Source organism: Nyctibius grandis, chromosome 14 (assembly GCF_013368605.1).
Source record: "Nyctibius grandis isolate bNycGra1 chromosome 14, bNycGra1.pri, whole genome shotgun sequence".
NCBI lineage: Eukaryota > Metazoa > Chordata > Aves > Nyctibiiformes > Nyctibiidae > Nyctibius > Nyctibius grandis.
Window position 1 is genome coordinate 5,777,718 of NC_090671.1, and position 121,896 is coordinate 5,899,613.

Genomic DNA, 121,896 nt, shown 5'->3' on the forward strand with positions numbered 1-121,896 from the left:
TGTCTGATACATTCTTCCAGCATCTTCCATTATCCTTGCAGCTGTAACTTTTGTTTCATGTACATTCTTCTCAACTTTTGAGAAACATGAGAGCTGTGAAACTTAGAATACAAATGATATTTTAAAACCTGCCTTCAGTAGTGGATTGAGATTAGTTCACTACTCTTAAAGCAGATTACAGTAGCAAAGGAGTTGGTGCTTTGTCCTCAGATTCTGCAGCAGACCAGCTCTGGTGCTGGGCGCCCAGGAGAACTAGCTCTTTTTTACCTCATTCATCTCACTTCTATATCATACACTCATTTATTAGTAACATCACTGTGGCTCACCATCACTCCTTGTGCTACTCCCACCCAGGCTACTTCTACCCATAATGATGCTAGAAGCAACAGGATCATGCAGGACTTGAAGCAGTTCTTATTCTTACTGTAACTCTTTCTAGGATTATTCTTTCTTATAAGGCAGATGAGTCGTAGGAAGGAGAACTCAGTAAAGCCAGCCAAGAGCATAAAAAAGGATCTGTTGTGCTGTCCACAGCAATGAACTTATAACCATAATGAAAGGCTGAATATTCTTTTTTCAGAAAAGGGTAAGTCAAAATCTACAAGTTACTCTGTTCTTTAATGCTAGCTTGAAAATCAGTGCATTAGAGTACTGTAGATATTTTTTCTTACAATCACATTATCAAAAATACGCTACTGTTTCTTAGTGAACTGATGGCAGAAGATTGATGCAGCTTGCCCTGGGGAACAAGTCTGTCTGCAATCAGGTGGCATCAAACTACAGTGAAGAACCTAGAAGGAGGAGAGCATTTCTTGTATTTCAATTTCTGATCTGAGAATATAGTTTTCCTGAATTATCTCCTGGACACTTAACGTATGATACTCATTATCTTCCTGTCTTTTGCTTTGAATCTAGGAGTCATTTAAGCCCACTGAAGAGCACGTGCTGGTGGTAAGACTGCTAGTGAAACATCTGCACGCTTTCAGCAACAGCCTGAAACCAGAGCCTCTCTCCCCTTCAGCCCACTCCCACACAGCCAGCCCGCTAGAGGAGTTTAAAAGGTAGGTACATGAGGAGCATGTCTCTGAAACATACAGAGCTTCTCCCTGAAAAGCTCTGCTTTCACTGAGAAGTTGAATTAAGTTGTTTTGATGGCTAGATCCAGAAGTACATTATTAAAAGTACAGGAGAGCTAATGGATTATGTTTCTCACGTGCATTAGATGGGGCGGGGTGGGGTGGGGGCACTTCAGGAGGGGGTTTGTCTTGCTGTTACACTAGTCTGATGTCTTGGCACAAGTCAGAGAAAAGAAAATGCTACCAGAGGATTCTCGCTGAGGTTAGTGGAGAACTTTATGTATTTAAGTTGAAATTCAATGACCAGGAGTACCTTCAGTTAAGAAGAACAAGTTTGGGTCAGTCCTTTCTGTATTTGCATTTGTGGATGTGTGTTGGTTCTTGGTTGGTTGGGTTGGGTTTTCTTGTTTTTAAAATTTGCTGCTGGTTTATACATGTGACTGCCTTTGAATCTGTTTGCAGGGTTGTAATTCCTAGGTTTGTCCAGGAGAAGCTTTATATCTTTCTGCAACACTGTTTTGGCCACTGGCCTCTGGACGCCTCTTTCAGAGTAGTACGTACCTGCTTCTCTTTCTAAGCCTGTACTCAACAGAACTAGTAATTAGTTATTGCTGTTTAGCACCTATTTCTTGGTCTTTAAATCTTTTTTTTTTTCCCCTAGAGCAGTGCAATTCTTTATATAACATGTACATTTAATGTTAGAGAAAGAGTGCCAATTAGACATAAGAAGGAAGTTGAATAGATCTTGGTGAGAATTACTATAGGTCGTTGGCTGATTTTCCTGACACTGAAAATGGCTGTTGATTGAAAAGAAGTAGGTGTTACTCTTAAAACAGATACAGTCTTATAGGTCCTAATTTCTTAAAATCTTATCTAATATGATACATCATAAGCAAAAGTAATACGATATTAATTTACGATGGCAAGATCCTGTAAGCATTACCTCCTGCAAGCAGGAAAAGAAATACATCAGACTGTGACTCTTGGTAATTAATGTAGGAGTGTAAAAACACAGAATGTAACAGGGCTAGATCTTGCTCACTAGACCTATAGTTAGCTATATCGCAGTGTTTGAGGTACCCATGTAAGGCAGAATGTCAGAAGAAATGTTTACAGAGGCCATGGCAAACCCATTCTTGGCTTCAGTGCAATCAGGACTCCACTGTGTTTCCACAGGGTAGTGGGTATGTCTATGCAGAAGACAAGAGCTGAAATGACATTAACATAGCATCTTGTTTACTTAGTTCAATAGGGAGTCAGTGAACACTATCAGAGCCGTTAAATGCACCTTAAATGTAGCCACCAACTAAGTTTTCTTTTTTTGTCATAGCTGTTTGAGTGCCCTCTCCTTTGGGTATTACAGAAAATCCAGATTGGTCCTAATGAACACGCACTTAGTTTTTTCAGTTCTTTTTCAAAGATGCTCAGATTACTAGAGAGAGCTTTATTCCTAGAAACTTTTAAGTGTCATTCAGATAATATTCACCAGGTTTAAAAGAAGCAACAAAAAACCCTTTCTGTCTTCCTTTCCAGAAAGTATTGATACTCACGTGTTTTTATGTGTGATTTTGCTTAGGTTCTTGAGATGTGGTTAAGTTACTTGCAGCCTTGGAGGTATGCTCCAGAAAAGCCACCACAAAGTACAGAGCCCTTGCCTCGCAGCGTGTCGGAGAAATGGTAAGGAGAAAAGCAACTGTGAGTAATCTGAACCAAGCCTCAAGTTTATGCAGATCCTGAGTAAAACAGCAGAATTTGAGGAAGCATCCACCAACCTGAATTAGCTTCCCGTACAAGATCAGAAATGATTTGTTACAAGCTTTCGTTTTGAGACGAGTATTCTTTTGTCTCAGTGCAAATAGACCATCTTTCCAGACACAGTATAAAACATTCTCGTAATGACTCGTTTGGCAGAAGACAAAATAACGATTATTTAAATAGCTGTACTCACAAATCCTGTACTCACTTTGACAGGGCTGCCTTCATTCAAGAAAACCTACTCATGTATACTAAGCTGTTTGTAGGATTTCTGAACAGAGCTCTTCGAACAGACTTGGTCAGTCCAAAAAATGCTCTCATGGTGTTCCGAGTAGCCAAGGTCTTTGCTCAGCCCAATCTAGCTGAAATGATCCTGAAAGGTAAATGGATATTTTGACATCTTACACTGTCTCAATCGTTCTTCACAAGGGCTACATTTTACCTCAGAAGCACTGAGGTAAAAAGACTTACTCTCCCATTTTGCATGTTGTTTTGCCATTCAAAAATCTGTGTGTCTTCACTAATGTTTGTCATATTGGTTTAATGTGTCTATGGTTCTTTTCTAACCACCATCATTTAGATTTCATTCCACAATTTTTCTTTAAAGAATAAAGAACACAATATTGGGTGTTTACAATAAAGTCAGTTTTTCTTACACTTATCTTACTTGATTATTTACCTGAGGATTAAAACTTCTTATATCTCTAAAGGTATCTATACTTAGCAAAATAGCTAGTCACGTATGCACTTCAGGATAATTAGGATACAGTAAATTTGGGAGAGGCAAGATTTGACAAGTATCTTAAGTGTCATAATATCCACTGCCTTTGTTGAAAAAAAGTTACAGGCTTAAAATGCTGTCTGTATGGTCTGCATTTAAATGCACTCTGACATTTTCTGCTGTGGGTGGAGAGGATTAAATGAAAAAAAGGTAATTAAGGCCTCTTTCCCTCTAGAACTGTCTGCCTACCTAAAAGCAAGTTGCCCAGCAGACATATGATGCTTTGTAGCTAGAGCTTTCCCAGGTGAAAACAGGAGTATTAGGTAACCATCTTCACTACTTTTCTCAAATTCTAGGGGAACAGTTATTCCTGGAGCCAGAACTTGTTATTCCCCATCGTCAACACCGACTTTTTATGACCCCCACACTTGGTGGGAGCTTCTTGTCGTCGTGGCCTCCAACTATTACAGATGCCTCATTTAAGGTGAAGAGTCATGTTTACAGCCTGGAAGGACAGGACTTCCAGTATAAACAGATGTTTGGCACAGAAGTCAGAAATTTGGTAAGCGACAAATTTCTTGTCACGTCTTTCTACTTTGACAGGTGTTTTGTCAGTGCTGAGCATCTGTATTACGAGAAGTTAAGAGCGGACAACTTTGCACCCTGCACTACTGTATAGTTAAGTTTACTGATGGTGACTGCTGGAACATGAGGGGTCTCCATCCAGTACAGCTGTAAAAGTCTGCTTGCTATTTGCTAAATAAGAAGTTAATGTAACAGCTTGCTGCCTTGGAGTAGTACATTGCAAGTATTTCCTCTCAAAATGCTTACTGTGAACTTGTGATTCATTGTATTGATTAGTGCCTACTAGCCAGTCAGAGAAAAATAGCAGGAGGGAAAAAAAAATAAGCAGCTGAAAAACCTAAGCAGCACTCAAGTTTCTTAAATGCTTCAACAGCAAAGAACTAGCTTTGCCCTATTGGAAATGCAATAACAATCTTAGCTCAAGTCCATATGAGCTAAGAGAGGGAGTTTGCTGGGTTTGCTCTAACTGCCAGGTATCACGGCACAGTTTTATCCATCTGTTAATTCTTAGTGGTCCTTTATGTTTGCCCCACACAACTAATTTTTTTTTGTTTTAGGTGTTAAAACTGGCTCAGTTAATTTGTCAGGCGCAGCAGACGGCAAAATCCATATCAGACCATTCTGCAGAGACAACAGCTAGCCAGTCGTTCTTTTCATGGTTTAGATTTACACCATCTGAGACAAATGGTTCCTACACAGGCAATGACCTTGATGAAATTGGGCAAGACAGCATCAAAAAAACAGATGAATATTTAGAGAAGGCACTGGAGTACTTGTGCCAAATCTTTAAGGTACGTAACATCTTTCTAAGAACTGTCCCTATGCGGCAGCGTGAACAAGAGTCAGGATTCCTCAAACGTACTTCTGTCACTCTTGTACTCTGAGGGGTCACAACGCCAGCCAGAGACCCTGCTAGCAAATTTTGTTATCAATGTCTTTTAGGCTTGACTTTACCTGACCACTTCAAAACCGCTTTCAATATAGATAGAACTAGATGCTCTTAATTTCTAAATGTTAAGCCCACTTTGTTTCAAGTGACCCCTCTTTTGGACTATAGTTTATACCAAACCTGTCTGTTTACTTTGCCTGTTCTCATGTTTACAAACAGGCAAGATATGGCTTAAATTTTAAAAACAGTCCAGTATCTTCTAAATGTAAAGAGCTATAAAAATACAACATATAAGTGCAGCTGTAGATGAATGGATGAACTAGAAATAGGCAGTTTCTTTGGTTAAGCTTATAAGAACAGGCTAATTTCTCTGTGAGCCACACTCTCTTACACAGAATTGACCTAGGAGAAGACAGCTATTTGACAGCTCTCAAGGAGTAAGGGACACATAAAACAGAATACCTCTCTTGGATTTGATGAGCACAGACAAGAAATCTGGAAAGTTTTATCTCCTTGTAACGTCTAACCAAGGTGCTGTTAAGCAGTTCTTGGTATCTGTGCTGGCTGTCAAAGGCTTCCACTGCTAAGGAGTTTGTGAAGGGAGGAAGAAATTAAATAGAAGGGGGTAGATCAAATACATGCTTTAGAACTGTGTTATTCTTGAGTAGCTGAATGAAGCCCAGCTGACCCAGATGATGATGAAGTGTGGGACAGCTCAAGACGAGAATGGAAAAAAAACAGCTTCCAGACTGCATCGAAAGCGAGGATGGCCTCATTCTCACACCCCTTGGCAGGTACCAGGTGAGAGAAGAAAGATTCCATATAGCTACCCTAGATTATTCTGGAAAAAAACCCAGTAGTTGTTCTACTTCAACAGAAATGCAATTTATCTTGGGCTAAGACAGGTGCCTGTATAAAGTAGTTTCAGATGGGAGCTACAAGATAAGGGGTTTATTTTCCTGGTTTTAGATTATAAACGGCTTACGTAGATTTGAGGTGCAGTATCAAGGAGATACCGAGCTTCAGCCCATCCGAAGCTATGAAAATGCCACTCTTGTCCGCCTCCTATTTCGTTTATCCTCAGTGCTTAACGAAAGGGTAAGTACAGCATTGCCTCCTTTTATACTTCTCACTGCAATTCCTGTTCTTCACTGTACCTGCACATATGTGACACTTAGTTTCTTCTTGCTCTCTCTCCTTTATTGTGGTCTGGATGGGTATTTCCTAATAGTATCAGGTCTTCTTCTCTACCTGTAGTTCTGCTTTTCCTACACAAAACATGAATAAATTAACACTTAATGTATTCTTTATCCTTGATGAACAAAGGGAATATCATTCAGAATGAATGTTTCTAAAACAGGAAAGGCAAATCCTTTTCTTCCTATAGGTATGATAGATAAAAGGCAAGTCTGCAGTAAAGCAGTTGTATTATTTAGAAGTGGATTTTGACACACACCCCCCATTTCTTATAATCCTCATCCTATAAATGAAGAAAATTGTAAAATAAGTTACTTTATGACAGCAGCTGCAGTAGAATACTAATGTTTGTTTAAACTTTTTTTACCTCAGTTTGCTGATCAGATGGATGTGCTTTGCTCCAGGGAAGATTTTGTTGGCAGACTTTGTCGCTATCATCTTACCAACCCCCACCTCATACAGAAAATCAGGTATAGTCCTGTGGTGAAGGACAGAACAAACCAGAACTGGGGACCAAGAATCAGTCTGAGGTTTCTGGCTAGCTACAGGACTCTCATTTCTTTGCTGATGATCTACTTCATTGCATCCTGGTTTTCCATTGGGCCAGTGGGCTGCACATTCATTATCCTGATTGGATATTTTCTTTATGCCGTGATAATGACTTTTTTCTCTGAAGGTTGGAAACCACATGAACACTAATTTCCTTCTCTCAGCTTACACTTGTAAAAATAAATGTTTTGAGGATGAGCCTGGGATTCAATGACTGAAATGTTTGAATTATCATATCAGATCTTCCTAAAGTATTTTTGAATATTAAAGTCAATTGAGTTTTATAAACGATGATGTGGTCTTGTGGAGTGGAGATAGTCAATGTAAATTTTATTTTTATAAAAGCATTCCTATGTAATGTGAATGGCTTTTTTTTTTTTGGGGGGGTGGGGGAAGACTTGAGCCATCAGTATTTATAATTCTGAAATGAGTCATGCCATATGTAGAAACATTTTTGATTCAGCAATAACTGCATTGAAGCCTCTTACGCTGTTCTAAAGCAAGAATTAGCTATAGGACTTACACGTTTACAGGCAGAGCAGTTACAGAGGCAACAGAAATAGCAGCACACCAAGAAATTTACAGGAAGCTGGACTGATAGAAAAAACACGGAAGATGGGACAAGGCAGCAAGCATAGCATCTCATAGCCCAGTGTTGGGCTTAAACCTCCTCTTCCCTGACTGAGGCCTCCCCAACCCAGGCTGGTTTATGCCTTCTACCTCCATAAACCACTTTCTCCATGTGTTTGCACCTCTTCTAGCGACACTGTGTTCAATGGGGTATTAACACTTGCTTGTAAAAACAGAAGTTACTGCTGTTTCCCCTATAACCTTACTATAACTCTAACCTGGCAGTTTTGGCCAGCAGATCGGAGCATTCCTCTCTTGGAGTTCAACAAATACTTTGTTGTCCTCTCTCCTGACAAGAAAAGAGCAAGAAATCCTTTTTCTTTTATCAATGCTTAAGGAATTCATCAGTTCCTATCTACCTCCAACAGCTGCGCTGCAGCAGCAATACTCCTGTAAGGCATTAAGGACTGTGCAGAGCAGTGAGACAGGAGAGAAACCATTTACTAAACAAATAGGAGAACACCCACACGTGCATTTAAGACATTCATGGCAGCATCTGACTCGGGACCGGTTAAACACCGTGCAGCTCAGCTCCATCGCTGTCCAGCGCTGCCACGCTGCTGCCTCGGCCAGGGCCACCCAGCTGGTACCACTGGGTCAGGGTGAGGGAGCTGCCCAGAGCCCCTGCACCCACCTCTCCAAAGCCACAGCTGCTATAAAGACTCTAGGGCAGGCCAAGTGGCATTGCAGTGGTGGGTGGGCAGCCAGCCAAGCAGAGCTCTGCCTCCCTGCAAGTGACCACAGCAGGAACGTAATGGTGGTAACTGGGGAGGGGGGACAGCAACAGCTGTCCTTAAACAACACTATTTAGAAAAAACATATATATATTTTCCCACTTTATTACAGATCTTAATTAATCTCATAATGAATCAAGGATTGCTACTAAAAACGTATGCCACATTTTCCTGTTGCTGCAGACAGGATGAATTAAAATACGTGACAGAGCTCACCCATTACCTTGTCATCAATACTCACAACTGGAAGACTGAGCTGCAAGGAAGTCTTGAAAACCTGTGCCCTTTTCTTGCAATGTATTTTGCCCCCAGGGCCGTTGACAACCTACACTCAGTAACTCAGAGCTGTACTTCAATCAAGAGCACTCTGGTCAGCTAATACAGAACAGATGGAATAGCCAAGGGTTATTTAGTTTGATCTAGAAATACAGTTTCTTCTAAACCACCACCGAAGCAGCAGCAGCTGGCGAGGCAAAGCTGGAGGTGTGTTGCTAGCAATACAATGCACTGATATTCTCAGCACTAGCTTGAGCTACATTTTAACAAACCAGATCTGCACACAAAATTCATATGCTTTACCTGTACTAGGTAGAAGCACAGGAAAAGGAAAGAGGAAGGCAGTATTTTTGTACTGCCTGTTGCTGCAGTATAGCATTTTTAGCAAGACATTATATTCCTCACACCAAGCTGCTGTGAGATAGGCTGCCAGGCACTTTACTCAGCATAATTAGGAGGATTTTGTTCACACGTACAAGGCAAAAAATTATGCTTACTTTTTTTTCCAAAGTTCTAGAGAGGAAGGGAGTCCCCTTCTAGGTTACCACCTCCCAGGTCATGGGGTTTTGGTTGTTTTTTTTTTTTATTACAAGCTCTGCTGTTGGCTAATATGAGAATCTGAAGTTCTGAAACATAAACCAAATAATAGTGCTGAGAATGTTGGGAGGTGGATTTTATTTAACATTACAGTGGTATAAATATTTAGTGCTGTCCTCTAGAAACAAGTCTATATGCTGTCTAGCAACTTCCATGATACTAATATGTAAAAGGTCTTTTTTTTTTTTGTTTTTAAATGAAGTCATGTGCATCTCCATGTTAGAAAGATCCTGTCCCAGCTTATCATCGCAATACTTAGCCCCCATGACAACAAAGGAGTCAAACATTTCACTAAAAAGAGAGCTCCTCAGTAAAAGGTATGTCAGGTTTCTGGAGGGAACACTTTCAGCAACTGAAAAAAAATCTGCCCCTCAAAACATGTCTCATCAAGGGTGGGGATCTCAGTCAAGTGTCTTATTAACAAAATGGCACAACCTAGGGTACTAAACAATAAAAAGCAGGTGTTTTCACAGTCTATTTTGGATTTCAAAACATCCTTATTTCCCTGGGACTGAGGGGCTCCATTTCCCCACCAGCCTGTTTCTGCCCTCAGAGTACAGCAAACAGCAGGCACAGCTGCGTGTATATTTCTGTCCCTGTGTTCACTCTCACCCCTTCCTGCAATTTACATTCTCTGAGCTACCTTTTTTATTAACACCTAATGTTCTTTGGAGCAATACACCAAGAGATGCCACAAAGAGGATTCCCAATCAATCAGATCAGCTTCCAAAGGCAACTCAGTCAGGAAAATAGCAACCATTTTATGCTCACTAAAAATATGCCACAGTAGTGCACGTGGGAGAGAGAACTAATCAAAGTGAAATGAGGTTCAGTAAGAAAACAGCTATAAGCTAAATGTAAATAAACATCCAAAACTATGCTGCAGGAACCAAAGCATTCAGTATCGTGAAAGTAAGCCTGCAATAACCAGTTTTTGCTAACAAATCCACCAATTTGCTTGAGCCTTAGAGCTGCACAAGGGTTGCATCTCACCACGTTCCACACAAGTGTAAAAGATATTTCCTACTTACTAGTCATTGTCCTGCTGTGATGCTGTAGATAATTGTCCTGCTGCAAGTTTGATTTGAGCAATTTGATACTTGAGGGCCTTGGCTTTGCACACTTGTTTAAACTGCCACTCCTGACTACTCCCATGATCAGCTCTGCAGTCACAAGACTTAGGTCATGGTTTCTCTTTTTTCTGCGGGTAACAAAATTTCTGCCTCATCTGGAATGACCAGTTCTAATCACTGTTCAGCACGTAAGACTGCTAAAAAAGGCACAACTTACCTTTGGGGTAGCAGAAATGTCAGAAATCGGTCATCAGACAAGACATTTTACCATTTTGTTATGTGGCCTTCTTACCATTTCTATTAGTTTTATCATGCACATTTTACTAATCATACTGACATCGAAGCGAACCATTTAGAAACACATACAACGCTAAATTTGGACTGCTACTAATTCGTGGAGCCTACAAAGCCCCCATTGTTTATGGCAAATAATAAGTTTTCCAGAAAAACAGCAGAAAGGTAAGTTCTCTCTCTTCCTCAGTGCATCAGAAAAAGTTTGGAAGACAACCACAACAACAAAACGTCCCAAGAGACTACTAACCAGTCAAATCAGGTAAGGAAATGCCTCTAGAAATCTAATATTATTGAATCAACTTAGAATAGCTTATATGGTACTCTACTCTGAAAATCTTCCTTTTTAAAGATTTTTTTTAATTAGTTTTCCTCCCAATAAGTTTGCAGGATGTTAAGTGGAAGTCAGAAGTGTAAGTTCTATAGGTAAAGGTCATCTAGAAAATGCTTCTCTAAAGGATGGCATTTGGGGGTGGGGAGGCAGGAGCATGACACAATACAAAAACCGTGGTCTGGGTATCCTGTCATTCACACTTCCCAGCAAGCAGCAGTATTACTGCAGCTCCAGGTTTCAAGGATTTTTATATCTCATGCATATTATATACATAATATATACATTCTTTGTATGACAGAGCCCATATCCAAGTGCTAATTCATACTACAATCTGCAAGACAGGTGATTGCTGCCTAAACAGACGTGGCAGTAAATAACACATAACAAGAAAACGTCCGAGAACAGTTACTTAAGGCCCTTCACTCTTATTATCACTCTCCTCCAGCCAGAAAGGACTTGGAAAGGACTTGCTCATCCTACACAACCAGTTTTAGCAACAGATCTGCAGTTCTCTTAAAGATGTGATTAGAGTAAGGAATGTGTTCTACCATTTCTTTAAGTGAGTGGTTCCAAAGATTGAATCACTCTGTGGACACAACAGAACTGGTTTCTAAGGATCAACATGGGAAGAGCAGTATAACGTTAGCATCCAACACAGGAATAATAATAAATTTATTACAATAGAAACAAACAGATAATGCATTAGTTCATGTACAAAATACTGATAGCATTCTGCTGCCTCAGTCAGTGCTTACTAAGTACCCACGTTCAAAAACATCCTAAAACTGATGACACCACACAGATTTACAAAGGTCATAGCAATTTCTTAACACGACTGTAAGAGAGCCCAGCTACTCTTTAAGGTTTGCTGCACAATACAGGGAGATGGAGCAGGATCTAATGGGAACATCTGAAATTTGAAATTCTTCTGCACCAGGAAATTAAGAGTGAGCAACTTAGAAGCAAGGGGGAAATAAAACAATCACACTATGCATGAAATTAGAGTTACTCTTGGCAAATGTTTTCATTAGAAGTGCCCGACAATAAGGCAGCTGATGACTGACTTGAGTGCCCATCATTGCTCAAGGCACAAAATATTATTTCTCAGTTCTTTTCCTGAGCTATGTTGGTTTTTTCCTTTTCTTTTTAAACAAACTGATGTAGCATAGAAGCATTTTCACTGAACTGCATCAACTCCCAAAGGAAGCCAGACACCTCAGCGACACTCTTAGTAAAAGAAGAAATGTAGCTACAAGCCTGCTGGATTGCTTTGTACACATTTACTGAGTTTATAGAGCAAGTCAGTGTGCACATTAATATCTCTTCTTTCTCATCACCTCATTTTTTTGGAGTGAGAAACACGTGGTCCGTGCTAACCAAAAACCGTTTATACAAAGTAGTGTTTAAAATAAGCTATAAAATACTTTTTTGCTCTATTTGGTTCCCCACCCCCAAGTATAATTATCCAGATTTATCTCACATATTTGGGGGATGCCTTAAAAAGCTATAGTTTATCCCATCTCTGGGCAAAGCTAATAGGCAAAAGGTTCCTGCAACCACTGACAAGTCTGCAAGCACAGTCTAGTTGCAGCTAATTTATTTGTGGGGCAGTATCAGGTCACAAAACATACAGTGTGAAAGGAATACTGGCACTGAGCAAACTTTGAAGCGAATTAGGACATTCTCTCCCTACTCCCTCTTATACCAGACTCCCCGATGGAAGTCCACAAATAATTTCTTCTCTAAGAAGACAATAAAAACTTATCCTAATACAGTCTCAAGAACCATATATACACATTTTGTATATTTGAAAATGCTGGCAAAAGTCCACAGAGGCAGAAGATAAAGAGCATGAAAGCTAAGTCTAACATCAGGTTCTCTACTGAGCCTGACACCTAGAAACAAAACAACATAAGGCTTTTATTCTGAAGTACCCTCCCCAAAATGCCTGTGATTTTCCAGTGGCACGTGGAAGAGGCCAGCTGTCGAGATCTTCTTTCTTGCTTCACAATTTAGAAAGTGAGATGTTATGCAGCAGAGAGGCAGGCCTGACGAATGCTTTGTGCCCAGGTGTTTAAGAGCGCCGTGACTGAATGCTTGTCTGGAAGTTGCAATAGTTTTGAAGTCATGTACCGATACACTGACTGCAAAAAGGGATTGGCTGCTGGAAAAAAAAGGTAACAGATAAACAGAGTTATAATAAAAATAAAATAAATAAAAATCAAAATAATAATTTTTTTTTTAAATAGTAATATTAGGTGTTTACATTTCCCTGCTATTACCACATATACATGCCCAACAAATGTCATGCTAGCATCCTCGTACCGTACTGTCTAGGATTTTTTATCCACAGAGGGCTCTGATCTGGGTAGTCTGCTGGAACGCTGAGCTGTAGTGGTGGGACATTTGGAAGATTCTTGTCATCTAGAATGCAAACACACTTCCCATCAGAACAAAGCATTGCTTGCTGGATGGAGGAGTTTTTTTGTGCACAATTCAGCTTTGTTTCTAGCCTCTGAACCCCAAGGATCAACCAGGCTGTACATCCCCATTTTTACTGGAAGGCAACATCATCACTCACTTTAACAACACTTAAAGTCTTGGAAGAAAAGCCTGGCAAACATAGCTCCATCTCTTACACATTTCTGCACCTTGCCAATCTCACCATTTCATCTGCTGAACTTCACAAAGTTAGACACCCCTTTTTTGAAAATTAAGTGCTAATATTCCAGGATAAAACCAGTTCAGATTTCTCAAACAAAGGGGAGGATGAAAGAATTTATTTTCCCCATTGGAATCCAAGAGCAAAACAAGTCAATGGACTATAACACTTTATGATTATTCAGCTGAGACAAAAAAAAAAAATACAATCTGAATTTCTTTCTTGAACACACACCATTATCAGTGATCATTACTACAAATTGAAATAGACCCTCCCAAAAATTAACTCAACATTTCTCTAGCTTTGTCCTAGCTGTTGGAGGCAGAACAATTCTCACATATCAGTATAGGGCAAATCAGGAATCAAGACTGTTGCAACAAATAATTTTCTAGACACTAAATGAGATTACCAGTTGCAACTTCAGTGCAAAGAAAAGATCAGTCAGTGTGAATGAAATCTCCAGGTGTACCCTGAAGTAGGCTGTGTAGAATGCCATGATTAAGCAGTGCTATGAGGCCGGTAAGTACAGACTTTGCACAGAAGTTACAGGTTGGCAAGATTCAAGACTGTAAGCAAAAAACTCTTCAAATTTCTACAGTCAAGCTCAGCACTTCTTTCTGAATTCAGCCTTTAGTTTCTTCTTGCTTACCTAGCTTGCATATGAGATGAACTGTGCCATTATTACTGCAGTGGGAAGGGTCCAGGTTCACCAGGAATTTAGGATTTAATCTTGCAACTTCCCCTTGTAAGACATTTGGTATGGTCTGTCTTTCATCCTCTTCATATTTCCGTTTTCGAGGAGAAGCAACTGGGGCTCTATGTAAAATACAATCCACAAAAGTACTCGGTGAAAATGTTATGCCAACACTACATTTGTCAAATATTTTACAGGTGTAAAAAGGAAAGATATAACTCACATCTGTCCATAAACCCATCTGTTCTTTTAATAGTTTCTACAAACAAACATTTTTTCCTTAAATAATGAACATTTAGGACAGACAATGATACATACGTGATCGGTGGTCCGTGAATTGCAGTCATGGCTGGCATAAATGTACGGTAAAGGGAATGGTTGAAGACTGGTGAACGGATGTTGGCCAAAACAGCATCCAAAAGTGGCTGACACAAGTACTGCTGTTTGGTGGGGGGCACTGGCGGAGGAGGTGGAGTAGGCTAAAACACAAGAGAAGCCCCTTTTCTTTCAATCATCACCAAAAAAGAAATTTCTACTATTGATTCTGCAAAATTTTATAGCAGTAAACTTCGAACGCATGAAATGCAAAGGACTCTCAAAACTGCATACAGTAACATTAAGAAAAAAAAAAAAAAGCAGCCATCCACAGCTTTCATTTAGGAAGTCTGTCCTGAAATCAGCTGCAAAAGTTCATAGAAAGAATTACTCAAGTCTTTGCACAAAGCACAAGAATCTGAAAGTTCAGTTAAAAGATACAGACAGGCAACTTCCATGAAGTAAAAGCTTGCCCATTTTTTTCATTTTCTTACTTTGTCCAACCTTACTTGAAGTCTTAACAGCATGAGCAACAAGAAACACAAAAAATTATCCTGCCAAATCATAAGACCCTTTGGAATTAATTGCTTATCTCCTGCTAGCACAAAGCATTACACACCACAGCCATATCGTTTTTCAGCTTCTCCAGAGCAATTTCACATTTCTGCAGTGTCTTCAGAGGGCACCTGCAGAAAAGGAGAAAATTTCATCACCACAAAATGGTCACGTCAGCTGAAGTGTTTCTGCTATCTGAGCCCCACAGACAGCTTCAATGCCAACATGGCTGGAGGCTAAACATCAAATTTCTGGAAGAGCTGGGGAACCTGATGTCCAGCCAAAAAGAAAGGGAGTTACCGTTTTGAAGGGTCAGTCAGGATATCTAAGAGACTCTTCATTTTACTCAGGTCCTTCTTCCTGTCTGAAATAGTATCAGAGACACAAACACTGACTACAAGAACAGCTTCCATACTTGCAGACAGAAATACAGTATACTATTAAAAGAGAAAACATGAGCCAACACTGAAGAAAGTAGTGAGGATCAAAGATCTTTCATCTAATCATAACTACATCCATTGCGTAAGCTCTATGTGTCTCAAAAACATCAGAAGTAAAGGAAAACTGATGGGAATTTAAGGATGAGGATTTTACCCACTCTCCACAGTAAAACCTTTACAGTTATAGGCAAGAAAGAGCAACTAACTTTCACTGTCTTTTTTAATCCCTGGAATAGAAACCATCACAAAAGGCAAGGTACTGCTTCTTTTATCAGAAGATATAGTCAACGGAGAGAAATGTATGACTAAATATAGGGAACCTCACCTTCATTTTTATCTATTTTATTGATCATCCTCCGGAGTGGCTCAATATATTTTGATAGCTGTTTGAGTTTCTCCAGATACTGTTGCTCCTCTGACTGGCTAGAACTGGCTGGACTCATGACAGAATTTGGATTTCCTGGCAAGAAGTAAAGACTGCATGACACAGGGATGATAAAATATACTGCAGAACAGCATTCTCACATTTCAGAATCTGGATCTGAAATGTGGCACACTCAAAGTGTAGCTCCCACCAAATATCCAAATCCACAAGTGGATGCCCTCCACAGTTTAAGTGCTTGTCCAACTGGTCTTTGTGTAGAAATAATGTATTCTGTGGACAGAACAGCAATTCCCATTTTTTTCTGAAAAGGTCCAAAGTTTCATATACTCATTTTCTAGGTCTTCCATTTAGCCTTCACTCTGGTACATTAAACACTAAATCAACACAGTGAATTTGCTGCAGTTTTCCTTAAGTTGGTGCTTTCAAAACTGCAGTGCACATAACACTGGTATAAGAAGGAGACAGTATGTTACTTCCATTCACAGCATCAGAAACTGCTTGTTACATCTGGGAGAGAGAAGAGTACAAGTGTCAGAGTACACCTAGGAAGGTGTTCTGGATCAAAGCAGCCTGCCACCTGTGATTAAGTGGTTACACCTTTAATTACATTGCACGCTGTTGCTAAGGGCTCCTTCCTGCATGGAACCAAGGAATCATTATGTCTCTATAAATTTGCTCCAATAAGTTAAGCATCATTCTTTTTTCAAAAGATTGGGGACGTTACAAAAACCCGTTACACAGGTCAGTGATGAGAAAAGAGGTTTCAATTTATTTTGATTTGAGATATCCATGTTGTTGTGTTATATGGTGCATGTGACACGTTCACTACTTGCAATGCTGTCTGCTTTGTAGAGCTCTTTAAAGTTTATATCGTGCCAAACAATAACAGGATTCCTGGGAACTATTACAGTTACCAAAACATACCTGAACTCACGGTCTGCAGTACAGTTCTCAGATCATTTACCTGGAGTGTTTAAGGGACCTGGGGATGGGACGCTAAAATTCTGAGGTGTTCGTGCAGCTGCTGGGCTCTGGGATGGTTGTGGAGATGGGCTGGGGAGAAAGCTGCTGGGTGATGGAGCTGGGCCAGAGCTGAAAAATAAGCATAAAATAAAACATGCCAGAATCTGACAAGGAAGCATGATCAGGCTGTGAGTAGATATGCTTTTAGTAAGCATCGCTATGGTACTCTGTAGCTCTGCCAATACACTCGGTGAGGATTTCATACACAGCTTCTTTATTTAAAATGGGGGTTTTCAGAGTATATTCAGCACAATCCCACCTGTGCTCTCATTGAAGTTCATGCTAAAATTCATTTACTTCAATGGAAAGAGAGTAAGATATATTGAATGCCTCTGAAAACCTCACCCTTACAGCACTGACAAAGGTCCTCAAAAGTTGCAGTCCAGCTCACCTGACATTTGAATTTGGCTGAGAAGTTGGCTGGCCTGGCTGAGGAGATGGCTGCGGCTGTGGTGGCGGAGGCATTGATTGGGGTGTTTGAGCTTGCTGGACAGGAGATGGGGATGACATCATAGTAACATTGTTCTGGCTGACCTGAAACGTGGAAAGAGATAAGATCAATAACAACAAAAGGGAGTACAGGATGGGAACCTAACTAAAAGGCTTTACCTACGGAGAGAAGCATATCCTCAGGCCTACAAGAAATGAAGTGTTAGCTTCCTGTTCTCCCCCATAATGACAGTCCCACCTGTACCACTCCTGAGGCTCTCAGGGCAGTACTTCATAGCAACTTTACTAGAAATAACCATTAAAACTGCACATAATTTGAATAGCTGTTTAATAATTGTTTTTCATTTCCTAAACCATCATGTTGCAATTAAAATGTCAGAAGAGCCATCTGAAAAACCTTTACTTTATTAGAACCAGAGTAAAGAGCAGGAAGAAGAGACAGTTCTAACTTGAGAATTAACAGCTATACAAAACCCTCCTTATTTTGACATTTTAATTACAGTTTTCAGAGGTCTGTCAGACTTGACTGTAGCTTCCCAACTGGTTTTTCTTTAGGAGGAAGGAAGAAAAAAAAAAAATTAAGTAAGACAAACCACCAACATCTTGTTTAAATATTCAACTTTGAAAATCTGAGTGGAGATAGAAACACTCCAAAATGAATGGCTGGGTGGAAAAAAAATGAAGTAGCTTTCTGACCTTTGGAGAATGATGAGGTTTGCCTGAAGGACAAAAAGACGAATAAGAGAATTTCAGGAACAGCATCAAACTCTGGGTAACAATTAAGTTTATTCTGTACACTATAAAGTGCCAGAGCCAGATGATGCTCAAATGAAAGCAACTTCTCACAACTGTTCTAATGGTCATTTTCCCCTTGATCACTTAAAACCAAACAAAAAAACCTGTATCATGGCCAGGAGCATAGTATAGTAATGCAGATACTAAGTGATCGTGTTTAAGGCACACACAGAGTTCTTATGACCTGAGGCTGTAAGTACGTACATACAAAACCAAACTGAATTAGCCCGCAGAGGCCACATACTGTGACTCACTCACCCACGCGTCCATTCTGTAAGTCATTGATTAGCACCGTTATGAATTAACAACTCTGTTTCCCTCAGTCTAAACCATTTTTAAGCAAAGGTCCCAGTAAATCCACAAGTCCCATACACTTCATGTGCACTGCAATTTGGTGTTGGCCTTCACTCACTCATTCCATCTAAGCCATCCAACTGTTTCCAGAGGACATGATATTTAGCATACCAAAAAGTAAGTATTGCATGGTCTACTTTTGCATGTACGCACTGACTATGACAGGAAATGCGTTGCGTGGAATATCACACTACAGCTATGCAAGAGGTCACACTCCACTAAAAAAAAATAAGATTAAAAAAAAAATAAAATGGGCCCAAACAATCCCCAGCTAGGTACAAATGTAGAACTACCAAACTTGAAGATACTAGTTTATCATCCGTTAAAGCACAGTTTAAAATCAAACGCAGCCTGACATACTATGATGTTTATTTTTTTTAAATCTTCAGTAACTCCATTACCTTCACAGCCTCTCCTACAAAGGCAGTATCTAGAACAAGTGAGGCTGAAATTACGTTTTAAATCAGCTATTATATCTTCCTTTTCTCCACAATCAACACATACAGAGACTGCTTACTGTTTCCATATGCGGTGGATTCTTTAACAGCACGTGTCTCCTCAACAGCTGGAAAAGCATTTCTGAGATTGAAAAGCATACATAGTCTGCCTCCCACAGAAACCAGGCATCTCACCACTGTTTGGAAGGAAGCTAGGATGAACACTGTAAAAAGCACTCCTTGATTTATTTTTTTAACAATTTTATTTAACATTCTATTAAACAGCAAGTGATTTAGAACTTACGCATATGGATGCTGCACTCATTTTTCAAGTCAAACTAAGACCACTTTTCAGTGGTTCATCACTTCCTGAAAATCAGGCCCCTTTTAAGTGTCTCCAGTTAGACAAAATTAAGTCTGAAAACTTAAATCCTTGTGTTTTGGGAAGGAAGGAGAAAGATTTCATTAGGTTTTTTTGACAGATTTAAGCTTCTGTATGTACTTCAACACCAAGGTCTCTTCACATTAATTTACAAATGTTGCAGAAAGCAAAGAACATGCAGCATCTACTGTGCACATATGCATAGAACGCTTTTTTGCATTACCCCTTCTCATTTAAGTACATGCATAGGCAAACAGCTTTCCTCCTTGTAACAGGTTTGCTCTCTGCCAGCTTCATTTCAGAATACCAAAGGCTACTCTCTAATATTAAGCAAAACTGCGACATTTTCAAAAACATGCACTCAGAAGTATGCAATTCTGAACTTACTGCCTTCCTTTTCTTTGAAAGCAGTTAATTTGCTACATCATAATGTCAGATGTCTTTCTATAGAACAGATCTAAAGACGCTTTCAGCTTTAGATTTCTACATTGTTTACAGAATATGGATTAAGATTATAACAATTTTAAGAACTTTCAACTGCTAGGGAATGCTCTTTCCAACTGACTCCCACTAAAAAGAAGGTTTAAAAAAAAACAAGAAACGAAAGTACCCAATAAACCCAAAAGACAAAAAAACCCTTCCCTCCAGAGCTTCAAATCCATTAAACTCATTTAGCTCCTCTAACTCCAGAGTTAAGCCATCGTTACTGACCATTTGTATATCCTTCATCTTCAACATATATAAGGAAGTGCAACTACATGCTTTTTTACCACAGGATGAGATTTTCTGCATCTACAAGCATATTCATGGACAGTTATTACAGCCCACTGAACAAGAATTTACTCTGCAACTCTACAGTGACCTGATCATGACACCAAGCCCTAATCTTCTGAAGTCTTGCCCAAAAGATATTTAGGCTTGCATCACAAAAGTTTGCACTTAATATCCACTATATCAAAGCTATACTTAGTGTTTAGAGCACACCATGCTGGGAGATAAACTTAGCTATGAGGCCTACCTCCAGTTTGCTGAGTCTCAGGCAAGGAACAGCACTCAGTAGATAAGGCTAGCGAGAGTTTTTCAGAAGCTCCCAGTAGCAAGAGAGTATAATATGCAGAAGCTAACGGCAAGGAAAAGGAGACTGCAACAAGGAAGTGATGGGTAATAATGAGGAACAGTAGAAACACTTTTAATCTAAAGGAAAACTCTAGAAAGCATTCACACTACTGTAGTTACAGTTTCAATGTTAAGCCAGTAAGCACAGCCTTGCCTACTCTGCTGCAAACTGGGTTTAAAGTTCACCATTATGCTGCTTCACATGACAAAATGGAAACTCTGTAAAGCTTCAAATAAGTTCAGATACAGGTTTCCATATTCCCAGTCATGCCAGTATGCCTTGTTTTATTTTAATATTAACTCAGTTTTACTTTTTTCCCCTATATTTTCAATTCACTGAAGATTTCTGTGCCAACAATAAATTGGGAGTTCATACTATTGCAGATTGCAATAAATTTGTAGACTGAACTTAAAGGTTTTGACACTAGAAATACAGGAGAATGATTGGTATTAGCACATTAGTTATCTAATTGCTAAAGCAAAAACTATTAGTTTAATCTTTCAAAATTTCAAGATCAGCAGGTTTCTTGAGCCAATCCAAACATGGTATATGAAACTTCTCTTAGCTGTTCAATAAGTGCCACTAACACTGATTGTAGTTCATGTTTGGTAACTATTCAGGCACAAACAAACTTCAGCTAAGAAAAGAAAAAGTCAGTTCTAATTCTCTGGCAATTCAAAAGACCAGGAGATTGTGGAATACAATGCCATATCAGTAAATATATTATTTTGATTTAAAAGACCATAACAGCAAAAAACCCCCAACCAAACAAAAAAAAACACTGCAGAATCAACTGAGCCTTGTGATAAGGGCAGACTGACATCTCTCTCATGTGGGATAAAAACAAATAGCCGTACAGTATTGATATCACATCTGGTCCTTTTGTTGAAAGAGATTCTTCAGTGCAATACCAAGATTCTTTTCTAAAGAGACAAGACACCCTGAATCACCTATCACCAAGTTTAAAAGACTTTTGATACTATGGTCAAGGAGATGACAGGCTCCTAAATGAGTAATTAATAACCAGATATATGCTACAGCCCTTTACTCCTATTGTGAACAGCTGCAAGGGCTTTGATGACAAGGAAGTTGTAGCATATCCAACAGACAATATTATCTAAGCATTTTACAAAATTAAGAGGCATAAATGACAACATTTCTAATTTCTAATTCACCTAGAACCTGAACAAAGTGTTTTGGCAGACAGCACTAGAGATTCATGCTGATCCAGAGCTCTCAAGTACATGGCATGTCAGACTGGCTTTAAAAACATGCTTCCCACCACCATTAAACCACAACTCACTCACTCATCCTACCACCTGCTTAGGACTCATTTTCACTCCAACCATTGTTCATAAAGAACTGCCTTCTCTAGTTGTTCAGTCTTCTACGTAATTTTCACAATCCTTGGCATGCTACTGAGAGCAGTCCTTGATGACCAATTCACTTGGTGTCAGAAATCAAAGCTCCTCAATAACCACACACATAACAGCAGTAAAACATCAGCCTATGGCACTGAATGCTTAAACTAGAGGTCTTTTGTTATGACTCAAATATTAAATATAAGCCAGTCAAATACCTAACTATCAGAAGGCCTCATCAAACCCAATACTCTGACTACTTCACATGGGAGAGGATTGTCTCAGTCTATATAGACTGCTACAGCAAATAAAGCTCAAAGTAAATTCTCCTTTGACTCAACAGCTATGTCTGGGTTTTATTTCAGTTAACATACAAAGACCTGGATGGAAATGACCATCCATCTTAAACTAGAAACAACAACAGACATGTTCCCTAGGTCTGCAGAATCTTTCTGGTCACTATATCTACCTTAGCAATTTCCTGAGAAGAAAAGGCTGCGCCTACTAAACCTGATGCAGCAGCACTAGGAAGCAGAGTTTCAGACATTCCACAGCCCCATGACAAGCTTGCAAACGAAACAAAAATGCAAAGACTGAAGAAACTGTCATTAACTCTATGAACAAAATACAGCGGCATTAAGAGCTAAAACTGCACCTAGTATTAAATTTGAAAAATAATATCTAGAAGAACAAGACATGAGGTTCACGAGTAACAGATAGAAAAATGCAATTGAACGCTATTCCACCATCATAATATGATACGTATTTAAACCAACACCAATCACATAGGGCTCAGCAAACCTCTGCAGAGCAGAGCCTTGTTTTGTGACTTACTGGAAAGAACTCAGTTCTATTTTGTTCTAGTTCTCCCCATTCCTGCCCCCCCCCCCAAACGACACATTTTGCTTGAAAAACATGACTGTGAGGTCTTCAGCAGATCCGGACCTGCACCAGGCAGATGCAGTGCTCTGACCTCGCGCTTCTTCCAGCAACAGCTGGATAGGTGCTGCCAGCCTGCCTACACAGGTTCTTCTCTGATGCAGGTACAAGTCGAATCCTTCTGGCAGTTCCTCCTACACAACCGTGAAAGAAGAGAACAGCTCCATTTTTATTGGTCCCTGATACCATGCCAAGAAGCTACTGAAACTGAAATGAGCCAAGTTTACCATTAATGAAAGAAGCACCTGTACAGGGCATGAATACATGATAAGTAAGGTCCCAGAGACAACTCGGCCAGTACACTGCAGTACTGACTTGCAACACTCTCATAAATGCACACTTGTGGAACATGGACAAAGACTAAACAGAAACCACTAAGTTCTAATTTGAGATCTGAATCAATTATGAACATGGAAATGTTTTAAATAGTAAAAAAAAGATCTATGCTGCTTTAAAAATGCTTTATTTGATATCCAAAGCTCTCAGAAAACCTATTATTTAAAATGAAAAAGGATCCATAAGAAACCTAAACAGCCCAATACCCTGAGTAACACCAGCAAGTTAGCTGTTTGATGAAAAAGTGAGCTTCCCCTTGCTTGAAAGCAAGTGCTATACAATAATGTATTGAACGCTTTGCACAATTCCTGACACAATGTGCTTTGACTCAGTAAATACCTGTGGCATTTGCTGTCCGCCCAAAGGAATGGAGCTTGGCGGTGTAGCAGACACAGCGGTGGTAGGCGGGAACCGTGGTCTTATTTGCATCCCACCTCGGGCCATAGGTGCGGTGATCATCTTTGAGGACAGAGGGACAACAGACAAAAGTAATCGCAAAACAAGAAATGCAGTGCACTGGCAGGATGAGAAGCACATGCAACCTCCAGGAATTAGGGGGAAAGGGAGCATGAAGGGAAGGTTAGTGAGCTTTTCTCTAAAGGTTAACCTAACATGCTAGCTTATAAATCAAACTCCTTTTAATACCCTTTCTATCCATTTTTAGAAAGCGTCTAATGAATTCCAGGTATCTTGAAAGAACTGATACGTAGATTCAGATTCATGGGTCAAGGGTTGACTATGCTATTGTTTGCATGAAGGGCTTTTCCTAAATTTTGCCTGATATCTTGAATTTCTAGAATTCTTGGAAATAAGTACTCTAAGATCGTTGTCAAGAATGCTCCATATAAGAAGCTTTATAATGTCACAGGTTTCTGATGTGCCTTCCCGCACTGTGGACTCAAAGGATTCAGAGTATATGCCACCCTTCATTATAAAAGAATCTGCCAGACAGTTCAACAGCAACTGTCAGCAGGAATGCTCCGCAGTGAGCAAAATTTCAGACCAATCTAACCTATGACAGTATAACAACGCCAAAGACAACAAAAAGGACTTCTAGGTTTGAAAAAGCTATTCCCTTCCTTTTATAACCCACAGAATAAGTCAAATATATCCTTGTAATTTCCACCACTTTGACAAATACCCATTCCTAAGCTGTGCTAAAGTATTCTGTAATGAGTCCACAATCTGCCTCAAGCTTATTCATGCACTATTTGATTCTCCAGATGTCTAGACTAAGCACACCCTAAAGTACAATCATTTAGGACAAATTATGAAGGTTAGCATTAGAATTTGTATTTTAACATAGTCTTAGGACTAAGCTACTCTGCAGTGTCTAGAAGTGTCTTTCAGAACCATCAGCCTGCATGAGCCACACAGATCACATCAGATATATCTGTACAGCCCTCTGTTACTTAAAATTTGATATTACACCATATATGCTGAGAATTTACAGCAAATACAGCGTATTTTTGAGGTAGTATTCGGGTAACTTTGGCAGATTAACTTATGAGTAAAAGAGCTTCTGTTTGGTACTTCAAAGATCTACAGTAAAGTTCTCTGGGCTACTTTTTTTTCCAGCATACCTATTACCAAGGAACCTATAGAGGCCCTAACTAACCTATGAGTTAATGAAGTCTCCTTTCAGTAAATGGTTTGGGGCATTCTTGCTTAGTGTTCTATGTAAATGGACTGAAGCAGCCAGCAACATGTCTCTAGAGAGTCAGAGAATGCATGTGCTTACAATTGTTAAAAATAAATAAAATTAAATACAACATAGCAAGACTGAAAAAGGAAAGCAATAACTGATAAAGAAAAGTGTCAAATTCAGCACAGCTGTTAGTCCACAACATCAGAGCAATGCAGTCCCTTTCCATCCAGGCAAAGAGGGATGGTCAGAGACAGGATTTCAAAAGGGAAACAAATGAGAGCACTTCAGACATCACACACACATGCACATGTACACACACAGCATGCAACAGCCACCACAAGCAAACACAACAACCCAGCACTGGCACAAAGCACAGGTGGATGCTACAAAGTGCAGTGAAGAGCTATCGTATCAACATGAGAGCTGGTGAAGCAACACAACCCTAACAAAAAAAAAACAAAAACAAAAACAAAACAACAAAAAAAAGGGGGGAGTGGGAAATTGCTAGGGGGAAAAAAAACCAAACCCAAACATATCCTTCCAGGCACAATCACCCCATCTTAGACCCTCGTGAATGCACATGGATCTCTAGAGCGTGTGAAATCCCAGGGATGTTATGGTGACCCACATGTCCCATCTTGGTCCTGTTTCTCATGCCACACCACCAAAGTGTGAAGATTTAGATTACTTCCTCCGAGGTCAAGGAAATTAGAAGCATAGTCAGAGTGTAAGTGTCTGGGAAACCACTGAACACCAGCATGACAAACTCCAATTCAAAGGTTTTCAGCTGTTTGTTGTATTGTGGTTGGTCAAATATTTATGCACATGCACACAATTTTGGTATTGATTTTTTGTGGGTTTTGTTTTTTGAAATGTGTGCTTTGGAAATTAATATATTTAAAATGACACCAGTCCCACTCTCTTAACAAAAGTAATCTATTTTTCCCATTCTCCAGCTCATTTACATTTATGAAACCTGTGACCCTTTGACAAAGGAGTCGGGAAACGGGGTTACAAATATTGCATCTGTTTTATCCAAAGCAATATATCCATGAAGGAGTTCTTGTCAGTCTAAAAACAGAAGACAACCAGAAGCATTCAAGTACTTTTGAAAAATATTTAAGCTGAAGGCAAGTCCTCCTCCACAAGTGATATTTATTTATCTCAATTTACAGAATCAAGAATTTTACCCTATAAAAACAGAGAGCAAGCAAAGGAAGAGAGTCTGCCTTCACTGTAAGATACAAACCCCATTATTTGATAAAAATTAAGTAAAATATAACAATTAGAATCCCAAACTTGTAATTTTCTTTCATCTAAAATCCAAAGATTCAGAATTCCATAAATATGCAGCTTCTGGTGAGCATATGTAAGTACTATGCCACTGTCATTCCACTAAAGGCAGTTCTGATTTTCAAAGCCAATCTGCATTCTGAGCACCTTACGGAGTTGCACCAGAACAGTGATTTAAAACTTTATTAATACTTGAACTCCAGTTGATTACAGATTTTCTCTTGGTGCTGCAAGCACTTGTGTAGCACCCTGTGGTCACTAGGACACTACTCTGTTTATTTATCAGCTTCACCTGTGAGTTACATGCTCACAAGGACTAGACACCCAAGCAGGGTAACACTGACCTGCATGGTGTCTTTACGACTTCACAGAAGAACTTCAAACCTCACATGGATCCATGTTTAAACCTGGGATTGCTTTTACTTTTATGTAGGAAGGATGAACAGAAACTTTACAGAAAAGGAAAAACGCAGCCATATCAACAAAAATTCCCAGTTTGAAAGCCCCTAGAGACTAAGTTTAAATGTAACAAGCAAAGATTAGGATAGAGTTTGTTGATAACAAAAGCTTTCCTGAACCAAATGAAGAAATCAAGGCAGATTTATTAAAAATGCTAGTGCTAGTGAAACATGTAGTAAATACAAAGCAAAATCTACTCTTAAAAGAAACTTATTGATTAAAGAAAATCCATATACACTTTCACCACCAAAGCTGCACTGTAATATAGTACACAGCCATAATCTTAAAAACTATATACAGAAAATATTTACACAAGTACAAGAAACCCATTTTATTACTGGACTTCACAGCATTAAGTGAATTTTAGTAGACTCATATTGCAATGGCATGAACATAAATGGAGTAAAGCCTGTATGTGGAATTTTCTAAACTCCATTCCTGATAGATAATGAGCAATCCCTGAGTTTATTACACATCTGAATAAAGCTGCAATACAAAAACCGCTGTCAACCATCTCATCACCTGAAACTTTTCAAATGCACCGTGCTGTTAAGCCACTGGCATATGAATTCACTAAACGGGGCAATTATGTGGAATGAAGTTGTCTCTACATAAGCACAATTCATCTGCTTAGGAGTTGAAAAGAGCACCATTAAGTTAGTAAAAAGAAAAAAAGCCGGTCTCCTTCCAGTCAGCCTAAGTCCCTGCAGCTCCCACCTGGAAATTATTTAAGAAACAAACGGAAGTTTTAATTCACATTTCAACTGTAGAAAGATAATTGTGCATTGCTGCCAGTACTGTACCAACTGTACTTACCCCTGCTCAGCTTTTACATCCTGTGTTACGTTGACACAAACAAAAGAACCAATACAGAAACAGAACTTAGCCACCAACAAGGATGTGGGCCATGTGAGAGTTATGATGGTACAAGACACTATTCTTGATACAAGTCTGGGAGATGTATGTTGAAGAACCAATTGTTATCACAGTCCATGTAAAAAGCTTCCAAATGTCTAATTTAATCTATGTTACTTGTGTGCTGAAGGGAAAACGGTGCATGCAGACACAGAATATCTGGGTATACGAAAAGAACTCTGCCATTAATCCTAGACAACCTCATTTCACCTGTCTGCCTCAGTCTCCTCATCTACAAAGTGGTGATAATTGTACTTACCCATGTCTGTAAAATGTCTCAATATGAAACACTACAGAGGTAAGCCACGAAAGACTATTTCATATTCTTGTGGAAAATGGGATGAGAAGTTCAGCTCAAGCCATTCCCAATTTTTTGTCCCCCATGTCTCCTTCATACCAGACACACATCAAGGAACAATCACTGGGGCTACAAGTGTATTGCAGGATAAGAAAACTGTGTTAGACAATAAGCTTTCACCCAGCATTTTTTTCTTACATGTAACTCTGCACTTGCGACCCATGCCATTTTTTCTCCACAATTCACATCCAGAACAAGAGCAATCTATATCTACTGCCCATTTCACTCAGAAAAAGAATGAAAGATGAAAGGAACGGAAGGGAAGTGCAGAGATATTTCATTGTCTATACTATTTTTATGGTTGATACATTGAGATGGAAGGTAAATCACATGTGATAGCAGGCAAAGATTCACAGTACAGAAATCAGTTTACACAACAAAGCAGTCACCTAAGAAAGTTTAACGAAAGAAGAGGTAAAACACTCCAGTTACCAACAGTCAGACTTGTAGTGTGACCACAGTAGGCTGTCCTATTGATGTGCATTTCTGCATCAGTACAGGCAACAATCTGACCTACTTGGGACAGAGAGCATGCACAGAAAGGTTGTCAATGAAATCCTGCCTCTGACTTCAGGCAAAGGAGAAACAGCATAAAAGCCCATATCCCCTTTATAAACGGGGTGACGGATGTCAGACCCCTCATCAGAGAGCCACCAGAAACCCATCTCCATGCTCATCTCTAGCATGCACTTGCTACAGGCCTATAACTAGTGATACTGGCTCCTGGGCCCTTACCTGCCCTGAAGCTCCCATCTGAGCAGCTTGGGCCTGAGCTGCTTGCACTGCTGCCGCTGCCTGCTGCTGCTGGACCAGCTGAGCTCTTACCTTGAGTATGAAAAGAAAGAACGAAGTAAACATACGTATCTGAGTAGGGTATGACACTTCTGTTTCAACTATATTGACTATACTCTCAAAAAAGGGTGTGGAGACAAGATCAGCCTCACACACATACTCGTCCTAGAGTTTTTGAGCTTTCTTTATGAAAACAAGTTCCCATGTTTCTAACATGGAGAACAGTCTTTCCATAGACTGTGCACCCAAGATTCAATTTCTTCTTGCAGCTTCTTCCCTGGACTATCAGGTCTTCCTATCACAATACTAGATACTTCAACTTTCTGGCAAACACAAGTTAACTGCATATATGTTGATCTCCTTTGAGTACACTGTATTAAGCACCTACCAATGACCAGCATTTCATATGTTTATACATTCATTATGACTGTCAGTGTGATGTACATGACAGCTAGCTGCTCCTAGCTTAGCTGGTAGGAGCACAAAGTGGATGTATCTATCATCCACGTAGGGTTAATAATTCCTCAAGTGTGGCTGACATTCCACTCCTCCCCAGCAAGGCCCAAAGAAAAGCAGGTCTTGGGATTATGTCTGAGCTTTTGCTCAACAGTACATATGGAGCCCAGAAAAAAAATGACCGTAATGCAACAGTTCAAAAAGCTGCACCATTAAGAGGATAACCCAGCAAGAGGTTCAACAGAGTAAAACTATTGTCTTAATTCCATATTCTCTTCAGGGCAGGAACTACCAGTATCGTAAACTTTGACAAAAACCTCTAAACATGGCAGCAGAAGCAAAGCTAGCATGCTAGAGAGCCATCACTGGCTCCAGTCACAGGCACTTAAAGCACTTGCTCATGTTCTAGAACAGTAAACATCATTGAGGTGATTTTTTTTTTAACCAGAGTTTGTTTCTTTTTCTTTTTTTCACTTGTCCATTCAAGAGTAAGACTAGAAATTATTTTTAAATACTAGCTGCATAAATGGTTTTCACAGATTTCCAGAAGTCCTACTCTTAGACACAAAAATGTTCTCTACTAGCAGGCCCAGACATAAACTTTTAAACTCTCTGTACTCGTAACATGCTAACTACAGATCTCCTAGTAAGCTGGTTTTTCCTACTTCATTATTAGTAAAAGTCAAAGAATTTTTTTATTTCTCTAGAGGATCATAATGAACTAACAATCAGCTGGTCGCTACCCCTTACCTGCATTGCTTTTAATTGCTGTGGCGTAAGAGTAACAGGCATGACCTGACTAGGAATTTGTCCTGAGATTGCCTGTGGCTGAGATACCATGGGCTGGGGTTGAGGCTGGGATTGTGGTGGAAGCTGAGACTGTTGTGCCTGAGCAACCTGTTGTTGTTGCTGCTGCTGCTGTTGCTGCTGCTGCATCTGTTGCATCTGCTGTTGCATTACTTGTTGAGGTGGCTGCTGCTGTATCTGTTGTTGTGGTATTTGTTGCTGCTGTTGCTGCTGCTGCTGTTGCTGCTGCTGTTGTGCCTGCATAGCCTGTGCTGCCTGCAGCTGCTGCATTTGGGCAATTCGCTGTAGTTGCTGCTGCTGTTGCTGCTGTATCTGAAAAGCAGGAAAAGCCAGGATGCTAAAGCTTCCAGCAATGCCATAGCAGCCTTATTTTTATAGCATAAACCAAAGCAAACAGAATCCTAATACATCAGGCTGAGGTTCTAAGTCCAAAGCGAAAGCCCAACCTTTTTACCCACTCACTCTTCATATATCTCAACTCTACGCGGTGCACATCCCGTGGTTTCAATATTACAACCTTGTCTCACTACTAAAATGTTTTTCAAAACCTAAGCTGAAGTCCATCAGCTTCGGTACAAATGGGTTCAGCAGCACTTCTTCAAATGTAACCAGCCTGCATCAGCACCACTATTTACCAGAAACTGCACAAACGCATGACAGCTGAAGTCTCCTCCTCTGTTTTTGTGCCTAAGGATGATACACGTATACGTGTGCTCAGCACACATTTTTTACAGTGGCAATGTGTAATTCACACAATGACAAAACAGCCACTATTTCTAGAGTAATACAAGTGCTTTTAGTTCTTTCCCACATCCCTGTTCTTGTCAGAATGAAAGACTATCGTGATGTTTATAAAGAGAAAGAGACAAAGGTTTTAATTCTCTATTGTTACGCCAGAAGAAATGACTGTTAAGCCTTTCCTCTGGTATGTAATATATTGTTGCCAATTAACTTGCAAGTCTAAACTGGAGTCCTACCCCAAAGTGGAAACGCGTTAATAACAGGCAGAGCTGATATTCAGTACTTCCATGCAAGCCAAGCCTCACTTGACAAGTAACTGAACACAGATCACCTCAATTATAATTGTCATCACCTGCTGTTGGTTTTGCTGCTGCTGCTGCATCTGCAGTTTCAGCATGTGTTGTTGCTGCTGCTGGACGGCTTGCAACTGCTGCTGTTGCTGCTGCTGCTGGGCTGCTGCAGCTGCTGCCGCCTGCTGCTGCTGGACCTGAAACTGTTGTTGCATGGCTGACTGCTGGGCCTGGAACTGCTGCTGCTGCAAAGCCACCTGCTGCTGCTGGAATTGCTGTTGCTGCTGAGCTATCTGCTGAAGCTGAAGTTGAGCTAAAAAGAAGGTAGACTGTACTTAAAATACAAGACCCAAACAGTGTGAGACAGTTGCCCAGTATAACTCATAATAATTGAAAATAGTCCCTAAAGTACATTAATGTTCTTCATTAGCAGCATATACTTTTGCTTCCTCAAATGGATGAGGCACATTAACAGCAGAATTAATGACATTTCCTACTACTAACCTCTAATTCTCACTGCCTGTATTGAGTCAGCAACCTAGGTACAGAACATAAAAATGTGCAGGAGGAAATATGCACAGAGGTCACCAGTAGGAAGCACTGTACCCATAGAAAACATAGGTGAGCTCTACAGAAACAAAGTTCTGAAGTTGACATCTTTGAGGACGAAAGAAGCATTTGCTCATACAACAGCTAGACTGTTCCTGTCTGTACTAAGGAAGACATTTATCCCATTAGGTAGCAGTATTTGAAATCAATTCTTCTTGCAGTTGGCTTGGCTGATTTAGCCAGAAGTATGAAAACTCTTCAGCACCCTCTCCTTGTGGAAAAGAGTAATGTACTGAAAGGTTGATCTAACTATTTCAGTCGTTGAAGCAAACTGAACACTTACTCTGCTGAGTAGCTGTAGAGACACCAGGCATACCATGAGGGGCCATTCCCGAGGTTCCAGGAGGTTGCTGCTGCCCTGGGAGACTCATCTGTTGTCCCATTGGGCCAAGACCACTCATCCCACTCATCGGTGCTCCTTGAGCTCGGGAAGCCATGCCCATTCCAGGTGCCCCTGCTGGGGGACCCCCAGTTAGATTCTGCAGGGCATTCATTGGATCTACAAAGAAAATAGTTACCAATATGCAGCCAGCCATGCAATTGCCTCCCCAAAATCCTCTGTTCTCCATCATCCACTCTCTGATCTGTCAGCTTTAGACCATTACTAGATCCAATACCCTGAGAATCTAACATTCACTGCTCTGCCTGTGAGACCACAAGAGGCTTCTGGCATGTCTTTGCCCCTCTGTATATAGAGTGGAAATTTAAAGTGCTTCAGATTTGCAAAGTTCCAAATAGATACTAAGTACATTACAGAAAAGGAACTTAGTAGCCACCTCTGAATTTATACACAAGTCAAAACAAGCTGCCAACAAAACTCCATGAGGATATCCAGCTTGTAACCTCAAAAACTGAGAGTCCCACTGTGGATCCCATTAGCCTCTTCTCCTGAGATCAATACGGAGAAGCAGTGTTCAGACCAGAGAAGTACTTTGCTCTACAGTTCCCCCCTTAACATCACGTTTATTATGCAATTGATAAATTCAGTGCCTTTCAAGACAATTGTCATAATCTGAATCCTGGGCACACAGAAAAGTAAAGTCAAAGAGGGAATGGCAATTCAAGAGGGCAAAACACAACATGGGCTGTGCAAGCAATATTAATCAGGTACAGAATGCAACGGGGGGGCGGGGAGAAAAGAAAAAAAAAGGAGCTCTTACCACTGACTGAGGCTTGAGATTTCTTATTGTCTGCAAAGGAAGAACAATTAATTGCCTTTGTTAATCTTGTCACACATAAATTTGGCCCTTCAGATATACTCTCTATGAGAAATATATTCACGTAGTGATTTAAAAAAATAAAAAACTGTCTACTGTAGTTCTAATAAAATACATTAGCCTAAGCCAATTTGGTAACCAGAACACTATATAAACAATGGGAAGAAAGCAAAAATACAGGAAAAAATTAGGAAGGTGGAAAAAGCAAGTTTAAATAATTTCTCAAAGACTTTCCAATTATAGATGGATGTGTAAAAGAAACTGTATTTAGAAATTAAGCATGTATATTACAGGAAAATTTTTGAAGCAACTTGTGAAGAGTCACATGCAGAACCACATATACAAACCCTGAAATTTACTTTTTTGGGGGAGGGTGGGATGAGCAATCCCATTATCGAGAAAAAAAAACAAAACCAAAAGCAAACAATTACTTACGAATATCTCGAAAATGGATAATAAGTCTGGCCACAAGAGAAAGATATTCCTCCTGAAGGCGAAACATTAGTATTTTAGCATAGGAAATAAAAACATTCAACCATGACTTTCTGGTTCTTCCGTATTCTTCCTCAACATAACAGATTTTACTTTACAATGTCTGTGGGCTTTTCAGAGCAGTTCCCTTGCAAGGAACAGTCTGTTCATAAACTAAGTGAGAACATTTTTACTAATAGGTCATTGTGGTTGTAGGTACAAGAAGGCCAAGAAACCACAAGATACACTGCAAAGAACCTCCGTGACAGTCACACTAATAGGATTACAAGAGGTGAACATAATTATAAACCAATACATCAATTTTCCACTTCTTATCCACTCTAATTTCTTTTCCTTAAGGATTGAACCTTACTTGGTACACTGACCCACTTTAGTCCTTGAACTATGTCACATTCATACTACAAGAACTTTTTTTAAGCTAAGTTAGTGTTACAAATACAAGTTAATAACTTTAAAGACTAACAGGTGATAGAAGTGTCAGAAGTGAAAAGACAAATATTCTTTGCAGCATTTTATTAGTGTACTTCATAATGTGTAAGAGAAACTGCACAGGGCTGGGATAGCTTTCCTGTCCATGAAACTACCAACCCACCAGTGAGGATGCCATCAGCAGGCATAAATTTGTGACATCAGCATTATGAAATTTTCACCAAGACAAGTTCTATTTCAAACATGGCTTGTTTGGAGACAGCAACAGTATCCAATTTCTCATACACAGCTCCAGGAAATAAGTTTACGTTTTGGTAAAATCTGGACTTTCACAGAGACCACAGCACTTCCCTTGGTCTTACTCTTGACACAGCCTTTTCATTGATTTGTTAGTCTCTCCTGAGCACCAAACTGGTCATGCAGAATGGTGATACACTGCACAAAAAGGAAATTCTATGCAACTCACTACGCACAAGTCTTCAGATAAGAATTAAGTGCAGTCCTATACATGCATTAAATGCTGCAGCATCAGCAAAGCTGTCTTGGACTGAAGTCCAGTTTGATGCATATATTGGATGCAAAACACTTCACTTCCCCTCAGGGTAAAAGAAGCAAATAAATAAGAAATTTTGGATAACTATGTACTCTAAGCAGAGACAGTTAACTAAGTGCATTAGGTTTGCAATTTCTGCACGTTGTTCCAAACTCCTTTTGACACCCCAGTAACTTCTGGAAACAAAGAGAGATGCTTTACCCTTGTTTTGGCCTTCATAAACACATGACTCTCCATATCTTTGCTGGATTTATTATGGGCAACACCAGCCTTCCTCATAGCGTCATCACTGAAAAAAGAGGAAAAAAACAAGGCTGGGTATTAATTGAGGACATCAGAAAATACTTGCTGTAGTTAGGAAGGTCTGTAAAACTGCTTTTTACCCTGCTCTCATTTATACATTTAGAAAAGAAAAAAAACCAAAACACCACGCACAACCACCACATAAATTACTTTTAAAATTGCCACCCTTTAAAGTATCTTCAAATAATGTAGAAAAAAGCCAACTCATTTCTAAAAAGCAACACAAAAATTCTTTGCAGAAATTCAAGAACAACTGCTAAGCAAGTCATTATTTTACCACCTGATGTATTATTTTGACAAAATACCAGGACCTGTGCATTTGAGGAAAGCTGAATGACAGGATTAATGTAATCCATGTTTGGCGAACAATAGGCTTGAGCCTGCCTAGCATCAGGCATTTCCAAAAGAAAATGTTGTTGGGGGATATTGTTGCAGCTAATGGAAAGAATCAAGAGCTGAAGTCGACAAGCTCTCCAAGCAAGGCCACAGGCCAATCTCCTGTGTGCTTCCCACAGAGCCTCTGCATACTTGACATTAAACATCACTGTGAACAGTGCTGGACTTGGCACCTGCAGGATCATGGTACAGCACGGGGGGATGGTGAAAGGACTGACCAATGGGAGGTTGCAGGGGGGCGCGTGGACAGCGTGTGTCAGAAGCGGGGCGACAATCGGGTTTTGGACGGACAGTGCCTGGCTGCATTTACGGAAGCAAATATGTTATAAAAAGGGGCTTATTTTTTGTAATAAACTGCTTCAGCTTAGGCTTATGCTTGATTCACATTGGATCATGTACTGTCATTACTGCCACAATTGGCGACCCCGACATGATCGTCCAGCCAGCGAGGCACGTTAGGAAGAAGGATTTTTTTGCTGGTGGAACAGCAGTGGGGAGAGCTGCTTACCTGGGAACTTAGTAAGGAGACACCGTGGAATCGGTGAGCCACCAGGGGCACGATGGGGGGTACTATAACTAAGGAAGAGAGTACCGTTTTATCTATGTGGCAGTCAGTTTTAAAACAACGGGGGATACGTCTCCCGGACCTATCGTTGCAGAAAATGTTGATATGGGGAAAGAAGAATGGGTGTGATGCATCCCCTATTACTGCCACAAAAAATAATTGCCTAAAGGCACAGAGGTTTGACCAATGAGTGAGAATGAGAGTGGGAGCACTGGAACATTGATCAGGGACAGAGGAGCAGAGGTGCAGCAATGCGCAGGGCAAGGGATGGGACAATCAACATGAAAGCAGCAGGTGAAACAGTAAGATGAAAAGAAGGCCCTGTTGATGGGAAGTTAAGGGGAAGAAAAATAACAGGTTTGGTAACAAAAAGCTTTCGATTCCCTTACTCTTCGTTCCCATTTACCAGCTAGAATCACAGGGACTTGCTGTGCTTTCTCCATCACACCTCTAGTAAATAGGATCAATATCCCATCCAGAGGGCAGATCTAGAACATGCAAGATGAAAACGGGTGGAAGGGAAAGCACCCATACAAAATCACACATTGCTAAGGACACGTGTGGAAAAAGGGCATTCTCAGTATATCAAAAACTAGCAAGCAATTCAACTGTGAAACATGCAACAAGATAAGGACATCCTAAGATGAGGAGTTGAGTCAAGTGAGAAGCCCTATTCAAATCCTCCAGGCATTCTCACTCTTGGAAACATTTCACTTCACTGCAAAACCTGTTCTGTTTCAAGGCAGCCTAGCAGCTGCAGTCTAAATTCCACAAACAAGTTACCAGGAAATACTTTCACCTTGTAATTAACATCTCAGCAGCTAATTTCTCAGTAACTGCTGTTGCATGAGCAACTACCCTACACTAAATGCGTGTCAGGGTAGTGAACCCTGAAAGTTTCAGCCAGTCTGAAGGGGGACTACTGTTTTCTTCCCGTTGAATTTCTACCACCTCCCATGCAGCAGGAATGGTGCTTACATGAGCAGTAAGCTGGTTCAGCCTCCTGAATTAACTCAATAACAGTCACAGAAGTGAGAAGAGCAGATGCTGTAGCCTTAAATTGCAGGAGCTTAGGCTGCTGCAACTCACACCCTTACCTTGCGAACTAGTAACCTAGTAGCATACATTCTAACCTGCTCTAGCCTGCAGCGCAGAAGACAGTAGAATATAGCTACTTGCTATAAAGCTCTCTCATGGTAACTTGTTCGTGTGGTCTGGCAGACACTAAAAAAAAATGTTGTTTATACATGTACGTTACTTAAACTAAAGTGGAATCTGAACATAATGCAGAATAACTATTCCTCCATGTGCAAACACACCTTAAAGTGAGCTGCTCATAAAGGAGCTCTGCTGCAGAGGAAGAAGCTGTTGACATCTCCCTTTTTTAATGCTTTCCCTTTCAGAAAAGCTGCCTCTAAATCCAGACTACTCTCTGAATCCTCCTTAACTTCTCAGTCCCATAACACAATAACAATGCCTCTCATTTTGAGAGCACCAAGAACTAAGCAGGCAGAAAGACAAGAAAAAGATTATGCAGAGGCAAGTAGAGGAAGTAACATGTAGGTAGTACTAAGTGGCTGTGACAGACAGTGATCAATGTGGTATCAGGAACTTGGAAAAAAATCCACAGCAAAGAAGTTATCTACCACTTCCTTTTGATGTTATAGAACATGAAAGACATTTTATAACGACTACATCTCCATTACCAATAATGCCACTCCAAGTCCTCCGTGTCATATCTGTTAACATTCCAATAAAGGTTTAGACTAGGAAGAAGAAAAAAACACACAACTTGTTCTTTGTTCACATATTCATCTGCAATCAACATAAAAATATTTACGTTAAAAGACTGGGAAAGTCACTAAGAAAAAAGCCATAGCCTTAGCATAGAGTTAAGGATACCAAATAATGTATCATATCCTTGCAGAACACCAAACTCAACAAAACTCTGAAAACTAGATGGTACCAGCCAACTCAACCTGCATCTGCCTCATAAGCACTTACTAAATGCATCATAAGATGCGCACTAAAATTCTGCCTTTCTCATTTCATGCAGAACACTCAAAGCTGGGGTTTCACAAGATGAAACATTCAACACCAACATCAGCTTCAGGAATTCCCCCTCCATTCCCAAGAAGCTTGCTTCCAGCTCAACGATGAGCAACCTCTCACTCAGGCCAGCTGGCCTGGTTGAAAAAATCTTGCAAAACACGTTCTCCTTCAAAACTATACCGGCTCCCCTATCCAGTTCACACCATGACTGCATGAATCAGTTGTTCCAATGAAACGAGAGGGCAATGAGTTCCAGGGCAAATGCCACATTAAGCCATGTAAGATCACCACACGCTGCTTCATGAAATAGACTATTTGATCACTATAACACTCAGTTCAACAAACCTTTCTTGTTTAAAACAACAACGGTGCGTGTGTGTGTGTTGGTAAGCAGTTAGCTACTTCTGTCCACATTACAGGGTTTATAAACCTGAATAAACACCAATATATTAAACTTTCATTGCTTGACTCTGTCCCACACAACATTTCTGTCAGTTACAGATCAGACATAACAGATCTCATCAATAGCAGCCCTCACTGCAGGAATACCCACATAATACCACAGACCAGAAGACAACCCAAAAGGGGAATCACCCATATTACTTATTCACATTTGCTTGACAGGACACACAAAGGCTTGAAGGGCCTCGGTCCCCAGAATACTGCCTTCAGCTACAGAGGGGAAAGCAAAGGATCATCCAGCCTCCCTAAGGCCTTGTTCTAGCATTACCTTTCTTTCCAATTCTGCAGTGATGAAAAAAAAAAACCAAACCAAACCTCTTCCCAGTACACACAGAATCACCCCTTCACAGCTTCACAAGCACTGATATCCTCTAGGAGAGGTGACTAGCTAAGAAGCCGCCCCTTCCAAGTTATGCCAGTACAACTGTCGGTGTGCCATCAGCAGTACTGAAAAACAGCTAAGGTTAAAAACTTTCCCTGAGTTATTTTTAACTTTGAGAAATATCCCTACCAGGTTCACTTCATGGCAACCCAAACACTTGCAATGAGGAGCTATTGCAGAAGCAGTAGCTTCTTCAGTTCACAGTTGTGTCAAAATAAGCATTTATAAAACGCATCCCTCACTTTCTATGATTCCAGGAAGGGAGAAACATCTGCCTTCTGGGCCTTTTTTGCCTGAATTCTCATCAGACAACCTAGGCTGGAATATAAAATTCAGGCTGCTTTATGGACTGGTTTAGTGAAGTGTTTCATAGAGAGCAGCAACGCAAATGATCTTCCTTTTTTTTTTTTTGTTTTCCCCTCCTTCACTCAAAAAACTTTAGCTGATCCACTAATCTCCTGGCTGCTTGTTCCTCAGTCTCCACCTCTACCTCCTTTCATGTGCTCTCCACATTCTCATCCTCATTTCTGTTCACACATGTCCTTTCTTCTCATCTAGCTGTATCATTAGCTAAATCTTAAGTGAGAACATACACATCAAAACTTCAAGCAAAAAACTAAACACAAAATTAATGGACCATCACACAATTTAAGTTACATCCCTTTTCTACACTCAACACTATTCCCTTCTAATGTAGCCTAGAAGTAGCTTGGGGCAGGAACTGTACACAACTGCGTACTGGGTTTAGCACCACACAACCCAGTTCAGTTTGTCCTTCAGGCCATATCAACATTTAAAATCATATTAAGGAAAGGCCTTTAGAAAGGAGACTCCCAGAGCACCAGTATGTGCCTGCTCCCTGTAAGTGCCAGATTAAAGGGGTGCCCTGCATGCACAAGTATATATTCACGCTCCTACACCATTGCTGTCTCCTGGAAAAACCTGGGAGAAGCCAAAACTGATGCCTGGCCTCAGTCATCTGAGCTCAGGCATTCCTGGATCCAGGAACAGCATGAAAGTCCTGCTTGGGCCTGCAGTCACACAGGAACCTAATACTGAAGGGGGCTTCTCAGGTTATCAAATGCAGTATTGTCTCAACTGATGATAACCAAATCATACTCATTGACCACTGACACATTCACTAAGATACCTGTTCCACACAGCACCCCCAAAATGTTCATCCGCATAACATCACTCTTTCAAAAAAAAATTAAAATAATTCTAAAACCCCAAAAAAAAATGACACCCCAAAACATAAATTCAGTGTTGTAAAGGAAACCCAAATGTGAAATAGCAACAAATTAAGACTGCTGTATCCAGAAGCTATAATAAGGCACTCAAAATGAGCTATGTGAATGGTTCCATACGTTTAAGTTAACTTTTAAGACCAAGTGTTAATATTTGTCTTGACAAATAAATATCACTTGTTATTTACAGGATGAACTGGAAGATATACCTACATATAAGACAGTGTATTTTCATAACTGTTAGGAACAATCTTGCCACAAATTAATAACACTTTCAGATGATTCACCAGATAATATTTTAATTACCTCCCTCTTCCACTTACTACATAAGCCTCACTAATGGCAAAACTGGAAGCTCATGGAAAGAAATAGGAACTTGTTGCATACAGAGCTCAAGTCTTTTTAGCCAATATATTGCTTCTATTTCTCATTCAACAAACCTATTATAAACTCTACTTCTGGCTAGCTTCACTTTATTCCAAATATCAACATGAAACCAAGCCAAGTTGTTTTCAGATATCTAACACATATTGATCACTTAAAAAAAAAAAAATCTACTGCAGTCATTGTATGCTTATCCAAGTAACAAGTTTGCTTGCTTTTTAAACAAAATAGTGAATACAAACATATGATGTATACTGTAAAACTGGATGGAGCACAAGAAATAGCACTTACAGACACAATCTTAAAAAAAAACCCGTGTGTCAATACATCTATAACAAAAAGCACACAGATCATACACAGACATCTGCACACATATGTAAAAGACAATAAACCAAGGACATTTTATTTCCACTTTTTCACAATAAGAATTAGAAGTTTAAGATTACTGTCATCTCTTCATATGGTATTAACCTTAAAAATTGTATTGGTCAGTAGTAGTAATTTTTTTTATCTCTTGCTCTATGCTTCCATTGAAACATTTATCAGCATTGTTTACTGCTCAGAAAAAACACAGTTACAGCTTGCAGGCCAAACACAAAAACAGAGGTTTGTTGCGTTAAGTTTTGTATCTGCTTACTCATTTATTTCCTCAAAGTTACACAGCATCGAGGGCATTTTTGTTTGCTTGTTTTGATGAAGGAGTAGAAGAAGAGAAGAAGAAAAAGCAAGGGATTAATCTAACAAGATTAATGACTTTGCAGAAAGTGCAGAAAGTAAAACATCAGTTCTGAGCACCAAGAAAATTTGCATGGCTTTGACAGATGCACATTATCTTATTTCTTTAGTGAATACCATAACAGTTTAATTCTGAAACGGTACCTTAAGTAAAGCCCACGGCTAGGCAGTAAAACAGCATACTGGTTACATATCATGAAAAGAAAAGACAGTCCATTTTTAAATATTGATTCTCATAAGCAACAATGCAAAATCAAGCTTTTCAAACATACATAAATAAGGATTTCAACATTGCTTTAGAAGCATTGAACAGTGCTTTCACCTCTCTAATAACCACCTTTTGGAGGGTAAAAGATCCTTCCATAGAATAGGAAAAGCATGCAGAGCAGCAAAGTAATTCAAGTAAAGCAATTGTTTCACAAAGGACAACTGAAAAGGCATCAAATGGAACTTTAACAGCCTTTTAAGCATCAGATGGATACCAATTACAATGATGCTTGCCCTAAAAGTGAGAAAGCAAGCCCGTGTCCAAAATAACTAAAACAAAAAATTATCGACATTTTTATTTCATTTTTGCCCTAAAAAAGTCAGATGCAAGACAGTAACAGTGGTTTCCATAGGTCAGAATATATCAAACTTGGCAACACTATGGACACTGCCAAAATCGAAGCCCTAAAGCAGATGCTGTCAAGCGGGAAAGGAAGCCGGTACTCCCGGGGAAGAGGAAAGTGAAAGGGAAGGAGGTTCAGAGAAACAAAGTCAAAGAACAGGCCCGGCTACCCCCCGCCCAGGCTCTGAGCAAATCCTAGTAACGAGGCCCCCTCACAGGGCCGGCGGCGAAAGGGCCCGGGGGAGAGGAAGCACCGGGGACCACGGACGAACCCAGGCAGCGAGAGAAGGACCAGGAAGGACTCGCAGAGGAGCGGAGACGGGTGGGACACAGACACCCGGGCGCGGGCGGCCCCGGGGGCAGCGGGAGCCGCTAGAAGGCCCTCTGGCAGCCGCCGAGGCCCACCTGCGGCCTAGTGAGCGGTGAGACCGCAGCCCGCACTCACATCTGGCTGACGAGCTTCTGCCGGAAGTTGGTGCTGCGCCAGTCGGTCTCAGGCCCGGTCACGTCCATCCCTGCCGCCACCGCGAGCGCCGCTGCCGCCGCTACCGCCCCGCCGCCGCCGCGCTCCCGGCCGTCGCTCCCCCACACGCCACCACGAAAGTGTCGCGCCTCCACTTCCGGCGCGCTAAAGGCTGGAGGGAAATGAAGTCCCGGCGCGAGCCCAGCCAACTCTCGCGAGAGCTCGGCGCGGGGCTCGCTGGGAAATGTAGTCCCGGCCCGGGCACCCCACCGGCGGTAGCGACCCGGGCACCGGCACCGAGCGGGCGCGGCCGCCCGCAGCCCCAGGCGCCGCTGCGGGGCTGACAGGCCCAGCTCACCACCGGGCACACCCGCGCCCAGGGACACCGCAGCGCCGCCGGAGCCCCTCGGGCTGGCGGGTGCCCGGGTGACGCTGGGGGCTCTCGCCCTCGCCGCCCGCCCCGGTTCCAGCCGCCGCCGCCCCTCCCTCGCCGGGCGGGCGCGTCACGCGCCGCCGCCGTGGTTTCCGGGTCGCACATGAAGGCGGAAGCCGCTGGCGGAGGCCGCCGCCGCCGCTCTCGGTAGGTGGCTGCGGCGGCGGCGGCGGAGGGGGGAGAGGGAGCGTGGGCCCCCGGTGCTGGGCCGTCCGGCGCTCCCCAGCCGGCCCCGGCAGCGGCGTTACCCGTTCCCTCAGCGGGGCCGAGCAAGCCCCGGCGACGAAGCCCGAGCGGTTGAGGCGGCGTCCTGCTTCCCCCTGCTCGCCGCAGGGATGCCCGGGGGCGCGGCGGGGGGACACGGGCGAGCGGCCGCCAGGTGCGATGGCCAGAGCAGGTCCGGGGGGCAACGCAGCAGGCGCCGGGGCAGGGTCTGCCAGCCCCACGGCCGGCCGCCCTCGGCCCAGCGAGGCCGAGGCAGCCCCTTGCCAAGGCCCTGCCGCCCACACGAAGCCACCGAGGCCACCCCAGGCAGGCCGAGGCCCTGCTGCTCGCGTGAAGCCCCTGAGGGTGTCCTGGCAAGGTCGAGTCCAAGACCCACGTCCCTGCGCAGAGCTGCCTCAGTTGGGCTGCCTGCGGGGGCGGTGGGATGAGTAAGGGGAAGGATTTTGTCTCTCAGGACCTGCAAAGGTATTTTCAGCAGGGGAAGGGAAAGCAAAGCCAGAAGCGTGCTTGAACTGGCTTTCACCTCTTCATCGCAGGGCTAGTGTAGAGTCAGGCTGACTCTCTTAATGATGTGCAGCTAACTCCAGGTGGCCTTCTCCTGCAGAGAAAACTGCTCAGTCTGTGTTCCTGATGGGGAAATATGTAAGTTACGGGGCAGGGGGGAACCCCACAGATCCCTGCAGGAACAAAACTCATGTGGTGAATAATATGAATGAATTAATGTTTGATACAGAAATCAGAGCTGGAGTGTGCTGGAAGAGGCCTTTGCTCTCTTCCAGGACACTTAATTGTTGTATTTGGCACAGAATTAATTACTTTCTAATTTTTTTTCCTCATGGTATTTTAGACTATTAAAAATTCATGATGTGGTTGAAGCAGTTCAGCAAAGCAGGTTTGAGTCTTGCCAACTATCTGAGTGTCTCAACATTCACAGAACGTATACCATTGGGTAATTTATAAACTCTCAATTTTGGCATAGTTATTACTTAGAGAGCTTGATCCAGTAGAAGCTTAATTAAAAACAGTGGTGTTCTTATTATGGAAAAGGCTTTAGCATTTTTGAGGGGCTTTCTAAGAGTTCTTAGGATAATTAAAACAATTCTGTCAAAAGAACATATTCGTCACAGATTTCCCAGATCTATCTGGACATAGAACTAAAGACTACCTCCTGATTCTGAAAGAAGATGGAGCCTTAATGGCAGGCCACTTGTTTTTAGGGTGAACAGGCACACCCTGCCTGAATACAGTTGGTTAATACTCCTTCTTGCAAAGACAAGCAGCTGCTCCATCCAAACCAGAACATGACTATTGAAAGACTCAGATGAAAAGCAAATCTTGTTTCAAGATTAGGAAGAAGGAAAAAAAAAAAGTAGTAAAAGATAGTCAAACTCTTAAAAAGATGCTGAAGCCAAAAGAGAAAGCATTTTAGCACTGTATTGAATTTTTGTTTTCCTTATTACAATTTCTTTGTAGCATTTGGGTCACAGGCCACCTCCCAGAAAATTTTACAATTCTGTGAATTTGGGTAAGCTGCAAATTTCTTATGGCTAAGGCAAAATATTCAAGTGAGAAAGCTCATACTCTTTTATATATTTAATTACAGTTACATTTCTTGGGAGTTTTGTCATATACATATTAAATATGAGAAGTTTTATTCTCGATATCTTAGAAATAACTTGTAATAGGCTTGGAAAAAAAACCCCAACAGGTGTTTGCTGAAAGGAATGAATGCCAAAATTTGTGAGACAGCATAGTTTGCAAAAGCTGTTTTCCAAGCCATGCCTTTTGGCTTCCTCCCATACTTCAAGTATACTACTAATGCTACAAATTGAAAATGGCTCAGAAATTCAGCCCAGAGCGATGTGCTTGCAAATTTCCAGTAGTGACTTAAAGAAAGGTGTGTATAGACCTAGCAAAAGCTTCTCATCCTTTGATGAGCATTCAAAACTAATGTTGAGTTATTATATACTACCAGATGTCTTCGTTTCTTTCTCTTTGTGTGGACCTCAGGCAAAAGGAGTTGTTTGGGTTGTTTCCCACATATGCAGAAGGTTCCTAAAATGAAGTGGTATTTCAGGAAGAAGGGGGCTTTTTTTTTTTTTGCACAGTTGTGAATGCATAGAGAGATAATTCTGAAAGAAGCACTGCTGAGCAAAGCTTCTGTTTTTCCTTCACCCCTCTTCTCTTCCCTTTTTCTTCAAAAAGCATGAAACTGGCTTAAGTCTTGTCTACACATAATGGTGTACTCAATTGTCTTCTATGTAGCAAACCATCTTACAAGTGCCCGTTACAAATTACCATATAGTTGGTGAATTATTCCAGTATTTGCACTCCAGTTAGAATGAACAATAGTTTTGCTTTTCAATTTACGTTGTTTGTGGCATCACATCTGTTTTCTGAACTATTTTGGCAGGCACCCAGCTGCCTCCCCATTCTGCACACTCCCTGACTAGTTGATCTATTTGTTTGTGTGCCCTCTGCCCTGTTAAAATTCTGGTACATAGCCAGGTTCTGCCTATTTGCATTTGCAACCCCTGAGAGTCAGCGTAACTAGCATTTTGCTTAGTCTTGTGTCTCGTCTTCTTGTTAGGCTTTCAGCCAAAGCCTGGCTTAGATCCTAATTCTTTTTACTCCCTAGGGAGAGATGAAGGTGTAGGAAGCCTTAGGGCACAGATTTTAAACTTCCTCCAATGCACTAAGACTTTTAAGGGCCTAATCTATTTGGATCACAATCAGCATGCCATACTGGTTGCTCTGTATTAGAAAAAAAGCTATGAAGAAGATGGACTGCAAGAAAGAGGACAGACCTGCAACTGAAGGGTATCAACAAGCTTTAAGAATGGAGCAAGAGGAATCACATAAATTTCAATAGCAAAAGTGAAGTCATGCACCTGGGTCAGAGTAACTCCATATATCAGAGCAGGTTGGAGACAAGCCTGGCTAGAAGTCAGCTTTGCAAGAAGAGAGCCTGGGGGTCCTGATGAGCAGCAAGTTGAATATGATTCCTCCAACAGTGTGTTAGCAAAATCATAGCCAGTAGGTCATGGGAAATTATTATTTAGCACTTACAAGCCCAGCTTTGAGCTCCATACTGAAATAAAAACCTGTGTGTTCAGTGGAGGACCACCATACAGGGCAGGAGCATGTACAAGGAGATACAAGCACATGCAAGGCAAGAAGGGCTGGGTTTGTTCAATACAGAGAAGGAAAGACTAAGGGGAAAGCCAGTTGCCATTTTTAAGCTATCTAATGGGTACAGGAAAATGTAGAGTCAAACTCTTCTTTGTGGTGCCCAGTGCCAAGGATGAGAGGCAAAGTGTCACAAATTGCAGGAAAAGAAATCCAGACAACAAATTTGATGGTTAAGCACTCAGTTTTCCAATTATGGACAAGGATGGAGATTGTGCACTTGATTAGACAAGGCTCTCAGCATCCTGACCCGATTTTGACGTTTTCCCTGCTTCGCACAGGAGATTGGACTAGAGACCTCCCAGGTTTCTTTCCAGCCTAAATTGTTCCACAATTCTAAGAAAGCATGGGACCCCCACCAAGCTTGAACCATGTCCATATGGCAGTAAGCTAAACAGATTTGGATACCCGACACCAGCAAGCCCTAGTTTATTTTGGGCACAGCTGATGCATAGGAAAATATCACTATAAACATAAAACACCTCTTTGTAGGGATGTAACTGACAGCCACAAGCTCTTCAATACAAAAATGTCTGAGTTTCCATAGAAACTAACTTGGATAATCCTTCCTGTATCCAGCCATTTCTCTACAGTAGAGAATCAAAGCTGTCAGCACAACTGTACAAAAAAACAAACCCCCCCCCACACCACACGCTAGTAAACATCACTGTATGACATGGATGCTAGTTGTAGAAGAGGTGAATACTTGTCTAGGTGCATATTATACCATGCAATAACATTAACAGACTTCAACACTGTAAATTATCTACACTATGTTTAAAGCACAGTATATGTCACCCGAAATAAAGGCTGAGTATATCTATAATGGCAGCAGGATGCATCCAGGACATATGCCCTGACTCAGCTGCTGGGAAGTGCTCCCAGTACAACACAAGATACATTCTTAGGGAATCAGGACTCTATTCTCAGTCTCAGGAAGCGCATGCTGTAAGCTGTATGAATTCCCACTTCCCAGAATGTTCTTTACTGGAGCAGCACACAAACACCGTGGTGTAACAATTGCATTACTGACCTCATACATCTCCCTCCTCTTTATGTACTGGGCACTCAATTGTAATACCCTAAAATTAATCACTACATTAACCCATGTCCTCTAAAAGACAAATGCAAACCAACATAACTGCAGTCTCAAATACCTTGTGCAGCCAGCTAAGAAAATCTCTAGTCTGATTTTCTCTGCAGTTTCAAAGTGGTTGAAGCAAGGACTTGTCTTCCCTTGTTTCTGAAGACAGCATCCCACAGCACATGAGACAACACTTTGCTACTGTTAAAGAAACACAGTGAACAGAAAGAGTTCCTCATCTCCTCCACCTTAGGGTCAGTCCTGCAATACTCAGCTGCTGAATCCCACTGTTAACAGCTGACCTGCACCGAGAAACTTGCACAAGAGGAGAGAAAACAAAAAAAATGTATTACTCAGATTTCTAGAAACTTGGCTCAGTCACTGAGCTAGTTTCTCAGTAACAGAACTAAGAGAACAGAGAGGCCTCAAGAACATCCTACAAGCAAGAAGCTTACAGTAGAGAGGCTCAGGATAGAGGGAACTTCGCTGCATGGTTCAAGGGATTGTGCATTTACATTAGCTAAGAGGGGCCTGCCTACAGCTTCTTCATTTACAGGGGCAGATATGCAAGCCTGTGAAAGGTGCTTCAAGCCCTAAAAGCCAGCAAAGTTCCTGAGTGGTCAGGAAGGAAAAACAGTAAATAGAAGGTTTTCTGCAGCATGCAAGAGGCTGAACAAATCTGTTCTGTCTCTCCATTCAGAGCTGTACTGCTTGTACTACATTTAGCTTCTTTTTTTTTTAATAAAGGGTAATAAAGATTAAGCAAAATACTAGTTTGAGAGATAGGGTTAAATTATTTTCAGCTCAAAATATACAGAGGTTATTCAATAAATTTCCTTGCGATTTTTAAGACTGATGAACACTTACAAGGCATAACAATTCTAGATAAGTTAACAGTCATTCCCCCACCCAGCGGGTACACCACACATAAAACATCACACTTCCACTGCCTGGGCTACCAGACAGTAGACAGTAACAAAGGCACAAAACAGAGGTCACAGTTAGACCACACAGTCTGAGAAGCAAGGTGCTGTGCTAACACCAATATCCCTCCCCAGCAAACTTGTAGTCAGCATTTAGAACAATAGAGAAATACGCAAAACTATCAGCTCACCACACTGCATTTAATCCAGAAAAGTCAAATGCCAAAAACACCCCACTTTTCTTTCGAAGAAGACCACAACACAACCCCACTAACCCTGCTTCAACAACCACTCTTTGTAACTTCCTACCCACCCAACCCCAGCTGCTCCTTGTACAGCTATTACAAAGCTGAGCACACTCAGTAATCAGCTAAACGAATCTTGCTGGCTATCCCCTACAAGCCGTTTAATGATCCTCTACCCTTCTTTGTCTTAAAGGTCTTTTCTGCTAGGTCCTAAGACTACCTAGGTAGGAGTTAAGAGGCTTTTCTTGGCTTTTAGCTCAAGGAAGAGGACTTAACTACCTCTGTCAGTCAGATATCTTAGACTAATACCACAAATGTTCATTTTTAATTTTGAAAGTTGGGAACCGTTCATAAAAATCATTGCAGTGAGAAATTTTCTAAAGTAGTCTGTTACCATTGGTTAAAACTATGACAATAGATATGCATACTTATTTATAAGCGTTGAAGCCCAGTTTAGGACAGTAGGGAGGTACACATAACAGGATATGGGTTCTCTGAGTAGCCACAGTGTAGTTCAGAAACTTCACATATCCATGTACAAAAAGAGCTTATGAGTACTGGCAAGTTTTAGACCATACACACTGTACCTGCTCAGTAGTATTCTACCCTTCTTCCACAGCAGCATTGGCATTCAACCTACACACCCAAAACTGGTTAGCAGCAAATAACTGTGAATGGCAAAATACTCACAGGTAGCTACAGAGTGGTGAATTTCTGTATCGTACTGGCTCTGTGCTCCAAATGCACAAGGCAGCTCTTGTGTTGGTGTACATGCATGAGTGACCACCCTGAGGACAGTCCAGTTCACCAGTGACAGCCAAGATACAATCCAGGGGCAGAAGCTGAGAACAAGAAGTAGGGACTGCCAAAATTTAGAAAATAGAGCGTAGCAAAATACTTGTAGGCTCAGCTGTTGACAAGCCAAAAATCGGCTGTGGAAGATGGTTCAGCTGCACTCCCAGCATCTATGTTTGACCACACTGGGCTTACCACATGTCTGCTAGAAGGGCTGGTTTGTTCAGCTATTGCTAACAGTTGTGGGATAATTCAAGTCCATATCTAGTAGAACTAGCAGTGAGAGAAACTCCCTGCAGATCTCCAAGACAGCTCCGTTTGTCACTGAAACTTCTGCAGATACTAATGCTCATACAGGACTCAGAATCCCTGATTATTTTTTTTTTTTTTATTTACTCTCTTAATACCATTTGATCTTCCTGGTTCCAGCTACCGTATTTGTAAGATAGGATCCCTTCTGGGGCTTTACTTGCTGAAAGCTCTTTCTATTCCTTTTTAAGATTATTTGGATACAGAATGTATTCTGAATAGTAACTGTCTACAGTTATATTAATTAAAGGTAGATTTAAATAGAGGCTTGGCATGATCATACAGGTCTCCCACTCTACCCTGCATGTCTGTCTCTCTCTGGAAACCACTTCTCCTACAATACATTTCTTTGCTAACACTTGTTACATGGGTTCAATGGCCTGTGTAGTTTCAATATATCTCTCTTATTTCTCCCTAGTCTGTCTTCCACCAATGGCTACACTATATGACACGCTATAAGATTGTATCAAAGGTCAGGCTTTTTCCCCTACTCAACACAAGTATTTGAATTCAGAAAATAGTTCATTTGTTGCATTTACTTCTGCTTTTTGATGCAATGATTTTACTCTCATAGAGACTTCTTTTGACACAGTTCTCTTAAGTTGCTGAAAAGATGCAGGCTTTTTTGAGCATTAATCAAATTAACTCTGGACTGTTAACCACATTAAACCACATTAACAGACTTAATGCAGTTTATCTGAATGTGTTCCTCATTTGGACCCTGTCTCACCCTGCTTTGTTTTTGCTGCATTTATTCTCTTTTAGTGAAATGGAAATTTCTGATCAACATCTAGTAACACTCACTCCTTCACTTGCCTTTCTCACTATATTATCTCCCTTGCCTCAATCCATCACTTTTAGTATTCCCCAGGAGCAAATCAAATGATACAGAAATGTTTTGTCTGCTTCAAAAGCAGTCATCTTATTTCTAGGAAAAGCATCTACCTGTCATGAAAAACAATCCATTACTCATCTCTTCAGCTGATGATGGGTAGTTTCCCCCGTATAATTGACCTGAATGTGCTCCCTGGAAGGCTGTCTCAACAGAGCTCCTCTTCTGAGCTGGTTGTCTTGGTTTTGCTGGCAAAGAGCAGACAACCATTAATATGCTTTTTCAGGTTTTTTCCCATCCCATTTACCACGCAATGCCACCTAGCTTCCTTTTGTTTTGGACAGTGTAGGGTAACTTCCCTCAGGCAGAACAGTAAACATTTTTATATTTCTTGGTGTCATCCAGCTAGGTCCTTCCTCACTGACTATACACCAAATACCTTGCAGTACTTTGAGAGACTTCCAATGCTGCGTTCACTGTCTATGGCTGGCACAATTAAACAATGGTTCCATTCCTTCGTTGTTTGTTTAGATTTGCTGGGTTTGTTCTGCTTTTGCGTCTCTGACTGCTGATAACCTCCTGTGACTATCCCTTGTGCCACTAAGCTATTTCCCAGGCCACTGGAGGACAGGCTATTATAACTGTGTCTTAAGCAGCCATATCAGCTAAGTTACTTCCTTTTGCTAATGCGTTGTTTTTTTTTTTTTTAAACGCGCTCCGAAAACTGGATAGAGTCTAAGAGCTCTAACTAACTGCTAAAACTTCTGTCATTCTTCAAAGACAATGGAAAGGGTAAATTACAGGATGGTCGAAGAGGACTCATGAGATTTTGAGAGCTTAACCATAGACATGAAACACAGTCACTTCCAGCTAGCTTTTTACAGGTGTTTCCCCATGTGCCATAGGGGACGTTCCTACAGTGTCAATGGCAGCCCTAGAAAGAGGTACAGGATAGCCCTCCACAGTGCCTACACTGGAGGAAATACCCTCTGTGTGCAGGGAATCACAGTGAAGTGAAATGCAGTTGTGCATGCTAGCTTGAAGTTGTCACAATAAAGAAACTCATTTTGAAGCCTACAGTTTCATATAGTATTTTATAGAATGACAGTTGGAAGTGTGCTCAGCTAAGGAAAATGAAAAAGCAAAGACAGGGAGAGAGGAGAGCTTTCAGATTCTTGGATAAAATACAAAGAGAAAGAGTGAAGGTGCAGTTTATATTGCAGGAAAGTTATCTGAGCATATTAGGCAACTTGGCATTTGGCAAAAAATTATGTCAGTTTTGTTCTTTGTTATAAATTATGCAGAAATGCAAAAGAAACAAGGAGTTCTGGTAATGGGTTGGGAAGTGAAACTCTTGCTAAGAAAAAAAATATCCCCACATGCTACATACTCTGACTCTTGGACTAAAAACCCAAGAATCAGAATACTTGTTTGAAAAACCATGTTCTGCCTGTTTGGTGTGCTGATATACACCTGTTTATTTCCAGTATCATCATTCAGAATAATTTCTTCAGGGTAGAACTGTCTCTCCATTGACTGAAGGGTTGGTTTGATTTATTTACTGTGACAGGCGGGGGTCAGAGGACCATTCATAAAGCAAAAGGCACAAACCTTTGCTGATTCTGTTGTCTCATAGATTTCATTCTGCTACAGCTGGTGGCTGAGCATTTCTGCCTGGGATGGCGGAGGATCAGGAGCTGACTCAGCCACACAAAGCTCAACACGAGCCCTCCCTTCAGCAGCGCACCAGCAACACATACCGCAGTGCAGAGCACTCTCAGGCCTTGCTCAGTGGCTTGGTATCTCTCCGAGACAGCAGCATCCTCTTCGATGTAGTTCTGGTAGTGGAAGAGAAACCTATTGAGGCTCATCGCATACTTCTAGCTGCATCCTGTGACTATTTCAGGTACACTTCAGTACGGCAGTAACAAGTATGTGTCTGAATGTTACTCAAACCTGCAACATCCAAATCTTCTGTCTTAGCACACTGCTTCTGGATGTAAAATTGGACCCATAAGGTGGAGCTGAATGTGTTTCAAAATACTAAGTACGGCTTTATTCGTCTCTCTGGTATGTCTCTACAGAAATAAAGCACACTGAGCTTACCTCCACTAAATTCACTGCCTGTGGTACTTGGAGGTATTATAAAGGGGAGAGACTATCTTAACAGGTGTCTTCTGCATAAATGCACTCTGGGTGGCTTTTAACATATCCTTAGCATTGTAAGAGTTTGCCCATTGTGATCATTTCATAATACACAAAACGTCACTGGAAATGGGTCACTCCTCTGTTACGTGCTTATAGTGTGACTCGCTGTCCATTAAAACAGGCACTCCCCTGGTCAATTTGACTAGCAGTTTCTTGAACTGACTTTATTTTCGTAGGGGAAACAAACAAATCCCAAGGCAATCCAGACAAACTTCTAACTGGAGGAAGAGCTGCTCTAGCTTAGAAAAAATTCCTACAGTCCCAAGTTCCTCTGTTTTTCCTCTTCCCCCACACCCAGAGTATCTGCCTCTGCCCACTGATAATCCATATGTACCGGGTCTGTATTTAAGTCCTTCAGCTGTGAATCGTACCTTTTAGATGGCCCCTGCTGTCTTCCTGCACAATGAAGAGTATGACTTTCTTAGGTTCTAAAGGCCTGTACTCTTTCTGTCATTGGCTTAGAGAAGAGGTAATCCCGTAAAAGTGTCTGGCTAGGTTTTTATCTTTGAATACTTTTTGTGTTCCCAGGACAACATAAGATAAGCAAACTGAAAATAGCTTCAATGCAAATCTGCCATAGCATGTGCCATTGTCTTTTTTTACAGAGGAATGTTTGCAGGAGGACTGAGAGAGATGGAACAAGAAGAAGTTCACATTCATGGCATCTCCTACAATGCAATGTGTAAAATCTTGAACTTCATTTACACTTCTGAGCTGGAACTCAGTGTGAACAGTGTACAGGAAACCTTATCTGCAGCCTGTCAGCTTCAGGTGAGGTACTGGGAGATGTGACAAAAAAAAGAAGCAAGAAACAAAAGCAACAATGAAAGAAACAGAAAACATGGAAATCTGGTTAGATGAAGGGTTAAGGGGTGAATAAGAGCATGGGTATGATCAGAAGAATTTCTTGGGGATACTGTATCCACTGGACTGAACTATGGAAGGGTAGGAACAATGAATGAGTACTTGCACATCTCATTTGTGCCAGTGGTTTTATTACTTATAAATATTTACCATTTAATCTAGAGGACTATTTTATATAGCACTCGCTTCCACTGATCTGCTTGTGAAAGCTTCCCTAGAATAGAATACCACTGGCCTATGGTAAAGGACAGGGCTTCCTGCTCAGAAATTGTTGTGCTGCTCAAGATCTTCCCCAGATTGAGTCCACAGGTACATAACCTCCCCTGACCCCATCACTACAGGAAATCCTACCACTGTGGTTCCTGCACTAAGTGCAGAGTTCACGTGCCTTTAAGACAAGTTTTTTCTCTAATTTCCCCTGCAGCTAACCACTGCACGAGGCTTAAATCTTAAACTTTCTGAGTGCTTGCTTTGGTTGTTTCTACACACTTAACAGCACTTTGTTAGCAGAGCGGCTCTTGGACAGCAGGTAGTTCGTTCTTTGCCAGTAGTCTCTCCTGCCAGATATAATTTCAAATTGTATTTGGAAGACAACCCTAAATATTAATTTTCCTTTCAAATGGCTTCCTGTGCTCGAGTGATGCAGATATATTTGTTACAGGTACAGTCTTTGATACAGTGTGTCTATAGTGCTCTGAAAGAACAACTACAGAGTGGCTGTAAACCTGGCTCTCACCGTGTCCTCCATGCCTTCTGTTTTCATGACTGCTTCCCAGGCAGCCTGCAGCTTGGTGCCATGCTAACAAACCAGGCAGCCTGGCTCTCCAGTGTCCCGGGTGTTTAGGAAGGCACATTGCTGCTGCACCTGAAGCCAAACTCATAGGCCTGCAGTACAGTGTGACTAGAAGATCTAGATTATATTCATTTACATACCCGTGTTGAGTTCTTTTTCTCTGGAGAAAGGTGAATTGGACGCAAGTGAACATGGTGATCAGACTGTGAGGAGAGCAGTTGTCTTGTGGACAACTTTCTTACAGTCATCCCAGGCTTCCGTCACCTGTCTCTTGAAAGTGAGAGGTGAGTGATGTCTGAAATGAAAAATATCTCTCTCTCTTGCAGATTCCGGAAGTCATTAAGTTCTGCTGTGATTTTCTCATGTCCTGGGTAGATGAAGAGAACATCCTCGATGTATACAGACTAGCTGACCATTATGACTTGAGACATTTGAGTGATCAACTAGACTCCTACATTCTGAAGAACTTTCCAGCTTTCTCAAGGACACAAGTGTACAGACAACTACCCTTGCAGAAGGTCTACTCCCTTCTCAGCAGCAACCGTTTGGAGGTTAACTATGAGTTTGAAGTTTATGATGGGGCACTTTTTTATCATTATTCTCCAGAGCAACTGGAGACAGATCAGGTCTCCCTGATGGAGCCCCTTAAGCTACTTGAGACAGTTCGTTTTCCTCTGATGGAACCCCAGATCCTGCAAAGGCTTCATGACAAATTAAGCCCATGTCCTTTAAAAGATACAGTCGCAGATGCATTAATGTACCACAAGAATGAATGTCTTCAGCCAATGCTTCAGAGCTCCCAGACACAGCTGAGATCAGAGTTCCAGTGTGTAGTGGGATTTGGAGGGATGCATTCTACTCCATCCATCGTCCTCAGTGATCAAGCCAAGTATCTGAACCCTTTGTTGGGAGAGTGGAGGCACTTTACAGCTGCCCTAGCCCCCAGAATGTCCAACCAGGGGATCGCTGTTCTCAATAATTTTGTATATTTAATTGGCGGAGACAACAATGTAAGTGGTTTTCGAGCAGAGTCAAGGTGTTGGAGGTAAGATAAGGATAATCCTGCTATTATTTTCCTTACCACCCTGTTGCCCATCTCTGAGACAGTGAGCCAGTAGCGCAGTCTGTACGCTTGCTAGCCAAAAGATTAGGAACTGAGGAGAGGCCTCACTGAAAGAAAACACAAGAAGTAAAGAAATGAGCCTCACAGTAACCGGAGCTTCCAGCAGTGCTTATGGGCCAAAGCCAAGCCTGACAGGGTATAAACAGCTACTCATTCAAGAGTATTACATGTGCTACTTTCTGCCTTGTTGGGAGGGGAAAGTATTAAAAGTGTGGGAAGCAGTAATGAACTAGGATTCCCTAGGATCCTAGACTGTTTAGATGCTCTTGAACTAGGATTTTCTAGAAGTCCTCTGTGTGTAGTTTTGGTCCGAATAAAAAGGGATTTAGCTACCAAAAGGGATTTTTTAAATAAAATGCTATTACTGGTTGATTATCGAGAATTTGTGTGTACAATAGCAACATTCCAGGGTTCTCTTAAGTGCTTTCGTGCCAGGGAAAAGAGCAGGAGGAAGGATCAGTTTTAGATCTTAGTGCCCATTACATTGCAAAACCAGATATAAACCCTTTTGTCTTTATAATGTGGTCATTTTTACTAGTTTTAGCTGAGTTGCCCTTATTTTATGGAATGCATGGTTTCATTTCACAACCAGTTTTCTCTGTAACTAACATTTCCAGACCAGAGAGATATTTTGATCCGAGAATTAATCACAAGGTTCACTTTGAGCAGCAGATATTTGGGGAAAAGAATCAAAGAACCCACCACATATTTATGCCCTTCGTGGTCTCTTGAAGATCCAGATTCAGTCTTTGTGCTATTTTTAGACTGTTTTACCTTGTAGAATGGCTTTGTGCAAGCAGAGATTTTGATATATAACCTGACAGCAGTGTATAAGATAATGGAAAACCTGGGCTTTTATAGCATGATTATATCAGCTAACATACATCTTCTAAAAATAGAATAAAACAACTTTGCTAATAATAAAATGCTGACAAGGCCAGACTTCACTCCACTTACAGCTGAGCTCAATTTCAGCCAAAGACAGTACAGTAACCCACATCTGTGGTGCTGTCTGGTATTCCAGCAATGATTCTGTGGCTGTATGAATAACTCTCTTTGATCCTATTCTTTTACAAGGTATGACCCGCGACACAACAAATGGTTCCAGATCCAGTCCCTACAGCAAGAGCATGCTGACCTCAGTGTTTGTGTTGTGGACAACTATATATATGCTGTCGCAGGCCGAGATTACCATGAAGACCTGAGGGAAGTGGAGAGGTATGACCCTAAGAGCAACACTTGGGAATATGTGACACCTCTGAAGAAGGAGGTAAGAAGTGCATGAGCCACATACACAACTACAGTTCCCCAATTCCTGATTTCATCTTTTTAGATGCTTTTAGATGCTTTTTTCATGGGTAGCTTTAAATGTGCTGATATTCAGATGGGAAACAGTAGCCTCTGTATATGGGATAAATGAATACTAAGAAAGAAGAGTAATAATATATGTAAATTCCATTTTGAGGTTAAATGCTTTTTTTTTTTTTTCTTCCCTGTTTTCTTGTTGTTTTCCCCTGTTCCTTTATTGTGTTAATCCTTAAAACCATTTAAAACTGAACACATAACCCCTGGGAACAGGAAGTTCCCATTCCTCCTAGGCAGGTAAACTATGAGCCACAGTAGTACAAGCTTCTCACTTACAGTCTTGACAACATGCTTTACTCCTGATCAGAAGAGATAATGCCCCAGTAAGAAGATGCATCAGTTCTATAGACTACCTAGCTCCTGGACACAGAACTGAGATTGGGTAACAAGTTCTGGTGACAATAGCTTATGTGATGCAGAATCACATCTCAGTCAGCTAACATAAGACCATTAATCATTTGAAATGTGTGAGTGAATAGCTGTCTTTTGTCATCAGTACCATTTATCCTTCGAGAACAGCAATTGCCAAACTAGCAGTCATGACCCCAGGAACCAGGAAATGGTTTAGTGACATGGGAATTGGGGTTATGAGTGGAGAAGTTTGTTCTAAGTTCTAATACTGCTAAAAAAGTCAAGAATTTCCATTTTCAAATTAAAAGTGTTGCAAAAGAGGAAGATAAATACAAACAACTGCTTGATAAATCTTGGTTAGGTAAGAAAACTAAAATCCTAAGTAATCTTTCAAGAAACTATGCTGATTTCTACTACACCTTTTAAAAGCTTTGGGTCAAGTGACCAGTACAAAATAATATTTGTGATTTCATAATGCCTCTCCATTGAGAATCTCAGGACACCTTAAAAATATAAATATTACTGTCATTTTACAAAAGGTATGCAGAGGCAGAAGAGGATAAACAGCTTGCATAAGATCACAAATAATATAAGTGTATCAATGCCAAGAATACAAAAAGCCTTAAGATCCAATTGAATGCTACTAAGTAGGATATCTGCATTCCTGATAACACTACTTGTGTAAGAAAAATCTCCAACAGAATTGCTTCCAAGTAGACTAGAGAGAAAAGTAATAGTATGAATGATCTTCTAATCAAGGAACAATAAAGAATGAGAACCCTCTGCAGTTCTGGAAGTTTTAGAAATTCTAGTGTATTTCGTTCAGAAATTCATACTTATAGCATAACACCTAGAAAGGAATTGTGCATAAGAAAATCTGTCCAGATGTTGATATCTGCATAACTCATGAAGAATGTCAGTCCCTTAATGTCTATTCCATACTTTGAAACTGGGAGAAATACATAAATCCAGACCTCGACCTCTTGCTTTCCCATGTGGTGATACAGGTATATGCACATGCTGGAGCAGCACTGGATGGGAAGATGTATATTACCTGTGGGAGGAGAGGAGAAGACTATTTGAAGGAGCTACAATGTTATGACCCAAAGACTGACCGCTGGGACGTTTTAGCAGACGGTCCAGTGAGACGTGCTTGGCATGGGATGGCTGCACTGTTAGGAAAGCTCTATGTAATTGGAGGAAGCAACAATGATTCTGGCTACAGGAGGGATGTTCACCAGGTGAGAGCATGTCATACCTGTGTCTTTCTAGGAAGAGTCTCTTATGGATGCTTGCACTCTGACGTAATGTCTTTCTACTACTAAGTATGCAAATAAAACTGTCTGCCCAGCAACAGCTACTGCACCAGCTCTCCCCTACTCAACTGCAGAACTTGCAATGATTTATTTACTGCTGTCTGTCTTGGACACGTTGTCTAACCCCCAAACCATTAAAGCTCTAGCACTTGGAATTCCTAGCGCATCAACTAAATTTACTTTGCATTGTCTTCTCCCGTGCATTTTTTTCTAAGAAGTCAAGGACTTTCAAATTACCAATGTGTAATTGCAGAACAGAGTTGTTAATGATATATTGGATGGCAATTGCATAATGCAATTAAATGTACAGTACCTGACGATGAGTGATGGCTGGAGAGAATTCTTTTGAGTCTTATTCCAGCTTCTAGAACTGCTAGAGACATGAAATGAAGACACAATAATAGCTCTTATAAAGCCAATGAAGATGGCAGAATTAAATCTAGCTGAAAAGTGTATCTGAATGGTAAAAAGGTGCTTACAAATGAAAGCAGTTAGCCAGGTAGGTACCCAATGAAATCTAAAACTTCCCAACATATGGTGCAGAGACAGCGTAGCAGATCTGTCATATGTGTACATTCCAGCACATTTTTTCCTACTGCAAACAGATGCATTATGTCTCAGCTTATATTAGCATGTGTCCCCATCTCTCACTTTTATATACATTTTTGAATGACATACAGCTGTTACCCCAGCAACAGGGTCAGAAGTTGTAATTCAAAGCTATATGGCAACTATGCGCAGTTTTCTGCTGAGTACTGTACTTCTACTACATAGTAATATGCTCTCTCCATTAGCAACACCCTGTCAAAAGACTGATGATGTTGCATGGCTTCCTAAATAGTTTGCCATATGGCCAGGCTCTGTCACTACGACACAGGTTGGATTTTGGCTGATCTCCCTCTCTTTTTTACAGGTTGCCTGCTATAGGCCAAGCACTGATCAGTGGACAAACGTATGTCCACTTCCCGCAGGACATGGAGAGCCAGGTATTGCCGTCTTAGACAACAGGATCTACGTCTTGGGAGGCAGATCCCACAACAGAGGAATCCGCATGGACTATGTCCACATTTATGATGCAGAGAGAGACTGTTGGGAGGAAGGGCCCCAGCTGGAGGATGATATTTCTGGGATGGCTGCCTGCGTCCTCACTTTGCCCAGGGCTATTTTAATGGAAACAGAGAAATGGTTCTCAGAATGGCATGCAGACCGCATGAAGTATCACCTTGACTTTCCATCGGAAGTTATGAGCGTATCAGACTGGGAGGAATTTGACAATTCAAGTGAAGATTAGAAAACTTTAATATTTATTTTTTGCCCGTGGATGAGGAAATTAAGGCTTGGAGAAGATATTTAGAGATTTTATATGTCTTTCTTATATACATAAATCAATATTTAAAGGTTTGAAAAAATAAGTGTTCTGCACAAAATGCCATTCACAGTCAGTATCTGCCCATCTGCAAGTGTTCTGCACAAAAATGCCACTTAAAATCAGTATCTGCCCACCCGCCAGAAAGCAGCATTTTTAAAGTAACTACAGAACTGCCATTTTCCCCCAGTTATAGTATAGAGGTTCTTTTCCTTTGAAGGAGACTTTTCTCAACCTTCAGCACGGACAGAAAAAGAGGCACAGAAGGCTCAGCTTGACTAGCTTCTTTCCTTGCAGCTTTTAGCTTGAAATAGTTTTTTGAGATTTTTTTTTTCTTTTTGGTAATAAAACTTCCTAGCCAGCTTAACACAGGAAGGTAACACCTAGTGTCTCCCTCCTGTGCCAGGTGTCAGACAGCTTGATTGGTTTTTCAGCAAGATTGAACATACAGAAACAGGAACAGTAGCAAGAAAGTCTGAACCTTCATCTCATCTGGGCATGCAGCCATCTTTGTAACTGGGTTAGAGTCTGTGAACTGACACCCACTCCTGAACTTCTATACTGCAGGTTCTGTCAACACAGTGGAAAGAAGTTTTCTAGAAAAAACTCTCTGTACAGAGTATGGCAACCTCATCATTCAACTGTCAGACGCATTTGTTCACAAGCATAAATTAATAAATCCTTGTCAGAACTTTTTTCTTTTTAACTACTGTCTCAGTTTTATTAACCGTGATGTGGAGTCTGAAAGTTAGTGAGTTGAATTAGATCCTATAGTACTACATTAGTATCAGTGAAGTTACACCTGCTTGGAAGATGGGCAATTTTTTTTTTATTCTTTTATTGTATGCTTTAGAAGAGGATAAAGAGACCAGAGACTGGTTTGCCACAGCATAAGAAAAAAGTAGTAAGGAGATAACTAGAGGTATTGAAGATTACACTGGTCCAAGATCCTGCAGTAGCTGAACTAATGCCAGGAACATAATACAGAATTACTACAGCTCAGAAAGATAAGATCCTTCCTTCATGAGGCTTTAAAATAATGGGCTTCTGACTACCGTCTTGTTTAACATTAGTTTAGAAGCTGATTTGAAGTCTGAACTAGTGGGATACCTGAATAGTATGACATCCTTTGTCTTGGGGGGTGGGAAGTAATTGGTGCCACCAGAAAATCATGACAAACTACCAAAAGCTTTTAAATCTTGTAGCAATAATGGGGTTGCAGGAGAAGGGCAAAACCAAAGTGACAATCAGAATGATAGGATGTTAGTCAAGTATCGTCACATCATGACAAATACTGTGCACGTTGACTTTAGAGAAATGGAAGAAGTTCCTAGATATTGCCATTACTTAGGCATATTTTGTTTATGGAAACAAAAGATGATTTCAAAATGGACTCTACATTAGTAGACTGGGCTTCTGGAAAAGACTGAAGAGTATTTACACACTTCTTTTAAAAAGCTCAACGGCTTTTGCTTGGTAAGAGGGGCATTTGTTGGATTTTTTTCTCCAGCACTGTCAGTTTTCACCTCAATCTCTGAACCTTTGCCAACTGGCAAATAAAAGACCTGGTAACTGCAGGAAACCCTATATATGAGCTTCTTCAGGCAATCTTTTTTTATAATGAACTCTGAACTGCACATGGGAGTCTGGAAATACAGACTTTATTACATTGCAATATTGGGAGACTGATGAGTATTCCTATTTTGCCTACAGAGTTACTTTTAATGTGTAGAAGTTAAATGTAGCCCTCAGATGTAAGGACAGATCTCTCTGACCTGGACATCACTAGAACCACTCTTTCCAGACTGCAAGTGTTGCAGTGGCAATTTGTTTTTTCTGCAAACAACAAGCAATTAAAGACTTCTAGTGGTCCAGGTCATATTCTAGACCCAGCTGTTCTAACTAAACCCAGACATCGAACTCAAGTCTAATGCTTGCAGTGCATTTTCCATTTTAACTAGCACTTCTCGACAGACCAGTGATACCCTGTGTTATACAAGTGAAAATGTTATTTAGCCTCTTTCACAATAAAAAAAAAAAGTAATCATTCTTTGGCTTCTTTTCCTATGTATACCGCTAGAGGGTATTACTTCCTATGACAAATAAGCAAGCTGATAGGCTAATTCTTAGATTACACAGGAGAATAGAAGACATTCATGAGTAATTATTAAGCTAAAGAAACATCTTGAGAAAACTCATGGGTTTTTTTTCCCAGCTTCTACCCTATCACTCCTGTGTTTGAATACTGATTTTTAGATAGTCAGGTGATCCATTTTTCCATTTATCAGTATATGCAATTTTGTGATTGCATTATTTATTAAATGTTGCAGTTGGATGGTGTGCAAAGCAAATCAATATAAGGCTTAGAATGCAGTTACGAGGAAATCACTTTTCCTTAAAGCAGATCATCTACCTTAGAAGTGCAGCATTATTTTTTCTGGTTTTTTTTACTTACTGGTATAATACCCCTAAGTTACAGGTACTATGTATTTTGATTTCATAAAAACAGAACTTTCCTTTCAGCATAATGTGACTGTTCAAAGTTATGGTATGCGCTATCTTACGTGTATTTTGTTTAGGTAAAAACTCAGAGAGTTTAGTTTAGCTTAGCTCAAATCACCCTAATCATTTAGCAGTAGCTCATTTTAGTCCAGCATGTACCTTTTCAAACGAACGCATAGGCTAAACAATAATAAAATTGCTTTTCTTTACAATTGGCAATTTTATCTAACTCAGCAGATATAAAGAGCTTTGTTCTTCTTGTTTACTACAGTTACCTATATAATGAAATTGCAGGAGAGGTTACAGATTGATACGCAGAGCTATAATTATTATTGATCAGTTTTCCTATCAAGAATGATGCTTGAGGAACTTAGCTTGCAAGAGCCCACTTAAACTTTGTGTTATCTTAAGACAAACATGTACTCATAGGAATTTTAGGCTGATTCCATATTTTTTTTATTTATAAATCCTCTGGTTTCCTAAATATGTCAGTCTTGTATCTTATAGAAAAAAGCATTCCTTTTTTACAGCAAGGCCTCAGAGACAGTCTAGCACAAAACATTGTGGACAGATGGACAATGAACTAAGAAAGCTTTAAGTTATTTCTGGTCTGTCAGAGAACAGCCAAACAACTCTTCCAGAACTGAGTGATCAAAATACCAACACTTAAAACTGCTGATACTTTAGGAAGTCTAGAAGAACAATAACTAGGTTTCCTGATGATCTATTTTCCTATTTCCTGCCAGCACAGAGGTAAAGCTGTATAGGCATATTTGCTAGATTTGTAATTAGTGGACTTGTATCCTAAAGTATTTCAGGCTTCCACATTTGGAGAAGTGATTGTAATTGTTTCAGTTTTTGTTTCATAACTGCTTTCACTACTGTATTTCTTCTCCAGCTGTCTACTTCCAAATCCAACATATCCTTTCCCATTTCCTCAGGGTTTAAATTAGGGTCATTAATTTTGCATTGGAAGCATACCCAGTACTTGATTTGAAACAAATAAGGATTCTCATTCTATACCCTTGACAGAAATTTACTTCTCCTTACTTAGAGACCAGCCACATACACAATTTATTTGGCATCCAGCCCAACTGATGGGGTCAGAAGCGAAAGGAAAAAGGAGCAGCTGGGCACAGAGAAAGAGGGATGATAGGACATTCTCAAGGGAATATTCTGCCAACTGAGTTTTTATGTCACCAGGAGCTGATGCACTTTAAGAGCTCCCCACCTCCTCAGTTGTCCTACAACTATTTGTCCATGCTCTGAGGGTGGAAGCTGCCAACAGGTAAGACAAAAGAGCATAAATGTATTTATATGTAATAAAAAGGTAAACTGGTACCATTATTTCTCTGTTCTTCCTAAACCAAGTGCAGTTGTAGAGATGTAATACACCTGAGATCACTGTAGTCTAGGAATTTGAAGCTCAGTCTTAATCAGATAACATTAATGATCTTGAACAAGTCACCTTTTTCTTGTATGTAAGTAGAAAGTGGAATCTTTTACCTAGAAGATCTGGCCTAGTTCAACCACAGTTATTGAGACTGAAGGGGGAATTACTTGAAGGATGCACACAGCCTGCACAAATGCGAGTCAAAACAGCTAACTGTGGCAATTCCTTCCAAACTGCAACCCTCTCCGCACCTTAGAAGCCTCTCTGGATGGGAAGGTGGGTGCGCTGGTTCTCCAGCATCAGTCCAGCCCCACGCAGTACTGCACAAAAACTAATTTATAATGAAACACTATTTATTCCTGACATGTTTGAATTCTTTGAGATTTTAGTATTACTCATAAGAAATGGAGGCAAAATCACTATGTATTTGACCTACTACATTTGATTTTTATTAGAGCAAAAAATATAATTCAATGCAGCAAAAGAAATTTTTATTTCCTTTTTATATACTATGTGTTACTAACTCTGCTGCTAACTTGTGGCTTTTGTCATTATTTTTAAACATTATTGAGCATGTTATTGCAAGTCCAAGTACTATCTTTTAATCTCCATAGTTTGGCCATGGCCAAACAGGAAACAATCCAAACTCGTTCAAATGAGAGAAGAAAATATAATAACCTTCATAATCTATTGCGGCCTGTCTACATGTGTTTAAAACTGACTCCCATTGGCAGATATAAGCACTTAAACCAGTAGGAATGGATTAAAAGTATAGCTACTAAGTAAGCTTCCCTAGCAATGGACAAAATATTTTTGCAGAGATGTGAATTTTCAGATAGTACTATCCATCTCTGCATCTACTGTTTTGCTAATATTGCTGTACATGACTAAACAGCTGTTTTTTTCCACCCAGGAGATGGCTGTACTTCAGTGGCTGGTAAAGTGATACCTGTACACATATTCAGGACCTGCTTTAAGATCCTTTCATGTTAGTGATGTTACAAGACTTTCCTGGATGATTTTATCTAAAACATAAGAATGACATTGGATGACTCTTCCATTTTAGATTATATGAACTCTGCTAAATGTCTACAGAGCCACAGCCCATGTGTTCAAATCCAAACACCTCAGCTGGCACTAGTTGCCAATGTAGGAAGAAGAACGAAGAGAAAAAAATGACCGTGTTGTGACCGAGCTTTCGGAAAAGGCAGAGCATGAAAGAAAGAAGGCAAAGCTGGAGTAAGTCTGCACAACAGTCCAGTTAGGCACTTCAAGACAGTCATCTTAAATCTATTTCTCCATTTTAAATGTTATTTACTTTCAAGTGCTGCTTCATTTCACATTGCTAACTGCCAAAGCAAACCGAAAAAAACAAAATCAAAAGCACAAATTAAACAAAGTCATGAGACTGAGCTAAACTCACACTATTTGCAAAGGTTTCTAGCATGTCTGGGGAATTAGTGCAGTTATTTTGCTGCGCCCTTGCCTCTTGCAGCTGGACATGCCGATTGCCACTGCCAGCCCTCCCAAACTGAGTCAGACCGTGCAAAGGCCCACGCTGCTCGTCTGAGGTCACCGCACACCAACCTCCCTCTAAAATTCAAACAGCTCATGCTGCACCACGTGCCAAGCGCTCGCCCAGCCCCTGCCTGTGAGGCCTGCTGAGTCCTTTCCGGGGTTTCCTTCCTCTTCAGCAGCTCCAACACCATCTTCCCTCCCGCCTGCGCCCCGAGACAGACAGGGCTTTGACCCCGTTATCTGGAAACAGGGCTATAAAAAGACAGGAAACTGCTATCTAGAGATCGGAGGAGATTATCACAGTGGTCCATTTTGTTTCTTAAATAATAAACTAGTAAGACAAGAAGACCTCAGGGAAGGCAATCTGTCTCCAAACCGCCCGCGGTCAGGGTGCCTGGCTGCGGGGCACACCACTGAGATAGGAGTGTGGCGAGGGGAGGGAGGCCCAAGGCAGCCCGAGGCAGGGCAGGAGGGACCCCGGAGGGAAGGGAAGCGTAGTGTGCCTCAGGGCGCCATGATGAAGTGGGGAAAGCCTGTGGCGGGCAGCACGGAGGAGGATGTGCTGAGGGAAGGATGGGGAGAAGATGGAAGAGGTACGCTCGCAGGTCCCCCTCAGCTGTCTTCAGCCCAAGGACTGGGCAGTTTTTTGGGATTAACCTGTGCTAAAGTGTGCCCACAGCACGTCGGGGAAGCGGTGTGTGGGAGGGCGGCCCTGCCCTCTGAGGGGCTGCAGAAGGCGCGGGGGCCTCACACCCCGCCTAACTCAACACACCACCGGGGCCGTTCACGTTCCTTCACCCCCCAACCGGGGGCGGCCCTGCGCGCCGGGGCAGGTTCGAATGACTCCAGCCCGGAGGGACGGGGGCAGGAGGAGCCGCTCCCGCCCCCCTGGACGCGAGGACGGGCCGCCGAGGCACGGGGAACCCCTCGCCGCCCGCCGCCACCGCCCTCAGGCGGCCCCGGCCCCGGCCCCCCCTCCCCCGCGGCGCGCGGCAGCCCCCCCGCCGGCGCGAGCCCAGCGCGCCTGCGCGGGGCGGTGTCTCCGGAGAGCTCCTACCGCCGGCGCCGCCGCCATTTTGGAGCTCGGCTCTGAGAGGGGAGGGAACCCGTAGGAGAAAGCGGGAGCCCGGCGCCTCTGCCTCCCCCGCCCCCCCACCCGGCTGGCTCCGGCGCTGAGGCACCGTAGCAGGCTACCCTCGCCGCCTTCCCGGGCCGCTTGTCCTTGTCAGACGCCGCCGCTCTTCGCCACCCGCCCAGCCGGGCCCGCCGCAGGCCTGTGAGAGAGGCGGGAAGGATGCCCTGCACACCCCGCCGCTGAGGGAGACTCGGGGGCCCTGACCGCCGCGTCTGGCCAGCCCCACCCCAGCCGCTCCTCGGTCCTCCGCCTCCAGAGGCACGGAGCTTCCTTCTCCCTTATCCCCCTTTCCCTGGGCTTCCTATCTGCTGGGCTGAGCGCTAGCCGCTTCCTCCTAGCCCCAAGCCCGCTCCGCCTCCCAGGCCTCCTTGCCCAGGCCTTGCCTTCTCCGGGTCTCTTCCTCCGCCTGGGCCTTCGGGCTCTTCACCTTCCTTCCCCCCCCACCTTCCCCTTCCCCGCCCGGAGCCATGTCCTCCGCCGCTCGTTTCGATTCGTCGGACCGCTCCAGCTGGTACGTGGGCCCGGTGTCTCGGGCGGAGGCGCAGACGCGGTTGCAAGGGCAGCGGCATGGCATGTTCCTGGTGCGGGACTCGTCCACCTGCCCGGGGGACTACGTGCTCTCGGTGTCCGAGAACTCCCGGGTTTCCCACTACATCATTAACTCCTTGCCCAACCGCCGCTTTAAGATCGGCGACCAGGAGTTTGAGCACCTGCCCGCCCTGCTGGAGTTCTACAAGATCCACTACCTGGACACCACCACCCTCATCGAGCCTGCGCCCAGGTGAGTGCCACCCCCCCTTCGCCCCACCCCCTGCCATCTTTGCTCGAGGTGGCGCCGGGAGGGGGGTGTCCTGGTCCACCCCAGTAGCACCACGATCTTAACATCGGATGTAGGGCCATGCTGTGTATACTAAGGAAACATTTGTTTATGGCGCTCGGTTGAAGCTGTTTCTAACAGTGGTGCTTCTTAGCACTCTGGATCTCAATAACTATTATGGGTTGCTCTTTCAGTCAAATCATCTATATAATGCATGTGGCCTGTCCTTACAGTGCGTGCAGGCGTATGTAAAGGTACCCTGTATATCTCTACCACCGACTATAATTGCCTTGCAAGAGGGTGTGGTCTTGCTTTGTGTCATCCTTTTCTTCTGGTATTGTCCTTCTGTTCCTAGGATAGCTGAGAAGCTGGTTCACAAGTCTTAGCCTCAGTGATTGAAGTACAGCCTCTGAGCTTAAATTGCTGTCTGCCCCTGCATCCACACTTACTACAATAGAACAGGCCTTTATGTGATTAGACTGCTTCACCCTGTTAAGTCAGCTTTAATACATTCTAGGACAGCATTTCCCAAACTTCAGAGTGACATTTCCAGCCCCACAAAAATGTAAAACATTTATTCCTCACAGTTCAGTTATGACACTGTTCATCTATATCTGCATGCACTACACTGAGAAATGCTGTTCTAGGAGGATGGGAAAATGTGACTTGGCTATGAGCTCATTCTTTGTCTTCTTCCCAGCATGGGACATACCTGCCACTTGCATCAGTAAACTGCTCACCAAGAACTCTAGAAAGGATTCTTTATTTTTAATTAATAAAGACTTTCCCAGCATATTATTTCAAAACTTTTGGGCTTCCTGGATAGAATGAAGTTAAATAAAAGCTAGAAAAGTAGTGACCCATTAAAAAAAGAAATTCAGATTTGTTTGCTCCTAAATTCTGCAGTTTAAAATCTTACTGTGTTTTGCAGATTAGCAAGTTCTTAGAGGGTATTGATGTTTATAGTGACAATTTAACCTCAGCATGGGCCAGTTCTTAATGACAATCATGACTTGGCAAAGGTTGACAATAGCTTGTCAAGTTGAAAAACTCAAGTGGTCAAAAAAAGTTTTTCTGTGAAGCTGTCAGGTGATGGGAGGGATGTGACAGAAAGCACTAGCTTCAAGAAGTCTTAAAGTTGCTGAGAAGTCTGCTGGGTTGTGAGTGTGCTGTGGCTAGAGAGATGGGTAGGTGAAAAAAAAATAATAATAAAAAAAAGGTTGCTTTCACCGTTGCAGGGATGCTTAAATGGAACTGCCCAGTGTTATGTGCATGCTTGTGGACAGTTGGGAGGGAAAAAAATCTACACTGAAGCAACTTTATGCTTATCTCCTTTCTCCTGAACCTGGATACTGTTGTGCCTTTCTGGAAGTAAAAACTTGTTCTTAATCATTTATGGCAATGACTGGCTTGGCTTTCTCAAAACACTTGAAAACTTAGCTGACTCCATGTGCTCACTTGATATTTGTTAGGAATTTTGTGTGAAGCATTTTATGAACATTTTACAGTACCACTTTATTTTCAAGGTTTTAATGGCATATTGTTCTCTCAGCATACAGAGATGGATGGGACCTAGCCTACCGTGAACTGATAAGCTTTTTTATAAAGCAAATGGGATCAACTAGGTGGTTTTCCTTGGCATGATTTTCATTCTGAACTCTTTAAAAAATGGTTTGAAATTCTATTTGAAGGAGACTTCCTGCTGCAAGAGGGAGGACGAGAGGTAGCATTTCCGGATTTTTTTTAATTTATTTTTAGTTAATGGACTAGATTTAGAATAGGGTGGACAGGTATGTGCTTCAGAACTGTTATTGCTAATTCTTATTTCTATGGCATTTTCAGGGGAACGTTGCACACAGGTGCTTGAGCTTTTGAAGGCTGTTGTTTCTTTTAATTTTATGAAGAGGTGGTTTTCATGGTAGGATTAAGTAGTTTGTTGTCTATAGCCATACAACACCTTTAGGTCCTGGAGATGACATTTTAAACTCCTAAAACAGTTGAAAACTGACTGTTTCAAGCTTTCTATTTGTTTTGTGTCAATAGTGAGCTCTGACTACCATTGCAGATGTTCCTGAGCACTTGCTTATGCAGAGTGACTGCTCTCTAAAGGATTTCCCCTCTCCCCCAGCTTTGGCTGCAGTAGGGTGTCTTAAAGCAGCATATATCTTTCTGTTCAGGGCTTTTGGCATATCTTGCAAAAATCGTAGAGGTTTGACTTCCATCTTATTTTGCAAGTAGCAAAAGAGAACTGAAGTAGGCTAATGACATGCATTCTTGCTATCATAGCTTAGATAATAAGTATCTGCTGTGGCCTATATATGTTAAGATTTCTGACAGCTGCTTTGAATAAAATGTATAAAGTTTATGGTAAAAATAGATTGCAGTGAAAATAATATATGATTGTTCATCAAATGAGACTATCACAGACAATGAAGTGACTATTGGACAGATGATGAGCAGAGTAATAAACAATGATGTGAATAAATTAAAGGTAATATGCTTGATAAGGCAAAGGAATATTTCTAGATGGCCAGCTTTTTCATTTCTTACTCCATTCTTACCAGTGGATGTATTTCATATTGTCTTTTATGAAGATGTCACTTTTAGGTTATTAGGTATTTAAATATGCAGTAAAGATAAGTACTTTGAAACTAACAATTTTTCTGTTATATTATAACAACCCTTTGAAAGTTGAAGTTGTTAAAATAAGATTAGGGAGCTCAATTCCATATTACTTTCCAGAAATGAGGGGATTAATTTTATTCTCCCTAAGATCCTCATGACAATACAAAACAGGTAGATGAAGATTTTGCATTATTTCTCCCAATTTTCTGCATCTGTGATAGATTTTTTTTTTGTGTTTCTGGGGAAGCTAATATGGGTGTTTGAGTAATTGCTTGAAAGCATGAGTTTCTCATGAAATGCCTCACAGTGCTACCAAGCTAATACTTCTGTTACAAAGCTGAATAAGTAATTCACCTCTGATTGGTGTTCCTACTCTAAAACTGGTACTTAGCTTTGTTACTGGAAGTACAAAACAATAGCTGTTGATTATACCAAATCTTTTTTAAACTTAGGTATCCAAGTCCACCAATGGGATCTGGATCTGCCCCCGCTATGTCTGCTGCAGAAGAAAATGTGGAGTATGTTCGGACTCTCTATGACTTTCCTGGCAATGATGCTGAGGATCTTCCATTTAAAAAGGGCGAGATACTGGTAATTGTAGAGAAGCCAGAAGAACAGTGGTGGAGCGCCAGAAACAAGGATGGTCGGATTGGGATGATTCCTGTTCCTTATGTAGAAAAGCTAGTGAGATCTGCTCTTGGGAAGCATGGAAACAGGAATTCCAACAGTTACGGTATTCCAGAACCTGCCCATGCTTATGCTCAGCCTCAAACCGCAAGTCCCCTTCCCTCAGTATCCAGTACACCTGGAGCAGTGATCAATCCTCTGCCATCAACACAGAATGGACCAGTCTATGCCAAAGCTATCCAGAAGAGAGTACCCTGTGCTTATGACAAGACTGCGCTGGCATTAGAGGTAAGTTTTTCCTGTCAAGTCTTACAATTTTCAGTTGTTTTGTAAAATAAGAAACTAAAAAGTTGTTAGTGGCAAAGTTGGTGTGGATGACTTCATATGGAGTCTGCTTATCTATGTCAGGGACTGAGAAGTAGTTAGGTTACATTCTGAAGAAAGATCTACAGAAATTGCTTCATCTATACCACTTCCTTTGAGAAGAGTGACCACGTTACTTCAGGACCTGTATTTACCCTCTCTTCTTGCGTGTTCAACAGTGCAAATACATTACAAGGGTGGTGGAGTGTATACATCCTGCTGTGGAAGTAAGTGCTAGTGAGAGGATGACTGCTCCTCCACCTAATCTTGGGGAAGGAAAGAGATGTTTCATTAATCATTGCAGTATTCCAGGTTGAGAACTGGCAGTAGCATCCTTTAGAGAAAGGTAAGGATTGCTGATAAAACATGGTCTTTCTGATCCTCATCTGCAGTCGCGATGCACTTGAGTAGCTCGTGCAGAAGTACTCCAGTCCCTTTTACTTTTGAAAACCAAAGTGGAATTGAGAAATCTTAAGACCTAAATTGGGGGGGAGGAGGTTAGATGAAAGACTGTAGTGTAGCTTCTAAACTTGTGTTGAACCTTTAATAAGTTCCTGTGCTCACCAAAGCATTTTTTATTTTCTTTTTATTAGGGAAGTCTTTAAGACCTTAGAGCTTTATTCTTTAAATGGTAAAGAATTCATGTTACAATTCTAGCTTAACTGGCATAAGTGATAGCTTTAAAATCTTTTTCCAATCTATATCCAGAACAGTGAGACTGTTACTTCTACACTTAGATTATACTCAAGGCTAGTTAACCTGTAGTTCAAAAATGTCTCACCTGGAAAAAGTGCTAGTCTCAAAGCTGAAATTTGAGCGTGCTACAATACTTCAAGGAGCAAAAGCAAGGAAACAAGCAAAGGAAGCAACAGCAGTCTTAGCAAATAAAATAACAGTGGTTTTAAAAATACGTTTGAACTTTTCCTGTTGCTTTTGCTCAATTACTTTGCAAGTGAAAGCTGTTACCTATAGTTGATACTTTGGATTGAAATTTGAAAGGTTATATTTGGGACTTCCAGTTATTCATAATAGTTGCCCTAAGTGTTTTTCCTCCTGTGTTCGTAAAACCTTTACAGGTGATTACTCTGACAGCGTTAAAAGTTAAATATGTATTAGTGGATTTTCCTTGAGTCTAATGAAAGCTAGCAGCTTGTTTGTGAACAGTGTGTGAATATTATCATAGAGCAAAGTGGAAATTCTCTGCCAGCTGCACTGTACAGAAGATTCCTGCCCAAACTACTCATGCTTCTGAAAACAAAGCAAGGCAAGCGATTGATTTTGTTATGTTATCAGTGTGTCATGGAATTACTTCAGGGAACTTGCTTTGCTGCAGGGTAGCAGAACCACTTGGAAGGATGGCCCTCACAAATAGATTTTTCTGACTTGCTCTTTAGTGACCTAGTTAATCTTGTCATTTTAGCTACTTTAGTATACCAGTAGGGTTAATTCTCTGACCAACATGTAGGTTTGAATTGTTCTGAACCTTCAAATTGTTGAAGTTTTGTTTGAGACAATCTTCTCCTCCACTGAATTCTAATCACTTACTGTGTCATGTCTTTGTGTGTTCCACCACTGGCATATTTTGTCTTCCTATGTAGTCTGTTTTCTTTGCAAGTGCACCCGAGCCACACTGTGGCTTCTCAAGAGGCTTCAGAAGCAGAATTCTGGGAACTGATCTACATTTTCATTTAAATCAGTGATTACAGTTTCTCCATATCTATCCATGCATAGGGAACTTCAGCAACCTCATAGCAGTATTTTTTTGTCAAATGTACTACTTTTAAAGGAAACAATCCACCTTCTTTTCATGATATTCCTTCAGATTGCCTAACACCTGCAGGGCCCTGATGATATATTTAATCACAGCCTTGTCAGGGCTTTACGCGTCGCTAAATAATCTGGACTATTTGAAACTTCTGGTTTTTAAGAGCACTGGAAGTAGCTAGTGGTAGAGAAAGAACAGGTTATGGGAATGTTTTGGGGAAGAAATTTAATGGTGTTCTTTCAGAATAATAGTATTTGACAGTACTCCACCTTAGTATAGGTGTACTCTAAATCACAGTTCAGCTTGTACAGGTAGAACACCTTGTTAGTATAATTATACAGTGCCTGATTGTGTAACCTCTTTTAAACGGATAAAACAATATGAGAGCAAAATACCTGTTTGCTGGCTCTAGCTTTGTGTGATCAGCACACAGACAGTACTTAAAAGGAAGAGAATACCATCTGGAGTAAATAAAGCTATTGCGTAGTAATCTGCTCGACTTCCTTTTAAGTGGAGGGATGTCATTCTCCTGAGTTCAGCTTGAAAAGGGGACAAGCTCTCTGCTTGTAAATCCAGTCTTTCTATTGCACGCTATTGTTTACGTAAGCTGTCAGAAGTTTTGTTTAAGAAAAGATAAAGATTCATGGCCTGTTACAGAGAAGTTTGTTTTGTAAGGAAGGTATAATTATTTTTTTAAAAATTTCTCAAATGAAAGATGTAACTTGTAAAACAAGTGAGTATTCTGTTGAAAATCTGAAACAAGATCTGTTTGGTTGGATAGTGATGGAGCATTTAACTTTTAAATAGTATTTAAAGTGTGACAGGTTAAGGGCAACTATAACGTTGTTCCTGTAAGGATACTAGTTAATATGGCATTTATTACAATTTGGACCTTGCTGGGCTAAAATTATTTAGCATTCATATTGGTATTACTGAAGTGACTAACATCTAAATGTTCACTTGGTCCTACTGCATTTTATGCTCTACTTTTATTCTCTAAAAAATTAATTAGTAGTCTGTTTATAGGCTAAAATAAAAGTTTTAAATATAGCTACTCTCTCAAAGCATACAGTTGGTATACATATAACTTTGGCCATCTCCCTGCACCAGTGAACAATCAGTAAAGCCTATGATGAATTAAATGTACTTCTAAGATTTACATATACTGTTGTCAGTTGAGTTAGTTACCTTGGCAGTTCAGATTTAATGTTTTTAATGAAATGATTGAAGTCTGCAGTTTCTCACTGCAACTAACTTTACTACTGATGTGTGTAGTATTGTCACAGATACTGCATGAAAACAAAGAAACAAAACAAAAAACAGACAAACCCAAACCACAAAAAAAAAAACCAAACAAACAAACCAACCCAAAACCCAGCCACCCAGATCTGTTTCTTTACTTGTGTGCTTCTAGCCAAGAAGCAATTTCCTTCCTTTCTGGTGCTCTGGAGGAAGGAGTATGAAGGACGGGGATATAGTGTCCTGTATTTATTGGGACTAGAACTCTGCATTACAGGGTTATGTACTGCTGTTCCTCAATCCTGCTTTTCTTTGGGAAAACTAGGAGGGCAATCCTGTGTTCAAAGGTTATACAGGATAGCACTTTTAAGAAGGTGATGAATTTTGTAAGAGCAGAGATTCTTTGGCACTGTTAATATGATACAGAGCAGCAAAGCCTACCTCAAAGTTTCTCATCATTTAATAACCTGTAGTTCTATAGCCAGCCTGTTAACAATAATATGCCAGTCAAGCCTTGTTTGAAACTGGCATGCTCTAACCAGCATTTTCTAGACCTGTGGCAGCATTATAGTATCAAGTTGATATATCATGAACGGATAAACTAACATATACGTGTATGTTTGCTAGTACGGAGTTAACCCATCACTGAAATGTTTTGGTGAAATAAATATCCCTTCACCATAATTATATAACCGACTTACAGTATTTCTCTTGAGCTTGTTACAATTAGGTTACAGTTAACTTTTTTCCTCTTCAAAGGAAAGTTGAGACAAGTAGGCCAAAATGTGCTAGTAGTAGAACTTTCTTAATTAGGAAATTAGGCTACTTCTTTTCACTAGACAGCAAGCATTATGCTTTTCTTAACCCAGGGAAACTTAGTATTCCTGTGTTAAACATTAAAATGCATCTAACCCACAAGATCTAGATTTTAAGCAAAATATTGAGCCTGTAGTTGTGTAGTGAAATGTTGACTGGGGAGCTTTTGTTCTGATAACTATTGAATTGAAAGTGACATTGGCAGCAGGATTCCTGTGTCTGTGCTGACATGCACCAACTTTTCAGTACGCTACCTTTGAAAATACAACTGACAATTACTTTGGAGATTTTGTGTGCAATCTTAATGTTTGTAACTTCCTTTTCCAAAGTTATTTATGGTTGCCATCATGATAGTGCTCAGTGCCTCACAATTTAATATACATTCACTCTCAGAACTGTTTGCAGAGTTTGTTTTCAGGTGAAACTGAAAGCGACATGGTAACCTAGACAAGATCTTGTGCTATGCTGAGATTCAGTGTGGCTCAAGGATTGTTGGAATATCTCTAAAACACATTGAACTGGTTGACTGTGTGACTAAAATGGCATGCAGGAAACTTTGCAGTGTATGAATCAGCTTCAAATGGAAGACAGGTATGGAAGAATCTAGAGTGAATGAAGTACCCTTTATGACTGGCACGTTCCACAGCTTGTGTTTCCCCAGGGCTTTGAATTCATGCTGTAACAGGGAAATAATGAAAGGATGCAATCTAAGATACATTTTGATTTTTATCATTTGGGTGGAACCAAATGGCTGCATTTCAGAAGTATTACTCATTTCAGCAGTTGATACTTCCATCCAGTGATGCTGGCATGCTTTACAAGTGAACTAACTTATCCGAGAGATGCTGAGACTAAGGAAGCTTTATCCTAATTTATAGATAAGGGCCATGAGCTGTCCCGAGTCATACAGGAAGTCTGTGGCAGAGATGAGAATAGAACCAGGTCTCCTGACTCTGTCCTGTGCCTAATCATAAGACAGTCCTTCTGCCTGCCTTAAAACGTTCTCTGACAAAAATTGTGTGTTAAATAATTTTAGTGGGAGATCACACCTCAGCTGACCATATTATAGATGCTTTAAAAAGCATTTACCAAATATTGCTTTTAGTTAGTACTTTGGGAAAAAAGACATAGAGGGACTACTTGACCAGATTCTTCTAGACATTGTCAAAATGGAGGTCTTTAACATGAGATCCGTGAATTATTCTATCATGACATCAAGGTTCCCTCTCCAAAAATCTTGTTTCAACATGCTGTTTCATTTAGTCTTCTCAGGGGAACTGCACTTTTTTTAATAATATAGCACAAGAGGATATTCAGAAGCTTTCATTTAAAAAAAAAAAAAAAACACACACTCAAAAAATAATATAAAGTTATTGCAAGTCAATTTACTATTCCAGTGGTTCTTGGCATACGGGAGTATTTTTTGAGTACCTTTTGCCAGGTAGCACTCTTTAATGGCAGATACTGCTGCATAGCGACTTTGCCCACCCAGCAGTTTAAAGAACATTTTACATTGTTATTCTACATGGCAGTGTGTTGCAATGCAATAGACATCTATTGTAAATATTTTTTTTTCACTCAGCTGAAGCAGGACTTCCAGACCTATTCATGTTGTAGAAATCATTCAGAGTCAAATTGAAGGACATCTTTTTCTAGAGGTTCAAAATGAATAATGGATTTCTGCCACACATGAGCAAAATTAAATCGTCAGACTCTCAGAAAATGCAAGTCCATGTTTTTGGTGCTGTGTACTACAGATTTTTTTTTTCTTCTGTAAAAAAGATTAAAAGTGTTTGAGAGTGGATTGGTTTTATGGTGTGGTGCAAATGCAGTTTCTTACTAGGTTTCAACTGTTGCAATGTTGGCTGTGTCTTCTTGAATTTGGGTCTAAAACTTGGATCTGTCTTCAAGGGTTATTTAAATCTAGCAATGTAACACTGAGTATTTATAGATGTTATCAGCCTTTTCCTAAAGAGACATTTGTTAGGTTCCTGTTTAGGTCATCTTGTTACTATTTAAAGCTTTCTCTAGCCTTTCTGTTCAGTGAAAAGTCTGACAAATTGTGCTTTTTAGCAAATACACAATTAAAGCACGCTGCAATAGTCCACGAAGAGATGAAAACCAGTCAAATTAATGCTATGTATGTGTGCTAACTATCACGGGCAGTGTATAACTACTTAATAGTATACGCTGGCTTCATGTTTGAATTCAGGAACAGCATAAGTAAAGATGTCCATTTAAAAAAGTAATATGGTCTCAGTTATATTCCAGGAACTTACGGGATTTCAGAGGGTTTTCTCCTCTCTCTTAAAAGCACAAGACTGCAATTGTTGCAAGTGTGACAGTCTTGAATTTTGGAGAGGGGGCAGATGGGACATGGACAACCCTACAAGTAGTGGAGAAAAAGTAGAGGGGAGAGCAACACATTTTGCTTAAATGTCTAATTTCATTCTAATATGCAACATAAAGCTTAAATCTCTAAAAAGAGTTTCAAAGTTTGAGAAATTTTAAGAGATGTAACACTGCGTGTTATTATAGTATCTTAAACTTCACTTAAGGGTTCTTGCTTCTGAGTGATCTTCAAAAAATATCTATTGGAGTAATGGTAACTGGTTTAAACAGGCTTCAGATCATCTAGTGACATGCACACTATTTTGTAAACTCAGGGCTTCTTTCTTTAACAGAAAATATACAGGTCTTACCTGGTAAGGTTTAATCTATGGCCTTTGGCCAAGGTCCTTAAACTATCTGCAGCGGTTCTGAATTTTAATACTATTTATATAATGTAGACAAACTGTTACACATACTGTATCAGCACTAAAATCTAGTTTTTTCTTAAATAGGAAGATCAAAGCTAGTTACCGTTGGATTTCACAGAAGTAACTTAGTAAGCTGAGACTCAACTACACAGAGCTTGGACCTGCCTTGGGGGAGAAACTTATGAACTGTTTGCTGTTGGTCATAGGCTGGTTCTACTTTTTGTGAGATTAGTTATTAGCTGCTAATGTCACTTTCATAATATTTACTATAGTTACCACAAAGACTAAATTAAACAAACAGGAAGGGAGGTGTAAAGTTAGAGAGCTGCTGCAACAGACCACACGTTCAGCTATTCTGAAGCACTTAAGGGAGCAATGACCAGCTAGTCTTAAACACTACTTGTCACACTGGATATTTTGCTTTGTAAATTATCCTAATCCAAATTAAATACAGGCGTCGAACAATGATAGAGTATAACTTAATCACCATTTGGGCTGATGTTTCTTGCTTGATCATAGTTTAGCTTTTCTCATCTTTCAGCACCAAATAGGAAGAGACACAGTTATGGTAGGAAGGGCCTGACATGTCATTGTTCCTGTTTCAAATTCTTTGGCAGGAAGTAGAGGTGAAAACAACAAATAAAGCTAGAATGTGTACATCTAATACTTGTAAAAAAAAGTTTGAATTGCTTTTGCCTGCTTCAGAGCGTACCATTATTTTAGAAACTACAGAAGCTTCTTACATTGTGATAATCAGAACTAGAACTTCAAGTAATTGTTTCTTTGCCATAGGAATCTCTCCTTGAAAAACTAAATTTCCTTTGACATAAGCCAGCTGATGCTTGAACCAGTACGAGTACTGTGCTCTTTTAAATGGATGTTGCATCTCATTACTGATGGTAGCTTTAGTGATGTTAATTTATATCTAAGCTAAATATATTGCTGCATGAAGTTGTAAGCTTTCCTATAGGAAAAGGTGTAGTTCAGCAATTTGAATACGTAAACATACATTTAGTGAGGAGCCTGCAAAGAGTGCAGACAACATTATCATGTTTAGCAGCAAAATGTTGGTGTTCTAGTTAAGTAAAAGTAACTTTTCTTTTCAATTGAACCTTATGCCAAGAAGAAGGTGGGTTTTTTTCTCCCCTGTGATGGGCTTGTATTTGTTGTTCCTCTTCATTTGATTTGTATTTGTATCAGAGGTGAGATTCCCCTGTGTGGTAACTTTTCTTTTTTAAATTATGCAGGTTGGAGATATTGTGAAGGTTACAAGGATGAATATAAACGGTCAGTGGGAAGGAGAAGTCAACGGTCGAAAAGGGCTCTTCCCATTCACGCATGTCAAAATATTTGACCCTCAAAACCCAGATGAGAATGAATGATGCCCTCTGCCCAATTTACACTGCTGCTTCATTTTCCTGGCTATCATTAGCATTGTTTGAGGTGGGATGGTGACTTAATGGCACATTGCTAGCATTGCCCATTTTCCAGCTTGCTGCAGTTTGACGGTTCTTTTAATATACATTTGGAATACATACAACTGAAGTCACTGCCTGACCTTCATACCATAGTTGCATCATCCAGAATTTAGTTTCACTTTTAAAACTCTATTGGGCCTTAAGCTGGAGAAGACTGAACTAGTATATAGCAGAGAAGTATGGGAAGAAAACCTGTCCTGTTGGGACTTCCGTGGACTTTTTCTGGCTTGCTCAGTAGGAAGAGCCCTAATCTTAGATCATACATGCAACTTGTGCATTACTGTCCAACAAAAAGCAACAACAAAAATGCAATTTTAGGACTGAAGACGACTTAGTTTTAAGAGAACCTGTCCTAAGGTAGTACATTTAAAATGATGGTCTCTTTAAAGGACAATAATTGAAGCTTATGTATTCTAAGCAGTTGTATTAGAAGCTGCTCTTTTCTGTTAACTCTTAAGCTTGTTGTTGACCTTCCTGAAACAGTGTGTGTTAAATGCAAATAACCATGGATTGAGCTGCATTGAAGCTGAGGCATTTATTTATAAGGAAACTTAGGAGGGGTTGATACTTGTAACCTGTTTTTGACATACTTAACGTATTTCTGTTGATTTTTTGCAAGCACTAACTGTAGAAAGTGAGCGTTAAAGGGAAACACTTTGGCCTGGTCTACATACAGCTCTTCTGCAGTGTTGAAAGTGTAGTTTTACTAGTATAGAAGTGCTTGTCACCAAGCTGTTGGTAGACAGACTGATCAGACTGCCATGTTGTGGAGAGGTAGGAGAGGAGTGGGATAGAAGAACTCAGTAAATACTGATAAAATCCTCTTATTTAAACATACACCTTTTATACCCATTTCTCTGCAGTCTCCCCTCTCTCTCCAAAGTTTCCTAGCTATACCAGCCCCAGCTTGTTGAAAGCTCCTTTTCAAACACAGTACCTTTTTTCTAGGGTGTCTCCATGTTGCTGTGCTGCTTTTCCAGAGCTGCTTTCATCTTCTTTTTTTCCTCCCTCTTTTTCCTTGCTTGCATCCTAAGTCCTCTGCATGCTGCCATCTTTTTTTACCCTTCCACATGCGTTTGCTCTGGTTTATATATGCCCCAGATCCCTCCCTCTCCCAGCATCCTCTAGAAAATGGTTAATTGGAGTCAGCTGCCTGGGTTCCCCCATGTGATAAATTAACGTTCAGGCTGGAGGAGGCCACAGAGGTGTCTATTAGCAGTATAGCTTCTTTCCCTTTTTCTCTACATAAGCTATACTGCTGTAGTTGTACTTACAGTAGGGAACTATATGGCTGCAGCTAGATAAGTACAATTCATGCCCTGCAGGTTAAGTCAAGTCCTTGGCCTGTGTACAAGATAGGAAAGCTTAGGTACAGTGGTATCCTGTGCCACTGCCTTTACACGTGTTTTCTAGGTGAACTAGAATGCTCTTTTAAAAATAATGGAACACTGAATTAACAGAATACACATCTGCAAAGACTACAGCTACACAACCTCCCTTGTCCGAAGCCTGGGTAATGAAAAATGCCTGTTGCAGAAGCTGACAGGAAAACAGGAGGCCCCTTTGTCAACTTTTGAAGGCTGTCAATTGTAGCAAAATGAGAAACGTCAGACACCTGCAGAATCTCACCAGTTCTTATAAATGTCAAATTATATAAAAAGTTGTTGTCTTAAGTTCCAGCACGTTTCCTTGTTTATTTGTGTCGCTTAATCCTAATAAAAGCACGTTCATGTGAAAGTGCCACGAGATCCTTAATTGGAAGGCACTGAAGAAATGCAGAAATGGCATTTGCAATGTGACCTTCAGAACACCGGGGTTGTTAAAGAAGTCTCTCCGTTCATCTGTTAGCTATTTATTTTCTGTAGTATTGATCAAGTGGCTGACGGTCTAGAAGTTCTTGTAGAGCATTTTACTACCAAATTAACTGTGAAGTAGAGTAGCATTGACTGAAGTGTTTGGTGCTGTAAGAGTAATTCTTGACAATAGGCATTGACATTTTGTCTTGCAAAGAAAAGCTATGCAGCTCTCTTAACTCAAGAAGATCATGCTTTTCCTGTGCCCCAACTATACCCCTAAGTTTACTACATAGATTGTACTACTGAAAGTCATCTTTTGAATACAGAAACTGCACTAAACTCAGTCTGCTGCAGAGAAATCTTATTTCAGCCCTGACCTAGTTACAGGTAGCTCTTCAGAAGACTGATTGTAGAATTCTTCCTTTGCATGGTAAATAAATACTGTGAGACTTGAGATCTTCAACACAGCTTTTAACCTGGATTTTTTTCACTGAAATGTCTTGACTCATCCCCTCATTGAATAAGGTATACACTTTGAACACAAGCATTGTTTTAGGTTTAATTATGTTCTGATACTGCAGAAAAGCAAAATATTTTACCTTCAAAACTATGCAAAATTCGTGTGTAGTGGCATTTGATGCAAAGACAAGAATTCCTAAATTTCTGTGAACCTGGTTTTGGGCCACGGATGAAGAGTATTTTCTCTGAGTAGCAGTGGTGTGGTTCGGGTATGTTAAATGTGGTTTAAATGTAGCATACTGACCAGCCTAAGCTGATTGTAACCTTGCTTCAAAACGTGTCTTTGCTATTTGACTATGAGACAAGTATTTTCATATAAAGGCTGCATTTGATCAGTTTGTGTTTCTCTTTGAAGGACTCTGGATTCTCAATCACTTGTTGCTTGCTTACATGTGTGCTGTCTGTTGCTTTATGAAGCCTCTTAAATTTGAGTGATAACCTCTTGGTGTCAATGTTCCTCGGGCGGGTAAGGTATACTGCGTGTGAAGCATGAGAGCTTACAAGTGACAGCTTCAATCTATGCACCATTAAAGTTGTTCTTGCTTTTGAACTAGGAGCTCGTTTAATTACCTGGTGCCACAATAGTTCACGATCCTGAAAGGCTTTAGTGTTTGACTTCCTCCTGTTGTGTACATGTGTATATAGACATTGAAGCTTCTGACCAGTCTGAAAGTTTAAATGAAAACTGTTTGAATCAGTGTCCATCACTGGATAAGCGCTAATTTAATTCATGATTGTTTACAAATTGGGAAAGAATAAACAAAAGGGAATATCCTGTTTGGGTTGGGGCTCTGAAGAGCCTGAGCATTATTTTTGTAAAGGGAAAAACAGCATTCTTTGTGCCATTTCATGTGCCTGTAAAGTAATTTTTTTATATTGTATTAACATCCTGGGAATGAGTGGGCTGCCTTTGTTTTCTAGTCAAGTTTCCAAGCATTTTCCTCAATAGCTGCATTTGAAAGTGACACCTGCCTAAAAGACTGCCTTTAGGGACCAGTGAGAGTGTTCCTCTAGAGTTGTCATTTTCCATTTAATGAAATTTTGTGTTAAATGAAAGTGTGTTTTGAGACAAGGATACAATTATTGCAGTAGGAAAGGTGGCCTTGTATTTGAGACAGTCTTCACTGTGTAAACTTTAAAACACAATATGTAATTTAAAGACCATGATCTTCAGGCAATAATATTAAAGTGTAAGCTTTTAAAGTTTATTTTGGGGATTATAGCTTGTTTTATTTTTTGTGCTATAAGATTAACAGTATTAAATGAATTATATTCTTAGAATATATGGAGTGTCTTTTCTTAAGATTAGTGCCTTTTTAATTTCTTACTCCACTTATTTCATAGAACTGGTCCCCAACATCAAGCCACTGTTTTTTTTTTCCCAGTGCCCTGTTTGTACAGTCTAAATAAAACTTGCCTCAACTTACAGTATTATTTGTTGTCTTTAGTCTTAAAACCTTGACAGTATTAGCAGAGCATTTAAGTCCTTACTCTGTCATCATGATGCCCTGTTTTGGGGGTGAATGCAAGTGCCAACCCAAGTTTTCCAGGATCAAGGGAAGAATTAAGCAGGAGCAAATGCTGTTGCCAGCCTGAATGATCCTCTCCTATTCCATCTTCGTGCCTCTTCTCAGACGATACTGCTGTGGTCTGGAGGTTCACCTGAAAAAGATGCATCTCTGGTTATACAGATGCTGGCTGTCTCCACCCTCACACCCGCCACCTCAGTGCTCTGCCTGTCACTGTATTTAATGCTGCTCTTTTGCCAAGGCTTCTAAAGGTCTCTGTAGAAACATGACCACCTTTTACTGTGATAGCCTTGACTGTGCTTGTAAGAATGACTGGTTTGTGCATATGGTTTGAATTCAGCTTGGTTTTGAGTAAATAAAGCGTAACCTTTGCAGGTTCTGGAGGGGAATGGCTGGCATTCCAGCCACTGTGGAAAGGTGTCAGTGTAATGCGTTTGTAATCCCTGCTTTGGCAAGTCAAAACCAGGAGGTCGTCTTTTGCCTTCTGCAGTCAATCCAGATGAAGAATAGCACTAAGCATAACTTAAGTTTTTTTTAAAATTTGGGATCATTCAGTTAAATCATTAACAATGTGTTGAAACTTGAGATGATCTTTTGTAGGAGAAAAAAAGAGGAACGTCAGACACTCAGCTGCTGCAAAGGAGACGAATAAAATCTCGCGTTGTTTCCCTGGACTCTCCATAGGTATGTTCACAGTCTAGTGTTTGTCTTCTCTGGAGTACAGATTTCCATGCAATGTTAATAAACAGGCGTAGCCAACTCTGCGTAGTGTCTTATCAAATATCCACGCTTGGCGAGTTACATTTCAGAGAAAACCATTAATATTTCAAATACTCAGGCACGAACAGGTAAGGTGGATGCGCTAGGCCTGATAACCCTGTTTCAAACTACTTTGTACACCTTCAGCTTTCAAGCACAAGCTGGAAGCGCTGGCCGGTTAGTGCAGCTGCTTCTCACAGCTTCAGTAGCTTTTGCTTTACTGTTTATGTAGCAAAACCAAGCACCCCCTGCTCTGCCAGCCGTCTGCTTCCTACAAACTACATTACAGCTGTGGGCGCTCCAGCAGCAGCACAATTCCTGCCTGCGGTGAGACATGTACAATGCAACTGAACGTAGGTGCTGCACAGCTGTTGTAATGCAAGGGCAGGCCATGAACAGCGACTGCATGAGACGGGGGCCTGAGCTTGGCTTTGTTCTGATAACATCTGGGCTTCTCTGACACTGAACTGCGGCAGCTACACACGTGTATTAGGCAGTGGGAGACAAAGTGCTTTCATAGCACTCAGCTTCTCCACAGGCTGGCGGCTCTCCCTTTGCTGCAGTCAGGACTCGGGTTTTGTACCAGGAGTGCCCAGCACAGCAGCTACCTAAAGCCACCTAAAGCTCCAGCAACAGCAAAGTTTACTCAGCAAAAAGTCAAAGCAAAGAGTAACTCAAGCTGGGTTTAGTTCTGGCTTATCTGCATACAGGCTTTCACTAATTTAAATTTGAACAGTTTACTTAGGTCAGTCTAACAACAAGCAGCGTGAGCCTTAATTTTTAGGTGCAAGCTAGCTGGGATGAGCTGGGTTTACCAGTTTGTCACCCTCATTTAATTAAAAGGTTTTATTTCTAAACCAGTGCACTAACAAACACCCCTTTAGATTCAACCCGAGGTATGCCTGTTGGAGCTTACACCAGTAGGAAATAGGCCTAAATACACTCAAATAAAAAGCTGCCACAGCAAAAGAACATGTTTCCTTGTAGTTTTTTTACGTGATTTACAATAGTGTGCATTGTGCATGTAGGAAAGCTCTTCAGGTTTGTATTCAGCAGCAGGGATGGCTCACCTTGGAGCAGCTGTAGCGGTTTCTATCCCTTACTGTGTCCTCTGCCTTTTTTTAGAGGGCAGATCAGCTGCTCTTGTAGCAGCTGTTGGACCACAAGTCAGCTCAGCATGGTAAGGTAAAGCAGTTCCAATTTCAGGTTACCTTAATACCCCGAGCTGCAAACTGTGGCAGTCACTGTGCAAACAGCTGAGCCCTCCTGCAGCCAGACTGCGAGTCCAAGAGGGACAGGCAAGCAGCAGGGAAAGAAACCATCACAGCTGTCCCAAAGTGAGCCTCCTGCTCTGAAACTTGAGCCCTGGGAGCTTGCCTACAGCCAAAGTTGCACCAATTACTGTAACTCGTTAACACAGACCGTCGTGTGCGCACCCTGAGCCAGCTTATCAGTGCACTGCTCCAGCTGGACACCCTCTGCAGGGGCAGCCTGGGAACCCAGCACCCACCCCCGTGACTCGGACCCATCTCCGCTTCGCAGGGTCTCCTGCTCCAGGCTGGCACAACCCTCGGAAGCTCAAAGCTGAGCTCCTGCCCCTGCTCAGCACGGCGATGGCTGCTCATCGGGGCACCCAGCAGCCCCTTGTGTGGTACACACAGCCTCACCTGCGGAAGATGCCACCCACGCTGCTGAGGCAGGCAGGAGGAGCGAGGGACGACAGGGCATTACCGCAGCGCTCTCCTCAGATAACCTTCCCAGCACCTGCTTGCTTCATTCCAGGCATTTTGTAACCAGAACCCTCCCCGCACGAGTTATTAGTCTAACCCGCCGCTGGCGCACCAGACAATCGGGATCAGAGCTAAATCTGGGGTATCCACAGGGAACCAGCTCCTGCTTTGTACGTCCTGGCTGGTCCAACAAGGGCAGCTGAAAGTCAGCGCTGAAAAATCCTTCACGTGCAATCTTGCATTTGGTCTAGAAATTAAGCACTAAAGCGCAGGAGAACGCGTGGGTCCCAGGGACTGTCAACACCCCTCCGCTGTACTGTGTTTCCCAGTCTGCGCTATCTAATGAATCCTCTCCAGACCCTGGGGCACGAAGAGCTCTCGCTGGTGTGTCAGAGGGCAGCGGGGGCAGAAAGGCAGCGCTGGACGTGCTGCTCTGCCTTCCCCTGGCTGCCCTACACCCGAGATTCAGCTGACTCGGGGGGAGCAGCGAGTCAGAGGTGAGGATGCTGTTCTGAAAAGACAGAAGGGACTGACATAAGTGAACAACAGGAGCTGGTTTGAAGCTCTTGGCACTCGACTCCTGCTCAGCCCACCACCGCTCGGCAGCCAAGCCGGGCAACGAGACCCCCAGGGATGCTCCTGACAGAAATGACAAACCCAGCCAGGTCTTAGACCGCACTGTCACAATCCTTAACTTGTCATTAAAAACATAAAAATCAAAGTTGCGCATTTTTCATTTCTGTGAAGTAACGGCCCTGTGTATTTCTAGACTCTAATCCCATGTTTTTTTAATGTATTTTATGTTACTTTACTAATTTGGTCTGGACTATGAGGTAGTTCAGGGGACTCTCACTGCGACTTCTACATGCTGCATCCATTTCTGTAATCTTGGACTGTCTCTTTTTTGCCTCATCTTGTGGCCAGTGATATCATTAATCCACTGACCTTGAAGAGAAACAGCTTTTCTCTTTCCAGGTGTCACAGCTGGTGATCTGGCTCCAAGTCTGCAGCGAGGACCGGTAACACACACAGCACTGGGCTGGCTTCCTGCTGAGCATCCAGCCTACACACTCCATGGCACAAAGGAAAAGTAATTCATCCGACTTTGTCTTCTTTATGTAAGAAAGAGCCACGTCCCTCAAAGATCAAACACCTCCCGCTGCCCCCAACTACCTGGAAGAGCTGTGGCTACTCAGCACTTCCGAGAACTAGATCGAAAATCAACAAAGGTGATTTCCCTGCAAGAAATAGCACCTTGGCCTGGACATGGGACACATCGGGGGAGTCTGAAATGGAAAGGCTCTGGTCTGGGATTGTGCTGAATGGGCTCGCACAGGTCTGACCAACACATGCAGGATATCAGCACTGTTGGAAACCTCCTGCCAAAATCATCCCACACTGCAGGATGTATCCCAGTAGCAACATAAAGGTTACTTCCAGCACTCAGGAGCAGCTCCTGCCTGTATGAGGCTGAGTAACCCACTGTCACTAGTAACCATCTGATCGAGGCAGAGGTAGGTGATGGGATGGAAACAGCTCTCCAGCCAGCAGGGCAAGGTGCTGGGCTTCTAGCCAGGGTTTGTGCTGTATAGCAATGGCAGCCCACAGACCTCCGCAGCGGTGTTTGTGGTATCAACGCTGGCCTAAATCTAAATAGACAAAAATAAAGACGTGTTGGAGAGCAGCTAAGGAACAGAAAGCATGCACAGTCCTTGACAGGACAGTAAAGATGTAGGACTTTCATCCATCAAGCATGCAGGGCTCATGCCTCCCTCGCTGCAGTGCCCTGATTTCAGCTGCACCTTGCAGTCCCGCAAGCCAGTGGCAGCGTGGCATTGAAACAGCTACAGAAGATGGAGGGGGTGTGGAGGGAGGAGACGATGTACCTGCAGAAGGACAGGCTGATTTAACACCCCTCCCTCCTGTCAAATGCTCCGTGGGCTCTGTAGTCATCACCCAAAATAGAGCCATAGTCTGTGCCTCCTCCAAGAGACAGTCCCTGCTGGAAACATGTCAGGGCATTGCTGGGGCAGCGATTTCCAGCGCAGGAAGCCACCTCAGGAGCTGCTGACACTGCACCCCACGGTACCTGGCTCCTTTCCCTTTCCCCCACCATTCAAGCTGCCTGTTGATGCTTGCTATAGCCTGGGAACCTGACACAGGGCTCGACCCAGCGAGGAATGTAGGCAGGGTTTGGGCAGAAAGGAGTAAAGGGTAAAGGTCCTTGTCTCCATTTAGCCCGCACCCAGGGCTAAGCAATAACCAGTTGTTCTATCACCCGAGACCCCTCCCCAGCTGAGAAAGGGAATTGGGAAAAGGAGGGAGACTCCTGGGTTGAAATTTAAACAGATTTAATAAAATAAGAAAACCAATATAAATACTAATACAAAAGACACAAAATTATACTTAGCTCAGAGTGGTGGCAAGTCCTTCCAGAGACAGTAACCATTGAGAAGAGAGGAGAGAGAAGAGAGCAGAGCAAAGAGCCCCCCCATCCCCAGCAGCTTTCCCATTTATAGTGAACCTGATGTTAATGCTATAGAATACACCTGTGGGCCAGCCTGGGGCAGCTGCCCTGGGTTTACCTGCTCATGGCCTTGATCACCACAGCTGGCCACAGACCAAAACAACATGGAACAGAAAAGGGATTCTATAAATTTTATCCCTGCAAAACCAGGACAGCCCTGCATTAACCTGGGGTGCAAGTCAGACCACACACGGTTGTCATCTAATGCCCAAGACACCTTGACACAAGGGGTCCCTTCCAGTCCAGCCCCGGCCAGGCAAAGGCTGCAGCAGCCTCGTCTCTCTGGGACGGGCCACGCTGCCCCAGAGCCCTCCTGCACTTCCCAGTGCACAGACACGTTCTTCCCACGGAGAGCAGCTCGTCCTGGGTAACCACCTCCTCCTCCGCTTGTCCTGCTGCCAGGGTCCCTCCCGAAACATGAGCTGCCTCAGCCCCAACGTGCCCTCGACTCAGTCCCCGTCAGCACCTGCACAAGACCCGTCACGCGAAACCCTCGCTCCAGACACGCCGCGACAGCCCGGGAGCTTTGCCCCTTGCGCACTTCAATCACGAAGCAGCTGCACAGCCGGTTTCTTGGGTTTCCCCATATTCTCCATCGCCTTGGGACGCCCTCGCTGCGGCTTCCAGCCCCCAAAACCTTCACAGCAAACCCGCTGTGGGCTGCCCCAGCCCTCCCCAGCCGTCCCTGGCAGGTCACCCGCAGTCACTGGGTGGCACTGTGCCCCTGCCCGTGCAGCCGCCCAGCCCCATCCTCCTCCTCGCTCGGGGTGCCCGGGGGAACCCCCAGCTGGGGCAAGGGGCCAAGGCTCTCCTCACCAAAGCGCACCCACGCACAGCCGCCAGCCCCGCTGGAAGCAGATACTCCGGGAGCCCGTGGGGAGGTGGCCCCCGGTGCCCAAACACTGGCCCCCGCTGCCTCCCTGCCAGGCTGCCTTCCCCACTACGGTCACATTTTCATTACCATGGTAAAAGGAGATCAACTGCACCTTCACAATATCCCCCTCCATAAAACTAATAGGCCAGGCAATTGGGAGGGCCCTGCGAAGTACTTTATAGTCTGGACTCAGGAGTCAGTGCCGCAGCTTCCAGGCTGTCCCAACTCCAGGGACCGCAGCGTTATTTCTCCCCGCCGTCCCCCTTTGGGGCTGGGAGCAGCACAGGCATGAGCACGGTGCCCCGCCACCTGCCCGCCTTCGCTCGGGCTTGTCTCCCACCACCCAGAGCCCACTCGGCTCCAGCTGCACGAGGCTGCCAGGAGCATCCGTAGGGATCAGGGTTGCCCCTTTCCAGGGCACTGTGACGCAGCTCTGCCCTGAGTCCAGGAGCTTTTACACCATCAGGGTGAGTCAAGGGCCAAGACGCTGGACCCAGCTGTGGGGCCAGGGCAGAGGCCACCAGGGTTTCTTTGTCAACACTTTGCCGTTTGCTTCATTTGCAACTGAAAGGCAGAGGCCAGGCTCGTGGGTGAGCAGCGGTCAGCCCTTCTTGGCATGAGGATGGCAAAACCTGCTCAGCTCTGCAAAAGTCCCGTCCCTCCACACTGACGGCCCCGTGCTCCACACTGATGGCCCCATGTGTGTTTGGGAAGCTGGAGGTGACACGTTTGGTGTGACCTGGAGCCCCATTTCGGAGGGTACCAGGCAGGGTTTGAGGGATTGGTTTTGCTTCGCACGTTGCTGGGACCCGGCAGATCTCAGTGGCGCGCTCCAAACGTCCTCAGCCTGAAACCTGCCCTGGCTCCAGCAGCGGCTGAGTGTATGGCCCTGGGGGAAGCGACAACCAGAGCAGCAGCTGCCCACCTCCCTTCTTCCTGATGCATAACAGCAGCCTGAGAAAAGTTTCCTTTAATCACTTCCCTTACACTAGACCTTCCAGGGAAAATTAGCACAAATGCAACATCCGTGGTACTGAGGGAATGGACCCTGAACGACTCGGAAGGGGGTTAATTAGTTTGTTGAAATCCTTCTCCCTTTAGTTGCCACCTATAGCTCCAAGCCCTGACAAACAGTTGGGAAAAAGGATCTCTTTGCTGAAAATCAGTGCTCTTCAGAGGTGAGAGCTAAAGATCCTCCATGGAGTACACTGTTGGGACATAAAGGGGAGGAGACTGTTCCTCTGCCATTAGGGTAGAAGACAAATGGAAGATGGGAAAGCAAAAGGTTTCCAGGTCTCCATAGAAGTCAGAAGGGAGACAAAGAGCCCATTTCTCCGCCCTGTGGTTTACTGTCTTTCATCTCTCTTTGCCTGAGTGTCCCCACCTACCCCGCGGGACAGAGTCGCGTTTGGACGTGCTGAAAAGCTTAACTAGCATTTGCAGAAGTGATTCAAGATCCCCAGATACCAACTGCCAGGGACATGCAAAGCGTTACTGCCCGTCCCTTCGGAGGACAATCTCCTCAGCACCAGAGCTGCCAGCAGACAGGCCCTCTGCTCCCCAACGTGCCAGGCAGGTAACACGTGTGTGCTAGGCAGAGGGATCAACATGAGAAATCCCCGCAGCCCATTACAAACAGTTTCTTCCTCAGATTAATTTAATATTAGATGTATTCACTCCAGAGAACTTTGTAAAGCAACCGGCAGTCTCGCCGTAGCTGCCCCAAGCACTGCAGCGCTGGTAACCTGCAGCAGAGCTGGTCTATGCCCACGGCAAGACGTGGCACCGCCAGCACTTCTGCCACCTCCACCACCATCTCATCCTCGTAACAGGACGGGAGGGTTACAACACAACACTGCAGCTGAGGACCGCCATGGGCAGCGCTTTGGGACTAAAATTTCCTCGAGTTCCTGGTTTTAAAGTTGGGACTAACTTCCTTCAGACTCCACAACAGAGCTCTGTGCTGCCCTGGGGGGGACAGAAGGGAGCGCATCTCCAGCTCCATAACCAAAAGTCTCCTTTAATCCAAGGACAAGATTTCTTTGCTAGGCACACGATGAGCTGCTCTCCCTACCTTCTATACTGTCCGCTAATGTTTGTACTTCAAACTAATTGCCACATCATCTGATCCTGCCCAGCTGTCTAAAAAAACAGCACCCTGTGTACCGCTGGGACCTCTTCGTCAGAGGCTGCAGACTCATCTCCATCCTGCACCAGGACGGACTGAACAAACTGAAGCAGTATTTTATTGCCGAAGCATAAAACATGGGAATAAACAAGCACCAAAGTGCTACTGATCGTTAAAACCAGATGGGAGCCCATTTACTGCCTCCAGCAGTGAGGTGCCACCGCTGCTCTGCTGAGGCCCCATTGAAATAGGAAACCCATCGCACCCCCTGGACGGCAGCGGCTACAGGCAGCCCCCGCAACACAGGCCTGGATTTATCTGCACTGTCCTCTCCCCACCGCCCTGGGGATAACCAAGGAGCGACAGAGCTCTTAGTCCTGGCTCCAAAAGTACAGTCACTCCTGCAATGTTGTGCCTACGTGAAAACGCTCCTGTGGGGACAAGCAGCCTGTCCAGGGCGAGTCCCACTGCCCAGGGGAGGTGCGATGGGGAGAATCACGGGCCAAATTGTCCACACACAGAGCAAGGACTCGGTTGCATTTCAACAGTGTTTGTTCAGATGCCCGTCAGAGAACCACCACAGGTTCTGGTCACCCTTGTGCATCTCAGCTCCTGGATGGTGGATTATCCAAAGCAGCCCCGGTCTGACCTTACTGACCGGTGCTTTCCAGCATGAGGAGCTAAGGACCACGGTGGGAAGAAGCCAGGGGCTATTTCCTCTCCTTCCTAACCAACGCACACACCACAGATAAACGCACAGCAACAGCATTCCCAAAGCCTAGAGTACTGGAAACTGGCCTTCAGAAACAGCTCCATCCTGAGCGGCCCGAGCTGCAAGCTGAGCTCAACCCCCCGCCTAGACCAAAGCTTTGCACCGTTGTCTCCAAGTCCACCTTCCCATGGCAGGGAGCCCTCCCAGCAGCCCAAAACTGGTGCACTGCATGGGGCCAGGGCTGGATCCCCAGGGCTGCCCCTGCACGCTGGGGAGGTGCAAAAGGAGCGGAGACAGACAGATGCTTTTACACTTCAAAGGAAACGGGGCCCTGGGAGGCTTTCAGGCATACGCACAGATCGATAGACTCCTTTCAAACCCCAAGCACATTTGCTCAAGTGTGAGGCAATCAGTCCCCGAGGATGGAGGCAGGACGGGGCCATTAACGGACACACGGGCAGGATGAAGCGAGGGATGGGGAGCATGCAGCAGGGCTCTGTGCGAGACTGCCAGCCCAGCCCCATGAGCACAACCTTCCTGCCCTGGCCCAGCGTTCTCAGCCGTGGTTTGCAAAAAATGCCCTTGTGTCCCCAGGGGCTCCACAGGGAGCATGTTCGTATCACTTAGCCTATGTCAGCGCAATGCTCGGCGTATCCCTGTGGCAAACTGGGAGGTTTTGATCACGTCCCTTCCACTGCTCAATTGTTCACTGCTTTTATCCCTGGAGAACGATGACCAGGGATGCGCCGAAGGATGCGAGGGGTGACTTACACTGACTGCATCTGCAGCAGTTCTCCTTTCCCCCTCACCTGAACGCTGCTGGGTGGTGCCCGAGCTGCTCTGGACAGCTCTGTCTCCACAGAGCTCCTTCTAGACAGTAAAAGAGATCATGGGCGAGCAGAGGGCTGGCTGCTCAGCACTGACAGAGCCAGCACAGGGACAGATCCGTGGTGCACAGAAATCGGGGCTGACTCACCCCCTTCTACTCTGCACCACCATTTCCACGCGGATCCACCCTCACCCCACCGACTCCCAGGTGCCGGTGCTTTGCGGCCCCACAGATGGGAGCTGGAGGAGTGCTGGTGCCAGCACGCAGGAGGTGTCTCCTGCAAACAGCTGCTGCGTTTTATGTGTACAGTCTTATTTTTCAATGAGAGGCAGAGATACCAAACCTGAGCAATGTTTTATACCTGGCTGTGTGACTGACAGTGCGCCTGTCCTGTATCGCTAGCTCCCCACTCCCACTCTCCTTCATGGAGGCACAAAATTTTCCCTCTTCAGTAAAACTAGGAGAAGAAGAAATAAAAATCTCAGCATGTCCCCAAAGAACTGCAGGAGATGGAAATTAAATCCATCCGTTACACTTACCGAGCAGGGTGCTCTCTGGGCAGGAACACTCTAGTCATACACCTGCAAGTTCAAAGAAAAAAATGGAGTATTACAGAGGTGTCAGAGGCAATCCAGCACCCTACAGTAAAGTACTTCATGCCACAAAACAAACTCATGTGACTTGGAAAAGCAAAAAAAGAACACCCCTAAGTCAAGCTGAGCAGCAGCACTGTCCGTCACGGCTGCAGAGCCTCCCCCCACCCCTGCACTGAAGGATTGCTTTACCCTTGGTTGCGATTTTGCCTGACGCCGCTCTCAGGCCCCGGTCTCGAGAACGCGTCAGCCTTTGTTCGGGCAGCGCACGCTGCGTGCCGTGGGAGCACGGGCTGCCGAGGAGAAACACTTCCCTGATCTGCTTCACTTTGTCCCGTGAGCCCGCGAGCAGCCGCGTTACCTCTCCCCGGGTAAATCCTGCTCAGATTTGCTGTAATGTCCAGAAGCCACGTGTAAACCTTACCCCACCTCCGCAAAGCACGGCAGTGGAACCAGCTTACCTGGAGCTGCCGGGAGCCAGGCCAGGAGCGCGCCTGCTTCTCACAGCCGGGGGAACGGAGTCGAGCTGTAGAGAAAGAGGCAGAAGCAGGCACCCTGTACAGGCACCGAACGGCAGCAAACTGAGCCTGCAGGCACCGCAGGAGCCCAGCAGCCCCTGCGTTGGCTTTGGGGCAGGCATCACTCAGGGCAGAGGGGGAAAGCGTGACAGACCACCACCTCCCCATGGGCAATGCCCTTCGTCCTCCCTTCTCAGCTGGCCCCGGACACTTTTACCCCCTCTCTTTGCTCTTGGCCATTTACAAAATAAATTCAGGCTGAGGGCAGGGAAGCAGGGAAGTGCAGACACCTGCACCCCACACATTTGGCCGCTGATGAGCAGGGAGAGGGGGGCTGGCAGCTGCCTGCAGCTCCCGGGTAGGAGGCATCTGGCTTTGTGCCAGTCCAGCCCCGCACGGCGGGTGACGGCTGCTGTTTGTTGCTGTCAGCCAAATGCTGCATCCCCCCTGCTAAGAGGCTCCGTATGGGATCCCAACCTGGCACTTGACAATTAAGTGGCTTTTAAGCTCTGCAATAAAAAAACCATTTGACATGAAGAAAGTTGTTACTCCTGGAAGGGGGTTTGTGCTTGGATTTGTTTAAGGTGACCCAGTACATACGCTAACCAAGGAGATGCACTGCAGGAGGCTCTGGGGAGGCTCACCAAGGCCCAGACACCCCCACGCTGGGCAGTCAGGTCACCCCAGAAGGAAGCAGCGAGTTGGGCTCAGCCTGGTTGTCCAGCAACAAGGCCATCCAAGTGCCCCAGCCCACCTGGGCACGGAAACGCTGCTCCCCAGGATGTCCCCACACCTCTCCCAGGCAGGGACATCCTGGGCCCCACTGAGGCCCACAGGGAGCGGCAGCCTGTGCCCCACGCCGGGCACTTGAGGACTTGCTGCTGACACCAGCACCGCAGAAGGGGCTGGGGAGGAGTGGTCCCTCCGGGCTCGGCCAGGCCGAGGAAGCCGATCTGATGGCACCAGACAGCGAGTTTGGTTTTCACCAGCTGGGCAAACCTCTCTCCTCCAGCTCCTGGAGGTCAGATAAGCCCTTACTGAAACCAGCTGGTAGCTGGTTCTGCAAAGCCAGAAGGTGACCCAGTGGGTACAAGCGCAGAGGCCACATCCTTGGCCAGGCAAGGGGGACCCTGCAGCCCTACAAGGACTCGCCGTAGCTTTTGCTGTGCTGCAGGGAAGCACCATCACAGGTGCCTCTCCAGAGCCCGTGGCTGCTCACCAGGATGCGGCTGTCTGTGGAAGAACTGCAGTGCTGGCAAGAAAGCATTTTCCTGCCATTCCCATCTGCACTGAAGCAATGTCAGACAAGGCTTAAGGCTGCAAAAGCCAGCAGGAGAAACCAAAATAAATCAGGATCTTTATTTCCCATAGGCAATTTACCTAGATCCCATTTATAGTCCATTTGCCCTCATCCTTATGCAACTCTTCTGCAGCAGAGGAGCAGAAAACACAGAGAAAATAAACAATTTGCTGCAAAGAATTAGTGCAAGAGACTGAGTCACAGCGAGCGCTGCAAGCAGATAACCCGAGGCTCACTGAGCACACGCTGCGCAGACAATGAACGCTGAGATCAACAGCGTGTGTGTCATGCATGTACAAACTGGCCCCAGGTAACATGACTAAAGCGGAGCCACTGGTGTGCTTGAAAGAGATGCACAAAAACCACACTTTAGAGTTTATTTTATTGCTCTTAATGGCCTGCCTTCCGCATGTCTCATTTCCTTTTATTGAAGCTGTCAGAGAGGCATTACATTATCTCACACGCGTGCAAAAACAGCGTTTCAGTGGAGCTCATACAGACTTTTAAATGCCACAGCTGAAGAAAACAAGACACCAGGAACTGCAAAGGGAGGAGGCGGCTGCAGAGTCCAGAGCACACACCTACGGGCAACACTTCCAAAGGCTTCACAAACCAGCCAAGCCGCAGCCTCTAACCAGAGATGGGCGAGCGAGGAAAGCAAAGGTACTTTTCCAATAAGCCGGATGATTCACCAGAGAAGGGCAAGGAGTCCTGTTGCAACAGAAGGCTGATGAGTAATTAATGGCTCGTCCTAGGCACGAGGCTGAGTCTTTCACCTCGATGCAGAGCCGCCTGCCAAACCAGCTCTACTGACAGGCCCGTGGGGCAGGAGCACTGCAAAGCTCTTCTCAAGGTTTGAAACAAAGACCAGTACACCCACATTTGCACAGGGGTTTCCCTGCGCTGCCCAGTTCTCCTCAGTTCCTCATGCTCACCACAGCATGGTTTTCACCCTCATGAGCACCCTGAGACAGAGGGAAATGCAACCCAACTTCAAAGATGAAGGAACAGATCTAATGGAGTAGCCTGTGAGGGGGTGCGTTGCTTACTCTGTCCTTGCAGCGTGGCCCTGGCAGCCATCACGGTGGGGTACCAGGACTGCCTCCGCTGCAGAGACCCTGCAGAAAGTGCCACCCCAGGGTCCCCATGCCTGGGGACAAGGCACCGACCTCCCTAGCCAGCCTTCTCACCTGATTTCCAAGAAGTGTAAAACAATGGTGGCAAAACCAGCTCCTAATGGTCAGATGCAGAATATTTTTCTCACCCACAGAGGACAGCCTTTCACAGCTGAGCTGCCTTCACGCAGCCGGCATTTGGACAGCATGAAATCACAGTGTTCTGGGGTTAAAAACAATCTCCTCCACATTTTTTCCCCAACCAGATTTCTTTTTAGTGAGTCACTCGCACCCACATGCATGTCACGCACAGCAGGTATAAATCGCTGCTGGCCAGGCTGCTACCAGAGGAGAGGCGAAGAGGTTATTATCTACGTATACTGTGGTGGAGCCTGACCTTCACTGAAACGCTGCACATCTCACACCCATCCTGTGAAGCCGAGGGGAAACACTTGGCTGCTCCCTACGTATCATAATAGTGGTACAGAAGCAGTTAACAATATACTATTTAAATAAGGAAGTATCATTGTAGTTGAGTTTGAAAAGTAGCCCTACAAATTTGTGAAAGTCGTTTTAACAATAATAAACAGGGCTCAACACCTCTACGCCACCTATGCACACACAGTGCTGGCCTGGTGCCCCAACAGGCCCACACACAGCCCTTCCCGGTGTACCCTTCCCCTACACACAGCCCTTCCCGGTGTACCCTTCCCCTACACACAGCCCTTCCCAGTGTACCCTTCCCCTACACACAGCCCTTCCCAGTGTACCCTTCCGTTACACACAGCCCTTCCCAGTGTACCCTTCCCCTACACACAGCCCTTCCCGCTGTACCTGCACACCGGCCCCGATGCACCGGCAGCCACAAACCCGCCCAGGTCTGCTCATCGACAACATCTTGCTACACACACGCATGGAGAAAACCATCTGTCATACACACTAGATGACACACCTCGCTGCCTAAATAAACTGCTGTGTGGCCTGTAAAGTGATACAAGAGAACATTCCCTAAACACCCGCTAGGAACACGTCTATCCTCCCTGAGGAGCAAAGAGCCGATCTCAAACAAGACCCCAGTGCCAAGGCCACTCCGCCACTTGGGCAAACAGGGGTGCTTCCCCTGGATGCTTCCCCCTCTAACACAAGACACAAAGCAACTCTCTCTGCGAGGCAGCGTGCAGGCTGCTCCCCGGCAGGACAGCTCCTCCCCGCGCTGGCACCACAGCGGTAAGGGAGGTGAAACCGCTCTGATACCTATACATGGAAGGAGATCCCGACGGACTCCCAAACAGTGGTGAGATGACTTCACGGGGCTCACCAGCCATGCAGCACGCAGCTCAGAGCCTACAGGGCATTAATTAAAGTAGATGCCCGATGAGCAATGCCAGGCTGGTGAGAACTATAGACAAAGCTTGCTCGGAGTGAAGCACAGTAACCACAACTATATATTCTCCAGGGGTGGCAGGCAGTGGAAGAAGGCGGCTCACAGTGAAAAGATTTACTTTCCCTCAAAAGGATGAGGTCGGAGTGACACAGCCAGCCCCACTGTCCATGACCCTCCTTCTGACCACCACAGGCCCTTGGCAGCCCCCAGAGCAGCCCCCACGCTCTGAGAACAACCTCCCTCCACCACCAGCAGAAAGCAGAGTGTGTTTCACTAACCTCGAATCTAGGGGTGACAGGAGAGGAATGGGCATGGGGGACATGCAGACACACAACACAGCCTTGCTGCCTCTTCTCCTGCACGGGACAAACTCTCCCCTGCCTGGGTGACCCACTGCTGCGCTCCACACACACAGGCGTTGCTGTGTTTCACTCTCTTACGCTGCTGGAAGCAAGGCAAGACTCTAGCTTTCGTTTGACTATACTAAGTGAGGAAACTGCTCAAGGGGGCACCGGTATTGCTTGTTTTGCTCGTCTTTGCAATAATTCTCTACAGCTTCCTGGCCACCTGGACAGCTCACTGAAACTCCTCAGCCCCTATATCTCCTCGCACGCAAGTCCTGGGAGGAAAATGCGAGACGCAAACAGCCCGGGACTGAGAGTTCGGCAGCTCTTTAAACACTGCTCTGGCAGCTCCTGTGGTTTCCTACTCCTGCTGGGAAAAAAAACACTGCAGAACACATTGCTTCAGCCAGATTCCCGCTGACATGGCTGGGACAGCCACCAGTTCAGCCATTGCTTGTGAAATACAGTGAAGGTTGTTGTGCAAGGAGACAAGGAAGTAAAGGTGTCCCATGCTACTGCTTGCAGCAATGCCTCTTGCCTAGCGTAGACAAGGCTTCAAGATCAACAGTCCAGAGCAAATATTACCTCATTTACAATTTTCTTTCAGTCTTTTCATTGGGAAGCATCTTCCCCATTCACCAGCAGGCATATGGGAACAGAGGGTACTGGCTCCACTCTGCCATGGTCCCGTGGGCATGTCCTGGAGCCCCCTGGGCATTGTACTCTGTGGAGAAGGCCGAGTAGCTCATTGCCCTGTACTGGCTGTGGGAAGGCACCATCCACTGGCCAAGGCCTTGCTCAGTGCTGTAGGGACTGTACATGGGCGCTCGGGCCCCGGGTTTCCCGACAGAGTCTAGAGCCATGTTCACCACTCCTGTATAGTCCTGGGGAGGAGGCAGAGGCGGGGGGAGCGGAGGCAGGTTGGCGAAGCCCTCTGGGAGCTGTTTGGAGTCGTGCTCGGGCACCGTGGCGAGATCCAAGGGGTGGCACCTTGCCCGGAAATCGTTCAAGGCTGCGGCATCGCGGGTGGGAAGCTGCTGGCTGTCCCCAGCTTCGTGGAACCTGAGCCCCGAGGGCAGGGAGAAGAGCGAGTCAAACCTACCGCAGCGGAAAACCACTGAAAACCCACACAGATCCCCTGGGGAAAGGCAGGGCAAGCTCTTAGCATGCCCTCTTCCTCTTGCCTACTGCTTCATCTTACTGTTAGTGTGGATTTTAGTCCAAGCCTCGCTGTCACTCACACAGAAAAACTAAATGCCAGAGCAGGTAAAGCCCAGACTACTTTAGTTCTGGCTCAGTTCTAGTCTGGGCTCACTATAACTCATGCCTGAATTTGCAATGATAAGGAGAAAAAAAAAAACCATCACTGGAGTCCTGCCGCTCCTCCAACACACTTCCTCCAAAGCGCAGGCAAGCTCTGCGGCACACAGAGCTGGCTGGGAGAGCATTTCAGGACAGGGAACTAGAAAGCATTACTAAGATGTGAGTACACCCAGAATCAGGGGGTTTGAAGTAACGCAGAAAGGCTTTGCTGAGGAGCTATCTCCATGCTAATCTAGCACCCATCACCCAGGTATGCTGTCCAACAGAAAGGCATCCTTCCTTACTCCCGCTGGCTGTTTTTCTTACGAAATACCCGGTACAAGAGAAGGAATCCCATCAATTAAAGGGTGGCTTTGGACATGAGCAGCAGGAGGTGGGACTCACCGATACGTCTGGTAGGACAGCGTAGGCACTTGCTGCTCTCTGGCCAGTCCCTCCCTCTGCTCAGCTGGCACCGGCGATGCTGCAGGGAAGGCATGGCTGCCATTCTGCTCTGAGACCCAGAAGGGGTATCCGCTGCTGACCACGACGGCGTTACTTTCTTCCTTCACATCTACGTTCTCATCTTTCTCAAAATCTGACTCACAGCGGGGAAAAGAAAGAATGGAAAAAAATTAGAAAGGGAAGAGAGAGCCAGAGCTCACAATGGTGTACTGGCAGCTGCATTAATCGCAGGACAGTGGAAGGAAACACACTAATACCTCTTCTGCAGCCCTACTGGCTTAAGGGACTAGCCCTTCCCAGCTGTTTTCTGCCCTTACACTGTGGGGTTTGCTCCTGCCCTGTCCTCTCTCCTTAGCTGTGCTCCTGCCTTGTGCAAGCAGCACCATGAACTGGAGCAAGGAATGAAAAAGCTTAAAAAACAACCTAATAGAAAGAGTAAAGATTTTTTTTTTTATGGTATCAGTTCCCACATCTGCATCACAACCCAGCTGCACAAACAGCTCTGCTGGCACAGCCGCACCGAGGAGAACCAAGAAGAAAGCAACGGGTGATACTGCAAGGTCACATTACTATTGAAGAGAAACGTTATGAAAGCACAGCCTACAATCATATGTGGTCATAAAGCATGGCCTGGCCGGGAGGCTGGTGAGAGAGCTGATGAGCAGTCAGGAGTGATAAGTGACTTGTGAGCAGTCTCCTGTGGATCACTCCCAGAGAGTCAGAGACTCAAAGCCATACACAGCACTCTTCAGGGACTCCACCCAGGCCACTGTCCCCAGAGAGGGGGCTATGTTGCTGTTTCTTTCCCTGCCTGTGGCCCTGGCACTGTCTGGAAATCATTCTCTGGGTTTGTTGTGATCAATATTACCACGTTCCTCAGCACTGGACTCCTTTTCCTCAGGCAGCTTCCTCTTCTGGCCCTTGGCTGGACTAGGTTTCTGGCATTTGGTTCGTCCTTCCCTGCAAAGAAACAAGACATGGGGGTAGCTTGTATCTAAGCTTTTTGCCTAGATAAATACGCAAGGGATGCTGGACAAGCCCTGGAAGACAAAAAAGATGGGATGAACCTCTCTGACATTCGGTGACCTACACCTCTCCTAGCAAAGCACCCTGATGGGCCCTCGGGGAACATGCCCACCATATCCGAATTACAGGGCCAGCCATGCCGCCTGCCATCAGCGTGTGCCTCCAGCAACAGCCCTCACCCCGCAGGGTACCAGGGATAAATCCATACAGGGGTTGCCCGCTTTGTGTTTGTACAAAAGCACAATCAACATGGAAACTCAGCACCGGAGGTTTTGGCACCGAGTTTGTAAGTGTAGTTTGATGTTGGATATACGTACTACGCACAGAGGTACGTGTATAGTAGGGTGGGTCTTCTGCTTGAAAGCAGCTTTTTCCTAAATGGAAAATTAGTCTATGCTTAAGTCAGAAATGATCCTATTAGAAGGAGAAAGAAAATTGATGACATTTTCAAAGTTTAAGTAAAAAAGTTTTGGCCTTTTTCACCAGGAAATGAGATTTTTTTTCAGGCATAAAATAACACAAAACAGAATCTCAGATATTTTCATAACATTTTCTGCTTGGAAAAAGCCATTTTTTCCTTCTCTAATGCCAATCTATGATTGCATTTAAGCTTTTTTTTTTTTTCATCCACTGGCTGCCCTCAGACCAGACAGAAGATCTGGCTGGTATTGGCATCCATCTTCCTTCTTGCAGACAAAATCTCCTGTTGGAAGAGATGCTTTTCCACAAACAGGGAAAGGTGATGAGGGAGCCTCCAAATGCAGAATCAAGCTGATCTCAAAGAGACACAATGATCTCCTGCAGACTCCTGTTATCCCTGCCATTCACATGTCAGACTCCAGTCTAGCTCCAGCTTGCAAGGGAATACAGGTCTCAAATTTGTCACACCTTCCACATTTCAGTAGGAAATCCTGTATCTCCTCCCACTCCCCAAGTCTCTTGGGAGGAGGCTGCACAAGGGGACATCATTCCCAGATAGAGGCGAATGCAGTGTGCACAACACAGCAGGCTCTGCTGAGCTAGCTGGTATAGTTCTGCTCAGTGGCCTAAAATTCACAAGTGAACTCCAGTTGTAATTATGATGAAAAAAACAGTTTACCTTCGAGTGTTCTTCCCATGCTCGCGGAAACCTTTAGCAAATGGATTGTTGTCAATCTTGAGCTTTGTAATCTTCAAATAAAAGGAACAAGACTGAGTATCATGGTGACTGGTTGGGTTCTGGACTGGTTCAAGACCTTCACCTCAGTATTTATCACAAGAGCTTGTCTGAGGGCTTTGGGCATGCCCTTGGACACAGTGTCTGAGCTCTCCCAGCAGCTAATTATTGATTAGGAAGTGACATACAGAGAGAAGTGACTTTGCCAGGGTCAGCAGGAATTTGGGTGGGTTTCATCTGACTAGAGAAACACACAGTGTCAGTATCTATATCTGGACTTTTGCCCATACTTTTTACTGCATTTAGGGTTCCGTTAATCACTGACAGCACACTTAATACAATTAAAGTGCATGATTAATCTCATTCCAGAGCAGATGTTTTCCATAGGAACCACAATGTGCCTATTTCTTCCCACTGTCTACCACAGGCGCCCAGGGTGAGTAGCCTGAAAGGAGACACCTTCATCTACAAGATTTCTAAAGACAGTACTTCGCAACGTGTCCACGAGCAGTACTTGCACACTCTACCTGCTCATTCTGGTAGGCAGTAACAGAAGTGAAGACAGTTTCAGGGAAGCTGAAGACTTGGAAGATGCTCCAGCGGACACTGAAGAGGTCATCTGCCTGCACAATGTGGAAGCGAGGCTTGTAACGGTGCATGGAGTGGAGGATGATCTGGCACAGAGACAGTCAAAGGAGAAAGTTTCCATGTGAACCACTGCTGATACACTGTGCAAAGTCTCCTGTGGAGACTCCCAGGACACCCACTTCAAACCGGGGATGCCTGCCTGGGACTGATGTCTCCCACCACGCCTCTATAGTGACAGTACAGACTAAAGCCTTCCCTAGCAGGTAGTTAAGAGGGCACAAGGGCTGGGCTGAGGAAGGAAGAAAGGGCACTTGCATATGTTTTAAATTCCACACGATCTGATTTCTCACAAATCTCACTTATTTCCTGTAACATCCATCTGCAATGAATTCCAAGAGAGCACAGCACAAAGGCCAGCTACAACCTACGTGCCCATGTTGATCCAGAGTGTTGTTGGTGAGCTTCAGTTTTTGGAAGGAGACGGGTTCTTTCATCCAGTGGCTGCCAGGAGCTGGGGAATCTGGGTGGACATAGGTGCGGCAAGGGAGCTGGGGCTCTGCCTTTCCAGCAACTTCCCACTGATCTTTATTCCACTGTAAAGGGAAAGACAGAAAGCTGGAGCTTAAAAAAAAAACCCCTACTTTCATTACAGGAAAGCCCCAGCACCTTTGCTTCACTGTCAGTTTAGTGGACTCCTCTGAAGCACAAGTAGCAGATTCTCTTATGAGCCATGATCATGTTACCAAAACAGCTCCAAGTTTAAGCCTCATTTTTCCCTCCTTTCTCCCAACAGCTGTCAGAGAAGTCTGACGTTAATCATGATTAAAACTGCACCGCTTACAATGAAAATTAGTTACCTTTCCAGCTGCTCCCCAAGCAAAACTGACAAATAGCTCCAGAGAGGCATAAAATCCACCAATTACTTCTGAACTTTGTCCAAAGACAATTTATTTATCAGCCTGGCCAGTGAAGCATAAAGATTAATCTACTTCAAACAAAGATGGAAGACAGCATAACTTCTATTATTTAAAGTACTTACCTTGTACCTGAAGTTGTCCATCGGCACAAAATCTACCAGCATGAGGTACTTGGCATATGGGATTAAGCCAGAGACTTTGATTTTGCATTGTGGAAACATTCGTCTGAAGGAGAAACGAAATACACAGTAAAGAATTTCTCTGTAAAGCGGATATTGTCCAACGATCAAGCAGCACGTCATGTTTACTCACTATTGTGCAAAGTTCTGGTAGCAGTATCTCTACAGGCCAGCTACTGAATATTTTTTTATCTTACTGATGTACTGTCTAGTCCTACGGGTTTAGGTGGAATAGGCACTAACAGGGCAGCAGCCACTGAAGGCCTGACATTGTTATTGCTTTTGTTCTTCTGATTCCTGTAATGCAACAGTGGGAAACTTAAAAGAAAATATTTGGAATTTGCACGCAGTCCCTCGCCTTCTGCAGCTATCACAGACCTGCAGGATAGATCAGAGCACTTTCTAGTGTGGGTAGAAAATGTGCTCTCATCTAAGAGCACATCTAGCTTTCCGTTCCAGTACTCCCTGCCACCACTTTCATCTTCTGACTCTACAAAAAAGCCTTGACACCTACCTCCCTATCCAAAGGGATTATTTCAGCTCAGAGCAGCTTTGACATAATACGTTACAATTTCATACTCTTTCACTGCAAGCTTCACAATGCATGACTCATTTAAACTTCAGAGTAGGCTGCATGCACAGATCCTTGCTATTCTACACCATGTTCTTGTCTGCAAATGCAGACTCAAACCCAGGTATTTACTGCTCGACTGCTGCTGTCTGTACCGAGGCAAAGGAAGCCCAGGGCACTTTCCAGATCAACCCCACAGCGACAGGAAGAACATCAGTGTTAAGTGTGAGATAAGAGTACAGAAGTTTTCTCAGCACACCACCCCACAGTGACCTTTTGCACTTCACAGTTTGGAGTTCTACAATGTTCTGAGAGCGCAGTTCTTCTGCCAGGGGCACGGAGATGTGCACATTTGGCTACAAAACTAGTTTATGGGCCACCATTCAAAAAATGAGCACTCGGAGATTTTGACAACAGCTTGGAGGGGTGCGCTGTGGGCAGCTGTCCTGCTCCCCTCACCTGCCAGATTTGGTGATGATCATCTCAGTTCCTATCTGATGGAACTTCATCCAGAGATCCCTGTCCTCAAGGGTGACCACAATGGAGCTCTGCGGGTAGGGCTCCAGGCTGGGGGAAGGAAGGGCCTCACACGGCGCTTTCACGTCTACCAGGAGAGAGAGAAAACGGTCACTTCAGAGGGGCAGGAGGGGAACCGGCATGAAGCAGCCTCTCCTGCTTGGGGACAGAGCCCCGAGATGGAGCACCCACATCGGCCCTCCCAGTACCCTCCAGTGCCAGCTCCCTCCAGCACAGGGAGCTACTGAATTTCACATGATGCTGTAGCAGACGGGGTCTGTACATCTGTCCGTCACTCCTCCCGTCTGGCCATGTCTCAGCCCCAAACCACCACGCAGCGCTGGTTCAGCTCAGGGAGCTGAATGCTGTGATTTCACCCACAAAGGTCCCAGGTGCTGCTGAGAACTAGAGAGTCTGTGCCACAATAAACCTCTTAAACAAAATCCATTCTTTTTCTTCAAAGGCTTTTTGTTACTTAGTCAGCACAGAGGCTTTTCCAACAGGTTTGGTTTTAGCTGATAAATTCTTTTGTAAAGATTTGTGTGTTGTACAAACTCAACCTGACTTCCTTTGTTCCAAAAGTCGTACTGGCAGGTAGCCACAATCCACTTTCATTCCTGTTCTGGTATGATCAGGGTTACACAGAACACTTTATCAAGAGAATAAAATGAAAGCTGAAAGGATTGGAAGGATTTTAAGTGTACCTGTGCGTAATGGGAGAAAATGACAGATAGGTGGTAGCAGAGGTGAAAAATCTCTCCAGAGGACAAAAAAGGGACAGACAGGAGACCCAAATGTAAGTGGAGGGAAGAAAGGGAGGTGACAGAGCCAGACCATGGGATATTCTGAGAAGAGGACGGCTGGTCTGAACCGGACTTGGAGATGGAGACCACCAAGGAGCCTGTGACAGCGGTGGAAGGTGCCTCTTCCGTAACACACCACGGCACGCGAGAGGAGCTGCCTGCAACGTGCCTGTGCTTCCTATTACAGGCAGAGGATTAACTACGGTCCTGTGCAAGGGGAAAGGGAAACTAGTCTGGAGAAATGGGCTTTGGTGTCGATGGTACCCACCTCCTCTGTAAAGCTGTCTGGAATAAAGACCTCCTACAGGAGCTCTTAACTATATTGTAACACACGTACTATTGCTGCTGCTACACTGAAAGCCCAGGAAAAAAAACCCAAACAGTTTAACTTTAGGTCAAAACGTGACCTGGTATAGCTACTGGTGGACTGATTTCATAGCCAGAAAGGCTTTCCAAATGCTGCCCTGCACTCTGAACCAGGTATTGATGAGCCTGCTCGCCTCGGGGTCACCCAGGGCAGCAGGGCTGCCCCCAGTCCAGGCAGGCCACTGCTGCGGGGTGAGGCACCACTGCCCACGCACGGCTCCTTGTTTAAACAGGAGGTTTTTCTGCCTCTCGGCCTGATCAGATCTTGTTCAGAGCATATCAGAAATAAGGGAATTTTCACCTTGCTACAGCTTTCCTGAGTAAAGTCTTCAAAAGAATAAGCATGAAAAGTAGACAACTATTTCCAGAGAAATTCGCTTTATTCAGATAGCGACATCTTGCCACAAAAACAACCCAGTGTGAGTCTAAGGGGTTCTTCCCACAGTATTAGGAGGTAAAAAACATTTGAACGTAATTCTGTCAGTTTGTAAAGGTCTTCAGGAATTTAAAAAAAAAAATCCTCTGCCCTTTTTTCTGCTTTGATCCAACATTAATGAACTGGCTAAGAAGTGACACCTAGTTTGCTCACTAAGATTAGCCTGTTAACATCTTCTTACTAAAGCTTCCCCCATATCCTCTTGCAAAGACATGAAAGCTGCCATGAGACGATACATTCTGTAGCTCAGTGCAGCACATGTATCAAAAGGAGTTACAATAAAATGGGGCTGATTTCCCACAGGAGTCATCCAGTCACAAATACACGCAAACAGATTTTGATTAGCTAGACAGATGCTCGCTCCCTTCCCAAATGAATTTTACAATTAACATTTTTGTAAGCAAATCCCAATGCTATTAAATGAGACTACAACAAGGCAGATCTCAGGAGTCCTTACTGAGGGGAGACTTGCAATGAAATCAAGAGGAACTGAAGTGAAAGGAGTTCAATACTGAATTAAAAATTAAAGGCAGATGTTATAACCTGTTTTTTACCAAAGTGAGTCCACAACACACCTGTATGAGCGAGATGCTACAGGAGACGGGGAAAGAGAGCTGCGCACACAATAAACATCTCAGCGAAGGTTCTGAAAGGTAGTTAATGTCTTTCACCCTGCAGGTTTTGTGTGCACAGTGTGAGGCTGAAAAACAGGACGTTAACGGTTTGCAGGGGATCTGGACCCCAGCAACGGCATGAGCTCGCTAATGGACCCACACAGCTGACGACAGTCATGTGCGATTGGCTTCAGGGGGATTCTGCAGTGGTGGATCCATGTGTAGGATCCACTCTGGATTTTCTCTGCAGAGCCAAAGGCTGGCTTACAAGGCACTTCAAATTCACTCCTCGTTTGTGACCATGTAACTAAAGCCTAGAGTCACGCACACATCTCCCCCCAGAGATGCCTGCATGTGGGAACTACAGCACGGAGAGGTTTGTGGCAGGGTGTCCACGCACTGAACTGGACTTGTTAAAGCTGCACTTCTACAGTTTCCTCTTCTGTGGAACTTAGTTTTTATTTTAAGTATTATTTGAAAGAGATTCAAACATTTTCCAAGAGTTTTAGTTCTAAACTATTTTAAAAGTATTATCATCATCGTAGTGGTAACACCACATACGGCACATTTCAAAACATATTCTTTATGCCAAGAGAAAGTCAAAAAGGAAAACAGCTGCTATGATACAGGAACTAAAAATTAAGAGATCTTCAATCTATTCCATACTTGATTTTAAAGTCCTTATACAAATACGAGCAGCTTGTTCTTCAGTTTCTTTATCTAGAATAGGCCATACATGTATTTTTCCTCTCTTGGAGACAGAAAGGAGAGAAAGAGAAATGAGAGTCAATTCAGTAATGCTTGCAGGGGAACTAAGATCTTTGGCTAGAAGATGCTGGAGTACAATCCACTCACCTAAAGCAGTCCCTCAATTAATTGTCAATTACTGAAACAACGTTATTATGTCAGAAAATTTGTTGCAGCCTTCCCAAAATGTATGGGATAGGGTTTGCAATACTGGGAAAACTCCAACAAGGCAAAAGGTACGCTTTTTACCTTCACTAAAATCAGTTATTATTATATTTGTTGCTGTTATCTTCTGAGTGAAGAAGTCCAACACTAACAGCTATTCAGTGTCCACAGGGAAGAAAAGCACATCAATATATAAAGCCATCTGAGAAACTAATCTTGCCAACAGCCAAAAAAAACCCTTGTGTTCTCTGATCTTATAAATGTGAGTAGAAACACCCCAACCCTCTGCAGGGAAGCTCATTTCTCAGAACCACAAAGCTTTTTGCAATAACAAAAGTATGGTGTTTCTACAAATGCAATGGCTTCACCTCTCAAATGCACCCAGCCATCACCCAGAATACTTCTGCTGTGTGGGTTCATACACCAGAAACAACTTAATACGAAAATGAGTTGACTTCTGCAATAGTGGGAATCTTTAACATGATAAAATACCATCATACAGTTTATTTTTTTTTTGTTGTTGCTCTTTTGCTTTTCAACTCAAAATTCTCTTGAAGTGGTAGAAACTGGTACGAATCACATCAACACAGTACGGACTGCTTTATAAAACCCCAAAACAACAGTGAAGGTGGAAATTATCTGAGCCATTGCACATGTATTTTGCTTATGAATGAAACAACACCTTGCGGAGGCAGAGAAAGGAAGCTGAGAATACAGAGCCCCCTCTAACGTGCACATACGAACTGCATACCTAAACGGGGTAAACAGTTTTTTCCTTCTGATGTAGAGTAAACCCCAAGACTAAATTTGGGTTTCAGTTATACTGACAAATGCAGCGCCTCTGGACTGGCCCTTAGTTTCCCAATGCGTATCTGTCATTGTGCCCAACCTGATCACACCCCACGCATTAAAGGATAACAGCATGTTATGAGATGGACTAATGGAGAAAAATATAAATAAAACCCTAAGGAAACCACAAAAATCCTGTGTTTGGGCATGAACCTGGTAGAGATGGGGTATGCCTGCTTGGGGTTTATACTTTCAAAGGGCAGAGAAAAGCCAAAAGAAAAAAAACCTGATCGTTTGTACCAGAACTATTATTAGCAATATAACAAATATTTCCAAACCTTCTGTGGCCTTCACAACCTGAAGGAACTCAGGGTACTCTGCAGACAATACACAAACACCACCTCTAGCCTTCAGTGAACGATCCCACTGCACAAGGCGATACAGATAAGGGAGTTTTGGGCACAACTGTGAGTAAGCCTTTGCTACCTTACAAAAGATCTTCCAAGGCTCACAAAGAACACTCAAAAGCACAATTTCTCACCTATTCCTACAAAAAAAAAAAAAACAAACCACTTTAGAAATCCTCTCCAGCCACACATACACTACTATAAATGCTGGTAACCCTTCAGGAGCGCTTGTTCTCTTTCTAAAATGAATATACGCTCTTGGCATAAGCCTAGGATCTTTCCGCTCAACAAGGAAAATGAGGGAGTCCTTCACTTACCTGGTAAAGCTTGCATTTTTCCATGTACTGTGGAGTCTAGGAGCTTGCACGGCCGGAAGAGCCACCAGAGCTCTTACAAGAGGAGCCAAAAGAGTCCAGTTCAAAAGCAGGTCTGATTTCCTGAAGCAAGCAAAAGCCCTTCCTTCTGAGATCCAGTGTCAAGAGTGGCCGGGGTGAGGATGGGACTCCGAGCACAGCTAGCCAAGGTGAGTTCCTGTTTTATGGAGGCTAATGAGCAGGGAGGAGCTTCTCGCCAGGGCTGTCCCCTTGTAAACCTTTGATGTCCGAAGGGACAAAGAGAGGAAGGATCTGCAGCAATGGCTGGGGCTAAGGGAAGAAAATCAAAGAGAATTAACATGGCTTTGACATACAGGAAACCCTACAGGGGAAATGCACCTTGATTTACTGCTAACGCACTTTTAAACAACTAGAGACAAGACCAAAAACATCAGCTGAGGACTTACCTACAAAATAAAAAAAATCCCTTAAACAGCAAGCAGGAAAAATTTCCCTCTGGCTATTCCATGGATTTGATGTAATTTTCATCTCCAGAGCACAGAATCATTTTCCTCTTGATTTCTGGTATCAGAATCAGGACTGTATTGAGCTTGTTCCTTCCCAAGTGGGTGATTAACAGTCTGTGGTAAAGTTTGCTCTTGCAACCGGGATGCTGCAGCATCGCATTCCTTCACCAACAGATGTCTTCTCCGCTAACAAAAATGCATCTGATGATAGAACTTTTCTTACCTACCCAGTCTCTGCATTCACAGCCCTTAACAGCACAGTTAAATTTCCTGCTGCGCTGTTTTTCTACGGCAGGGTCCTCATCGCTGCACATCTGTCCTGAAGCTCAGGCCTGAGGCTGCTCTACCTGCAGGATCTTTTCAGCTGAGCTTCAGGACTGAAAGTCACAATTGTTCAACGACACAGCCACGCTGGAGTATCACTTCATTGGCACCTCCCAGGGCCAGTGCTAGTGATCCAAGAGCCTCATGGTGGATCAGGCCCTGGTTTTAGGCCTTGCTCAAGGCACTGCTCTTACTGAACTGCAGGCTGAGCAGAAACTGAAGGATTTGAGCATTTTCCCTTAATTAGTTTATTCTGCAAGTGTGACCATTAGCTTTTGTCCTTCCAAGCACTTACAAGTGCTAAGAGACAGCAATCAAGTCTCATGCTTCAGGGCACAAACCAGCCACTACACCTCCGTGAAGAAGGGAGTCCTACACGTTCAGGTACAGAAATGGCTATACTAACATTTACAGGTCAAAGATGTTCAAAAAGAGGAGGTCAAAAGCAGGGTATCAGTCTCAATGAGCCAGTGTTGCGTCCTGCACAGCAAATTTAGAAGCTCTGTTCATTTCAGAGAGCATTACTATAATGCTGCAGCTGATTCATGGTCTAGTTTTGCTCCCAATAAAATAAACATGTATTTATTTTGTCAGTCATGTTCTTGGGACATGGATTTTTAGTCTGACATGCAAAACATATTCTGAATTTATTTAATCAGTTCCTATAACCAAACAACATCCCTTTAGTTCTGCTTTTACTGCCTTTCGGAGCAGGCAATGAGAGGACATGCAAAGAGGACAAAGGAGCTTAACCAGAGGAGGGACAGGCTCTTTTTCAACAGCATATTGAATTTCAGGCATCCTAGTACTAGGCAGGGAGAGAAAGGACAGTGCTTAGTGTGGCAAGGAGGAACGTTTAAAAGAAAGGCGTAGGAGAGGTTGAGAAGTCCTGAGGAGGATTTTGTAGCAGGAGATGGTCCATTGGATCCTGGCACCTTTGAAGGACCACATCCCACCTTCCTGACACCCCTTTAAAACTACTGGATAATACAGAAGACCACAGGCTCTTCTCCTTCAGTTAACTTGGGGACACCCAGAGCTGGGGAGTCTCAGTACCACTGAGGAGAGGACTAGCATATGGCGGAACAACATCAACTTGCAGTTCAACTGGAGATTATTTATTACATATGTGGAAAAATAAATCAGAAAGGAAAAGATCAGCTGAAAATGGTATCAAGGTCAAATCTCCCCTGCTTGTACTTGCACAGCCACTACCAGACACAAGCAAAACAGGATGCAGAAATGCTTTTCTGCTCTGCTACACAAGGAAAGCCAGCATCAAATCTGCCCCCCTTCCACGTCCTGCTTTTCTAATGCTAGTATTTTAATTGTAGAAAGTGGAAAAGACAACTATAATCAGAACCTGAAACGGAAAAATAGAACAAAAATTGGGTCAGATTCAAGCTAGCAGCAAGATGGATCAACATCCCACACAGTTAGAAACTGCACAACAGCAGCCGCAGCACCGGGAATTTCAGACTCTTCACCTGACAGGAGCGTGGGATGTGTATCATGACTTACTGCTTCTTCCACGAAAGGGTAGGAGATGGTCTCCCGCTGCCACTTCATTTGCACACTGCGCATCAGCACGTCTAGGGAACACACATTTGTTACAAGTACTCAAATCCTTTTGGCTTTTCCCAGCTGATTGATGGGGAAGGCGGAGTCATTAATTACCCATGACTAGTTAACAACTAGCTTTCTCCCAGCCATTCTAGTTGTACTGGAAAGGTTTTAAAAGTGAAAAAAAGAGTGAATTTGTTACTATTGCTGGGAAGCGTGGCTAACAGGAGCAACCCCCAGGAAATTCATCACTAGCAAAGGGGGAATTTAGCACATTACCCTCTTGTCTGTCTGTCCATGGAGTGCCCTCAGGCAGTTCGCTAAGTCAGAGGTGAATGTGCTGGTGTCTAACAATTCACTGGCAAATTGGAGGCTGGGGGGGGCGTGGAAAGGGATGGAAGGGATAGTGGATCTGACACGTGTAAGTCAGTGGCATACATAGCTCTGCTCCAAGCTCGTTCACAGCAGCAGGTACAAATCCTGCCTTGCTGTGCCCTAACAGCAGGTTCTCAGCTATGCTGAAGGGGACGAGGTAGGGCAGTGCAGAAGGGACGGGATGTGTGATGACAAAAGCAGAGACCAAGAGCTTTTGCTTTGCATCTCTTTGAGGATGTGATTAGAAAGAAACATTCCCCTCTGGGGTTTGTAGTAAGGCAAATGTTTTCTGGCACTTCTCCCCCTTAAGTGAAGGTTTAACCCTTAACACTCAACAGGACCCTGGAGGGAACTGGTCTGCACACATACTCTCCCCCATTCCTACCTTCTGAACCAGGAGCTCTCTGAGATGAGGTGATCATCTTGCCATCTCTGGCTGGTGTCTGGGGCTCTCAGACTGCAGGAGAACAGATAATGTGTGTCAGCTAGCAGGAGGCTTCGGCGAGCAGGACCCAAGTCTGCCAGTGGCTGTGCAGGATGCACCACCACCTCTGTCCAGGCAGAACTTCCAGGAGAGCATTCTGCCCTAAGAGCAAGCTCAGGTGTGAGGCATAAAGTTACTGCCTAAGAGACTGCTGAAATGCAACAGAATAATCTTTTGAAAGAACCAGTCTTGGATTATTGCTCACGTGTATTGGTGCAGTAGCCAGTAATCCAGCCCCCGCAGGCTGCCCTCTGGGCACACAGTTCTGAGAAAGCGTTGTTATATCAGCTTTAATAAAACTGGGCTTAAGTGAAGCAGAGTTGTCTGCCTCAGTTTGCAGAAGTGAGAAAAAATACCGTGAAGTACAAACTGCATTTAAGAGCTACTCCCCTGAGACATGAGGATAGCCCTACTGCCGTTTACATGTGAGTCATGCAGCAGATTCCCACCTGGCACACGGAGGCCACAGTCCCAGAGCGTCTTGGCAACTCTTTATGAAGGATACTCTGCCATCTGCACGGGATGAATACTGAAATGTGGAAAGACAGAGTGTCATTAACAGGACCCAAAACAAAATAAACAGATAGCCCTACACTGATAACTACTTATTTTCATACTTAATTAAAAATATGAAGCAGCCTCAGGCTCTCCAGACAGCTTCACAATACACGAACCTGTCTCCTCCATACAGGCTCTGCTCGCTGCGGAGCAAACAGGGCCTGGCTATGGGGAAAAGCCATGTTTTTCCAGAGAAAAAGCCTGATGAAACTATTGCTCCTACGGCTGTGCCAGCCTCGAAGCATGTGACTCCTTGGCCTTGTTAGTGACCGACAGCTCACAAAGGAAAAAGGAAATACCAGTGCACCTCCTCAGAGAGCAGTGAGGTGACCGAGTGAACGGAGCGGGGTCGGTCAGGACAGAGCGGCTGCGCGCTGGCAGCATGGGCACAGCCTGAATTTTGGCAGCTTTATGAGCAAGTCTCTGCAGGCAGGTACAGGAATGGTAAAAGCCTGCAAAGTGTTTTGAGATCCTCTGAAGAAGTAGTACATATAATTTCCTATCATGTGGTAGCATAAGGAACAGTTCCTACCCGGTTCCTTAAGGCAGCTCACATAGCACAGTATCTTATTCTCATGGTGGGAAATGGCACCTCTTCCCCAATTTTTAAAGTTGGGTTTGATTGCCTTTTCCTGGGAAAAGTTGTCTGTTATCTTCAGGCATGTCACATGTGTGTTGCCATGCAGACGTTCCTACCCTGGGACCCATGCAAGGGGCCCTGCAGAAGGCAGACCTCTGTAGGGCTGAAAACCCCATGCTGAGCCCCAAATTGTATCACCCCCAAATCTTCCCTGTGCTCTCAAAAAGCAAAAATCACATTTGGCAAAAGAAAACAGTTGGTTGGAGAGGGCCTGTTGGTAACATCTCGACGCTAATTTACAACAGGCTCCCTGGACAGAGGCGCAGTGTGGCGTGGGGACCGACCACATGCCTGCGCCCACCCTGACTCAGGGGTCACAGCAGCGACAGGGTCTGTTTTGGAAGGGAACGTGTGAAAGTGGCTCATGTGAATGAAAAGTTGTACATTATAAGTTTTAACACGAGGCTTTTTCTCTTGCGGGTTTGTGGATTGAGGTATCTGGCCACAAAGCTGTGCTCCCGAACTAAAAGAGGATGCTCTCTCCTGTCTCCCCTTTATCCTATCCTCCCTCCCCAGCCCTCCTGGAATATGCACCCTTCTCCCAGCAGTTAGTTAGCATTGAGACAAGAAGGGAAATACTTAGCAGCCACTTAACACTGAAGGCTGAGTTTGGCCTCAAAGGCTACAGTCCAGAGTCAAATGCAAAATATTTCTGTCTAGAGCCCTTTCAAGTGTTCACAGATTCCTGATGTTAGGTGCACTGTTTTCCTGTCAGCCCATTGTGTTTCCCAGACACAGCTCAGCACTCTGTCCCACTCAAATCCACAAAAAAATACATACTGAAAGGACTTGACAGCAGCAAGAAGAGCTTTCCAACACAGCACAGGAAAGGGCCACCACGCGCACGGTGAAGCGCTGCCCTTCCTCTCCTGCTGGGGGGAAGGCTCTCTTCTGGGGACACAGCAACTCTGCCAGAACCCACTGGTCTCCATCAGGAGCCATAAAGGATCAGCCTTAGAAAACAGGCAGCAAATACCTCTGGCTTAACATGCATACAGAAATAGTTTTATAACTATCCACATGCGCACACACTCATAGGCAAAGAGAACCATCATGCGGAGCTTAAAAATTGCTGGCAGTTTACTTAACCCTGAACTGAGACCAGAAAAAAATCCTGAGCAGAATGGATTTTGCTGAACAGAAGCCCAGCTGACAATGCTTCAGCAATCTCTGCTAAAAAAGCTGACGTTTTCAGGAAAAAGCAGCAGCTCAAACCCAGAAGCTTTTACCTAAACTTTTTGGGCTTGCAAGAGGGCAGATACCCAGTCATGCTACTTCAGTTTCTGCACAAGATGAGTTTTGTTGGTGCTCAAGCATTTGTAAAGCCATGAAATCAACAGGTAAAAAGCCAGACTTCAATCGTGCAAGTCAGTTTGCAAGTTACTTTGTTTCGCCAAGACAGATTTACTCTATCAGTTTCATAAGTTTCCATATACTGTTCATCACAGTAAGGTTCTAATCAAAACAGGAAATCAATAGACAGTATAATTCCCAATCAAAGGAACTATCTGCAAAGAGCAAATGAAAATTGTTAAGATTGAAAGGGTTTGGAATTTAAAAATAAACCGTTGTGAGCTCTACAGAGCTGAGAAGAGCTCAGTTCCTCCAACATCACTACTGACTCCAAAGAACTTTTCGAGGAAGATAATTAAACATTACCAGAACGCATGAGAGGGGAGCAATTAAACCATCTGCAGTGCATTTTGATTCAGAGCATTTTACAAGAAATCGCTTCATTTTACCAAGATGTTCTTACTGCATATTTATTTTCCTTTTACAGTAGTATTTATCATTTCTTTAAAAAAGAACTCTCAAAAATTATATAGCCACAGGATATGTACATCTCACAGGAAGAAGGGAACTGAACCCACAGGATATCTAACTAGCCTGTAGAGTCTGAGCTGAGCTGTTTATAGGATCTCCCATAAAATCAAAATGAACGCCCAGATAGATTCCTTCAGTACATCTCGCAAGACAGCTTTTGAAAGCTGATACAGAGCATTATGATGGGATGTACATAATCTGTAGGAAAGTTTGAAGTCAGTAACAAAGAGCTGGAAATATGTATTCCTTTTAAGCAGAAAGTCTTTGGATAAACCCTGAGCTGTACTTCTTCTCACTCAACTTCTTCATCACCTTGTAGCAAAATGATACTGGGGTCCACAGCAACAATATTCAGGTAAGAATCCTTCAACATCACCGATAACAGAGAAAAGCACCTCTCAGATTTCACGGGTTTCTCAAATCAGCAGTGGGATGAGGCTGTCATAAATGTACATAAATTCACATAATCACAGCTACCACATTTTCCTGCAATCCCTGATCTGTCTAGATTTTTTTCCTCTATTCTCCTCATATAGGCAAATTCCTCATGCTCATTCTTTGTCGCAGCCGTGGGCCAGGGTACAAACTCCAGGCAGGATCACAGACCCACGGCTCCCTCCCCCTACCCCGCGGACTGTGAAATGTTTATGACCTGGCTCTTATGGCTCTAGAGGTGCTGAATGGCCTTTTCCCCCCTCCAAGTCTCAGCTCCTGATGGGCAGCTACAGACCAACTTTTAGCCGGTTTGGTCCGTAGTTGTGGATTTTATTGCCCAGTTTGTCTCTTCAGCTCACGTTTGTAAGCTCCAGAGCAGATTTTTCCCTGGGTAGCACTCTGCAGCTCAAAGAACAATTCTTGTTTTTATTACATCCTTAGTGATTAAAGGGATATTTAAACCACACAGTGCTCCCTGCTGTGAATATAAAAGCCTAGCATCATTTTGGATAGATGTGGTTAAAAAAATAAATTAAAAATTAGCCCTACTCTAGCGGACAAATGCTTTTAAGTTGTTAAGAACATCAGGCACTTGAATGATTTAAATACATTCGTTGCAATTCCTTGAGAGACCAATAGACAAGCCATGGCTTTGAGCTATCTGAACAGTTATACAGACAAGTTCCGCTTGGACTGAGGACAATAGAGGTGTGCAATGACTGCATTAAACTGAAAAGACTGGATTTCAGCTACTTATGCATAAACTTAGATTTCTTCTCTCTAACCTAGCGATCACCAATGCACACATAACAGGCACCATTCTTCAAAACACCATCTTTGCTTTTGGGATGGCAAAATGTTTTTAAATGACTGGCACCTTACAAGCTAAGCTATACCAGCCAACCAAATGTAGATACAAACAACAATATAATGTAAGAAGAGTGCTGTGTAGTATGCAGGAGGAAAGTGAAGTCAGACTTGAGACCAAGCATTCCTTCTGAGCACAGATTAGATGGTTATCATTAATGAGGTCACTGGTTTTGCCAGCCCCTAATACTGCAGTTACTGGTTTAAGCTTCTGCGGGGAGCTACTGCTGGGTCAGATTCGGTGAGAGTTAAGCGCAGGTTTGGACTCACCGCCAAGGAGCTCATGGCACTCCTCCTCCTTGCTGCTACCTTGCTTTACTGACTTGGTGCTGCTCCGTTTCTTCCTCCTAATACAAAGTAAAAACCCAAACTAGCCAGTTTATCTCATTGTGCAAGGAATGCTCACGTGTGCATCTCCTGCAACGTGCACCTTGTGGCCCATCCTGAGCCTTGACTGATGCTTTTCTCATGATGGAGGCATTTAAAAAGGAGCTTTCCTGTTCAGATTCTCTGTTGTCCACTATTATGTTAACTCACATTGCAGCCATTCCCTCAGACAGAGCATTTTCAAAAAACCCATAGGGCCTAACTCATTTGTGTGACTTCTAAACCTCTGCCAAGTTGGGCTCAAACAAGGAAACTGGGTTTAAAAAATTATTAATAGGGAAACACTGGCAGCAAGATCACACAAGTCTTTAAATACATTTCACATATACTTGTTAAGGACTGGTTATGACAGGACAATTCAGCATTTAGTTTTTCTGCCTCTCCACGATGTTCCTGCCACATGAATTCTGGGTGATCAAGAGCTAACCTGAAGCAATCTCAGAAGAAACGTTGAGAATACTCCTGCACTCTGTGGAGTATCCCACTGCAACGGTCTGAGGTTTCAAAGGCTTCTACTGGACAAAGCTGTGGCAAAATTTCATTGCAGGACTCTAGGGGGATTTATTATGTCGAAAGTAGGAAAAATGATCAATTATACTAATTCTATATATACTCTAATCTAAATTAATTAACTTAAATAGTATATACTCTAACTTAACGGCTTAAGAGTCCAAACTTCTGCCCATCTCTCTCTCCCTGCTTTTGCACATTTTGCATTGAGAGATGTTCCTTTATTGCGTGCAAAGTCAAACATGGAGGGAGTGAAAAGATTAAAAAGGTCACCTTGGAATTGTGACAGGCTGTCACAGCCGTAAAAATAATTTCTAGGAACGTAAAGGCAGCTATCACGCTCCAGGGTAAGGTGCAGGCATCCATGCTGGTCAGCACTGCGTGGAACCTGGGCTGGTATTTATGCATCAAGTGCAAAAAGATCTGGAGCCAAAGACAACGTAAGGGATCAGGAGGACTGGACAATGGTATCAAACCTGCTTGCATCCCTGCAGTCAGCTATGGTTTTGGAGAAGTTGCTAGTATTCTACTTCATTTTTAAGTAACTGTTCACGGACCAGAGGGAACCTACCAGATTTAAAGAGCACTTGTGCTCTACAGGACAGAGAGGAGAAGTTATGACAGCAGCTTGGGAGGACTGGCTTAGATTATCAGAAACCTGAGGCAAAAATTTGAAATCTAAGCCCATTCATGGTCCCTCGTTATGTCTTTCTGACCTCTTTGTCTGTTATTTCCTCCCCAGGATGGAACTACTCCTCCTCCTCCCTTCGCATCGTATTGTCACAGAGTTGTTCAAGCAAGGAATCGCTGACTTCTGCAGCTCCTCGCCCCCGCCGCCAGCTTTTCCCCTAGGAGTTGCTTAGTATCACTGAAACTTTTCTTTTGAGGATAGTGATGTTCAGCCATATCCACTTATTAAAAAAACATGGTAATATTAAGGAGGCTACAATATAGAGATAGTTCATATGGTTTTCTGCAGGAAGTGTGATGCTTTTGTTTCCTTGTTGGAAATATAACCCCAGTCAAATCTAACCACAGGATGCATACGTGGAAATAGCATACAGTTGAGCAGGGAAGTGGCAGGGCTTCTTTCTGTTAGTCTGCTGTAAAACAAACTGATAAAACTACATGTAATTCTTATTACCTCATTATCAAAGCTGCTGGGGAACTGGAAGGAGACTGGATGAACTGAACATCAGAAAAGATTAGAAGAGTTGGTAAGGAAAGCTTCATCGATTGATGGCTCTGTACACAAAGAAGAAATGAACGTGTCTTCAGGGTGTAAACATACAGATGACAGAGGAATTAATATGCTACAAAGGGATATAATTATCCTCATTAGTAGGGATGAAAAATGAGAGAGAAGCAATTTGAGTATCCAGGAAAAAACATATCGGCTGGGCAACTGAAGTCCTTTTTTCCCAGAACTGATTTAGCTCTGGTAGAGGCAGTGGACATGTCTCATGGATTCTGGAGAGGGATATGTCTGTCTTTGCCTGGTGAGGTCAACCTTGAGATTGACTTCCCACCTTTCGATACCTGGGTTATGGTCTCTGATTAGCAGAAAATGCAGCAAATCCATTGACTCATTGTTTAAAGGTGGCTGCAGAGAAGTAAATCTCACATAACAAGGGGTATTTAGGAAGGGAACTTGTCAGATTCTGGTTTAGCACTTACTGCCTAAGTTTTTTCTCGCCTGAAGACAAATGAAGATATACTTGCAGAAATACAGGTTCTTCTGTTTGCAGCCAGTATCAGGAAATTCATAATAAAGGAAATCACTACTGCTACCTGCATGTCCTAACTGACCAGCTCTGGCTTCTGTAATGCAGCCATTGTCAACGGTCTTGTGACACAAGGAATTACAGTTTCTGTGCGACATCCACATTAGTTATTTCTCTCTTGCATTAGGTGAGACAGTGACAATGAGCCGACAGTAGGATTATCACAGTTCAAATGTTTTCTGACTAGCCTGGCCTCACAATTTGTTTGCCATCCTCAAAGTTAAAACTGAAACTTGCATCTTTCCAACATTTTACTCAGCAACACACCAAAGGTATTTAAGCCTCAGCCAATTTCTGTTCATAGAGATTAAAGTTAGGCTAATGGCTGAAGCTAGTGCAGGAGACAATTACTCTCGAGCAAACTCTCCCCAGGCTGAAGAATCCTCAGTTTCCTGAAGGCAGTTCTGCCTCAGCTTTTCCAGAAGGTCTTCTTCAGAAATGGAATTAGTCCCTTAAGAGAGCTGTCATTTAGATGTATTTACCAATAAGAGGTCATCTTAAATAAACCTCAGCGTACTTGCACTCTCATTCCATGTTTAGCCAGACAACGCAATAGATTTTCTTCAGCAAATAAACTAGAATTCAGAAAAAATAAAAGCAGCAAAATCAACTTCTTTTTTTTTTTAACGATCGTCCTCCACCAGGCAAAATACTAAATCTACATCAGTATTTTGGCAATAAGGAAATATTCCCAAAACAACAGTATCACAGCAGTAATGTCTTCTGCTTTGGAAATGTGTTACCTTGATGTTTATATAGCCACAGGAGACCATTCAACAATGGCAATGTGTTAATTCCATTGACATTATCGCTCAAATTCAGTCACAGGGGTTGGTGAATTCTTTTTTTACATGGCTCTTTCATCTAAAAGAGAGTAAGGCAGGACGTAATGGATGGTTAGTAACATATTGTTAAATGGTTACAAGACACAGGAAATTTCAACTGGGGAATGGGAAAAACTGAAAAATCCAAGTAAGTCTTGATTAGAAAAAGAGACTTGTTTTTGCTGCACTGAATTATCCCAATTTCTCAGCAATCAGAGCTAAGGACTCTCCAAAAAACTGAGCACGTTCTGCACTTGTATGAGCAGACACTTGCTAATCTTCTCCTGAATTCTGCTCATGGGAAGCTCTGTGTTATTGACCATGACAAAAACTCAGGTGGCTTTCTGTATTGCTCTTATTTAACTCAACTACAGGAGCAGTTATTAGTGGATGAAAAAATGAAAAAAGCTATAAAATTGATTAGAAGATAAAGTTATAAAGAACTTAAGATACACTAAAATGTCCTAGCTTCAAATTCAGTGGCATTTGGGGTTGGTTTTTTTTTTGTTTTGGACAAGTAGTAGACAGAAAATGGAAGATAAATGGAGTCTCCATTTAGCCCGCACCCAGGGCTAAGCAATAACCAGTTGTTCTATCACCCAAGACCCCTCCCCAGCTGAGAAAGGGAATTGGGAAAAGGAGGGAGACTCCTGGGTTGAAATTTAAACAGATTTAATAAAATAAGAAAACCAATATCAATACTAATACAAAAGACACAAAATTATACTTAGCTCAGAGTGGTGGCAAGTCCTTCCAGGGACAGTAACCATTGAGAAGAGAGGAGAGAGAAGAGAGCAGAGCAAAGAGCCCCCCCATCCCCAGCAGCTTTCCCATTTATAGTGACCCTGATGTTAATGCTATAGAATACACCTGTGGGCCAGCCTGGGGCAGCTGCCCTGGGTTTACCTGCTCATGGCCTTGATCACCACAGCTGGCCACAGACTGAAACAACATGGAACAGAAAAGTGATTCTATAAATTTTATCCCTGCAAAACCAGGACAATGGCTAATTGAAAAACTCACCAGCTAGTGGGAAAGCTCTGATGCACAATTCAGTTCTTTTGACTCTTACGATTTAACCAATAAATCAGTGGTGGTGTTATGAAATAGGGGCGGAAAGTGAATATTGACAAAGCCCAGATACAGAACCCACCAAGAATGAGCCAGCTTCTAGTCCATCATATTCAGTAAATATCACCAGTTCTGGTGCTACTGCTCTGACAGCCACCAGGTTTCCTTGCTGGAACAATATCAACCACTGAGGATGGGGGAGAAAAGCTGTTAAAGAAAATTATATTCCTAATAAACATGCTGCCCCAGGGATCACACAAAGACAGGTATCACTAAATGGAACTTCATTTTATGATCTCCCTTCCTGGAACTTACGTAGTTAATGCCAATTGCTCTCCAAAGTCCATCTATATGCCATAACCATCATAATTTCAGTGAGGATTGGGGAATTTTGACTAACTTAGTACTGCTCTCAAATTAATGTAGCACAACTTAAAAACTATAGTTTGTTCCTGTGTACTCTGATTGATTTGTTATCAAAACCTCACATTACTTTGTCATTTTATTTGCACACCCTACCATGCCCAAGCCTATTCTTTACAGTCACTTAGCTTCCCACAAAATCCATTTGGGCTGAAATTTTTACCAGTAGAGATACTTCCACCTTTCTTTGGCCTTTTGCATTTTTCAGTGGTTAACTGTGAGCTTTTGAGCTTGCAAATACTAAGGAAATTAAGTCTATTTATTTTAAAGCACCTGTTTGTGATGGAAATTTTAGTTGTAGAAATACTTTAGGTCACTGAAGAGACTGTATACAATGTAAGCCTACTGTGAAACATAAGCTGATGATGCCCTTCGCTATCTTCATTGAAATCAACAGTAGTGATTCACATTTAGGTACCTTGCTGAATCAGGCACATATTTTAGAAGACACACTGTCCTCCACCTCTCTCCCTCTTGCGCAGCGGACTCCCTACACTTGGAAATAACATTTCCATATTTTCGTATTCTTTACAGCTACTTTTCCATTTGTCTTCATAGCACCAGATAACACGACAGTTGCTGCACTGTGCTGTCTTTGTATCCCAGTTCTCATTACTGAAATGTGACCATACACACAAACTGGGCATTATCATGGTAATATCAATATTTCTGAGTTTCACTGAAATTGCAAGAAGCTCATCTTATTAAAAATGCAAATGCAGCAGGAGTGCATATAAGCACATACTATTTACTCTCTCTCACATTTTAATTGAATTATTAATTGTCTAAAAGTGAACTCATTAATTCAGACGGTAACACCTCCCGAGCAGCCATCTGAATTATGTGCAGTTGTTAAAGGACCTTGTGGCTGCCTCTTAGCAGCTGCCAATACACATGGCCGGGGAGCTCAGCCTGGGGAGGTGTTCTGCTCCTGGGAGGGAGGGCTGCAGGGCTCGGAGGAGGCTCAGCACCTGTCCTCCCGCTGAACAGGGACCTATTTGTAGTCAACAGAGGCACTGGAAGACATCGAGGGATTATAATGACTCTGAGGCTGCAGGCTTGCTGGCAATCCTGCACTGCTTTCTCATTAATCTGCTACATTAACAACTTGCAAAGAAAGTACAGGCCTGGTAAAACTTGCCATTGTAGGAGAATCTTTGCTCGGTTCATTGGAAGATTGATTTTAGAGACAAGGAAAGGCATCGCGGTGCATC

The 121,896-nt window shown here is 43.2% G+C and overlaps 5 protein-coding genes and 1 long non-coding RNA gene across 11 annotated transcripts in view; 3 read left to right on the forward strand and 3 right to left on the reverse strand.

Moving 5' to 3' along the window:
- SMPD4 (sphingomyelin phosphodiesterase 4) overlaps positions 1 to 7,136 on the forward strand; it is a 17,603-nt gene extending 10,467 nt beyond the window's left edge. The window contains 10 exon segments of the mRNA XM_068412541.1: positions 916 to 1,061; positions 1,539 to 1,629; positions 2,653 to 2,753; positions 3,048 to 3,211; positions 3,909 to 4,114; positions 4,695 to 4,928; positions 5,695 to 5,757; positions 5,759 to 5,827; positions 5,996 to 6,124; positions 6,596 to 7,136. Coding sequence (XP_068268642.1) covers positions 916 to 1,061; positions 1,539 to 1,629; positions 2,653 to 2,753; positions 3,048 to 3,211; positions 3,909 to 4,114; positions 4,695 to 4,928; positions 5,695 to 5,757; positions 5,759 to 5,827; positions 5,996 to 6,124; positions 6,596 to 6,922 — 1,530 coding nt within the window. The 3' untranslated portion in view covers positions 6,923 to 7,136.
- A 4,208-nt stretch (positions 7,137 to 11,344) lies between these two features.
- MED15 (mediator complex subunit 15) lies at positions 11,345 to 42,047 on the reverse strand. 4 transcript variants are annotated; one of them, XM_068412915.1, is made up of 18 exons: positions 41,593 to 42,047; positions 34,213 to 34,300; positions 32,973 to 33,024; positions 32,481 to 32,510; positions 31,604 to 31,819; positions 30,774 to 31,024; positions 29,624 to 29,992; positions 28,361 to 28,450; positions 23,292 to 23,411; positions 17,173 to 17,315; positions 16,723 to 16,850; positions 15,699 to 15,833; positions 15,234 to 15,297; positions 14,998 to 15,064; positions 14,382 to 14,542; positions 14,019 to 14,185; positions 13,033 to 13,131; positions 11,345 to 12,868 (listed from the first exon to the last, which is right to left on the reverse strand). In XM_068412915.1, the coding sequence occupies exons 1-18, from the start codon at positions 41,658 to 41,660 to the stop codon at positions 12,735 to 12,737; spliced, it is 2,382 nt and encodes a 793-aa protein (XP_068269016.1). In that variant the 5' UTR covers positions 41,661 to 42,047; the 3' UTR covers positions 11,345 to 12,734. The 4 variants fall into 4 exon arrangements, with proteins under 4 accessions (XP_068269016.1, XP_068269015.1, XP_068269017.1 ...); XM_068412914.1 differs by having other exon boundaries at positions 11,345 to 12,871; positions 41,593 to 42,046; XM_068412916.1 differs by lacking the exon at positions 23,292 to 23,411 and having other exon boundaries at positions 11,345 to 12,871; positions 41,593 to 42,046.
- Positions 41,869 to 59,737, forward strand: KLHL22 (kelch like family member 22). 3 transcript variants are annotated; one of them, XM_068412918.1, is made up of 7 exons: positions 41,869 to 42,190; positions 51,282 to 51,551; positions 52,459 to 52,624; positions 53,837 to 54,555; positions 55,711 to 55,903; positions 57,357 to 57,590; positions 58,579 to 59,737. In XM_068412918.1, the coding sequence occupies exons 2-7, from the start codon at positions 51,325 to 51,327 to the stop codon at positions 58,954 to 58,956; spliced, it is 1,917 nt and encodes a 638-aa protein (XP_068269019.1). In that variant the 5' UTR covers positions 41,869 to 42,190; positions 51,282 to 51,324; the 3' UTR covers positions 58,957 to 59,737. The 3 variants fall into 3 exon arrangements, with proteins under 3 accessions (XP_068269019.1, XP_068269020.1, XP_068269021.1); XM_068412919.1 differs by having other exon boundaries at positions 51,299 to 51,551; XM_068412920.1 differs by lacking the exon at positions 51,282 to 51,551.
- A 5,779-nt stretch (positions 59,738 to 65,516) lies between these two features.
- Positions 65,517 to 81,811, forward strand: CRKL (CRK like proto-oncogene, adaptor protein). Its single transcript, XM_068412550.1, has 3 exons — positions 65,517 to 66,360; positions 69,474 to 69,936; positions 77,838 to 81,811. Exons 1-3 carry the CDS (start codon positions 66,047 to 66,049, stop codon positions 77,970 to 77,972), a joined length of 912 nt encoding a protein of 303 aa, XP_068268651.1. The 5' UTR covers positions 65,517 to 66,046; the 3' UTR covers positions 77,973 to 81,811.
- Positions 81,544 to 92,875, reverse strand: LOC137670006 (uncharacterized). The gene is made up of 3 exons (XR_011049204.1): positions 92,526 to 92,875; positions 92,011 to 92,052; positions 81,544 to 82,045 (listed from the first exon to the last, which is right to left on the reverse strand). It is a non-coding gene; the product is annotated as an uncharacterized lncRNA (long non-coding RNA).
- A 4,462-nt stretch (positions 92,876 to 97,337) lies between these two features.
- On the reverse strand, positions 97,338 to 108,105 carry LOC137670180 (T-box-containing protein TBX6L). The gene is made up of 9 exons (XM_068412867.1): positions 108,090 to 108,105; positions 103,389 to 103,533; positions 102,302 to 102,404; positions 101,691 to 101,855; positions 101,202 to 101,348; positions 100,618 to 100,688; positions 99,361 to 99,452; positions 98,433 to 98,625; positions 97,338 to 97,787 (listed from the first exon to the last, which is right to left on the reverse strand). Exons 1-9 carry the CDS (start codon positions 108,103 to 108,105, stop codon positions 97,361 to 97,363), a joined length of 1,359 nt encoding a protein of 452 aa, XP_068268968.1. The 3' UTR covers positions 97,338 to 97,360.
- Between the last annotated feature and the right edge of the window lie 13,791 nt (positions 108,106 to 121,896).

Coding starts and splice junctions, on each gene's coding strand:
- LOC137670180 (XM_068412867.1), bottom strand. Junction 100,689..101,201: donor CTGCCTACCAGAATGAGCAG/GTAGAGTGTGCA, acceptor TTTTATTTGAAG/ATTACAAAGCTCAAGATTGA. Junction 99,453..100,617: donor CATGGGAAGAACACTCGAAG/GTAAACTGTTTT, acceptor GTTTCTTTGCAG/GGAAGGACGAACCAAATGCC.
- CRKL (XM_068412550.1), top strand. CDS start 66,047: ATGTCCTCCGCCGCTCGTTTCGATTCGTCGGACCGCTCCAGCTGGTAC. Junction 66,361..69,473: donor CTCATCGAGCCTGCGCCCAG/GTGAGTGCCACC, acceptor TTTTAAACTTAG/GTATCCAAGTCCACCAATGG. Junction 69,937..77,837: donor AGACTGCGCTGGCATTAGAG/GTAAGTTTTTCC, acceptor TAAATTATGCAG/GTTGGAGATATTGTGAAGGT.
- MED15 (XM_068412914.1), bottom strand. CDS start 41,660: ATGGACGTGACCGGGCCTGAGACCGACTGGCGCAGCACCAACTTCCGG. Junction 29,993..30,773: donor AGCAGCAAAACCAACAGCAG/GTGATGACAATT, acceptor CCTGCTTTTCAG/ATACAGCAGCAACAGCAGCA. Junction 23,412..28,360: donor AGATGGGAGCTTCAGGGCAG/GTAAGGGCCCAG, acceptor CTGTCCTCAAAG/ATGATCACCGCACCTATGGC.
- KLHL22 (XM_068412918.1), top strand. CDS start 51,325: ATGGCGGAGGATCAGGAGCTGACTCAGCCACACAAAGCTCAACACGAG. Junction 51,552..52,458: donor GCATCCTGTGACTATTTCAG/GTACACTTCAGT, acceptor CTTTTTTTACAG/AGGAATGTTTGCAGGAGGAC. Junction 54,556..55,710: donor GCAGAGTCAAGGTGTTGGAG/GTAAGATAAGGA, acceptor TTCTTTTACAAG/GTATGACCCGCGACACAACA.